Source organism: Delphinus delphis, chromosome 3 (assembly GCF_949987515.2).
Source record: "Delphinus delphis chromosome 3, mDelDel1.2, whole genome shotgun sequence".
Classification (NCBI taxonomy): Eukaryota; Metazoa; Chordata; class Mammalia; order Artiodactyla; family Delphinidae; genus Delphinus; species Delphinus delphis.
This window is the reverse complement of record NC_082685.1, coordinates 50,766,589-50,888,484: the sequence shown is the minus strand read 5'-3', so window position 1 is coordinate 50,888,484 and position 121,896 is coordinate 50,766,589. Positions and strand designations below refer to the sequence as shown.

General features: G+C 39.7%; 2 protein-coding genes across 7 annotated transcripts; both read left to right on the top strand.

Annotated features, from left to right (window-relative positions):
• Positions 1-6,322: 6,322 nt before the first annotated feature.
• RBM27 (RNA binding motif protein 27) lies at positions 6,323-73,151 on the top strand. Of its 6 annotated transcripts, none has more exons than XM_060008602.1 (21): positions 6,323-6,548; positions 17,758-17,876; positions 20,130-20,254; positions 27,787-27,878; positions 28,547-28,740; positions 29,712-29,972; positions 31,460-31,747; positions 34,020-34,154; positions 42,203-42,367; positions 44,274-44,423; positions 46,677-46,821; positions 47,265-47,418; positions 49,428-49,724; positions 50,473-50,613; positions 54,124-54,243; positions 55,615-55,689; positions 55,830-55,994; positions 58,057-58,161; positions 58,266-58,457; positions 68,340-68,450; positions 69,667-73,151. In XM_060008602.1, the coding sequence occupies exons 1-21, from the start codon at positions 6,490-6,492 to the stop codon at positions 69,748-69,750; spliced, it is 3,177 nt and encodes a 1,058-aa protein (XP_059864585.1). In that variant the 5' UTR covers positions 6,323-6,489; the 3' UTR covers positions 69,751-73,151. The 6 variants fall into 6 exon arrangements, with proteins under 6 accessions (XP_059864585.1, XP_059864586.1, XP_059864584.1 ...); XM_060008603.1 differs by having other exon boundaries at positions 29,709-29,972; positions 49,428-49,703; XM_060008601.1 differs by having other exon boundaries at positions 29,709-29,972.
• A 45,290-nt stretch (positions 73,152-118,441) lies between these two features.
• POU4F3 (POU class 4 homeobox 3) lies at positions 118,442-119,773 on the top strand. The gene is made up of 2 exons (XM_060008608.1): positions 118,442-118,561; positions 118,877-119,773. Exons 1-2 carry the CDS (start codon positions 118,442-118,444, stop codon positions 119,771-119,773), a joined length of 1,017 nt encoding a protein of 338 aa, XP_059864591.1.
• Positions 119,774-121,896: the final 2,123 nt, after the last annotated feature.

Here is a 121,896-nt window from a genome sequence, read left to right as displayed (position 1 = left end):
AAGGGTTGACTGAGTGCCTTTGGACATGATGACTGGCTTTCCCCAGAACAAGAGGTCCAAAATAGGAGCTACAATGCTTTTTATCCGAGTCTTGGAAGTCAATGACTGTCATTTCTAGTGTATTCTGTTGATCATACAGACAAGCCCTGATCCAATGTGGGAGCAAAGTATACCTGGGTGTGAAAACTACAAGGTAAGGATCATTGGGGGGCATCTTGGAGGCCGGCTACCACTGTGTCCAATGTCTAAGACAATGTCTAATGTCTAATTCATGTCCCAAACTGAATTCGTGATCTACCAGCCATTCTCTAAATCTGCTCCTCCCTCATTTTCCCCATCTCAGGCCAAACACCTTGGTGTCATTCTTGATTCCTTTTTGTGTTTCATACCAACAATTAATCTGTCAGCAAAACTCATTGACTCTACTTTGAAAATATATCCAGAATCCAACTTCTTCTTACTCTCTTTCAGTGCTGGTCTAGTCCAAACTACCATCATTTCTCGCTTGGATTATTCCTTCCTAACTTGTTTCCCTACCTCCACTTTTGTCCCCTCCAGTCTGATAACCATGAGGCAGCCATAGTTATCATGTTTAAAAATAAAAAACTAAATCAGAAAATTTTATTCCTCTGCTTAAAACCTTCAGTGTCTTCCAGTTTCACTCAGAATAAAAATTCAAAGTCCTTATCATGGCCAAGAAAGTACCCCATGATCTGGCTTCTTACTACTTCTCTAACCTTTTCTACCATCACTTTCCTCCTGGCTCACTCTGCTCCAGCCCTATTGCTTTCCTCCTTTCCTCAAACTTGCCAAATTAGTTCCTGCCTCAGCGTCTTTGCACATCCCTGAAAAGCTCTTCTTCCTGATATCCACATGACTAACACCCTCCAGACCACTGCTCAGCCCATCACTCTCTCTCCCATCACGTTGTCTTATTTTTCTTTATAGAATGTATCCCCCCCAACATATGATATAGTTCTTTATTTGTCATCACTCTCCTCCTGCTAAAATAGATCTCCAAGAGAATGCCTATTTTATTCGCTGCTGTATCCCCAGGGCCTATAAGAGCGCTTTGCCTATGATAGGGTTGCAATCAATATTTCTTGAAAGAAAGAAAGGCTGAATGCAGGAATTGAAAGAGGTTAATCCGTGCAGAATTCATTGGCCAGAGTGCCTGGCACACAAGGAGTATGAGTTATTATTATTTGATATGTCCCAATCCTAAGGGGCTTATTCAATCCAAGGAAGAGAGGGCAGTTGTCTTCTAATACCAGAGGAATAACCAGAGGGAACTGGTGTCTTGTCGGTCTACTGTTGCTATTTCCTGCTTAAAAAAAAAAAGTCCCTACTGCAGTGGAGCTTTGCACATTCCTCCTGTTTGCTTTTCTAATCTGTAAGGATGGCAGACTGAGGTCCCTATGAAGATCTTTGAGAATGGGGCATGGACTATTTCTGGTACACACACATCCAGAGATGCCACTTTCAACCTTTTCTCCCTGTTGACACTGCTCTCTATGTGTGAAGCAACTTTCTTTTAAATTGAGATAATTGTAGAATCATAAGCAGTTGTAAGAAATAATGCAGACAGAACTTTTGCACACTTTTCTTAATTTCCCCCAATGGCGACATTTGCAAAATTCTAGTTTTATGATTTTGCAAATCATAATCAGAATATTGACATTGACATGTCAGACATGACAATCAGAATATTGACATGTCCATATAAATGGAACCATACAATATGTAACCTTTGGGGATTGGCTTTTTTCCTCACTCAGCAAATTCATCCAAATTGTTGCATGTATCAATATTTCCTTCCTTGTTGGAGGGAAGCATGGAATCGCATTCCATGGTATGCTGTGTCACACAGTTTAACCATTCACCTGTTTAAGGTCATCTGAGCTGATTCTTGTTTGGGACTATTATAAATAAAGCTGCTCTAAACATTTGTGTACAGGTTTTTGTGTGTGAACATATGCTTCCATTTCTCTGGGATAAATGCCCAGGAGTGTAATTGTTGGGTCATATGGTAGTTGCATGTTTAGTTTTTAGAGAAAATACCGAAGTGTTTTTCAGAGTAGCTACCATTTTACATTACACCAGTGAAGTGCGAGTGATCCAGTTTCTCTGCCTCCTTATCAGCATTCAGCACTGTCAGGTTTTTTTGTTTTTTTTCTTATGTTAGCCATTCTTTTTTTTTTTTTTTTTGGCTGTGTTGGGTCTTTGTTGCTGCGCGCGGGCTTTCTCTAGTTGTGGCGAGCAGGGGCTACTCTTCGTTGCAGTGAGCGGGCTTCTCATTGCAGTGGCTTCTCTTGTTGCGGAACACGGGCTCTAGGCGCGTGGGCTTCAGTAGTTGTGGCAGGCGGGCTCAGTAGTTGCGGTGCACAGGTTCCAGGGCATGCAGGCTCAGTGTGGCTCGCGGGCTCTAGAGCACAGGCTCAGTAGTTGTGGCACACGGGCTTAGTTGCTCCGTGGCATGTGGGATCTTCCTGGTCCAGGTCTCGAACCTGTGTCCCCTGCCTTAGCAGGCGGATTCTCAACCACTGCACCACCAGGGAAGTCCTAGCTATTCTTAGAGGTATTTAGTGTGAAGCAACTTTTTAAAAAATCCCTTTTAATGTAGTTCTCCTAGGAAAACAAACTGTCATTTCCATAACGAAGAAAGACTATTCCAATTGACTGACAGACTATTTGGCTGTCAACTCACCTTGACTTTGCATAACTAAGATTCAAGTGACTTTTACTGAAGTGACTTTTCTCTGAGCCAGGTGGGCTGCTCCAGGTGACCCAGACTCAGAAGAGACTGATATTTTGATGCACGTGTTGTTCAATTAGCTGATTATTTACAAATGTACAGACATGAGAGGGTCTGTTTGTAAGCATGAGCTTCCCAGTTTGAAATTCCACCAAAGCTTAATTTAACTGCATGTAAAGGAAGCAAATTGTGATTGTAAGTTTCACAGAGAAAATTCAGAGATGACCCTCAACTTCTCTTATTGTACATCTGGGACATTCTTAGCCACACGCTGGAGAATAAGGACCAAAAAACTCCCCATAATCCCTCCAAAAAAGTGGGCACAATACACTCTGATTTTGGAAAGCCTGTCTAATCCTGTCAACACTTGTGTGAAATCACACCATTGACAGTTCTTCCTGGTAGAGGCACAGTTACCCTCAAGCCAAGAAAGTGAACTTGGTTTGAATAAGGATGGTTTAGATGTGTTTTCTTCTTGTAGTGTTACTCTCTCTTTTCAATGCCCCGTATTAATAATCTCTTTAGTCTTTGATAAACTGGCATCTCTTTTTTTCTCCTCATGTGAAAATAAATAAACTGAGAGAAAAGTCAGTATTTGTCAAGTATCCATTTTAATGTCCACCTTAATTAACTAAGGAAAGAACATTCATTTAAAATCAGTTTTACTCTGTATTATCCAAGAGCAGTGCCTAATAGATGATAATGGGCTCAATACATATTTGTTGAATGAAATTTGAATGAACCACATAGTTCATATGTCAGTGTTTGCAAGTGAGGTGATTAAGTGAAGGTTACAGGTATGGGCTTTGGAATCACTCATGGTCACGGCTGGGTTTTCTCACTCATTAGCTTCATGACTTTCTGGGATGCAATGTTCTTGTCTATGAATATTGTTTACTATACAGAGGTACTGTGAGCGTGAGAGGCAGAAATACACTGAAATATTTAGCATAGGGCCAGTACAGGGTATGTACTCAACTTTGGGTTTGATTATCATTTCCAGTGCATGACTATTTTAGACCACCAGAACCTGAGCTCCCGAAAGGCAGTGAATGGATATAACTTTTTAAACTTTTGTCTCTGCCCCAGCCCAGAACACAGAATCTGGTACCTGGTAACCAGCACTAAGTATAGGTGTGTTGAACTAGTACATATGTGTACGCATTGCCTTCAGGGTAGCCCAATAACTGAATGACTGAAACCAGTGCCTCATTCATTCATGGACTTCAGATGAGTCAGTTCTGTGCATACAACAAATAAAGTATATGGAAAATTCTGGGCCATGGCTACTGACCAAATCTGAACCAACTGTTTAGCAAATGGAGTGAGTCGGGCATGGGAGTGGGATTGCCTGTATTGTATTCCACTTCCACTTCTGGAAAAGCAACTCTTCTATAGATGCCACTTTCTCAAGACACAGTTTGGAGTTCAACATCTACATTCAAAATACTAGTTTATATCCATCTATCTATTTTATTCTATTCAGTTTATAAAAGTAGTAACATCACATTTGAAAAATAGGGGGAAAGGAATAAATTATCCAGGGTCTCCAAACCCAGATATTGCTACTGTAATCATGTCTGTTCTACTCTCTGTGTTTGGTTAAATAATGCCCTTGGTCTCTAGGAAGTTGGTATCTCAACACCCTCACCTCTGAAGTAAGGCTTGAAAAATTTGTTCTATAAATACATTTGAAAAGTACTTTGAAATTCTTGCAGAGGAGTGATTTACTGTGATAAAGGCGATTCCTATTCCATATCAATCATGCTATCAGGTTCTTGCCTAGCCCTAGGCCTAATCAAATCACTTTTACATTTCTCTTTTTAAAATTTCTGTCACTTGGGGGTAACACTTCATCTCTGTAGTGGAAAGAAGTAAAGGGAAAATGTGGATAAGCATAAAGCAAGAAGGGGAGGTGAGAGGGAAGAAGAGGCAACAGTTGAATGTGGGAACGCTCTGGGCTTGCTGTTGGAGGATGTGGATGTTACTTCTGCTCCATTGACAGATGTGCAATTCTGCGTAAATCCTCAGTCTCTCTGGGCTTTTTTTCTCATACGCAAAGTTGGGGAGGAGGTGTCAGTGAAGGAGTTTCACTAGATGATTTTTAAGTGCACTTCGCTTTTATCACTCTACGGTAAGGGGTCCACAAACTGCGGCCTGCAAGCCAAACCATATTGGCATCTGTTTCTGGACACCTGCGAGGTAACAATAACTTTTACACATTTAAATAGTTGAAAAAAAAATCAAGGAAACGATATATTGCGAAAATTCTCTAAAATTGAAATTTTCATACGAGTTTTATTGGAACACTGCCATAATCGTTTGTTTACATATTACCTATGGCCTATTTCATGCCAAGAGGGCAGAGTTGAGTAGTTGCCAGAGACCTCATGGCCCACAAAACCAAAAATATTTGCTGTCTAGCCCTTTACAGAAAAAGTTTGCCTACACCTGCTCCATATATATATAGCATGCCTGCTTATTTTGGGTTGACCCATCTCTTTTACATGAGGTGTGTGCTCATCAGGTATTTTTCATAGTGTTATGATTATAATGCATTATCCCATATACTGTTCAGCTTTCTAAGAGGAGGGACTCTGTTTTGCTCACCATTGGAATCCTAGCGCCTTACACAGTGCTGGTATATAGCAGGTGCTCAGTATTTGTTGTTAAATAAACATTCTAACACCAGTGCCAAGCCAGTCATTTCAAAACTCCAAAAGGGATTTTTCATCTAGTACAGACTAAACTGTCTATTTCAGTGATTTCAATTTTTTTTTTAATTATTTTTAAAAACTTTTTTTCTGACGAAAATCCTCCCTGCACTAAACTCCCACTGAATTTTAGATAGGCAATGAAGAGAGAATTTTTGTAAAAATTGGAATCCTTTTTCTTCCTAAATAAAAAATATATTTAAAATACTGGTAAAATTGAAATGGCCTCAGCTTTTTACAACCGTTGCGCCACGTTTTAAAAATGACGATTATTGGAGTCCAAGGCATGGTTGCCATAGCATTTTGCATAATTTAAGCACAGCAGCAAAAGATACCGGTATGTGTGCCGAGCAAAATGAGTGTACGAGGAAAAAAAGTAAAATTTTGCGTTCTGTACGATATGTCGAACGTGAACGTATTTCACGTTGTGTTGCAGATTTACTACAGCTGAGTCATTTCGGGACACGAGTGTGTGCTTCCAGGAAAAAACGAGACGAAGGAGCCAGTCTGAGGGTCTCGCCGGGTTCCCCCACGCACTTCCAGCAGCAGACAGCGGTATTCCGCGGCGGTCGGCGGCGTGGTCAAAAAAAAAAAAAAAAAAAGGCGCCGCGGCCCCTTTAAGAGCCACAGCACCTTCTCCAAGATACCATCTTGCACCAGGAGTTCACTTAAGCTCTCTACCTACCTTGCTAAATCCCTCCTCCTCCACTGGGTACGACAGGCGGGCGGGGCGAACGAGCCTTTTCATTGGCTTTGCGCGCACGGCCCCTCTGTCTCCTATTGGTTCCCGCGCCCGCCACTCGACGCTATCTCCCGCCCTTTCGTGCCGTCGTGCTACGTTGAGTGAGGGCTCTTGGGTTAGTTCCTGTTAGGCCCCGGCCGGGGGAGTAGGTTGAAGTCTCCTAAGATGCCCGGTGGGCTGGGGCACTGAGAGCTCTGAGGAAGGCGTCAGGAGGCGGCGAGGGGCGACCCGCGGCAGGCCCGAACAGGAGCGGCGGCGGAGCCCGCCTTCCCTGCACCATGCTCATAGAGGATGTGGATGCCCTCAAGTCCTGGCTGGCCAAGTTATTGGAGCCGATGTGAGTGAGGCAGGCTGGGCCGGGGCTGGCGAACGTGGGCGTTGGGGGCCCGTGGGGGTGTGGGGGGAGGGGAAACGGCGTGGGGGAGGGCGGAGCGGAGGGGCCGCGGTCGGGAGGTCCCGGCGACGTCTTCTCTGTAGTACTATCACCATTGTGAGGGTGGGGGGGAGGGAGAGCCAGGGGCGTAGAGGCGGTGTGGCTGGGGGGGCCGGGGTGGGGAGGAGTGCGGGGAGGACTGCGAGGGTTTTTTAAATGTAAATATTGGGGTGCTCAAAGGGGCTGAAGGAAGTGAGGGAATTTAAAACATTGCTCTTTGAGAACTGAGGGAGAAAGCGGGGCTGTCGAGGGATTTTAAAATTTGAATATCGGGATCTTGAAGGGAGTATCAGGATATCAAGGGCTTTACAAATAATATTATTACGGGACTAAAAGATCTAGAAGCAGAATATCGAGGACCTTTTGAAAACATGAGAAAGGGAGAGTAGGGACATTGAGAGATGTATAGCAAGTACTGAGTTCTAAAGGTTCAAGAGTATTGAATTAAAATAGGGTAGTTGAAAGGGATTTGTGGGCATCGAAATGTTTTAGGAATTATTGGGAACCTGATAAGCCTATTGAGGGATGTTATTATTGAGGAGTTGATAGTGCTAGGAGAGCTGATGATTTTTAAATACCATTAGGGATTGGGAAAATTGAGATTTTTGTAAGTTTGATTGGGGGTTGAAAGGACTACCCTGGTATCTAATTTTATTGGAGGACGAGCTGGGAGGGGTATACCGGCAGCTTCTAGGGATTTTGGGATACAGGTATTGGAGTGATAAAAGGGGGGGTAGTAGGAAGAATGAGTTTTGTAAGTCCTGAGAGGGCAACTGAAGATATTGGGGTGTAGGATTATCGGTGCGGGGCTTGTTTTTTAAAAAATATTTTGGGTAGTGTTGTGGAAATATTGCTGGGACCCTTGAAAGGAATAGCGGCAGTATCAACTTTCGGTTGGTTTTATAATCATTTTCAAGGGGCAGGGTTGTGAAGTTCTTATTTGGGACACTGGGGCACAGGTAGTCTCAGAAGCATATCTCCATGAGCAAAGAGGGAAAGCTGGAGTGAGAGTTGGAGAGAGGTGCTATCTCACTCTCTCGGGAAGGAAGACATGGGAAGGGATCATTTGCTGCCCCCTTGTCACTTCTTCTTACTTATCCTCCTAGTGGAGGGGAGGGCTTTCTGGCTGAAAGAAAAGGGGTAGATGAAGAGAAGGGTAGGCTTTGATTCATTAGATCAGATCACTTTAGTGGAAAAATTGAGTTTTTGCAGAGGCAGAAAGAAGGGGTAGTTGGGGAGGTGTGGAGGTATGGTGAAGTTGGGGCTGTTGGGAGACAGCTACTTTCCTGTTGGTATGTTTCCTTGTCCTCCTGAGAAACCCTGTTAACTAACTTTTGTTGTTTTGCCGTTTTGGTTTCTTGGGTTGGGATGGTAACACTTAGGAAGACTCATCTGTAGTCCAGTGTATCAGCCTTGTGAAGGAAGTAGAATGGGAAAGGGAGACAGCATTAGGAGCATTTTGATGTCTGAAATGATATTTATTTGCTTTCTGAGGACGAGGAGTGTGTGAGTAGAGCACAGGTATGAATAAATGTACACTAAGAGCCTCTGAGTTTTACATTAGTGATGGTCTGATTAAAGTGAAAGGGACTTCTGGACACCCTTGAAAGTTTTATAGAAGAATATGGGCCTCTTGAGTGTTCATCATACTTTCCCTACACACAGTAACAAGCTTGGAGCACAAAGATGGAAATGCAGGTGGGAAATCATGAAGTAGATTTAGTGAAATTGACCATATATGGAAGAGGCTAGAAATAGAAAAAGGTCTATTGGAATATTGTTTACCTTTGTGTTTTTAGTTTTCTGGTAGAGATCCTTTTGAAAGTATTAAATGTGTACTTTATGTTTTGGGTAGAAGGTGACAAGTTTTAACATTATAGTTAATTGCTATCTTTTTTTAAAGTTCCCTGAAATGTTTTGGTCTGGGTAATGTTTTTTGGTTTCTTTCTTAATGTCAGAATTTAGTTTGGGTGGGAACTTAAACCTCCTAAGCGTGTTTTCACTAGGGTTTTTTTTGACTATTTACACTGATTTTTTCATAGATATTCTGTAATTTTCATGGGTAAAAATTATCTTTCGAAATGATTATTTCTGTTTAGTTTCCCCATTTGTTTTGAGTTATATGTTCAACTTAAAGCTCACATCATGCATCTTTTCTTTTAATAAAAATTTTGTTACTTTTTTAGGGTTAAAAAAGATCTAAAGTCACTGCTTAGACTTTAATAATACAAATGATTTTCCTAGAACTACAAAATTAAAATACTTATTTTTAACTCATATAAGTAATGATTTTGGATGAAGGTGTTAATAAGAAATAGTAAATGCAAATGCCGAGGTCACGTATATTTTCATTCTTAGTATGTTGTCATGGGAGATTATTTTTCGTTTAGACATCCTAAAATGTAATAAATGATATGCTAAAGTGGGTTGTATTTGTAAATTTACTTTTTGCATATTCCAGATTCAAGAAAATTTTCATAGGAGATTGGCATGTTGCTACAACATAGCATTTCAGAGCAGTTGTTAGGCTTTCATATAATGTAGTTGCAGTGGATATGTTGGAATCATGCTGTAGCTGTGTACATCATTTCCTATTGCACTTTCTTATTTAGCTTAATTTGAAGTTAACTCAATTTAGGGAGTTCCCTGGCGGTCCAGTGGTTAGGATTCTGAGCTTTCGCTGTCATGGGCCCAGCTTCAATCCCTGGTCTGGGAACTAAGATCCTGCAAGCCACACGGGTGACCAAAAAAAGAAAAAAAAGTTAACTAAATTTATAAAAGTTTTTGATTTTTAGGGATTTTTAAGCATGGTCCACCTCGTCATAGTGAAACGAAGGCACGTAACAGGATATTACTAAGCCAGTCCAGTTTGTATGTGATTATTCCCTGTAGACAAATAAGAAATCTCATGCTGTTAGAGCTTATCTGTTTCGTTCCACTCCTTTTGTAGGTGTGGGACATATCTATTACTTTACTAGAGGAAAATCAGAAGGAGGAAGGCTAGAAGAAATGACTCCTTAGCTGGCTATGAGAAACCCAGTACCATTTTTGTTGGCAGTGTAGTAAAGGGGAGAGAAACCATCTTAGTCAAGGAGTTTGTCTCTTCCTACCACTGCATGAACAGACTGAACTCACAGATCTTCTTTGGGGTCCTCATCTTTCTTCACTTTCAAAACCTCCTAGGTATCCTAGTTATAGAGACTGTGTAGGGATTATGCTTAAGTAGGACATGTTGGGTTTCTTTATATTAGAAATAATTGCTCATTTTAAGTATTTGGACTCCTTAAAGGTAAGGGTCTAAGTAAACCTTGGGGATAAATCAATCACTAGAGAAATTTCTACAAGTTTAGGAAATGTTCAGGCAAGCAGTTTTCAACAACAAACATGCGTTTCTACCAAAAATGCTGTCTTTAATGAGGAATGTTTTAAGTTATTTATATTACATACGTTAAATACGTACAAATACATCTAATTTACTGCTGCTTGTTAGGCTTATTGTAAAAATTTGTCTTGTGATGGTCATTTTGTAATGTATAGAAATATTGAATCACTATGTTGTGCACCAGGAACTAACATAAGTGTTGTAGGTCAATTTTACTTCAAAAACAAACAGACAAACTCATACAAAAAGAGATCAGATTTGTGGTTACCAGAGGTGGGGGGTGGCGGGAGGGGAATTGAAGATAGTCAAAAGGCACAAACTTCCAGGTATAAGATGTATAAGTACTAGGGAAGTGAAGCATGACTAGTATAATTAATACTGCTGCGTTACATATGAAAGTTGAGAGTAAATCCTGACTTCTCATCTCAAGGAAAAAATGTGTATTTTTTCTTTTATTTTGTGTCTATATGAGATGATGTTCACTAAATTTATTGTGGTAATCATTTCATGTATGTAAATCAAATCATTAATGCTGTACACTTCAGATGTATATAGTTCTGTATGTCAATTATATCTCAATAAAACTGGAAGAAAAAAAAAGCTATGAATAACAAAAAATTGTCCTGATAATATGTTTTAAAAAGAGTGATGGGGTTTGTAATATTTTTAGACAGTTGTATCCATCTATTTATCTATCATGTATCTATTTTAGTAGAGCATCATTATGTGACTTAGGGCATTTAGCTTCTAGTTCTGTATGTGATTCACTGTTTGACTTTGGAGAGATTGTCTAACCTTCCTGTATTAAACAGAGTTAATATGAGTATTATGATGCAGGCTATAAAAAGTGCTTTGTGTACCTCAGAATCATTAAATATAAATGAAATTTTATGGTTTTTGAAATGTGAAAATATGTTGAACTCTTTTTGCAAAAATATTTTACTTACTAATGTTAAGCGCTGCTACCTCTTACAAAGTAATCAGTCTAGTGCATGACAGGGTTAGATTCTCCTTACAGGCCCTATAGGTAGGGACAAGAATTGCTAGTGAAAGGACTTGGTGTGCAGTTTCTGTGAGTTCAGGTCTTTGTAAAAAAAATGCACCAGGAGATTGACTGTTTCATTTCTGAGTATGATGGAAAAGGCAGCAATAAGGTTCATTTAGGTCATTTTATGACTCCGTGGTCAGCGGGTGTATACTTGGGTTGAACTCTAAAGTTTACATGCTGCTTATAGGTTTGCAGTCCTTATCAAGTTAACTCTGACTAGTAATCTCTGCAGTTGCTCAGATGGGAAGAAAAATCACCATGTAGCAGCTGTTAGATCACATCTCCCTGATAAATAAACTACAAGGGTAAAATGAGTATTTTGTAAATATGTTCTTAAGATCAAAAAGTAGTGATAATTTTCTGAAATATATGTAGTGGCTTTATAGAAATAGTGTGCCTCTAAAGTCCTGTGGGACTTGTTTAAGGAGGCCGTTCACTATTTCACAGAAAGAGACTTATTTTGACCGGAAGACTTCTTGGCAAGTTATAGTATACTAAGTTAGGAAGGTATTTGTTCTTATGTCCTTTGGTCCGCCTCCTAAACATTTCTGACTTCATTCTCCCTGGCCCAATTGTTGTAGGCTAGAAGCCATATATTGCTTTTATAGCCTTATGTTTCCTACCACTGTCTTGTCTCATCCTCTCACAGTGTTGTTACTTCATTATTAATCTCTTTTTTTAAAGCATTTGATATTTTGTACTATAATTATTTGTTTTCATTTCCATCTCTTAGCCTGTGACTGCAGGGCAAGGTCTGTCTTGCTCAAAGTAATTCCATTACCCAGCAAGATGCTTGGCATTTTGTTAAGACAGTAAATGTTTAAATGAATCAATGTCCTTATATGTATATTTAGGTTGGTCACAATTAGAAAAGTAAGATTTTGTTTTAGTAGTCTAATATTCTGGGTGTGCTTAGCTGGGGGCTACTGCACTAGGAGCCATAGTCCAAGTATCACAATGAGATACAACTGAGAGTCATATATTTTCCCCTCCAGATAAATCTAGGGATATTTTCTTTTACATCATATTCATTTATGAAAGCCCCTAATTAATGAAGGGGAGTATGAAAGCTTTCATTTGAAAAGAAGTAGAAGTACCAATATTTGTGTTTCTTAATATGAGTTAACAGGTTCTTAGAAATTAATAGTTATTTATTCACTTATACTCTGATAAAATCAACTCAGATTTTACTTATTTTTCCAGTACTTTCTTATCAAAGGAATATTCTGAACATAGATCTCAGTGTCAGACTTCCTGTTTTTTTACTTTTTTATAAGTAGAAATAAAAGCATTACGTTACAGAAAATGTAGAAGGGACAGAAGAGGATAAAATTATTTGTATATATTTATTTCTAGTTTCTCTTCTGTGTATGAACTTTCATGTAGCTGTAATTAGACTCAAATGTAAAATTTTTTTCTTTCTTTCTTTCTTTTTTTTTTTTTTTTTTGCAGTACGCGGGCCTCTCACTGTTGTGGCCTCTCCCGTTGCGGAGCACAGGCTCCGGATGCGCGGGCTCAGCGGCCATGGCTCACGGGCCCAGCCGCTCCGCGGCACGCGGGATCCCTCCAGACCGGGGCACGAACCCGTGTCCTCTGCATCGACAGGCGGACTCTCAACCACTGCGCCACCAGGGAAGCCCTAAAATTTTTTTATTTTTGGCTGCATCAGGTCTTTGCTGTGGCACGTGGGCTCTTCTTTGTGGCACGCGGGCTTGTCTCTGGTTGTAGTGCGCAGGCTCCAGGGCACATGGGCTCTCTAGTTGAGGTGCACGAGCTCAGTAGTTGTGGTGAGCGGGCTTAGTTGCCCTGTGGCATGTGGGATCTTAGTTCCCTGACCAGGGGTTGAACTCGCATCCTCTGCATTGGGAGGCGGATTCTTTACCACTGGACCACCAGGGAAGTCCCTCAAATGTAAAATTTTTTATCTTGATTTCTCCAGTTGACGTTAGCATTTTAATATTTGTGTATTGTTTCTATAACCACTTTGGATGCCTAATGTTTCATAAACATTCAACAATAAGAGTGGTTACTTTGACTTTACTTTTTCTGTTAAAAATAATGCTGTTTTTATGTAATACATGTATATGTATTTAGTGTCTCTTAGGTACCCATAAAATTTTCTACGTTTGGCTTTATTTCCTGAGGTTTGTTTCCCATAAGTACAACTACTAGTCAAAAGAGTATGGACATTTTTTAAAAATTAATTAATTAATTTCTTTATTTTTGGCTGCGTTGGGTCTTCGTTGCTGCGCGTGGGCTTTCTCTGGTTGCAGCGAGCGGGCACTTCTCTTTGTTGCGGAGCACAGGCTCTAGGCGTGCAGGCTTCAGTAGTTGTGGCACGTGGGCTTAGTTGCTCCGCGGCATGTGGCATCTTCCCAGACCAGAGCTCGAACCCATGTTCCCTGCATTGGCAGGCGGGTTCTTAACCACTGCACCACCAGGGAAGTCCTAAGTATGAACATTTTTAATGGCTTTTGATACACGTTAGGATCAGGTTTTTTTCCTGTGGTCCAGTAGCGTAGTCATTAGTTGTCTCACCTCTGAAACAAAAATCACACTGAGGTAGAACGTAAAACAGCACACATTCAGAAACATGTAGTAGATTTTTCTGAAAATGGACGAGGTTTAGGTAGCCTTGGCTTTTTCCTAAAGTGGTTAGTGGTGTTTCTTGGCTTGGGGCTTCAGGTAAGGGAGAACCTTTACTCTTTGTCCTTGGGATTGGGTATATGTCTAAATCTGTAAAGCTGAGGTGCTAGCTCAGTAGATGTGTCAGAACCTGCAATGGAGATTTAGAAGGAAAAAGACAAATTTGAGGTTTTTACAGATAAGAGATTTTTAGGACAATATTTCTGTTCACTTCCCCTAATAAAAATTAATTCTAGTCAATTTTTATTTTTTAAATTAAAAGATAGATAATTGAAACGTTCTTAGGACATTATTATGCAAGATGTGAATTTTAAGGAATCCTCATTTGTAACTTCCATTAAACTTAGGAAATTTCTTTTGTTGGTTCTTTATTTTAACTGAAAGGTGATTATTGGTTGAGACTTATAACACATTAATTTGTTGTGCAGATAAACATTAGTAAAATGTATATGCTGTGATAGATTTTACTTGCATGGAATTGCAGCTGAGTTTTAGTTCCACAGGTAAGCTGTCTGCCTGCTCTTGAATGGATCACATGATTTGTCTTTACAGATTTACAGATTTAGGTATCTATAAAATGAATAATAATTGATTGATTATGCTGTTAGGGTCTTTTAAAGACTATAGTAGAATAGTAATTTTAGGTGGATATTATTACCTTTTCTAATCTCTTTGTTATAATGGAAGCCCCTTTTTGTCTAGAAACGTGTGTATTTAACATAGCCATGGCTCCAGAATTTTAAAATGTCTTTCTTTCCAAAATGTACTTGTCCCTGTAGTTAAACAGAAATGAATTTCCATAAGTTTTGGTTACAAATGAAGAGCTAAAAGGTTTTAAATACTCTTCTTGGGTAGTGCTTTTTGTGTAAGAGAAGTAGGAAGTGGCCCTGCATTTGATCCTATCAAGGATCTTAACCATGCTCAGATTTTTGTGACACACTTCTGGAAGTCTTGTTGGGCTACTATTAGTATTGGTACCATAGCTGCTACTGTATTATAATTGTCAGTTTTTAAAGATTATATGGTAAGTGGTGATGAAAGAATAAATAAGAGCAATCATAGAGGTATAGAAAATTACAGCAAAAAACTCCCTAATGTATTTAAGTTTCAACATGACTCATTATTTCAGACTGGCAATTTCCTTCACAGTGCATTTATGGATACATATTAGGAGCTGTTAAATTTAAATGGTCCCATTCCTTTGTCTGTAAACATGCTTTTGTATTTGGTGCAGAATTCTAACTATCAGTTATTAACAGTCAGTTGTTCACTCACATTAAACAAATATTTAGAATCTGTGATCACTCTTTTTTCTTGGTGTCTAGTCTTTTTCTACTTTTTTACCTTCTTGTAACTATTCATCTTGAGGTTTTTTGGCTACGCCCAGGCCTTCTCTAGTTGTGGTGCACGGGCTTCCTTCCCATTGTGGTGGCTTCTCTTGGTGCAGAGCGCGGGCTCTAGAGCGCAGGCTCAGTAGTTGTGGTGCACGGGCTCATTTGCTCCGCGGCATGTGGGATCCTCCCGGACCAGGGCTCGAACCCGTGTCCCGTTCATTGGCAGGTGGACTCTTAATGACTACGCCACCAGGGAAGTCCCCCATCTTGAGTTTTAACACTGTCACATCAAGAAGTATTTCATCAGAAGCAACCTAACTCTGCATTTGTTTTTCAGAGTCTGAATACTAAATATATGTATAAGATATCTGGGTTTGTTTAACTCACCTCATATATCCAGTAATCTGAGTTTTGCCTGTTTCTCACTAGATACTTTATATCCTTACCCAGTGTTAATACCTGTTAGGTCGTGAGACTCCTTGAAGGTCCCTATAACATTGGGGAAAATAACATTGCTTCTTTTCTTCCATTCTTACTTATTTAAAAAAATCCTTTCTCTCTGTGTTTAGAATATCTTCCTTATCCAGGATCTGAACTTTCTAAGTAAAGGTAGAGATGTAATTTCTTTTTCCTCTCCTCCATTTGAATGCTGATTAGAACTATACTGATCAAAGGTCTTACTGTCCTCAGGAGTGAAATGAAGTCTATCTACACATCTCTATTTTAAGGTGTTTATGGAGGTGCCAAGGTTGGCATGGCATGGGCAACATTTTTTTTTTTTTTTTTTGTGGTACACGGGCCTCTCACCGTTGTGGCCTCTCCCGTTGCGGAGCACAGGCTCCGGACGCGCAGGCTCAGTGGCCATGGCTCACTGGCCTAACTGCTCCGCAGCATGTGGGATCTTCCAGGACCGGGGCACGAACCCGTGTCCCCTGCATCGGCAGGTGGACTCTCAACCACTGTGCCACCAGGGAAGCCCGGGTAACATTTTCTGAAAGTGGAAATGCTATATATCCATTTTAGAATTTAGCAGTTGGATTTATTAAGGTAATCTGTTCATAATTCTCCAAAATGTAATAGTTTTTACTTAAAAATTCCAGCTTTCTTTTAATTAACATGTAGCTCATCATCTGTGTACTTATACTCCTAGTGCACTTTGACCTTTGCCCATCTTTTTTTTTTTATAGTTTTGAGTTTTGTAAAATTGACAAAATTGCAATTTGCTCTCTTAGAATTTGGTACATAAATGAGCATGGATATTTAAAGAACCAGCCTTGCCTGAAACAGTGTTAATATTGACAATGAAAAAGTCTGCTATTTTATTGGAATTATTAATTTTAAAAGTATACATTACACTAGAAAGGAAGTAAGGGTGCTGGTGCTTGTTTTTTATTTAGTAATCTCATAAAGTTATTGGAAATGTGATTGATACCCTGAACTGAAACTTTTTAACTTTCTGATTGATGGTAGAGGCCCAAGGATTATAGAATAAGATTAGTTAGATTTGAATAGTGTATTATAGGGATATGATCACTTTGCTTGCATAATGATTTTATTTACTGTCATTCTGAATTTTTTCATTTTACCTTCACAACAGTGCTGTGAAGCCACAAAGGATATGTTACTTAAGTGTACATTTATGGGGAAAATAGAATATAAATATATAAGTGTGTATATAATTTTTTTTTTTTTTTTTTTTTTTTTTTGCGGTACGCGGGCCCCTCACTGTTGTGGCCTCTCCCATTGCGGAGCGCAGGCTCAGCGGCCACGGCTTACGGGCCCAGCCGCTCTGCGGCATGTGGGGTCTTCCCGGACTGGGGCACGAACCCGTGTCCCCTGCATCGGCAGGCGGACTCTCAACCACTGCGCCACCAGGGAAGCCCTAAATATTTTTTATAAAATGGAAACTTTCTATTTCATGTAATATATGTAAAATGTTAAGTCTGGCAAATTGCTACTCAAGGATCATGTGCTGCCCTGGCATGGAGATAATTTTGAATGTCAAAGTCAGGTTACTACTACTGACTAGAAAAAAAAGAAAAAGTGATGTAGACAAAGGTTATCTATGCTGCCCTTTCACCACTTCTCTTGTCCTTTCTGTTCTCCCAGATCTTTTCTTTCTTGCTTATAGCTGCTGAAGTGTTTGCCAATAATATTTAAGGTGACATCCTTCTTGTGTTCTCACTTTTTATCTTAAAAAGATCCTTAAGATACTCACTGAGAAGATTAGTAGTGGAAATTGATTGCCATTTTTAGATGTTGGTGCTTGGGGTTATAGGGAATGGGGAAAGCTGTCGCATCACACTTTCCCTGCTTCTTCCTCATTGATCATGTGGAACCAATAGTTCCTGAGGATACTGATAGTGCTTCTGCAGGCTGGGAGTCAAGCTGCAACTTAAGGGTCCGTTGCCACTCTTTCCCTATTACCACTGAGAGCAAATAAATGTAGATTTGGTCCAAAATTCTGAGTATGATTAGAACATTGAAAATAGGAGACAAATTATTTTATAAGAATAAGCAGAAAAAGAAAAACTTACTTGTACTATATATATGCTCTTTGTTAAAATAGTCGCCTTTGTTTGCAGTCACTTTTTAAAATAAAGTTTTTGGCTTGAAGCTTTCTAAGGTAGGGGTGACTTCATTAATGACATCAGTGTTTGAAAAAAATGTTTAAAAATTTTTGTTTTCTCTTTGTTTAACTAGATGTGATGCTGACCCATCAGCCTTAGCCAACTATGTTGTAGCACTGGTCAAGAAGGACAAACCTGAGAAAGAATTGAAAGCCTTTTGTGCCGATCAACTTGACGTATTTTTACAAAAAGGTAATTATTATAGGCCTTCAACCAAGTATTTAAGTAAAGATTTTAAATTTAAAACTTCCTGATAAAATCTTGAAGATAAAGCTTGAAAGGAAGGAAATTGGTCAGGGTCCTTTAAATACTTGAATATACCTATTCATGCTTAATTATTTATTGTGTATTTTGGCAAAACTTTTTTTCCCTTTCCTTCTCTGCTTCTCCTATATTGAGGCAGTGGTAACTCAAGTGCTTTTTAGGTGAATGAATCCCTTGCAGCTTGTGGTAGAGCCTGGTTGATGGTTGAGGGGTAGCAATTTAAGGATAATGAAGTTGCTTCTTCTTACTGTTTATTAGGACAATGAAGGTATCTGTTTTTCTTCTTCCTGGCCGGGGCTTCTTGATATCCAAGAAGAAATGGGCATGATCCTCTTCTCTTTGTGTCTTTAACTTCATCATCTTATCAAAGTCTTGTCCGTAGTCTGCGGAGCTTGCTAGGGGCCTCCCTGCTGCTTCTCTGACCTCATCTCCTACCATTCCCCCTCACTTTTTCTATTCTAGCCACATTGACTACCTTGCTGTTTTTTCAGCATGGCAGACATGTTCCCAGCTCAGGGCTTTTGAACACTGTTTACCCTTGCTTGAAACATGGTTTCTTATGGTTTCTGGTCTCTTCTCAAATGTCATCTTCTCGAGTGGTTTCCCCTGAGCATCCTGTATACAATATAGTATACCCCATACCCCTAATCACTCTCTCTTCTTCCCAGCCTTGCTTTATTTATTTTTTTTTCATGGCACTTGTTACTCCTTGTCATGTTATATGTTTATTTGTCTGTTTATCTATGTGTATCTCTTTCCCCACCTCCCCTTTGTCTTTCCATTTGTTGAGATTGGTGACTCAGAACCTACAGGCTTGGCATGTAGAAGATACTCAGTAAATATTGTTGAATGGACAAACAGGAATGTGGATAATTCATACTTACTAGTTGATCTAGCTGTTGGTGATGAGACGATACCCTTTAACTCAAATATTTACTGAGAAAGAAAAGATAGTAAATATGGCTTCTCAATCTAAAACACAGGATTACATATTTTGGGGGGCATTTTTAAGGCTTTTTATACATAATAAATCTAACACAGGATTCTTCCAGTACCGATGAGTATTTTCTTTTCTAAATGTATTAATTTATATTACTTAGTTTTAATTAAAGATAGTAATGATATATGTCTTTTAAATTACAAAAGTAGTACATGTTTTAAAAAATGCTTTAGAAATACAGAAGCATATGAAGAAGGTCTTCTGAACATGAAGACTTTTGAACGGTCTGATTAATTTGTCTTAAAGTTATGTGTAACAAGAGCTCACAATTTTATAATCATGGAAAATGCTTACTGCACAAATTAATAGCATAAAAAAGTTTATGAAAAGATGCTTTTCTGAAGAAAAATTAATTTGACATTTAGAAATAGCTATTTATGTAAAATGTGTAATAGTTGCAGTGTAAGCAGAGTCTGTGTTGTACTTCTGATATGCTCTTTAGCTGTTCCTGAGGGGTAGGACCAATGAAAGTGATTTAACTTTGGTTTGAATAACATAATATAAATATTTTGACATTTAATTTGTAATAAATTCATCTGTTCCTCCCCATTCAATTAGTCTGAAGAGTTATAAAATAGAGCATCCCTTAAGTAAAACACAAAATGATATTTTCATATCACTTCTCATATCAAAGTTTATTTTTCAACTGAGTTAAAAATATTTTTAATTAAATTTTTGAGTAGGCAGTACATTTAATCTAACAATATAATGATATGCCATGAAAAGTCTCTCTCACCTCATCTGCTCCCTTCCCACCTCCAGTGCACAACTTGTCATTTTTATGTCCTTTCAGGGTTTTTTTAATGCAAATATAAATAGATAAAATATTTAATCTTATATCTTTGAGAGTTGATATTATCAGTACGCATTCTTTTTATAGCCACTCTGTTCTGTTCAGTTGTCATATAATTTATTAAATAGTCTCTTATTCATGGACATTTGGGTTGTATCCAATCTTTTACATACTCAAACAAGCAATCTTGCATATAAAACATTCTGTACATGTGCAAGTATGTTCAAAGGGTTTTAAAACCCAGAAGAGGGGTTCTCCCCCATAAGGGTTAGGCTCATTTTTAGTTCCACCAGCAGCGTATGAGGTGTCCCACTTTCCTCAGCTTTGCCAATAGTGTTGTCAAACTTTTGGTGTTTGTTTGTGTAACACATATTATTTCTTCTCCTAGAGACTTCAGGTTTTGTGGATAAACTATTTGAAAGTCTCTATACTAAGAACTACCTTCCACCTTTGGAACCAGTTAAGCCTGAGCCAAAACCACCAGTCCAAGAAAAAGAAGAAGTTAAAGAAGAGGTAATGCAGAGTTTTCTTTTGCCTGTGGGCGCTTCTTAGATCTTATTACCAGTATCATTCTTAGCTGGTAGTTGGCCTCTTTAGAGCTCTCTTGATGGAAGTTTCTGGGTTTTGGGCATAGTGCAGATTCTTTATCAGGGCTTCTTAGTTCCTTGGACTTGAGGAGTTGGAAGAATTTCAGATAGCTTGTTTAGTGTTACAAGAAATATTTTAGTAATATTGAGGAGTTCAGGGAAATCTTTTCCAGTGACTTTTAGAAAAAGAAAACTTGGTTAAAAATAGGCTTGACTACCTCAATGAGAAACACCGCAACGAAGAGTAGCCCCCGCTCACTGCAAGTAGAGAGAGCCTGCGTAGCAACAAAGACCCAACGCAGCCAAAAAAAATAATAAAATTAAAAAAAAAAAATAGGCTTGACTGAAAGTAAAGTATTAATGAAACCTCAAGAGAAATCATTACATCATTTTCATGTGAAGAGAAACCATTTCTTCTTTTTTAACCATATAGTTTTTTTTTAGTTAATGGAATTATAAACATCACTTTCAACATAGGAAAGAAAAGGAAAATAAATGTTTTTACAGTGTTGAAGTATAAAAACATGATTTAGATGGTAGTCTAATTGTTTGAACCAAGGAGGAAATTTTACGGAGTTCATTTGTAATTCTTTTTATATATAGATGTCATAGTATTTAGTATTACATGATGAGAATATGGGCTCCAAAATTAGGCTGTATGAATTAAAATAGTAGCTTTAAAATAAGTTATTCTTTGTTTCATTTTCACATCAGCAAAATGATGATCATAGTAGTACTTATCTCATTGAGGATTAAATGAGATTTATACACCACCCCCCACCCCACACCCTAGTCCAGTGCCTGGCACATAAATGTTGGTTATTATATAGAGGTATTTCCCAACTTTTGTTTTTGTTATAACTATTTAATAAACTTTTTATTTGGGAATAATTTTAAACCGAAAAATTAAAAGAATACTACCCAAAACACCTGTTTGTCATCTACCTGGATTCATCTATTGAAGATTTGCCCTGTTTGCTCTCTTTATATATCCTCACCCAGAACTATTTTTTCTGAATCATTTGGGGGTAAGTCAGATACATCATGACCCTTGATCCCCAAATGCTCTGTGTATTTCATAAGAATAAGGATATTCTCTTAGATGGCTTTAGTACCGTTATCAGTTTCAGTAAGTTTAACACCTATAAAACACTTCTAAAAAAATATTTATTTATTTATTTGGCTGCACTGGGTCTTAATTGCGGCATGCAGGATCTTCATTGTGACTTGTGGGATCTTTTTGTTGCGGCATGCGAACTCTTAGTTGTGGCATCCAGTATCTAGTTCCCTGACCAGGGATTGAACCCAGGCCCCCTGCATTGGCAGCATGGAGTCTTAGCTACTGGACCACCAGGGAAGTCCCCTAACATCAATAAAACACTTCAATCTACTGTCTTCTTCTACTGTTTTCCAGTTTTGTCAATCGACCCAACAGAGTCTCTTTTTTATAGCATGTTTTTTTTTCTCTCCAGTACAAGATTCATTCTGAAGATCACATGTTGCATTTAGTTGTCATCTCTGATACATTTTTATCCTCATTTTTTTTTTTTTTTTTTTATGGCTACACCATGCAACACGCGGGATCTTAGTTTCCCAGACCAGGGATTGGACCCGTGCCCCCTGCAGTGGAAGCGCAGAGGCTTATCCACTGGACCACCAGGGAAGTCTCTTTGATACAGTTTTAAATGCTAGCTTGATTGAACTGATCCAACATTAAAAGAAAACAAAATGTAGCTATACTTAATTAAGATCACTTGGGCTTCCCTGGTGGTGCAGTGGTTGAGAGTCCGCCTGCCGATGCAGGGGACACGGGTTCGTGACCTGGTCCGGGAGGATCCCACATGCTGCGGAGCGGCTGGGCCCGTGAGCCATGGCCGCTGATCCTGCGCGTCCGGAGCCTGTGCTCTGCAGCGGGAGAGGCCACAACAGCGAGAGGCCCTCATACCGCAAAAAAATTAAAAAAAAAAAAAAGATCACTTGAGATTACTGTCACTTTTTTGTTTTTGGCTCATGCGCTCTAGTTGTCTCGTAAAGTCTTTTTAAAATAGAAGGGGCATGCAGCTAGAGATTATCATACTAAGTGAAGTAAGTCAGAAAGAGAGACAAGTACCGTATGATATCACTTATATGTGGAATCTAAAATATGGCACAAATGAACCTATCTATGAAACAGCAACAGCATCATGGACATGAGAACAGACTGGTGGTTGCAAAGGGGAAGGGGGCTGGGGGGGTGGATTGGGAGGTTGGGGGTAGCAGATGTAAGCTTGTATATATAGAATGGATAAACAACAAGGCCCTACCGTATAGGACAGGGAATTATACTCAATATCCTATTATAAACCATAATGGAAAAGAATATTAAAAAAAGAATATATATATATATGTATAACTGAGTCACTTTGCTATACAGCACTAATTAACACAATATTATGCATCAACTATACATCAATTAAAAAAGAAAAAAAAAAGAAGGGGCTCCCAGTATGTTTCTTCAAGTAATGGAAATAGGAAGAAACTTTACTTCCATACTTGATAGTGTATAATTTTTGGTTTAAGGTATAGGTTAGGGAATTCCTGGCTCCCCAGTGGTTAGGACTCCGTGTTTTCACTGCCGAGGGTGTGGGTTCAATCCCTGGTCAGGGAACTTAAAAAAAGGTATATGTTAAATCTTTTTATAATAAGTTAAAATTTTTGCAGTGTATGTCCTTTTTTACAGTCATTGAAGGTCAGTGGATTGGAAGTGTCTGTTTGAAAGACAGCTCATTTGAATATGAGGAAAATTGCATTATTTTGAGTTTTGAAAGAACAGTTTAAAAAACCCAAATTGTTGCACTATTTCATTTTGTATCTTTGTAGTAAATTCTAATTTTGAAAATTATGAAAAATGGATTTCAGCTTCTGTATATGTATAACTACCCCAAATGATGCTGTCTGGCATTTTCCCCATTTTCTAAGCTTTTATACGTAACTTAATTGTCATTACTAACAAATAATAGCTTGTAGAATAGTGTGTAAATATAATAGTTTACAGTAATTGTTAGATAACATTGAAGGAAGGGGATTTGAGGTAGCACTGTCTTTGGCTAATTATCTCTTTTTCTGGTCTGTGCTCAGTTGATGCAGTTGCTCTGAGCACGGGAGCAAATCTGAGGACTAGCTGTTGTAACTTTCTCCCTTGGTCCCCAGCTACACGGTACCATCAGTTTTACAATAAAACTATTGGTCACACAGGGAACCGGGTGAGAGAAGTTGGATCATTGGCACAACTCATCCTGGGGCTGGAAAAACACTTGGTATATATGTGCCATAATTTATGAAGCACAGTGTGTTCTATCTGCATTTGGAAAATCACTTCTGAATTTGCTGTGGTTATAATTAGCTGTCATCAAACCCTTTACCCTGTCTGTCTGAGTTCATGAACATACAAAAGAATAATCATGAAAACAGTGGATCTTTGATATTATAATTCCTTATTCACAGTATATCACAATCATCTGAAACGTTAGAAGGCAGTTTTTCTTAGACCCACTGCATAGATTTATGACTGGAAATATGAGAGCCTCTGGCACAGTTTTTCCCCTGTTTGGTTTTTCTGAAAGTACCTTTATTTCACTTAATTAAAAAAAACAACAACCCTGTTTTAGAGACTTTTCGGTACACATCAAAAGGAGACAGAATAATTTAATGAATTCCCAGTATTCATCACCCCAGCAGCTCATCAATCCAGGGCCAATCCTGCCTCATCCACATACCTGCTTAGTATACTTTTATATCTAAAATGGTCCAGTGGAATGGAGGCTTTCAGACTTGTATAGCCCTGATAGACGAAGATAATAAATAATTAAAAAGTCTTAAATATGTGTGTAATGATCAGACTTCTAAAAGAAGATGTGAGGTAGAAGAATTTAAGTCAGGTGGACAACATAGAAGAAAAACTTTTAAAATTAGCATGTCTGGTCATAATCTCATTCCACAAAGAAATTTACTTTTCATATTCTTAGAATACTAGGCTCAAAGTAGGTAAGAGGTTTTGGAGTATGAAGTCTTTACATATACTTCATATTAGTTCAAGAAAAATATGACAGTTTAGTGCCGTGTAACTCATTTCAGAGTAAAAGTTTTACATAATTGTGGAAAAACATATCCTTACCTCAGGAAGTTCTGGAAATTTTATTTAAAATAGAAAAGAATACAGATTATTTTTGTTTAACTTATATAAAAAGTTTTTATTATGAAAATGCTTGAAAGAAGGCAAAATGTAATGAGTCCCCATGAAGCCCTCATTTCCTCTTCAATAATTATAGATCCGTGGGCAGTCTTTTTCTGTACCTTCAACTACTTTCGATCCTCTTAAATTATTTTTAAACAAATTCCTGACATCGTATTATTTCATCTGTAAATACTTAGCAGGTATCTCTAAAAGGTTATATCTTTAAAGCCCTCAAGTATTCTTTCTTTTTTTAAAAAAAATTTATTTATTTTTATTTTATTTATTTTTGGCTGGGTTGGGTCTTTGTTGCTGCTCACGGGCTTTCTCTAGTTGTGTCGCACGGCAGCTACTCTTCGTAGCAGTGCGCGGGCTTCTCATTGTGGTGGCTTCTCTTGTTGCGGAGCATGGGCTCTAGGCATGCAAGCTTCAGTAGTTGTGGCACACAGGCTCAGTAGTTGTGGCACGTGGGCTCAGTAGTTGTAGCTCTTGGGCTCTAGAGTGCAGGCTCAGTAGTTGTGGTGCACGAGCCCTTAGTTGCTCCGCGGCATGTGGGATCTTCCTGGACCAGGGCTCGAACCCATGTCCCCTACATTGGCAGGCGGATTCTTAACGACTGCTCCACCAGGGAAGCCCAAGTATTCTTATCGTGTATAAAAATAACTGTAACTTCTTAATGTCATCAGATACTTAGTGTTTACATTTCTATTTGTTCATAAATGTCCATTTTTTCCCCATTTGTTTGAATCAAGATCTAAATCAAGTTCGTTGAACTGCCTTTTTTTTTTTTTTTAAATTCCCTCTTTCTCATTCTCTCTCCCTTCCCTCTCCCCAGGGTTACTACTACTCTTATTTCTAATACCATGTACTCCTGTTTTTTTCATGTTATGTTACAAGAATCACATAGACTTTTTTTTTTATCTGTACAAATCAAGCATTTTATTTAGTTATATAGCAAGGGAGCGCTCCTTTATTCTCCACTTAAATACCATGCTTGAGATTTAAAATCATGTTTGGTAGTGTACTGCAGGATGCTAAATCAGACTTCACCCATATTGCTTTGGATTTCTTGATATCTTTTTATGTTTTCCATCACCCATTAGAACGATTAGTTTAGCTTCTGTAATTTAAACTTGACACTTCCTGGATGTAGAAGTCGTACAGTCCTTTGTCTAGCTTCCTTGTTAGCTCATTATTTTATGAGATTCATCCATATTGTGCATGCCCTTTGACTTTTTTTAAACAGCTTATTGAGGTGTAATTCACCAACTTTACAAGTCACCTATTTAAAATGTACAAATGTGATGATTTTTATTGTAGTCAGAGTTGTGCAGCCGTCTCCACAATCCATTTTAGAACATTTTCATCCTCCAAAAAAGAAACCCCATACTCATTGTCATCACCTTCCAAGTGCTTCCCTCCCTAGCCCCCACCCCAGGCAACCTCTAATCTATTTTCAGTCTCTATGGATTTGCTTATTCTGGACATTTCATATAAATGGAATTATACAGTATGTAGTCATTTATAACTGGCTTCTTCCACTTAGCATAATGCTTTCAAGGTTCCTCCAGGTTGTAGCACGTATCAGTACTTCTCTTTTTTTTCATGGATGAATAGTACCCCATTTTATGAATATATCATATTTTCTTTATCCAGTCATCAGTTGATGGATATTTGGATTAATAGGCAAATGGTTAATACTTTTTGCCTATCATAAATAACGCTGCGGTGAACATTCTTGCACAGGTTTTTGTTTTGTTTTATGTTTTTATTCCTCTTGGCTCCTTTAACTTTTTAAGAATAGTTTTTCCTATTAGAAAAACTAATTAGAAAGTAGTTTAGAAAATTAGTTTCCGGGACTTCCCTTGTGGCGCAGTGGTTAAGAATCCACGTGCCAATGCAGGGGATACGGGTTCGATCCCTGGTCTGGGAAGATTCCACATGCTGCGGAGCAACTAAGCCCGTGTGCCACAACTACTGAAGCCAGCACGCCTAGAGCCTGTGCTCTGCAACAAGAGAAGCCACCGCAGTGAGAAGCCTGCGCACCATGACGAAGAGTAGCTCCCGCTCGCCACAACTAGAGCTGGGTGCAGCAACGAAGACCCAACGCAGCCAAAAAATTAAAAATTTAAAAAAACAAAACGAAAACTAGTTGCCTAAAATTAGAAAAATTCAGAGTGAATTAATACATGTCCATCAAAAAAACCTTAGAAAATACAGAACAGCGAAAAGAAGGAAAAAGTTCTCCAAGTTGATGTCTTTTAAGTCTCTTTATATCTTTAAATTCCCCTTTCATACTTACCTATATATCTACCTCTCTTCTTCCTTTCTTCACCCTCTTTTTTTCCTTAAATTTTGTTTTGTTGAAGAAACTCAGTCATTTGTCTTACGGAGTTTTGACTCTGGATTTTGCTGGTTGCATCCTCTGTATTTCCTGTAAATTGGTAGAAAGAATGATTTTTAAATATAGTCTAATAATTGTAGAGTGTTTTTGTCAGCACCATATGGTTGCCATACTGTGGCTGCCATTTTATGTTGCCTGAGTTTTACTAAATTGTTATCTTCTGTTCCATTCATTCACTTGCTTATTTGTGTATTTTTAAATGAGCTTATCCATTAGATGGGCATTTGTTTACCTCTTCCAAATGTCTTTATTTCATTTCTCTCTGATAAAGGCCATATATTTGTTTTGAGATTAACTTCTGTTTAAAAACTATAATAGAATCACTAGTTCTCTATTTCTGGTCAATCTTGACTGTTAAGTTTTAAAAGAAGCCTTAACATTTCCAGTAATTCCAATACCATTTTTCCATAATCACATGAAATACTTAGTTTTATAGCAGTGGTTAACTTAACCATTTGTTCCCAAAACCTTTTCTGTGAAATAAATCTGAAGTTCTCCTCAAATGAATTAATGTGTGAATATATTCTGTAATTAGGAAAACACACACCATTTTACTATATGATACTTAGAGATTTGCTATTTTTACTGTTTCGGTTTAAAGAATGAGTTGCTGTTTTCCTCCTATTCTCTACCTTAAGTTAGCATTTAAAAATTAACATATTGCTGTTAAAGTAATTTCAGCATCTTTTTTACTTCTTCCTGTTGACCAGCTTTTGGGGATGTGATTTGACTTCAGTATTTCAGTATATTTGTGCCCTCTCGTGTGCCGGAAAGATTATCAGGTGGATGTGGTTTATAATTTATAGAAGGACTCTTTTTGTTTCTAATGAATATTTTCATGTAGGTATTTCAGGAACCAGCAGAGGAAGAACGAGATGGCAGAAAAAAGAAATACCCTAGTCCCCAGAAGACTCGTTCAGAATCTAGTGAACGAAGGTTTGTGTTTATTTTTAATTAGGAAGACATGTATAACTCACTTTTCAGTTACCGTAGAAGGGCATTAAAGGGATTTTTAACATATGCTCTACTCCTCTCTCTACGCTGATTAAAGAAAGAAAATGTTTTTCCTTCCATTCCCTCTGTTTTTTGTCTTTGTCATACTTTCTCTTCCTTTTATAAACAGTCTTCATTATGTGCTTTCCCCAAGAGCTCAGGGGTGGGAGCAGTCTCCTTAGAGAATATTAATGAAATGTTCCATTTTGTTAGGGGTGCTCAGTATTAAAATCATCTGTAGCATTTTCTTACAAGTAGTGCAGTTTATATGTTGAATCATCAGCCTACCATCAAAAAATTAGTCTTTGTTTAGGAAAACTTTGTTTTGAGCCTTTTGTCTTTTCTAGTTTTAAATATGTTTTTCCTCTTACCCCTCCCCATACTTTGGATTCACCTCTTTTTTTCATTTCTTCCCACCCAGTGTACTTGAAGGGAATGTTTTTTTCTTTTTATATAATGGATTAGAGGAATTATATGGTAGTTTTATGGTTTCTGGAAAAGTATAGAAGCTATGAATTTTGGTGAATCAAGGAGGATATTTCATACTACTGATTTGTTTTCAGACTTGGTTTCTATAGCATACATATGGCTTTCATATCTGTGTATTATAGGACACGTGAGAAAAAAAGAGACGATGGCAAGTGGAGAGACTATGACCGGTACTATGAGCGGACTGAAATGTACCGTGAGAAGTATGACTGGAGAAGAGGCAGGAGTAAGAGCCGGAGTAAGAGCCGAGGCCTGAGTCGAAGTCGGAGTCGAAGCCGGGGGCGCAGCAAAGACCGGGATCCCAATAGGAATGTTGGTGGGTCCATGAGCCTTCCCCAAAAAACTCCGTAGTTGCTTATCTTCCTATATCACAAGGGTGCCAGAGTGTCCCTTAAAAGTAACTGTACCTTTAATATGTTTGAACAATGTAAAATCTGGAATTATCTCAAAAAACTTGATTTTTGTTAAAGACAAGGCTCTAGTCTCAGGTTGGAGTTAAAGGAGTTTGACTAAAAAGAGCTATCCATAAGTGTATCATCGTATGTGAGTAGACTTAAGTCATGTTGTATAATTGAAACAAATGTCCTTTAGTCAACAAAGCTGTTACTGGAGGAAGAGGGTTGCCTGCTCCCCTACCCCCACCCCCGACTGAAAATAATTGATTTGCTTTAAGGTTGATTAGAGTATTTAAAATTAAAAAGAAAGAAATTTAAGTAGATTACTGGGATCCCAACCACTGATCTCCCAGGATAGCAGTTTGGAAGTCAATTCTTTTTTTTTTTTTTTTTTTGCGGTCCGTGGGCCTCTCACTGTTGTGGCCTCTCCCGTTGTGGAGCACAGACTCCGGACGCACAGCCTCAGCGGCCATGGCTCACGGGCCCAGCCGCTCTGCGGCACGTGGGATCCTCCCGGACTGGGGCACGAACCCACGTCCCCTGCATCGGCAGGCGGACTCTCAACCACTGCAACACCAGGGAGGCCCTGGAAGTCAGTTCTTGGATAGCATTCTTATTAAATATCAGTAGAGAAGCAGGTCTTTCTTCATTTTGTATTGATGTTGATGTTATAAAAGATGATTTTATACAAGTTACTGGTCAAAATATGTCACACTGTTGATGTTCCTGGTTTTAGGATATATTAATAATGAGAGCACTTTGAAATATGGACAGCTCAGTAAGTTTACTTCAGTATTCTCATCTTTCTTTTTCTGTGAGAAAATAAACGTAGTTTAAGAACATAGATGTCTGATCTTATTTGTTTCTTGTTTTTATTTTGTCTCTGAAGCAGAACATAGGGAAAGATCAAAGTTTAAGAGTGAGAGGAATGACTTGGAGAGTTCCTACGTGTCTGTGTCTGCACCACCTCCGAACTCTTCTGAGCAGTATTCCTCTGGGGCACAGTCTATTCCCAGCACTGTTACTGTGATCGCACCTGCGCACCACTCTGAAAACACAACGGAGAGTTGGTCTAATTACTATAATAATCATAGCTCTTCCAATTCTTTTGGTCGAAACCCTCCACCAAAGAGGCGATGCAGAGATTATGATGGTAAAAGTTCTCTTCTATATTGTACCCCAAAGTACTAGTAAAGCAAATGTTGCTAGTAGTGCATACCTTTTCATTACAGTCTGGATTTTATTAAAAGGGGTGAATGAGGAGGAGAATCTCTTTTGGCATATGCTTCTTGTTGGGTGTAATAGTTTGGCTCTTGTTAACAGAATGTTTAAATTTTACCCTTTAGTTTGTTTTTTGTTGTTCTTGTTACTTCAAACACTATAAGTATACCACAAACTTTGGTAGACACTAGGAATTTTAATTTTTTTGTGTGGTGTTTGTCCCTGGGAATTTGTTAATAAGCATGTATAACCTACTTACAATTTTAACTTGCTAACTTTCCATTTGAATGAATGGATCAGGCTGTGTGTGTGCGTGCATTTATTTTAATTTTTTATTATGGAAATATTTAAATATTTACAGAAGTTGACAGAATAATATAATTAACCCTAGTGTATCCATGATCTCGCGTTAACTCATGGGCAATCTTGTTTTTGTGTATACTTCCACCACTTCTCCCTGGCCTGTATTATTTGAAGCAAATAACAGACATCATAACATTTTTTCTCTAAATATAGAATGTATATATTTTTACATTTTATTTATTTTTAAGTAGGGAATAGAATCACATGATTCAAGCATTAAATCACTGTCACCCTGGTCTTCCAGCCACAAAGATCTCCTTCCCAAGGACAGTTGAATGCTGTCAATTTCTCGTGTCTTTCCAAACATAGTCTTTGCATGTGTACATAAACAAAAACATATATTTCCCCCACTTTCTTTTTTACATAAATTCTAGTATACTATATACTATTCATACTTCATTCATACTATGCATAATGTTTTTTTCACTTAGCAGTATTTTCTGGAGTCATCCTGTGTTAATATATAAAGAGCTTCCTCAGTATTTTTTACACTTCTTAGTATTCTGTATGTACAAAAATGTGTTTAAACCTGTTTCTTTTTGATGGCACTTTTGAGGTGTTACAAATATTTTGCTGTTACAAACAATGCTGCAGTGAATAACCTGGTACATAATGCTCAGTTGAATACTTTAAAGTTTCAATTCCTAGATGTAGCAAGAATGGTTGCTTTAGAATAATAGCATGAAAGTAGATAGTTGAAAGTAGATCATCTAATTCAAGTTCCTTATCCCTCCCCACCTTCGTTAAATTGTTATTTAAAATATCTGAATTTTTATTACGAAAACTCAATAGCGAATGGGTTAATCTAATAGTGGTTGGTAGCCTGTTTTTGATCCAGTTATTTGCTATCTCAACAAAGTGTAGTCTCACAGTATAGAAAGTAGAGAGTACACCTGCCCCTACCTCAGGGATATGCGATGGTTAACAGAGTAACACTCAGAAGGCTTTAGACTCCCTGGAGAAAAAACACCTCATAAATGAGATTGGTGGGTGTTTCAGGGACTTGTTTGTTTTCTAAACTCTGGGTAGATCATAATAAGATTTATCTTCTTACAGAAAGAGGATTTTGTGTACTTGGTGACCTTTGTCAGTTTGATCATGGAAATGATCCCCTGGTTGTTGATGAAGTTGCTCTGCCAAGCATGATTCCTTTCCCTCCGCCTCCTCCTGGGCTTCCTCCTCCACCACCTCCTGGAATGTTAATGCCTCCGATGCCAGGCCCAGGCCCAGGCCCAGGTCCAGGTCCTGGCCCAGGCCCAGGCCCAGGTCCTGGCCACAGTATGAGACTTCCTGTTCCTCAAGGACATGGCCAGCCTCCGCCTTCTGTTGTGCTTCCCATACCAAGTAAGTATATGTTGAATATTTCTTTAGTGGAGAATTATATTTAGAAGAATCCATACCTTTTACCTAACTTGACACTAGATTTTAAGTTTTTGAAAAATAAATTATTAATAGAATTTGGAATATATTCCCATAATTAAGATGTTTTTCTTTATTTTCTATCCAGTGTTACATTGCATTATTTTTAGTACCTCCAAGTGTAAATTTTATCAATAGTGGTCTAATCTATATTGACCTGGAGTCAGAATCTTGCTAATTGATAGCATCTTAAGAAAGCCAGTGTTTTGAAGAGGTCAGAAAAAAAAGAACATGCCAGTAGTTCAGTGAAATTTCCGTCTTTAAAGAAAATCTCTGCAAGAGTATTGAAATAATCTTTAAAACATTTTATTATGGAAATTTTCTTTTTTTTCTTCCAGTTTTATTGATATATAATTGATGTACAGTACTGTTTAAGTTTAAGGTATTCAGCATAATGATTTGACTTGTATACATCATGAAGTGATTATCACAATAAGTTTAGTGACCATCCATCATCTCATATAGGTACAAAATTAAAGAAATAGGAAAAAAAATTATTTTTCTTATGGTGAGAACTTTTAGGATTTACTCTGTTAACAACTTTCATATATAACATACAGCAGCATTAATTATATTTATCATGTTGTACATTACATCTCTAGTACTTATTTATCTTATCATTGGAAGTTTGTGTCTTTTGACTGCCTTCGTCCCATTCCTTTTCCCCTCTATGGAAATTTTTGGATATACACAGATGTAGAATAATAATATACCATGTACCATCATCCAACTTAAGTGGTTATCAATATTCAGCTGTTTTTGTCTCATTTATTCCTCCCCCTCCCTACACACAATTTTTTTGCTTATTTTTTCTTTTTGCTGAAGTAAATTTCAGATGTCATAGCATTTCACCAGTATGTACTTCAGTATGAATCTCTTCAATGATAAGGACTTCAAAAAAAAAAATCAATATGCTGTTACCACATCCACCAAAATTAAGAGTAAGAAATGTTTAAAAATGATCATTTAAAAAAACTTAACTGGGGCTTCCCTGGTGGCACAGTGGTTGAGAGTCCGCCTGCCGATGCAGGGGACATGGGTTCGTGCCCCAGTCCAGGAAGATCCCACATGCTGTGGAGCGGCTGGGCCTGTGAGCCATGGCTGCTGAACCTGCGCGTCCGCAAAAAAAAAAACAAACAAAAAAAAACACTTACTTAACAGTTGCTGGTTTAGCAGAAACAGAAATAAGACTAAATTTTTTAAATGTAACTGAAAAAATTCTGGGGCAGACAGTTTACATGTGTACAAAGGCATAAGAAAATATCTACCCAAAGACATTTAATGTTTTAAGAGTTAGCAAATTATTTTTAAAAATGGTTGCCATTTAATTTATTTAAGTTGTACTTTTTCAATTTTGGGGTTTTTTAATCTTAATTTTTTTAAATTATTGCAAACTCACGAGAAGTTGCAAAAATAGTTTAACATGATTCCATGTACCCATCACATAGCTTTCCTGCAGTAATGTTCTTTATAGAACACGTTTCATTAAAGTTGATAACGATTCGGAGACATTTAATGCATAGATTGGTCAATAGCAATATGGTTATTTTAACAGTGTTTGTTAGTATTTAATATTGTCACATGAATGGTATAATTATGAAGCTCAAGGTGAGATTTTATTTCCCAGATTAAAAGCCATCTTTGATGTATAGGAATTCTCACAATAAAAGATCTTAACCTCATTTTGGGAACATATCTGTTTAAAAGTTAAATCTAAGAATGTCATTTCCCCCCAACATTTTGCTATGAAAAATTTCAAGGAAACAAATAGCATCTAGGTTCTACAATTAACTAAAAATGTGATCTCTCCATGTTTAGTTTTCATGCCATTTCACGGTATGTTGTAACATCAGTACACTTAAACATGTTTATCATTAACTTGAGAGTTCTGTAGAACTCTCTCACCGCAGAAAGTTTGTTCGGGTCCCTTGGTAGCCATTTTCTACTGCCCCTCCAGATGCAACCAGTTCTGCCATTTTTCCACCCTAGATTAGTTTCGTCCGTTACAGAACTAAAATGTCATTTAAATTAATTATGTACCCAGTGCTTAACCCTGCACATATCAAATTCCTTAATTCTGTTCTAAGCCAAAGTAGGTATTTTAAGTGTGAATATCCAAATTAATACTTGGTGTAGTGAGTATTTTTATTAGCTGGGAAACATTAATGCTCTACCTTTCACTTTTGGTTGTCTGTAGGACCACCTATAACACAGTCAAGCTTGATAAACAACCGTGATCAGCCTGGGACAAGTGCAGTGCCCAATCTTGCACCAGTGGGAGCAAGACTACCTCCTCCCTTACCCCAGAACCTCCTTTATACAGTGTCAGAACGTAAGTATACATTTGATTTAAAATTGCTAGGGTATAGAAAAGCCAAGTTTTCTCAGAACAGTCTTACACTTAAAAAAAAATACAATTAATTTCTGTTTTTATGGACTGTGCTATATAAAAATTATATGTGTGTTTAAAGGGCAGTTTAGTGTGTGGTTATGATATATAACTGTATTTTAATTTTGTGTGATAATGGGAGAGAAGGGCAAGGCCTTCTGTATTGGAGAAGTCTACTCTGCTGTAGAGTAGCAACGTTCCTCCACTAAAGGAATTTTATTTTGAAGCTTCTGTTCAAAAATTGTTCCTCTGATTGAATTTCCAAAACATAAGGCTTATCTCCTAAGAGTATACAAAAGGTCCGATAAAATATACCTAATTATTTAACTTGTAATGCTGAAGTGAAGATAGCATCATTTAAACTGTAATATTTAGTGGTTAGGCTGTTTTGTAACATTTATGTTTAACTGTAATAATATGTTTTTCTTGGATCCTAATTCTCTTTTATTTCTTAAGTGTTTTTTTTTGTTGTTGGTGTTGGTTTTAGTTGACTAAGGCTTAAAAAAATTTTTCTTCAAAAACATAAAAATAAGGTAGTTGGTGGTTTAAAATGTCAGACTGTGAGATTTTCTTTACAGAGCTAGGTAACTTTATAGATAAATTCATCTTTTTTTGTAACTGTTTATCATAAACATTTCTTCATCTCTGTCATGACCTGGAGAGGCAACTTAGAAAAGTAATTAAGCCCAGGTTCAAATTCTGCTTCCATCACTTGTGTCATTGTGACCTTAGGCAAGTTACTTAACCTCTTTGTATCCTAATTTCCTCTTTTGTAGAATAGAAATAATAATAACATTACTCACCTCATTAAGGTTGTTTTGGGGAAGAAATGGATTAATACCTATAAAGCATCTGGAATAGTATCTGGCACCTAGCAAGTTACACGTAAGGAATAGTTATTATAATTTTGTAGTTATCATTGTCTCCATAAATTTCAGCCTCTCTGAAATCAAACCTGTTATCTTCCCTTAAGTCTCTACTACCTCCACAATGCTTGTCTTTCTTTGTTAATGGAAATAACACCCACCTTATCACCTAGAATTGAAACCCTGACATGACTGACTCATTGCTTTGCTTTTTTATATCTAGTTAATCGAAAAATTGTTCCTCTTTTTCTTTGAAGCATCCCTTTCTGTCTCTTCCTGCTGTGGCTTCTGCCCTCATCCACGCTTGAATCACTTCACATTTCGGATTATTGCTACAATCTTCTTGAGTCCATTACGTTTCACCCCCATCTTGCCCCCATGTCACACCACATAATGCTGCTAAGCTAGTCTGCCTAAGAAAACCAGCCATGACAGTTCCTTATGAGAACTCTTCAGTGGCCATTATTTCCTCCTAAACCATAGATGAACCCCTTTCTATGGCTTCTCTTTCTATAATCTATTCCTCACTTCTTGGTAGTCTCTTTTCACTATTCCCCCATGTGTATTTTCTGTGGTCAGGCCAATTATAACCCTGTCTGTGCCCCTGTCATGACTCAACTTTGTTTTCCTGTCTTCATTCTTAGTAATGTACTCCCGCTCCTGTTTTTGTAAGACCCAGATCTTCTAAGTCTATGGGGAACATTACTGCTCTGCTCTGAACTCCTACAGTACCAAAAAGCATTTATTACGTAATGACATATAATTGTACATACGTCTACTATTTGATTTCTTTTCATTTATGTAAATCAGCTGTGCTTCTTCAGAACGGAAACCACATCTGATAGTTAAGTAATTGTCCATACTGTTTCACTTTTAGTATCTCACCGTCTTCTAATTACTATAGTGTCTTGTTGCAGTGCGTATTTGTTTTACTGCTTCTCTCATTTTTTTTAATTACGGGAAATTTTATAAAAATAAAGAAGGTAGTATAATAAACTGCCACATTCCCATCACCCAGCTTCAACATGTTTCATGTTGATCAGTCTTGTTTCATCTATTCCCCCCTGAATCAGCTCTTAACATTACTTCTTAATGCCTTTTATTTATCTGAGAGTCTTTTGCAGATGACACATTTTCATATTGTTAAATTTAACATTGTGACTCACAATAAAAATTCCATTTTGTTTTTAATTTCTAAAAGATCTGGCGATTACCATTTATTTTAATATTGTTAAATTTAACATTGTGACTCACTCTATAAAAGTTCCCTTTTTTTTTTCCCAGCATGAGATTTTTATTTTCTATTTCAGATAAGTTATGGGGAAATGTATATCAAATTTTGTGCCCTGAAGTACAGCTTTTTTTTTTCTTTTTAAATTTTTATTGGAGTATAGTTGATTTACAGTGTTGTGTTAGTTTAGGTGTACAGCAAAGTGAATCAGTTATACATATACATACATCTACTCTCTTTTTGTTTTTTAGATGTTGGGGGTAGGAGTTTATTAATTAATTTATTTTTGCTGTGTTGGGTCTTCGTTTCTGTGCGAGGGCTTTCTCTAGTTGTGGCAAGCGGGGGCCACTCTTCATGGCGGTGCGCAGGCCTCTCACTATCACGGCCTCTCTTGTCGTGGAGCACAGGCTCCAGACTCGCAGGCTCAGTAGTTGTGGCTCACGGGCCTAGTTGCTCCGTGGCATGTGGGATCTTCCCAGACCAGGGCTCGAACCCGTGTCCCCTGCATTAGCAGGCAGATTCTCAACCACTGTGCCACCAGGGAAGCCCCATCTACTCTCTTTTAGATTCTTTTCCCATATAGGTCATTACAGAGTATTGGGTAGAGTTCCCTGTGCTGTACAGTAGGTCCTTATTAGTCATCTGTTTTATATATAGTACTGTGTATATGTCAATTCCAATCTCCCAATTCATCCCTCCCCACCCCTCACCCCTTTCCCCCCTGGTAACCACAGGTTTGTTTTCTACATCTGTGAGTCTGTTTCTGTTTTGTAAATACGTTCATTTGTACCATTTTTTTAGATTCCACATATAAGTGATATATGATATTTGTCTCTTTCATCTGACTTCATTCAGTATGACAAAAATTCCATTTTGATTTTAATGAAAAAATATCTGGCAGTTACCATTTATTTCAATGACTTAGCCTGATATTAATTCAGCAAATATTTTTTGAGTGCCTACTATGTGCCAGGCATTGTGCTACACCCTAGGGAGCCAAGATGAACAAAATGTCTGACTTCATGTTTGAAGATGATTTTTCTGTTATTTCTTAAAAGCCAGACTATTTTTGGTATATCAGTAAAGTCCTTTTAGAACTGAAGTTTCAAGTTTCTGTTTTTCAGAGGCTGATAACATTTCTAAGAAAATTTGGGGGACCAGTACAGTTAGCAGCTTCTTATTTTGCTGTGTTAAGGACTGCATATGAAGACATCTAATATTTCGATTTTAAAAATACATTTTTATACCAAATAACTCAGAATAAATGACAGTCCTTTTAAATTTGGCTTTATGAAATATCACATTTTTTTCCCATTTTTGTTTCAGACCAGTAAAGGGCAATAGCTTCCTATTGGCATTTGTGAATTAGTGCTTTAGAAGATAGTCTTATATGCTGTGTCATTGTTTATAAAGAGACTTAGTTGGTGGGCAACTGAACATTTTGAAACTTATAGAATATTCAATATTGGGAAGTTTAAAACTCTACTATGCAAACTGCTTTCTTCCTTTCTTAAAAGTTAAAATGTGATTCCAAAATTTAGAGAGAAATTTGAAAACCTAGGAGATGGTTTCTGATAATCTAAACATAAAAAATTTTTTTTGGTGAGTGTAGTTTGTTATTTATAAATTTTTTGTATCTTTCTATTCAGTTGATTTTAAAACATCTTTTTTTTTTAATTACCTTTGAGACAGATAAGTTGAATTCTTCAAATTGTTCAGGTTTACTTTTAAGCTATACTTTATAATTTCAAGAAAATTAGAACTTGCTTCAGTTCAAATGAAGTGAAAAAGCTATATGTCTGTTTGCAATGTAATAGGGAACTTAAGCTATTCTTAAAGTTTTACAAGTTGGGAAAGTTTAAGTTACAGATTTTTTTGGTCATTGAAACTATCATTAAAATTCACAGCATAGAAAATGTGCGTAAGTGAAGAACAGCATATCAAATGGTATTTAGTTGTGAAAATTATGTCAATAGGGACCCAAATAAACATAGAAAAATGAAATCTGGATTTTTGGAGGTAAGAATAGGAGTCTACTGAATGCTAGGTACTGGGAATATACAGATGAATAAGAAATGATTTTTCTCCTAAGAAGCTAAAAATCTATTAGTGGGAAAGAAATATGTTAAAAATTACAAACCCACAAAAATCAATCACAGTGTATTTTGCTGTTAAAACTAAATGAACAGAGTGCCTCAGAAATACAGGTAACAAAGGAACTAATTCTGCCCAAAATAAAACCTTCATCTAGTCTGTAATTATCACTCATTTTTTAAGAGGTCAGTTGAATGTTAAAAGAAGAAAAAGAATTACCTCACTGGAAAACTGGGTAGGATACATGGGGCTCCTGGTAATGCTATTTAAAACTTAATGTCAGAAATGGTTATAATTTAGAAAAAGCTCTGAAATTTGGTTTTTTTGGAGTTAAGATGTCCGAAATACTCTGAAAGGAACTTAAATAATGAAACGTAGTTGGAATTGTATGGAAAAACACCTATTAAAATCAACTCTTTCCTTTGAAGTACTTAAACATTTTACCCAAATTTGAAGTCACCAATTCAGTGTACGGTTTTGGGGTTTTGGGTTTTGTGGGTTCCCCCTTCCCCCTGCACAGGACAGGACTATTTTAAAGTATACTCCCTTTTCTGCCTTAAATTTGACCTGTTTATTCTGCTTCTTTGAAGAAGTAGGAGTAGAAATATTTTGTAACTGCTAGGCTCGTTGTACTGGGTATGTGAAAGAGTGATAGTAAAATATAACATCCTAGATTTTATTTATTTATTTATTATTATTTTTTTTTTTTGCGGTACACGGGCCTCTCACTGTTGTGGCCTCTCCCGTTGCGGAGCACAGTCTCCGGACACGCAGGCCCAGCAGCCATGGCTCACAGGCCCAGCCGCTCTGCGGCATGTGGGATCCTCCCGGACCGGGGCACGAACCCATGTCCCCTGCATCGGCAGGCGGACTCTCAACCACTGCGCCACCAGGGAAGCCCAACCAATTTGATTTTTAAAAACTTTTTATTATGGAAAATTTCAAATACAAGAGGAGAGCAAATAGTGTAGTTAATTGTCATTATTCATTTAGTGGCTTCAACATGTATCAACACACGGTTAATCTTGCTTTATCTGTAATTCACTCCTGACTTGATTATTTTAGAACAAGTCCCAAACATAACATTTAATCTGTAAAATCTTCATTATATACCTCTAAAAGATAAGGGATAAACACACATGCACACAATTACTATACTTTAATCACAATCCCAAGATATTTATAACAGGTATTATTGTCAAATATCCAACCAGTGTTCATTATTCCCAGTTGTATCATAGATGTTCCTTTATAGCTGGTTCATTTGAAGCTGGATCCAAATAAGGTTACATATTACATTTAGTTAATATGTTTTTAAGTCTTTATTTGTTTATTTATTTTATTTTTTTAAAGTCTTTAAATCTGTAACAGTTTCTCCAACCTCTTTTTTTTCTCCTTGACATTTATTTGTTGAAGGAACAGATCATTTGTCCTGAAGAATTTTTCCACAATCTGGACTTGGCACATTGCGTCCCCTGGTGTTATTTAACACATTCCTCTATCCTCTGTATTTCCTGTAAATTAGAGGTTTAGATCTAGAGACTTAATTAGGGTCATGTTTGCTCCCCCCCCCTTATTTTGAATGAATATTTTATTGATGGGGTTTTGTACTTCCTACTGCAGTATATCATGATGTACATAATACCAAGTTGTCTCCTTTCTGTGTTACAAATATTGATCACTGTGTACAGGTGTTTTCATCCTGATGCATCCGTTTAAAAAGTTGCACGTGGTTATTTGTGATCCCTGCCTAGATCTCTTGTTTCATTGGGGTTATAAAAGTGTGATACTCTAATTCTATTATTTCTTCTACATTTATTGGCTGGCATTCTACAAAGTGAAACTTGGGAGTTAACCATTTCTTTAACCTGAAATTCACTTTTTACAGGAAAGACAGGATAAATGCTTGTGTCCTTTCATTTATCACTTTTCAGAAAATGAGTTTGTTTCCTAATATCTTCCAGAGGTACCACTGTATTTTTTTTAAGTATCATAAAGAACTCATGGATTTCTAATGTTTGGCATGTTTCACCCCATTATGACCCTTTTTGATGTTCAAATTGTCTAGTTTTTGACCATGGGGAGCCTCTTCATGTTGGTTCTGCAGATTGCTTTGTTTCGTTTTTGACATGCTAGTGTTTGGTAGCCATCTTGCTTTTGGAGGGACAGGGTATACTAAGGTGTACCAGGCCCATCTTAGAAGTTTTCTAACCAGTCCTAGAATCAGCCTTTTATCTGAGGAACTGTTTCTTTTTGAAATACTATTTAGAGACCTGAATAGATGTTGTTAAAGAAAATCACGGCTCATTTGAATAAACAGCCATCTTTCTGAAGTGTCTGAATGCATGTTCTTTGTCACTCGTTTTAAAAAGACATTGTACAAAGTAGCCTTTTAGTTTCTAATTTACTTTGAGACAGTTATTAATTAAATACACATGGTACATTGAGTGCTGTATCATAAATTTAAACTAGTCATATGGACTGAGATTGTACTTCCCATTTTTCTCTTTAGCTCACTACTGCGTTCTGCAAGGAATTCTCTGCAGTAGGTCATGCTTAAAACTATTTTCAGATCATTGAGGATATGTTAAATTGTTTTTGCAATGTAATGATTGATCCTTTTTTCAGTTTTGAAAGGATTGGTGCTAAGCCCCCAGTTATGTGGTCTGCTTATACAGTATGATGTGTCACCTCCTCTGCTCCGTATATAGGAAGAGAAGGGTAGTAAAGTTTAGCACATCTATTTCTTCTCTGCATTTACTGTGAAATCAAGTGGTGCTTTGTGACTTGTCTTATTAAGGTGTATTAATAGTCTTCTGGATTGTTCACTTTATAAGGACATTTCATCAGGTATAAAAAAATTCTAAATTCACTTTGTTTTGTGTCACATAGTGAATGTCTGTCTGACTTTAGATATAAAATATTGAGTAAATCTTAAAAATAGGTCTCATACGAAGTAGTCAGTGAAAAAGATACTATTAAATAACCAACCAAAGGGGGGTTTTGCTCCTTGATACCTTGTCTTTTTTAATCTTGTTCTACAGAATTTGGCTTCATTGTTTCTGACATTTCTTGCATCCATAAATATAGATTCTAAATGTGCTTTCTTTCCAAAAGTGGTCCTTAATATCTGAGGTAATTTCATGTGTACAGTGGCTAGTCTGTTCACCTGGGATTTTTTCCTTTTTTTCTTTCTCTATGTTTGTTATCCACCTGCTAGTAGGATAACGAATTTTCACTGTCTTGTTTAATTTTTTCTTTTGAATATTTCTTATTCTCTGAGGGTATGCTTGTGGTGGGTTTCTTTTTTTTAAGTTCCTTTATTATTTTTCTTTTTTCTGCTCTCAGGGAGTATAGTTTGTGCATACCTGAAATTATATGAGTTTGGGGAGGAGTGTTTTTATTTTTTTTAAATGGGTATGACAGCTTTGATAACCACATGTCTCATTGGATACAAAACTCTACATGAATAATAGCTCAAGGTTCCGTTGTCTAATAACTTGATATGGTTGATTGTTCAGTTTTGGGTAAATCAGCACGTAATTATTCCATTTAAGATTATAAAAAATGGTCGTTTTGCAGTCACACTATCTAATTCTTACTCTTTTTACCTCAATGCATCCTAACCAGTTGCATGTCTATTTCTTGAGTTAGAAAGTATCTTAGTAACATCTTTCTTGAGTACAGTTCCCATTGGTATACTTTCTCTGTTCTTGGCTCAAGTCTCAGGAAGTAGATCATTGCTTACGAGAAGCTTGTGACTCTCAATCCCAGCTGCCCTCCTATTCTTTCCTCTGTAGGACAGCCCATGTACTCTCGTGAACATGGTGCTGCTGCATCTGAGCGACTTCAGTTGGGGACACCGCCTCCTCTGTTGGCAGCTCGTTTGGTGCCACCTCGAAACCTCATGGGATCCTCCATTGGGTACCATACCTCAGTCTCCAGCCCCACCCCTCTGGTCCCAGGTAAGCTTTGCTACAGATGGCCATCCACCTCTGATCTTTTGTACCATAAACTGGCCAACCTAAGAGGTGATCTGGTATCCTGATCTGCTCTCACAGATTCCCATTAAAACTCCTAGGTAGTTTTATTTTCTGTTTCTCTGCTTCTTTGGTTTGTCCCTAGTGGCTCCTAGATGATTAGGTCTCCTGTGTGTCTGTCATCTCTGGTGTCCTTTGTATTTACTTTCCATGCCTCTGTAACTAAGGTCATGCTAGTTCCTTGAACTAGTTTCTAATCCGATAGATAGGAAGAGAGTATCTACTTGAATGGTTTCTAATCAGTTACATGTTATAAGAAAACTAGGTTAATTTTCCTTTAAAAGAAAACGAAAACATCTGGTTTCTTCCTGATCATAGATGAAAATGTCTTTTTCCCATCTGTCCCTTGTTGTATGGAATGGCTGTGTATAATGTGATTTCTTGGAAACTCTTCCCTCCTATTGACATGTACATTTTGAAGATCTATGGAGTGCTTTGAGGGTGTCTCATGAGGTTTTTAACATTTCTCACTTTGCGTTTAGATCTCAGTTCATCATGATTAACTAAAGGACTTTCAAGTTTCTTAGGGTTCTGTGTATTCCCAGGAATTATCAGATCGAGGCTATTTGATTATGTAACTTCTTTAAAACTTTCTGCAGCCTTAGCGTAGATTTTTCTGTCAAGAGTACCAAGTGGTAACTGAAAACTTTTAAATCATAATTTGCTGATCTTATACTCTGAATTATAGAACTAATTGGCTAGTAATAAAGATCTGAATGTACCTTACCTTGTAGCTGAAACCTAATACGAGCAACAAAGGAGGTTTTTCCACTAAGAAAAAAAGATGCAAGGATTTATATTGATAAATCACAACTGTGAGAATCGGCATCTTCACTCCATCTTAACCTTCTTTCATTTTATGTACGATGAAAAGGATATTTTGGAGATAAACACATTCAGAATTTTTTTTAAACACTAACAAAATATTTATTTAGCATAAGAATTTTAAAAATTAAATTTTTAGGGACTTCCCTGGCAGTCCAGTGGTTAAGACTCCGTGCTTCCACTGCAGGGGGCGTGAGTTCCATCCCTGGTTGGGGAACTAGGATCCCGCATGCCACGCACAGTGTGGACAAAAAAATAAATAAATTTTTAGTTGTAGAGAAAACACAGAGAACATGATAAAAGTGGCACTGATGAAGCGGGTGGTAGTAAAATAATGATTACATTTATAAACATAAAATGTATCTTATTTAGCTGTTTGAAATCAAACATTTGAGATATATTTTACATATGAAATTGGCTCTTTTCTCTCCAGTTTAAAGTGCACATAACCAGGCACTTCCCTGGTGGTCCAGTGGTTAAGACTCTGTGCTTCCAATGCAGGGGGCGTGGGTTTGATCCCTGGTTGGGGAACCAGGATCCCACATACTGCGCAGCGCGGCCAAAAAAAGAAAAGCAGATAACCAAATTAATAGATTGGTTTTTTCCCCCAATTAAAAGAACACCGAGAAATTAGGTGAGACGTGATAACAGAGGAAACCCAGCCAGTCATTTGTATATGGCGTTCATGTATGTGAAAATTTCTCTTAAAAATGTGCATTTAAGTTTGCATTAGGTGATTAATATAGAGGACAAAAATGGCTAGGTAAACAAATCCAGAAATATATCAGTAATTCAGAATGGATTTACATGTCTGTGTTTTGTGACTGGAACATTTTTGTTTCTTTGACTTCCAAATAGGTTTATCTATATACTATAATTCAAACAGAGAAATATATATGGGTTGATATATTTGTTGAAGAAAATTCATTTTTCTGGTTATTTTATAATAGGAAATGATTTAACTACTGTTATTTGTTTCATGTTTTGTTGTTTTGTTTTCCCTCAGATACCTATGAACCAGATGGTTATAATCCAGAAGCTCCTAGTATTACCAGTTCTGGTAGATCTCAGTATAGGCAGTTTTTTTCAAGAACACAGACACAGCGCCCAAACCTGATTGGCCTAACCTCTGGAGATATGGATGCAAATCCAAGAGGTAAGAATGCATTTAACTTTTTCTCATGCTAAATGTCATTTGGGCATAGTATTTCTGACCTCAGTAAGGTCTAAAAATACTTTCAACAGTCTCTCTTTGAAGGGTGCTGTGTAATGATCTCAAATGCTTTTGAATATCTCCAGATTTTACTTTAAAGCCATAAATAAAATAAAAATAAATATATTCTGCTTATATTTATTTTTAAATAAAAATAATACTAGTGTTAATTAATTGCTCTTTTTGTAGGACTTTAGGCTATTTTAGGCACTATGCTAGATGTTAGATATAGAAAAACGACATGATCCCTCACCTTCAAAGAACTAATCATTTAATGGCCTACTTTGTGTTTTAAGAGCTGTGCTTCACACTAGTAACATTGAGAATTTTAAACACTATGATAAAATTATCTTTTGACTATTATTTATGATTAAAACCATATGTTAGGACCTTTATAAAGCATAGCCACAAATCTTAAAAGATTAAATGCAAGCATTGCCTTTAATATGGGTTGATACCATCCTTTCACCTCCGCTCAAAACAAAGTTTGGTTAAAGCGTTTGATGAGATTCCAGTTTCTTACTTCTTATTATAGTTAGATTTCCAGTATTTAATTTCAGTTTGAGTGACTGGCCATGTGCCATCCTGATTTAATTATATGGTGGACAATTTTCCTTTTCTTACCTTCTTTCTTATCCTGATCTTATTAACTCTTCTTTACTGCCATTTATGACATTATTGCTACTACCAGTTAACAGTTTTGTGTCAAGATTAAACTAAATCCTTTTTAATATATTATTATCTCTAATATTCCTTACCAACAACTTAAATGAGGTACTATTTTTATTCTCTTTTTCATATATAGACACTGAGGCGAAGAGGGGTTAAAGAACTTGCCCATTATTAATTCTTTTCTGTTCTATTCTATTCTATACATCAGCGGTCTCCAGCCTTTTTGGCACCAGGGACAGTTTTCGTGGAAGACAATTCTTCCACAGACGGATGGTGCAGCGGGTGGTGGTGGGGATAGTTCAGGCGGTAACACGAGCGATGGGGAAGCTTGCTAGCCCGCCGCTCACCTCCTGCTGTGTGGACCGCTACTGGTCTTTGGCCTGGGGTTTGGAGACCCCTGCTATACATGACAGAACTAGCATTTGGACCCAGGTTTATCTAATTCCAAAGAATATGCTCTTACTTTCTGTGCTGTAATGCATATATTGTTACCAAATTACCTGAAATTAGTGGGAAGTTCGTATTTTCAGCCCCACAGTGATTATTCTTTGCTGCTGATTTTACTTTTGGTGGAGTCGCTAAAGTTATGGAGAATACTCAGAATATAACGTGCAGTTTTGGGTTGGTATTTGCTTTTTGGTTCAACACACCTCTTTCCACTGACAGGTAACCTGTCGTAAGGTCAGCGTCGTATAGTATTTTAGTCTTAACTGTTGTGAATGGAATGTGTTAATTTATAACATTGGCTTTGAATTTTCCTTTCAATGTTTAGGTTTGAATAATCTTAAACCTACAAAAAAATCAAAAGTGCAATAAACACCTTAATACTTTCACTTAGGTTCACCAGTTGTTAACATTTTGTCAGCTTTGGGCATGAATGCTCACTTGTGTGCACTCTTCTCTCTGTCTTCCTCCCCTTCCTCCCCTCTCCCTTCACATTGTTTTCTTGAATCACTTGAAAGTAAATTTTGGAGATTGTGACACTTTAAGATCCTTTAGTTTACATCTGAGAATAAGACACAGTACTATATACGCGCAATATCGTTGCCACACATAAAAGAAAATCATAATTCCATAGTAGTATCCTATCCATGTGAACTTCTTGTTGAATCCTATAAGGAGACAAATATTTCACTCCATTTGTGGCCTAATAAGTTTGATCACTTGCTGTAATTGTTAGAGCTCTCCATTGTAAAGTTTGTGGAGTGGTACTTTGGCATCAGATAAATATCTTATTCTCCAACACCCTTTCACTGATTTTTTTTTCCTTCCATTTATGATCCTTGCCTGAATCAGTCATTATTACATCAGAGTTGGCTAGGAGTTTTTAAATGCGCATATTGTATTTTTGAAAAAGGAGGCAATTGATAATTTATTTTTGCTGTTAAACATTTCTGAAAAGGAAATGGTAGTAGCCAGGTGCTATTCACAGTCATTTTTAGCTTTTGGACTAAATAATTTTAATCATTTGAAATTCCCCAAATACAACGCATGGTCAGTAATGTTAATTTTTGTTTTCTACAGCTGCTAACATTGTCATCCAGACTGAACCACCAGTTCCTGTTTCAATTAATAGCAACATAACCAGAGTGGTTCTTGAACCAGATAGCCGGAAAAGAGCTATGAGTGGTTTGGAAGGGCCACTGGCAAAGAAACCTTGGCTGGGAAAGTAAGATAATTTGCTAATTAGTAACATCTAATTGATGTTTCTGGTTTTTTGTTTGCAGTAGTAAATTTGTAAAATTAAGAGTTGTCATTAATCATTAATTTTCAATCTGTGTGCCTTAAAGCTAAGGTTCCCAAAGGCATCATTAGTATGTCTTAAACATTGAAAAGTTAACAGAATATTGATAATAGATATTAGTAATTTGTACTAATTTCTAGGCCTAACCCAGTATTAGAATTATTGAGACATCAGTCTTCTTTCTTTCTCTCTACCTGTTTGATTCCCATGTAATAAGGATAATGTGAAAATTACCTAGTCATTTCTGAAGAATGTTAAGTGCTTACAAAGGATACTTGAATAAATATAAACTTACATTCTTTGCTGATTATCTCTTGCCTAGGCATAATGTAGGAGAATTAACCAAGATCTGTTAATATTCCTTTCAGGCAAGGGAATAACAATCAGAGTAAACCAGGATTCTTGAGAAAGAATCAGTATACAAACACCAAATTAGAAGTCAAGAAAATCCCTCAGGAATTGAACAACATTACCAAGCTCAATGAACATTTCAGCAAATTTGGAACTATTGTTAATATCCAGGTAGGTGTAGCTATGTTGGTGACAAAATCCATGTATATAATGTATCTTCAAAAATATTCCTATCAGCTTACCTTGCTTAAACAAGCCAGTGATTAGTCTGATCATCTCTGCTATGTGTTTTAAATTCCACTGTGTATCTGTATGCCCAACTTTATGACGGAGTTGTTGTGCTGAATTTGTCCTCTGAATTCATTTGGTTCTTTTCTGCAACCTCTTCCTGAAAGACAGTGGGCCAGTTATTGTATTTTTGTTCATACTTGTATCTCTGGACAGATGACTTTTTTACCTGCTTTAGTGTTCTAACTAAGTAGGTAAGATTTTTGGTAACTTCTAAGATTGTAATTTTGTTTACTGACTGCCTTTTATTTTGTGAAATATTAATTGGTTAAGGATGGTTCTAATCTTGAGAATTGTAGGCACTGTAACATATAATCTAACATCAAATAAACTGAAGCTTTTATATTTTGCTGTGTGTTTGTTAGATATTTGAATTTATCAATTTGTGGTTGGGTGTTACGCTGTAATTGAGGGTACTAGAAGGTCTGTTAAAGTTGGGATTTCAGTCAGTTACCCCTGACACGCAGTGTTGCCATCAAACCAAAATATGACTTATGTATCTCTCACTACCTTTTTCCTCTTAAATTTTTCCTAGGTCATTATTCTTTATGGCATTTAGAAAAATTAGGAAGCTTTTAATGTAAATGAGTATGAGTCTGCTTGGGTTGCCATAACAAACACCATAGACTGGGTGGCTTAAACAACAAAAATTTATTTGTGGGGAATCCAAGATCAGAATACTAGCCAATTTGGTTCCTGGTAAGGACTCTCTGGCTTGGAGACGGCCATCTTCTTGCTGTGTGCTCACATGATGGAAGGAGAGGGAAGGGAAGAGACAGAGAGAGCTCTTCCTGTAAGGTCACCAGTCCTGTCTGATTAGGGCCGCACCCCTTTGATCTCATTTAACCTTATTTACCTCCTAAAAACCCTGTCTCCAAATACTGTCACATTGGGGGTCAGGGCTTCACCGTATGAATTTGGGGAGGACATAACTCATTCCATAGCAGTAGGCCATAATTTATATAAGCACTATTCTCTATTTGGGGGAATTTATGTTGTTCTTACTATTTTTTATAAAAACAATGCTATTGTGAACCTCCTTTTGTATAAACCTTTTATTTTTTTATGATGCATTGCTGAATTAAAGGAAATTTTAAAACTTTTTATTTGAACTGCCAAATTGTTCTCCAAAAGGGTTGTGCCAGTTGATGCTCCCTAACACAATGTGTGAACCTCATCAAAACTCTAATATGGATCCATTAAAAATTTTTAGACCAGTTTCATAAGTGAAAAGTTGTACTTGCTTTAATTTGCTTTGTTTTTATTCCTAGGTAGACTCTAATTTATATAGACCATTTGCAGCACTTTTGGATTTACCTGCCCACTGTCTTTGCCCATTTTTTATGAAGGCATTTATAATAATGCTTTTCCAAGCCTTTGCCTGTCATATATATGAAAATTACTTTTTCGTTTTGTCACTCATTTTGTTTGTGGCAGGTTTGGACTGACAGTGGTTTAAAATTTTATTTGGTCAAATTCGCTGTTTGTCTTTATGGGTCCTGCCTTTATAGGTGTGCATAAAAAGGCTTTCCAAAGCCTCAGATTATACAGATATTCACCTTTTTTCCCTGGGTTTTTTTGTAAAATGTTTTCTCTCTCTGGAGTTTATTTGGACGTGTAAGATACCAGGGAGGAACCTAACAACTTTTCCCCAAGTGGTTATATAACATCACTAGGATTATTTATTAAATAATCCAATATTCTTTCATATATAATGTTGAAATACACATGTTATCTTTTAAGGGATAGCTAACTTTATTTACATAGGATTCACAATGGATTTCAGCAGGCTGTTTTCTACTTTTGAATTTTTTATCAATAATTTATCAATATTTGCTTAACTACAATCATTAATTTATGTGTGTTGTTGTTGCTGTTGTTTTTTCTTATAGGTTGCCTTTAAGGGAGATCCAGAAGCAGCCCTCATCCAGTATCTTACCAATGAAGAGGCCAGAAAAGCCATTTCCAGCACTGAAGCAGTTCTAAACAACCGGTTCATTCGAGTCCTGTGGCACAGGGAAAATAATGAGCAGCCAGCACTACAGTCGCCAACACAGCTGCTCCTGCAACAGCAGCAAACACTTAGTCACCTGTCACAGCAGCACCATCACCTGCCACAGCACCTTCATCAGCAGCAAGTGCTGGTGGCCCAGTCTCCTCCCTCAACGGTACATGGGGGTATTCAGAAGGTAATCTACTGGTTCACAGGGAATTAAAGGTCCTTTAATCCCATCCTCTAGATCATTGTTTCTCAATTTGTGGTCCTGGGGTCTTCTATATCAGAGCCATTCAGTTTGATTTGTAGACCGGCAGCATCTGATCTCCTAGGAGCTTATTAGACATGCAGTTTCTAAGGCTTCACCTAAACTTACTGAATTAGAATCACTATGGGTGGGGCCCAGTAATCCGTTTTAACAGGCTTTCCAGGTGATTCTTACGTACCTTGAAGGTTGAGAAGTGCTGTGTTGCATCAAAATCACTTATCTGGGTGCACATTCCTGGGTCTTACCTTCTCAGATCTAGAGTCAGTCTCTAGATATTGGACCGTAAATCTGCATATTTAAGAAATACCTTTAGTGATTCTTCTCAACACTAAAGTATGATAGCCATCCATGACCGAACAACTTTGAATCTAGAACAGCTTCTTTGTTTTGTGTTAGAATCAGACACTCTTTTTTTTTTTTTTTTTTGGCGGTACGCGGGCCTGTCACTGATGTGGCCTCTCCCGTTGCGGAGCACAGGCTCCGGTGTATATCCACCTCTTCACTTAAAAAAATCAAACCTTACAGATGATTGAAGCACCCTTCCTTCGCATTTCCTTATCTTCCTCCGCATTTCCTTATCTTCCTCTCCAGGGTAATTACTGTCCTAAATTTGTATCATTCCTAGGCATTTAAAAAAACTTCCACCATAAATATGTTTATTTTGTATATGCAGATGATGAACAAACCACAGACATCGGGTGCGTATGTTCTTAACAAAGTTCCTGTGAAACATCGTCTTGGACATGCAAGTGGTAACCAGGGTGATGCAGCACACTTGTTGAATCAGTCAGGTGGTGCTGGAGATGATTGCCAGGTATATATTTCTGTGGACCTTTAAATATATTTAGAGTTGTTCAGTGACACAAAGAAATTAACAAATTGATTAGCACCCAGATTTATAATGTCTTATTTCCTCAATCAAGATAATTGTGAGAGCTAACCTAAATGCGGCCGGTAAACTTTCCTAATTTCCATGATTGAGCCAGAAATTTGCTAGTTAAATTTTCTTTTCCTATTGAAAGCTAAATAGGAATTTGAAATTTTTAGCCATTTATTAATAGATGTCTATTAATCCATTCCTTTTATAATGTTTCTTCTTTAACATAATTAAGAACATCATGAAGGGGATTCAGTCATAGTCAATTCGAAAGTCAGATTTTTATTTTTATTTTTTTTGCGGTACGTGGGCCTCTCACCGTTGCGGCCCCTCCCGTTGCGGAGCACAGGCTCCGGATGCGCAGGCTCAGCGGCCATGGCTCACGGGCCTAGCAGCTCTGCGGCATGTGGGATCTTCCCGGACCGGGGCATGAACCCGTGTCCCCTGCATCGGCAGGCGGACTCTCAACCACTGCGCCACCAGGGAAGCCCCAAAAGTCAGATTTTGAAATATGTTTTTAAGTAGTTTCCTTTCCTTTTGGGAATATATCTATATGATGACTGTCCAGATTGGTGATTTTTTTTTCCAAGAGAGCTAGGAAAACTGAAAAAGAACAGGTGGGGTTAGCCCTCCTAGACATTAAAAAATAATGTGAAGTCAGTATAACTCAAACAATTTGATACTGGCACATGAAGAGACAGACCAGTGGAATAGGATCGAAGACTGAGATTATAGACTCACTCACAAATAGGAATTTATCATATGCTAACACATTATCTCAGTTCAGCGGGGAAAGTATGGACTCTTTGGTAAATGGTATTGGGATAACTGGATAGCCTGATAGAAAAAAAAAATTAGATCCATTTTTAAAATTACATAGTAAACCAGGATAATGTCCACAAGGACCTGAAATTTATATGCTGATGGTAATGCTAAATGGTATAGCCTCCGTGAAAGGAAATTTGGCAGCATCTAGCAAAATTATGTATGCATTTACTCTAAACCAATAATCCTCCTCTAAGAATCTGTGCCAAAAATATACTAGTCAAACTATAGAAAGACATATGAGCAAGGCTAGGGAATGTAGACTCTCTTCAATAGCAAAAGACTGGAAACAATCCAGTGTCCATCAGTAGGGGACTGGTTACTTAAAATGTAGTACATGCATACAATAGCATATGTGTAACTTTGCAAAGGAATGACGAACATCTTTATGTGTACCATGAGGTGATCATCAGGATACATTAAGTAAAAAAAGCAAAATGGGACAAAAAATGTAGAGTTGGCCACTGTTTATTTAAGAAAGTTGGGGCAATGAATACGTATACTTGCTTATGATAGAAAAAAACAAAAAAAGGAACCCATATAATTTAAGTCTTGGTGGTTACGGCAAGGATAGAAGAAACTAGACAACTTTAAAAACCTCCAAAGCATTTCTTAATTCTGTCCACCAGAAAGGTCTAGAAACAGTGACCCAGCCTGATGGTAATGAACCTTGACATGCCCCTTCCCCCAGCTCCAAAAAGAACCAGGGATCCTTGAAGAAATGGCTGTTCCCAGATCTGGGGGTGACAGTGTTCCAGATGTCAAACCAGAAAGTGAGGAATTTGTCAAAGATTACTAGCATCCTATCAAAGAATGAAAAAATGTCATAAAGGCTCTAGAACTGCGCACCAATTTAAAGGAAATTCAGAGGACAGAGGGACGTGTTAAAGGATACCATAGAATCCTGTAGTGAATACTGCAGGATGAATGACCTGGTTTCTTCCAGAAGTGATTTGCAAAGAAAAGAAAGATACAGAGAGGGAAACGGAATTAAAGGAGACTTTAAAGAGATATAACCAATTGCATTATATGGACCTTAGTAGGTCCTAATTTAAATGTGAAAAGAATGTACGTGAGAGGCCCACGTACCGCAAAAAAAAAAAAAAAAAAATATTCGATACTAAAAGATAGAAAAACAAAAGCAATCTCAGACTTTGAAGTCACACAGCCCTTACTGACTTGACCTGCCTCTTACTAGCTGTGTTAAATAACTGGCGAGCATTGGTTTCCTTTTCAATAAACTCAGTTGCTATGGGGATTAAAAAATTTCATATTGGTAAAGCATAAAAGAGAAGTGCTTATTCGTACATAATAAGTGCTCAGTAACTTGTAGGTAGTGCCATTTTTATTTTGATAAATAGTAATAACAGCATGAACATCATCTCTGCAGGTTCCTACAGTACTTGAGAGAGTTTCCTGTGTATTTAAAGTAGCTTAAGTTTTAGGACAATTAAGTATTGTATGATTGAGATAAGTTTTGTATTTGTATATATTGCGTGATTGAATTTTCCATGAATTTCTTAGTATTATATCCTGTGTCCCTTATATCATATATTCAAAGTTAATTTAAAAATAAATTATAAATTTATTTATTTATTATAAATTATAAATTGTTTAAAAATAAATTTCTGAAAAAAAAATAAATAAATAAATTTCTGTTCAGAAAGGAATCTAAATACCAAAACAAGCACAGTAAAGATGGTCACCATTTTACTTGCAAAGTTAGATCTGTGAGCTAACTACTTATGGTTGGTTGTAAACTCATAACATTTGATTAAATATAGTATTAAGATTATGACTGCAAAGTACCTTAATTCTTAGGAGGGTTTGCAGTTAGAACATGCATTCTTATTTGGCATTGTGGAAAAGAGCTTAATGACATTACCCTCCCAAAGACCTCCAGGAACACACCTGTAGTTGAACAACTCTTATTCAGTGAGGGAGTATACACAGTGAAACCATGGAACATCTCATTTAGAGGGTGTTAACAAGGACTTATGTTAGGATTGGCAGTGTTAGGTGATTTGTTGGAGGGTTAAAGGAAACAGGAGTAATTCTATGATCAGATTTCCTAGTAGTTTACCTAGAAGGAGGGAAGACTAGAATTATGCTAAAGCTGTAATTGGTAAAGAAGCTGTAGTCACTCATTAGCCAGGGTAGAGAGATGTTTAGTCATTTTTATGGTTTGGATAGTATTCATGGTTTGTGTGTGTGTTCAGTCGTGATAATGGAGTGATCTTGTTTTTGCCTTGATCCACCATGGGCACAAGAGTGACCTTGTCTGAGGTTGATGTTCTATGAAAATTATTTATGTTTAACAAGGGGACACTAAGGCCTAGCTGTGAGTGGCAGTCCAGCTCCTAGATGTCAGGAGTTGTTGTTCTTTTTCCCATAATTAAAAAAAATATAAAGAAAAGAAAGATAAGTGATTGTATTCAGAAACACAACATTATTGCTTAAAATTAGTTTTTGTTTTTATATTTGAATGACAATTGAGTTTATGTATAAAGAACTTGTTTTATAAATGAAGTTTTTAAATGTAAAAAAAATATATGGAGTCTTTTTAAAAAATTATTTTACGGTATTGCTAAGATTTAATTTAATTATATTTGTGTTTCATAGATATTTTCAACTCCAGGCCATCCAAAAATGATCTACAGCTCCTCAAACTTAAAGACACCTTCAAAACTTTGTTCAGGATCAAAGTCTCACGATGTCCAAGAAGTTCTTAAAAAGAAGCAGGTAACAGCCTCAATTCTTTTCCTTCAAGAGGAAAGGATCTATTGAATTCTTTTTTTTTTTAATACATTTATTTATTTTTTATTTATTTATTTTTGGCTACGTTGGGTCTTCGTTGCTGTGTGTGGGCTTTCTCTAGTTGCGGCGAGCAGGGGCTACTCTTCGTTGCAGTGCGTGGGCTTCTCATCACGGTGGCTTCTCTTGTTGTGGAGCTTGGGCTCTAGGCACACGGTCTTCAGTAGTTGTGGCACGCAGGCATCAGTAGTTGTGGCTCGCGGGCTCTAGAGTGCAGGCTCAGTAATTGTGGCTCACAGGCTCTAGAGCGCAGGCTCAGTAGTTGTGGCGCACGAACTTAGTTGCTTCACAGCATGTGGGATCTTCCTGGACCAGGGCTTGAACCCGTGTCCACTACATCGGCAGGCAGATTTTCAACCACTGTGCCACTAGGGAAGTCCGGGATTTGTTGAATTCTTAAGTGATTATATTAACACCTCTGAACAGTTCATGTTGTTATGAAACTACATTTTAACATTTATTTAGCTGCTGCTTGATGCATTGTACACTTGAAAAAAAGATGAGCAAACAGAAAAAATGTTTTGCAGTTGCCTTTCAGTGGCTACATCAAGCACAAAGAAAGAACTTTTTTCTATGTAAAAGTAAAAGACACTGAGCTGTCATCTCTCCCCCCACCCCCCCACAAGGGAGCGAAATAAACACTTTTATTTCATTATTTTCTCTTTTAATTCCTTTCTGGCTTCGTAAGTTAGGTAATATTTCACGTGAAGTGTAACAATTATGTAGTTATTATTCATGTGACTCACTTCTGAGTTTCATTATCATCTTAGATTTAAACTCACAATTTTTCAAATAAAATAGTTATTTATATATATTATCTCAGTATAATTGGAGATTTAATTAACAGAGGGGTTGGAGGCAACATTTTCCAGGCAAAAAATCCATAGATTTTGCTATCATTTCTAATCTATAGCTGCATGTCACTTTTAGACTTTATTTTTAGACTTCAAACTTCAAAAGTAAGGATTTCGCTTATTATGTGGGGAAGTGAAAACTTGTTTTTCTTTACATACATATTCAGGTCATTTAAGTGAATAAACCTCATAGATACAGCTAATTAGCGTTCAGTATTTTAAATATTAAAGTACAGTTACAAACATAAACTCTTTTATATTGGAAGTGTTGGGGAAAATAGGTTTAAAGGTTTCATCTCTGGCTTCAGCTATTTTTTGATTAGGAGGAAAATCTGTCTCGTATAAGGGATGACTCAGAAGAAATGAGTTGAGACTGTAGTAGCCATATATATCATGGGCAAACTTAGTTATTCATTACTGATTTTTTCTTTACCTGTTCGTACAGGAAGCAATGAAGCTACAACAAGATATGAGGAAAAAGAGGCAAGAAATGTTAGAAAAACAAATAGAATGCCAAAAGGTAAGATAAATGTTCGTTATTTGCATGCTGGAATTGATGTATGGAATGGATTTTACAAAGATATCCCCAATAGAGTTTTAAAGGTTACTTAAACTAAAATTTACTAAGCATAGTTTTACTTTTTGCTGTTTATTTTATAGATGTTAATATCCAAGCTAGAAAAAAACAAAAGCATGAAACCAGAAGAGAGAGCAAATATAATGAAGACTTTAAAAGAGCTTGGAGAAAAGATCTCACAATTGAAAGATGAGTTAAAAACATCTTCTGCAGTCTCCACACCATCTAAAGTAAAGACAAAAACAGAGGTACCTATTTGCATTTTTCATTCAGCATAGGGTTATTGAACATCTGTGGTGTGCTTTGCACTTTAAAAGTGCAATGGAGGCTTCCCTGGTGGCGCAATGATTGAGAGTCCGCCTGCCGATGCAGGGGACACGGGTTCGTGCCCCAGTCTGGGAAGATCACACATGCCGCGGAGCAGCTAGGCCCCGTGGCCATGGCTGCTGAGCCTGCGCATCCGGAGCCTGTGCTCCGCAACAGGAGAGGCCACACAGTGAGAGGCCCACGTACCACAAAAAAAAAAAAAAAGAAAAAAAAAAAGTGCAGTGGAATCCTTAGGTAGCTAATAGTCTAGTGTGAGACAATTATAAGTATCTTTTTTTTTTTAATGTTTCTGTAGATGCTGTACACTCCCTCTGAAAGAAGTGATAATACCCGGTTTGAACAAAGATGTTTTTTAACTGAATTTTTTTGTTCTCCATGCTGATGATGTAACTGCTTAGAGTGATGGCAAGGAAAGAGACATTTCCTATTTCAGCAGCTTTTTTTCTAATTTTTTAATAATGTTGTAATGCAGCCATCCCTTTTAATATTCAAAAGATATCATTGCCTTTAGTATGGGTAAAAATATGGCTTTCTATTGAAAAGAATAATCAAAAGTTCTAGATCCATTTAAGTCTAATTTTGTTCATTTCTATTTGTTTCCTTACCGTAGAAGAATACTTGCTTTTACACCGTGGTTCCATCATTATTCTACAGCTCTGTAGTGGGATTTTAGATAAATTTGCAGCCCTTTGAAAACTGGGAATAAATTTGTCAGATATATATATATAGAATGCAAATTTTTATGTACAATATTATATTACATTTGAAATTGTGGTTCTCTGTTATTAAAGGAATGTAAAGTGTTTCATTAAGATTGCTTTTACACAACATTGTAAATCAACTATACTCCAATAAAAATTTTTTGAAAAAGATTAATTTATGATCTAAAAAAAGAAAAAATGATTGCTTTTTAAAAATATAATAAAATGTTATTTTAATTGAAATTTCCCCCAATAATAAAAAGAGCATTTAATTATGGAAAGAAATTTAAGAGAATATGGGGGAAAGAAAATCTCTCATAGTCACACCAGCTAAAGGCTGATAATTTGTTTCTTACCAAAAAAAAAAAGAGCAGCAATAGTTATAGGGTTCAGATCTGAAAGCAATTATGTAACTGTTATGTTTGTACTATTAGTGAATTTTTATTGTGTAATTTATTTTGCCCTATTATGTTTCACTTATGATGCTTTATTATGTTCTCAGCTCCCTCATCTCAAATGACTGTTTCCAAGGTCTGATTTTTAGGCCATCTTTTTTTTTTTTTTTTTTCCTCAGTGATAGTTTATTTATTTCACATAAAAATCCCCCAAAGCTCATGGAAATGATGCCTTCATATCACGACAGTAATCAGAATGAATTGTTTTTGTTTTCAAAAACCACAAAACTAAAAAAAAAGAAACCACAAAACTCGCCGTCGGAAGGATGGGTGTGTGAACTACGACTTGGGGAGGGACTTATGATGCATCCCATGTGTCACAAGAGGAAAACTCAATGTTCCTTTACAAGGAGGGCTCGACATCTGTTGCATTTCAGCCAAAAGCTGCCCGGCAGATACAAAGCTTTCGCAAAGCCGATTTCAGAGGGTGTGGGTAGCAGCCCTAGGTGCTGCCGAGGACACAGTGGCCCCGTATGGACGGAGCTGTGCCTCAGAACTTCACACACCTGTGTACAGGTGGCCGACCTGGAGACAGCCACCCCGGGGGTCTCTCTATTCTGGAGGGGCTGTGCCATCTTAATTAAGTATTTGTAATACTGCTTGCTTATTAAGCAGTAATACTGTTTATTGTTACTACTGATAACATTATACTCTCTACATGTTTTCAGTATTATGTCTGTAAAGTTACTTTCCTTAAAACACCCATGTTTATTGCATGCTCTCACATTTACCCAGAAGAGATGTGTGTCATTCTGTAAGTGTAATATTGTGAACAAGATTTTGTAGGTTGTCTAAAAAATACATTTTTACTCTTAATTTTTCCAAAGGCCCAAAAAGAACTATTAGATACCGAACTGGACCTTCACAAGAGGCTATCCTCAGGAGAAGACACAACAGAGTTACGGAAAAAACTCAGTCAGTTACAGGTTGAGGTGAGATTTAAGAGGAGTTACCCACTACATTTAACATCTCGAAAAATAGTTTTCCTAGATTTAGTCTGATGATGTGTTATATTCTGCTTTTTGTTGTTATTCAGGCTGCACGATTAGGTATTTTACCTGTGGGTCGAGGAAAGACCATGTCCTCTCAGGGTCGAGGAAGAGGCCGAGGCCGTGGAGGAAGAGGAAGGGGTTCACTAAATCACATGGTGGTGGACCACCGCCCTAAAGCACTAACAGTTGGGGGATTCATTGAGGAGGAGAAAGATGACTTACTTCAGCATTTTTCAGTAAGTTTTTAAAATAGTAAATGCCAACTCTAAAAGCATTGTATTTAGCATTTCCTTGATGCCTTCTGTATAAATGTCAAATGTTTTATAGATTAGAAAAATAAGTTGTAAAATCATGGGTATTAGTAAATTCCTATTAATATATTTGAAGGTCAAGAAGCAGCTCATGCTATATTCCATAATACTTCACATAAATGCATTTGTAGCAACAAGTTATTCGAAAGCTATATTTGATTTTTGCTTTAGGGTTTATTACATGGTTTACCAGATGTTTATAGTCAATAAGTGAAAATAGTCTGGGATGGAGACGAAATCCAAAGGAAGAATTTGTTAGGAGAAGAGTCATGTTTAGTTATATTCTGTGTACAGTGGTGACCACTTGCTTTTAGACAAATATGCAAATAGATATTTGCCACAAGTGAATGTTTTTGTTATTTTGCACATAAACAGTATATTCTCTTTCTAACCACTCATTAATTCATCTAGTAAATATTTTTTGAGTGTTATTTGTGCTAGAGCATTTTCATACATGATCTCATGTAACCTTAAATAACTGTATAAAGTGCAGGTAGAAACCCATGTGTACAGATCGGAAAACTAAAGCTTAAAAAAGTCACCCAAGATCATACAGTTAATAAGTGGCAGGACCAAGGTAAAAATACACAATTGACTGTTAACATCCAGGATGCCTATTCCTCAAACAACTTTTTTGAGAGAAAACATTTTCAGCCCTATTGAGTGTTAAAGATGGTGAGAGAAATCTTAAAGAGCAAGATTTCACTCCATAGTTTCTTATTAGTTTGATGCTCATTAATCTTGTTTCACCCTGGCTATTAGAGAATGGTGGGTTATTATAAGATGTCCAGATTTGAGAGCCACCTGGGCTGCAGTCTGTTTACTCTTGAGCCAGTTTTTTCACTACCCTGACTGTTATTTTCTTTTTTTGTAAAGTGTGAGATTGTCTTTAAGTGATTTCTTTGAGGAGTAAAGAAGATAATATATGGAGGAGCACTGTACATGGGCAGGGTGTTCTTCTGGAGGCTGGGTGAATGTCGATTTTTGTCTCTCAGGGTTGAGTATATAATATTCGAATTTCCTTGCCAAAACTTGGGCATGGGCATTTAGACCCACTGCCAGCTCTGGTGAGGTGCATTACATAATAATGTATAATAATATAAAGCAGAATTTTTATAAATTTGGCTCTGTAGAAAGTTTTAGTTACAAAAAGTAGGTAATTTTGTTAGGTAGGAAGCTGCATGCTCTACCCTGAGGGTTATATATAAATCTTTAAGTTTTAATCCAGAAGTCATGCTCAAATGGCTCTCTTTCCTTCTCATAAGTAGAGTCATTCTAGAGTATCTAATAATAACCAACTTTTTTTTTTTTTTTTTTTTTTTTTTTTTGCGGTATGTGGGCCTCTCACTGTTGTGGCCTCTCCCGTTGCGGAGCACAGGCTCCGGACGCACAGGCTCAGCAGCTATGACTCATGGGCCCAGCCGCTCCGTGGCATGTGGGATCCTCCCGGACTGGGGCACGAACCCGTATCCCCTGCATCAGCAGGCGGACTCTCAACCACTGTGCCACCAGGGAAGCCCCAATAACCAACTTTTATATACATATATTTGTTAAGTCTGAAATACGGCACTTGGTTTGCGGAAAGGGACATGTCCAGGCATTTGGGGAAGGAGCAAACAAAGCCAAGGCTGGTAAGGCAACTTCAAGAATGAGACACTACCATTGGTTTCGATGGTGTTTTGTAGTTTGTTTTTTGTTTTGATAGGGTACTATCAGACAGTCTTGAATGCTAGAAACACACTTACACTTGTAACAGATACTTGGGCAGTATAGTATGCTTTCTTTGAAAAAAATACAGAAATACGTATGCCTAAGACATTATTGAAAGTAGATTTAGCAAACCTATAGGGTAACTCTTCTTCAAGGTCTTTTATAATCCCACAAAGACTAAAGTAAAATGTATATTTTCAGTATTCTTTTACTGTCCTTAATGATTGTGAAAGGATCATGGATCAACCATATCTGTATGAAAAGGTGATGGATGGGTGTTAGTGAAGCTGTTCTGAAGTGTGAGGACCTAATTCTAGAGTCCTTCAGTTTATTCTTGTATTCATTAATCCAGCAGTCCCCAACCTTTTTAGCACCAGGGGCTGGTTTCATGGAAGACAATTTTTCTGCGGACCGGAGGGGAGGGGGGAACTGGTTTCAGGATGATTCAAGCCCATTACATTTATTGTGCACTTAATTTCTATTATTATTACATTGTAATATATAATGAAATAATTATGCAATTCACCATATGCAGAATCAGTGGGAGCCCTGAGCTTGTTTTCACATGCCACTCACCAATAGGGTTTTGATGTGAGTCTGCAAGCAGAGACTTATTAGGGTCTCTGTGCAGTCGAACCTCTCTGCTAATGATAATCTGTATTTGCACCCACTCCCCAGTGCTAGCATCGCCACCTCAGCTCCACTGCAGATCATCAGGCATTAGATTTTCACAAGGAGCGTGCAAACTAGATCCCTCACATACGCAGTTCACAGTAGGGTTCATGCTCTTATGAGAATCTAATGCTGCTGCTGATCTGACAGGAGGCAGAGCTCAGGTGGCAATGCAAGCAACGGGGAGTGGCTGTAAATACAGATGAAGCCTCACTTGATCACCTGCCACTCACCTCCTGCTGTGTGGCCCGGGGGTCGAGGACCCCTGCATTAATGCACTTTTAAGAATTTATCATACGAAAATTATGCAAACGATTCTGCAAACTGTAAGTGTGCTCAGTGTAGCACTTTCTATAATAGTGAAAATGAGAACTATCTAAACGCTCAACAGTACTTTGCTGCTATTAAAAACATGTTTTTAAAGAATAATGACATAAGAAAATTCTCAGGATTGTCTTTTAGGTTAAGGAAAGGTGGGATAGGAGAGTAGTCATAAACTTGGAGTGGAACTGCTTTAAATTGTTAGTTCTGGGTGGGAGAATTCAAGTTAGTTTTAATTTTTTTTCCCTTCTAGGCTCTTCTCTGTTTTCTGTGCTTTCCAAAGGAACATATCTTATTTTTAAAATCAGACTTTTTAACTTCACATTCATTTTTAAGATGAAACACCAGCACTTTTATACTGTATATGTTAAAACCAAATTTGAGGATATGTGTTAATCTTGGGCTTTACGTCCCAGATACGTACATGAAAAATATGAGTAAATTTAAAAATTGTTGACCTTTGAGCAGCATGGGTTTGAACTGTGCTGGTCCACTTGTACACAGATTTTTTTCAATAATAAGGCTGACAGTAAGTTATTACCAAGATTTTTGACCATATGGAGAGTTAGCACCCCTAATCCCTGTGTGGTTCAGGGGTCAACTATATACACAAATTTAAAATCCAGAGAATGTTTATATACAATGGAAGTTATCTATAACAACATAAAACATGTATAATAATATATAAATATTTTTAATAGTATATATCACTAGTCAGACTTTTTCTAGTAAAGAACCAGATAGTAAACACGTTAGGCTTTTGCGGACTTCGTACAGTCTCTGTCACATTTTCTCCTTTTCCTCCTCTCTCTAAACCTGTCCTTCCCTCTTCCTCTTCCTTCTTTTTCCTTTTCTTCTTTTAATAATTTTTTATAAATGTAAAAATAATTCATAGCTCACAGGCCACCAAAAACAAGGTGCTGGGCCATGTTTGGCCTGAAGGTTGTAGTTTGCAGACCCCTGGTATATATTATTTTATTACTTTATATATAAAATATTTAAGTTCAAAAATGGGAAATATGGGACTTCCCTGGTGGTACAGTGGTTGGGACTCCACGCTCCCAATGCAGGGGGCCCGGGTTAGATCCCTGGTCAGGGAACTAGATCCCACATGCATGTCGCAACAAAGAGCTCGCATGCCACAACTAAGGAGCCCACCTGCTGCAACTAAGGAGCTGGCGAGCCTCAACTAAGGAGCATGTCTGCTGCAACTAAGACCCGGTGCAACCAAATAAATAATTTTTTTTTAAAAAGGGAGGGCTTCCCTGGTGGCACAGTGGTTGAGTCCGCCTGCTGATGCAGGGGACACGGGTTTGTGCCCCGGTCCGGGAAGATCCCACATGCCACGGAGCGGCTGGGCCCATGAGCCATGGCCGCTGAGCCTGTGCGTCCAGAGCCTGTGGTCCGCAACGGGAGAGGCCACAACAGTGAGAGACCCACGTACCACAAAAAAAAAAAAAAGTAATAATAATAATAATAAATTAAAAAAAGGGAAATAATATCATGTAATATATAAATAGAATTTTGTATATTTTAAAGATAAAATCAGTGAGTCCCAAAAGAACTTTTTTTAAAAAAGAATCCTTATTTATATATCTTTCATTTGACAGAGTTAGGAGGGTATCAAAGACCATGAAGAATTTCCTTTAAGTATTTTAATATTAAAGTTTAGGTAAAAGCTGAAAATTTTAAGTCATAGAGGCTTGCTTAAGGGCACAGATAGGATGAGAGCTTAGGGTGCTTTCCTTCACTCCTGGGTAAAGAGGGGTTCAGCTAATTTCAACAGGGAAAGTTATTTATGCTGAATGTTTGGAATACTTGAACTGTACTTTGGCATTTTTTCAATAGTATGCATCATTTAACTACAAAGATTTTGAGCTATGGTAGTATGGTTTAGAGTTGTACTCAGTAATAATAGAGTGGAAGTAGATTTTTTTTATTTTCTTCTTCCTGATTATGAAAATAGTAAATGCTTCTCAGGATGCATTTAGTAGCTGCAAGTAACAGATAAATAACTTGGAAAATATGGACGTTTATTTTCTTTTTTTTCAAGAAGTTTAGAGGTAGGGAGGTTTTAGGATTGATTATTTAAGAAACTCAGCTACACAGGTTCTTTTCATATTTCTCCTCTACTATCCTAGTGTGTTGGCTTTCTTCCTTAGGTCTTTTTCTTCATGATGTCAGTCAGGATGGCTAGTTAGGGTGTTTCCTGTTTTTTCACTGTTAATGGACAATGTTATATACATCTTACTGGATTTGGCGTTTTTGAGGGAAGTAATGTTATGTGGACAGTCCTGTGCATTGCAGGACCTTTAGCACCTCTGGCTCTCACCTACTAAATACTAGTAAGTGCTCTTCAGTCAGCGTGACCACCAAAATGCCCTCTAGAGTAACATTATCGTCTCCCACTGAGAACCATTGCCCTAGGTTAGTTCATAGGAGCAAGATGACTGGATCGAAGGCACGCGTATGTGTATTTAAAATTTTGGTACAGCTTGCCAGATAATCCTCCAGGAATGTTGCGCTAATTTAAACTTGTAGTGACATTGGGTGAGAGCACCTGTTTGCCCATATCCTCAACAGCACTTAAGTTTTGTTTTTTCATCTTTGCCAGTCAGGGGATTGATGATCATGACTGGCACAGATTTGGCATCAGTTTCTGATCTGGGAAAATGGCTGTGTAGGTGAATTTCTCTCTGCGTAACTTCTACCTCTAAGGTTCTACATGCTTCTAAGTTACTGCATATAATTTTTTATTGATGATATGTAATTGATTTGCTCATATTCACACATATATTCATGTATGTTAATATTTGATTTATTTTGAGGGGCAACACACATATACATAGTCAAAAAGAAAAGTATGTACAATGAAAAGTAAGATTTCCTGGACTTCTCTGGCGGTCCAGTGGTTAAGACTCCATGCTTCCAATGCAGGGGGCACGGGTTTGATCCCTGGTCGGTAAGCTAAGATCCCGCATGCCGCGTGTTGTGGCCAAAAGAAAAAGAAAAGGAAAGAAAAATAACATTTCCTTCTACCTCCAGTCATACAGTTCCACTCCCCATAGGCAACTACTGTTAATTGTGCATATGATGTTGCTTTGTTTTTAATGGATGCATGGTGATCTATTGTATAGATGTACTGTACTAGATTTAATTAGTCCTGTATTGATGGACATCTAACTTTTCTCCACTATTTCATTATTTCAAGCCGTGGTATAGATATGCGTGTGAGAGAATATATATGTGTATATAGAAAAATTAGATATTTTGATAGGTATATGAGGCAAGTCCTAAATTTTTTTAAGTATTTTTAATTAAAAAAATTAATACAAGCAAAGGGTCAAAATTCGGTTAATAAAAAGTAAAAATCTCACCTCTTAATCTTGGCCTACTCTTACAAGGTAGTTATTATTCTTGGATATATTTATAGAAAAAAATTACGAATATAAGAATACATATATTAAGTCTCTCATCAAAAAAATTTTACCGGGGCTTCCCTGGTGGCACAGTGGTTGAGAATCTGCCTGCCAATGCAGGGGACACGGGTTCGAGCCCTGGTCTGGGAAGATCCCACATGCTGCGGAGCACCTGGGCCCATGAGCCACAACTACTGAGGCTGCGCGTCTGGAGCCTGTGCCCCGCAACAAGAGAGGCCACGACAGTGAAAGGCCCACGCACTGCGATGAAGAGTGGCCCCCGCTTGCTGCAACTAGAGAAAGCCCTCGCACAGAAATGAAGACCCAACACAGCCGAAGATAAATAAATTAATTAATTAATTAAAAAAATTACCAAAATGGGATCATTTATAAATACAGAGGTGCATTCTAAACATTGCTTTTTTAACATAAATATCTTGGCTAATTGGTATTTTCTTGAAATTATGAAGATAATACTCAACTTAAAATGTTTATTGAAACTATACCAATAAGAAATGTATAGTTAAGTGATTTATCAGAAGGTACCATATTACCTGCCCCTCAGGTCAAGAAATAGAACATTCCCAGCACCCCAAAAGTCTCCTTCTGCCCCCTTCCAGTCACTATCTTCTCTCCTCCTCAGAAAAAGTCTAGCCTTACTTTATTATAATCACCTCCTTGCTTGCTTTATACAGTTGATTCTCATTATTCGTGGATACTGCATTGCACATTCACCTACCCACTAAAATTTATTACAGCCTCAAAATCAATACCTGAAGTGCTTGTGTGGTCATTTTCAGACATGTGCTGTGAAAAATTTGAGTTGACCAGTGCACAAGTTCCCAACGGAGGTCAAATGAGGTGATGTTTGCCTTCTTGTCTCAGCTCTCATCCTGTAAACAAGTCTTTTTTGCAGTCTATTTAGTGCCCTATTTCTCTCATTTTTTTGTGCTTTTCATTGGTGATTTCACTGTTTAAAAGGCTTCCAAGTATAGTTCTGAAGTGCTGTGTAAGTGTTCAGTAAGGTAGTGATGTGCCTTATGGTAAAGATGTGTGTTAGAGATAAGCCTTGTTCAGGCATGAGTTGTCATGCTTTGGGCCATGAGTTCAATGTTAATGAATCAACAGTATATATTAAGTAATGTCCTTAAACATAAAACAAGGTTACATATTGATCATTGGCAAAAATGTTTTGACCAGAGGCTCATAGGAACCTAACCCTCTATTTCCCCTATGAACAATGGTTCAGTGTTTGCTAATTCAGTGCTTGGGTGAACTTTATGTGACTACTGCAAATAACAAGAATCAACTGTATTTTTATCACCTTAATGTGTATTCCTAAATGTTATAGTATTATTTTGCGTATTTAAGAAAATTTATATATATGGAACCACATAGTATATATTCTGTTGTGTCTACTTTTTTTTCTTAACATTATATTTGTGAGATTCGTTTGTGTTATTACATGTAACAGTAGTTTGCTATTTTTATTGCTGTATAGTTTTCAGTTGTATATATATATACCACAATTTATTTTTCCATTCTCCTATTGATAGGTATTTGGGTTATTTCCATTTCATTTTTATGAACAGTGTTGCTGTGAACATTGTTTTAAATGTCTTTTCATATATACATGTACATTTCTGTTGCATATACATGGACTTGTTGAGTGAACTGCATCAGTTTTATTAGTTTAGATTCCCACTGGTGGTGTGTGAGAGTTCCTGACTTGGTATTATTAGAATACATCTTTATTCTATTTATTAATCTTATTTGTTACAAGTTAGGTAGTGGGAGTTTTATATTCTTAGTTCCTGACTGCATACAAATTAAATTTCTCCTTCTTCCTTCAGTAATATATATGCAGTACATCTAATGCCTTAAAATTTCTTTTGGAAGATAGAACTGCTACCCTCTTTGGAAAGCAACCCAGTTAATATAGGTTAAAAATTTTTATATTGCTTTTTCTTGCTAATAAAAGTAATATAACTTTACTTAAAAATTCAAATAACAAAGTTTAAGGACTAATGTGTAACGTGGTGACCGTAGTTGACAACACTATTATATAACTGAAATTTGCTAGGAGAGTAGAACTTAAATGTTCTAAAAACGCCCCTCTCCCCCTCCCCAAAAGGGTAATAAATACGTGAGGTATGCATGTGTTAATTAACTCGATGGGGTATCCTTTCACAGTGTATCAAATCATCACATTGCACACTTCAAATATCTTACAGTTTTATTTGTCAGTTACACTTCAGTAAAGCTGGAAAGAATTTAAATAATATAGAAATGAACAAAATACTGAAGAAATCTCTATAATTGGGCTGTATGTTAAAGGATAGAGTAAGGGCAAGGGATGTCTGTTACACAAATTACCTGTTTTTTTCTTTCCCCAAGGTTTATTGAGATATAATTGACATACAACATTGTATTATTTTAAGATGTGGAATATAATGATTCAGTATACATATGCATTGTGATTACTAACATAAGTTTAGTTAAATCCATCACCACACATAGTTAAAATTTTTTTTTCCTTGTGATGAGAACTTTTAATGTCCACTCACTTAGTAACTACCTGATTTTGAAAAGATGGTAAATGTATATTTGGGTTAGGGCCATTTTGATGTGTCATTTTAGTTTGTCCCATGAATCAAAATGTTTGGTGTCAGGTTATAAACATTTAACACCTACAAGGGATAATAGGAGTTTTCCCTTAAATCACAGGCTGTGGTATCAGCAGAGACAGTAATTGACTGGTATGCATCTGGCCTAATGTACATTCTTGCCATGCAATGATCTGAGTGTTCTATGGAAATATTTTGTAAATGCTTCATGAAGTTTATCAATATTTTTCCTAGAAAATATAGGGTGAAACCCCAAATTTAAAAGAGCCCCTTCTATTACATATTTTAGGACTGAACCAAGAATTGGGGATAATCTACAACCCAGATCTGTTGATAGGAAAGCTGTAGGAATGATTAAGCTTTCACTTTCATGAAACTTTGGGTCTCTGTTCTTTTGTCTCGATTGCTTTGTCCTTAAAATTAAACTTTTGGTTTCTCTTACTGAAATTTGCTGGGGAGGAAAAAATGTTTAGACAGTAATAACAAGAAATACATTTGAAACTGCGTAGTTTTACCCTGAGATAGGATAATAGGTGTTTAACATTTGTGGGATGCGTAGATGAGCTGCAGAGTATTTGTCATTGTTATATAGCATTTCAGGAAAAGAAGTGGGAATAGTTTTAACAGATATAGATGGGGATATAAGAGATGTCATGAGATGAATAGATAATTTTTAAATTACTTATATTTGTAAGGTTTTACTCTAAATATGTAGATTATCAAAGCCAAAGGCCAATAATCATATTAAGACAGTATTTGTTGTCCTCATCATGACTTTTCTATGTAGAATGACTATATAATTTATATCCAAACCAAGACAGATCTTAAAATTTATGTGACATCAACATTAATCATGGACTATCCTGGGAAAACCAGACATGTGGTCTTCTAATTAAAAAGAACTTCACTTTTTCTAGCTCTCATTGGAGATTATTTGTAGATCCATTTTAACAGATTTTTTTTTCCTCAAGTCATTAAACTTTTAATAGCACACAATTTGAAGAAATCATTAGTAAGTGTGAGTACAAACTTTTGTGTTCTTCTAAAATCTATTTTAGCCTGCAAACCAAGGGTCAAAATTCAAGGACCGTCGGCTACAAATATCATGGCACAAGGCCAAGGTGCCTTCTGTATCCACTGAGACTGAGGAAGAGGAAGTCAAGGAGGAGGTAAATTTAACGATTGAAATTAAGAGTTGAATTAGATTGTTTTCCAGTTATGTGCTTTTCTTAACATTAAGTAATAAAAATTTAAAAATAAATATTGAGTTTTTTCATGCATGTAATTAATTAAGACTAGTCTAGAAGTTTATTAAAGAATCAGATTAGGTGCAGAAATAAAAAAGCTCTTTTGGGGGTTATTTTCTGGTGTAGGAGAGACTGTACTTTTTTAAAATTTGCATTTATTTTGGCTTTATTGGGGCTCTGGACGTTTTTATTTTGGTAAATGAAGACATGGATTAAGTGAACAAATTAAATTTTATCTGATCTAGTTTTAACTTATTCAAGTTCCATAAGTAATAGATTTGAGTTTTCTTTCTACATATAGTTGGTTAAAATGAGAGAGTGTAAAGAAGATGGACATAAGAGGGAAGAATAGCAAAACCAAGGACTTGAATAATACAAGTACTAACCAGCTTCTTAAAACATGAGAATTAATATTACTTTTTTGCTACAGTATTTCTAATTAGTTTATTAAAATGGACACTTAGGCAGCATTGCAAGTTATTCCTCATTCATTGTAATTTTGGTTTTAAAAGATAGCATTTATGCCTGATCAAGAGTCTTCCCGACCAAGTGGGTAATTTTACATAACAAAAGCAGAAACATTTCCCTTCTTTAAAAAAGAAAGAAAAGAAAAATCTTGGTATTTCGGGAATGTTTGTAGATACTTTTACTTTGTGTAAGATTTTAGATTTTTATGTAAGATTTGGAATGTCAGTGTCATAGGCAAGGTATTATATTCGTCCTTCACAATCGGATATTAGAGGAAAAGTCTAGACGTTCAAATGGTTATTTACTTTCCTCACTTTTAAGATAATAGAATAAAATTAATTTTATCAAAAGCATGTTTCATAGATATCCCCCTCCCCCCACTAAATGTTCATATGTTATTTGTTTTTCTGATGATATTAGAATGGAAATCTTCTATTAAACTAGCAAAATTAGCAGGGGAGAAGAATATATATATATATATATATATATATATATATATATATATATATATATATAATGTTTGGGGGTTTTTTTGCCCCCAAAGATACTTTGCGTCACTTGTAAATCCAGCCTGGGCTTTGTACACTAGTCTGTTTGTCCTTTGGCCTAAAAAGCACTTTACTTAACTTTCTTGTGCCACTGAGCAGATTTTACCCTCTCTTTTCTTCAGGAAACAGAAACATCAGATTTGTTTTTGCATGATGACGACGATGAGGATGAAGATGAATATGAATCTCGTTCATGGCGAAGATGAAATCTGATGCGAGCTGTATACTTTTTAGGAATATTGTTTAGAAGAACAACTTTTTAAAATTATTTAAAGAAGTCAATGAGCCAAAAAAATTTTTTTTATTTTTATTTTCAACACAGTAGGTTTAAGGACAGCAAGTTTGCTATTTAAATACATCTCATAACTGTTCATGATATTAAAGCACCAAAGGCCTAGTGACTTTTACACAGTTGTGAAGATCCACAGGAATGACTTGGATAATCTCTAGAGCCTTATTTTTCCACACCACCTGTTTTTGTTGCTATTGGTGTTGGATTATGATGTAAATGACAGGGTGTTCAGAAATTTTATTTTGGATTATAATCTGCTGATAAAGTTTCATTAAATGTAAAAATCGCCTGGAATCTTTTATCTCTTAGCTATTATGGATGGGTCATCAGATAGTAGGAGATATTTGTAATTAAAATACCCTTTTGCTTTCAAGAGTTGTCTTGGAAGAAAAGTAAATTTAATTATTTTATTGAGGAGGAGCCCAATTTGTATTCAATCTGAATTCGGGGGGATTTAATGTGCAGCAGTAAGTAATATTTTAGTGTAAATCGTAACTGTTCTTCAATGCTATAAGGCAATGGTAGCTAGCTCTGTGGGATTTCCATTCTGTCATCATATTAACTCTCCTGGACTTCTGCCACTGATTTTTAGTTTGCTTTGAAATTACTGAGCACTGGTTCAGTTGGTCCTTTTTTTTTCCTTTCTTTTTTTTAACATTCTCAGAATATAAAAGGCTTTCACCTGTTGCCCCTTTCTCGTCCCCATTTTCTTTCTCCTGCCTTTTTATTAATAGCCTGACTTACCCATTATTGAGATAAGTGATTCTTTTGGGCCACCAAAAGTCAGTCCCCAATAAAAAATTTAAACCAGCACCTTGATAAACAAGTGATATTTTGATGAGAATAATGGAAGGATTTGTGGGGAGAGAGAGTCACCAGCTTTTTTTTTTTTTTTTTTTTAAAGCTTCACTTTAGTTAATAGTTATGCAGAAGGGTTTGAAAGTGTGTGAAATTCTTTCCCTAAATTTAAACCATGATGGTGAGGTGACTGGGGATAGGTTGGGGGTGGGATGGGGTAGGGGGATGGGTATGCTAGTAATAAATGGGAGTCATAACTTGACTTTGATCAGATGACCTTATATTTTCATAATTTTGTAGCTTGTTGCTATCCATGAACATATGCATCCTTCAGTAGACGGTTTCCTTCACTGTGTGCATTTTTACTGTACACTGTATAGAGTATCTGTTAAGTAAAATATATCTGTAAATTTATGTCCTTGTGTTCTGAATGTTAGATGGAAAAGCAGAGGAGCAACACTACACTGTATTGACCCCTGGGGAAATAAAATGATTAATGTACATAGGATGTTACTTTTTCAAGGATATACACAGCTATGTTTTTATAGTACGTGTGGTGTGAAAATTTGAAACCTCCTGTTGGCTTCAGAAGGTTCTTGGTGATCACTATGTCAAGGATTTTGTTTCCTGAGGTGAAGACTGTTTCTCAAAATAGAAACTATTCACTAAGAAACTTAAAACCATCAGGACTCTAGATTTACTTGGCTACAAGAAGTTAAATCCCATGTTCTGACTATCTTTCCTCTTCTACATGTTTTCCTGGAATGATGTGTCAAACCAGGATCATTTTTAAGTTTTCATGTAATTTTCCCTTCATAATAATAAGGACTTCCTCTTTCTAGGTTATAGTTATATTTCTGAAAACACAAAGCTAAAATAAGCTTATAAAAGAAGGAAAACATTACAGTGGGGTAGAGTAAGCAATCTTGCTTCTTCCTCCTCCGTCATCTCTAACGAAATTTTCCTGATGTCTGTGGCTCAGTTGGTATATATTTTGAAAGATTCATTGTGGTGAATATTTTGAGTCCTGACAGTTTAAACGTGATAGAGGGAACAAAGGATTTATATATTTTTTGTACAAAGTTTTTTCTTAAACTGTATAATTTTGTAAATAATTTGTTTGGTTTTTTTGTGTACTAAAACTACCAGCGTATAGATTTCAATAAGAATTGTTGTATTTTTGTATTTGGAAACTGAAAATTACAGTAAATTAATGGAGCTGTAAGGAAATTTTCAGTAGACTGACAATTCAGCAGAGTGAGATTCCTTTTCATATGATTTTTTAACCTAAAATTGACATCTTATTACAGTCTCAGTACAGAGAGAGTTGAGGATTTGTTTGACCTTTTTAGTTCTTGGGGGAGAGGGGGGTGAAAGAGAAGGATGTTAAAGTGAAGAATAGCTAGACACTTTTTCGAGTAAGTTTTGAGGCCCTTTATATAAAACTTAGTTTTCAATACACCTAAAATACTTCATAAACGTCTTTTCCTAAGACTTCTAAAACATGTTTGACTCTCAAAAATGTATTCAAAATATGTGTTAATATAATATTAGAAAATTTAAGTTAAGGTTAGCATAAACTAGTTAAATGTATATATTTTTTCCTTTAGGACTGAGATCCCCAAGCATTAGAATTTCTCTTAAAAGCAAGTAACTATGACTTGTTTTCTTGGCATCTTCACTTACAGAAATAACATATACCATCTGAGGCAAATTCTGTTCTTTTTAATGTGTATGACATCTTTCTAAGTAGCCGTTGAGCAATAACAACCACCAGCCTGGCTCGGTCATCTTGGTTTACTAGTGGATTGCTGCCCAGGCTTAAGAGGTAACCCCAGGGAATGCAGAATTTCCCTCAATTTCTTCATGCTGTAACATTGAGAAAACATTGTCAGTAGCTAAGGTGATAAATTGGAAAACGTCTTGTTAGGGTGAAAAAAAGAGGTCCATGCTGATGGATCATTATTTCAAAAAAAAAGAAAAAAAAAAATCATGTGAAAAGGAATAGTGGTTCCTCTTGATGTATAGTATGCCTGTATTATAGTTTTTACAAAATTGTGAACTTGTGTAATAGTATAATAGGAGATATTGTTGAATTTCTAACTGTTTATACATTTAAATTCATATATGTAATGTTTGTTTTATCGATTACAATCTGAATTTCTAAGAAGCATGTTGACTTTTGCAATAAAGATGCAATATGGAATGGTTCACAATTGAAAAAAAAAGATAAAAGTGTTGCAAATTTAAAAGAATTTGGAAAATTTATGAACCATTCCAAAAATTATAACAATCACCAAAAGAGCTGTAATTCTGGCTTGTTCTGGAAAGAAAGAAAACGTATGTGTATGCTTGCTTGAGTGTGAGAATGAATGAGTGATGGATGTGTGTGTGTGTGTTATGTTGGGTTCATGTACATGAGAGAATGCCACTCAATATGAATTTGGGTACCGAAGTCACTGGCTATTAAATATTCAGTAGAATCACTCCTTTGACAGAGTGGTCTTGAAAATGAAAGAGAAGGGCATTAAAGTGTTAACTTATAAGTAACCTTTAACAGCCATATTTCTTTGTTCATGGATGGATCTTGGTATCCCAGATAAAAAGCACAAACAATTTTATAAAAGCAATTATTTTAATATTATCTTGAGGATATTCAAGATGCCTGCAAACAATAGGAAGGACATTTTCCTTAAGCACAATAGAGAGAAGGGAAAGAACACCTTGAAGAGATGACCTAGGGCTTCCCTGGTGGCGCAGTGCTTGAGAGTCCGCCTGCTGATGTAGGGGACACGGGTTCCTGCCCCGGTCTGGGAGGATCCCACATGCCGCGGAGCGGCTAGGCCCCATGAGCCATGGCTGCTGAGCCTGTGCATCCGTAGTCTGTGTTCCGCAACGGGAAAGGCCACAACAGTGAGAGGCCCGCGTACCGCAAAAAAAAAAAAGATGACCTAAAGATATGACAGTTCTAATTGTGATGGATATTTGTGAGGAATAACAAGAGAAGGAAGTGATCTTTACCCAAAAGGACTATGTGGTGATGGGAAAAGGATGTATATATCACTTGGGCTCCTATTTTCTTGTTTTAAAAACTGCTTTTCATACAAAATTCCCCTCCGAATGTTTATGCATTGTCCAAGAAGAGTCGTTCTTTAAATCTCAGCTTATACAGGAAAATAATAAAGAATGGGAGTAAATTTCATTTTCATTATTTTCAAATAAACAAGTTTTATTCATATTTTGTGAATTAAGTAAATGGCAAATAAGCTGTGTGACCATTTGTTTTGAATAGATGATAATTTATCCAATAGATGTTTATCATAAACATGAGTCTAGGGCTTTTGGTGGGGGAGCCAGCATAATTTTGAACGTAATTACATTTGTTTAATAGTAACAAATAGTACTAAAATGAGCTCTCATTAATTATTGGTTTTATGTGATTTTTTTTTTACTGCTTTTGATGTAAGTTATTCTATAGCCAAGGATAAATTTTGAATCACAAGCCCCAGTTTACTGTCTAGGCTGGATCTAATTATGTTCCAGTAAACATAAGACATGAGTGAGTATGTCAACCAGCAGGACCATTTTAGATTAGAGAGTCAGGGTTGCTTTAAACAAGTGGACCAACATTTTGCAAGTCAAACCTGCCCCATTTGGCATCATTTTTAGTCTCAAAGATCTACTTGAGGGGCCAACCAAGACTGACCCAAAAGAAGGCTATACACTGCTAATCCAGGTATTACGAATCACCTTCATTTATGCTAAATCCATTTATTGCCAAGTGATCTCCTTTCTACAGGATCATCTACCATTTGGCCTCTTACCTGGTTCTGCAATCGACCTTAGGCTAACTAAACCATCCCAAGCATTCTGAGATAGGCGACTTGATACAGGTGAAATTAAGGTCAGAACAGTGTTTGATAATTGTTTGCAGGATATTTGTGGTTTGAGTCTACTCTTATCTTAGACTTCTGCAAACAGATTTTTTTGGTTGTGGTGGTTAGGAAGCGTGATAAACACTTTTTCTTTGTATTTATGTTATATTTTTCCTTTTATGAAAGGTGAGCAAGCGAAGAAGGCCCTAATCTAATAGCCTATTAGTTTGTTTTCATTGAAAGTCTGTATTTCCTACATTACTGCAGTTTTCTAACCACTTTATAGAGTTTTTTTTTCTTATTAGGCCGCACTGCGCGGCACGTGGGATCTTAGTTCCCCGACCAGGGATGGAACCCATGCCCCCTGCATTGGGAGTGTGGAGTCTTAACCACTGGACTGCCACGGAAGTCCCCATAGAGTTCTATTACTTTGATAGAGTGATCCACTAGTTCTTAAAACATTTGAGTTGGGGTAATGGTTAGTGCTTGATTGTGCAGAATTTTTGTTCTTTACTCAAATCTTTGTTGGGGAGTAGGGTTATAGAAATAAGCCTTTTAGTTGCCTAGCCATGTTTCTGTTGAACGAGTCTTCAACACTGCTTTGTAAGCACTTCATAAAAGTGAATGTCTTTTTAACAGTTTTCTAAAGTCCTTGTGATTCTATCTCTTCTTAGTTTGCCCCCAGACAGCTTCTTTTGTGAGAAACTGATATATTTCTCTCAATTTGAAATGAAATTAGATAATAAGGGCTAACGTAGACCTTGCCAAATAAATGCGGTTTTTGAGGATGATTTGGCTTCAAGATTGAGGCTGCTCACATGTTTACTTTGAGTTCTTAGACCAAAGGCTGCCGATTTATCTGTGTAAGCGTCTGATCCTGTGTAAACTATCTAGTGCTAGTTCCTGAACCAACCTCCAACAAAGGGTTATTTACCGTAGAATTCAAGATTTTAACATTTAAAGCCTGTAGGGGGCTCCAGAAGGCAAAATTTAGTGGGCCTTAGAGCAGTGACTGAATCTTTTTTTCACAGCAACTCAACAGTGAAAAACACATTTTGCCCTGGGACCCAGTATATACGTACACACAAACCAAACAAAAGTTTACCAGACAATGCTTACCCTTACAACCCAGTATGCACCTGATATTTTATTCTTGTCAGGGCCCACTACTTGGCTTTCAAAATTGCAGTTTGGAAAACACTAACCTATTGAGTTTCAGGGTGAATTGCATTTTTAAATCCCTCTTCCTGTGACATTGTCAATACTATTTTGAGTATAAAATGATAAAATTTTATCTTCTGTGCTTTGCTTGGAAAAGTAGTCTGGGGTCTGAAGTTGACCTTTAGTCTAAAAGGTGAAAATAATGTATACATCAATCTCTTTATTGATTACTTGATGCTCTTGAGCATGAAGTTATTTTATAGTTTTTAATTTTTAAAATAGACAACTGTGAGTGACTTTTTAAACTTGCCTGTAGTTTTATATTTTTGTCATTTTTTGCCCTGGGAAGGGAGTGTAATGCTAGAATATTGGTGCTACTTTTTATGAAATCTAAGGCACTTTGCAGGAATTATTTAAAAAAAAAAAAAAACCTGCCCACGAAGTCCATACAGCTACAAATATTTAGTGTCTGTGAATCAAGAAAAGATTATTTGGCTTTGAATTTAATTTTGCATTTAGAGTTCACCTTAGCTATCAACGATTCAAAACAAACCAGGTTTGATATCTCTGAGAAAATTGTACATATTCCAAAATTGTTCCATTGAATTCACCCTTTTAAAACATATTCTCCCATAGGTTCATAAGAAATAGGAGATATTGATAAACTCATATAAAAAATAATTAGTCCTTGCCACTTTTTTTAATCTTGGGCAAGTGTGTCATTTGTGTATTTACATGTCTGAGCTTTTCTAGTTTCTAAAATGTAAAGAGAAAGATTGAGAACATGTCAGTGTGAAGGTTGGAATATTTTCAGAAATCCATAGAAGAAAACTATTGTCTGCAAAATAAATCAACACTGGTCATGGAAATATGTTATTTGTACATTTCAGTATTTCTATCCTCTTGTCCATGTACATTCCTTTTCGGATTCCTTAAGCAATAAAACTTGACTTTCCTCTAATACCATGGTGACAAGTAAATATATTTAATTAAATTAGTTGATAGTTTTAAGCTATTCACTTTTGTGAATTCAGTTCAGTACAAGTATTGAATGGAGACTGTGAACCAGATAATGGCTCAGTAGTTTGCCTGCATTCTGCTTGCAGCCTTTTGAAGAAGGTGCTCCCTGTTCGGCTTTGAAAACTGAGTTTAGAAGAGATTAAATGGCTTCCCAGAGGTCACACAGTCTGTAGTGGTGGCACCAGGATTTGAACATGGGTCTGACTCCTGTGCTCATGTGCTTAACCTCTGTGCCCTGCTGCTTCTAATAAAATGGGATATTGCAAGTATGTAGAATGTCACTGGTCTTTTTTACTAGTGTCTGTCAAACACTGCCATTCTGGCTCCATCTATCTCATCTGCCCTGGATTGGAACCGGGTTCCCTTGGGGAGTGATACTTTAGGTAGCATATTGGAAACCACAGAACATAGCATTTATAGATGCTAATTTGTGGAGAAGCATTTTAAAGTAATAATTTTCTGTGACCTCCATAATGTACAGCCAGCCAATTTGATACCTTTGACAATAATTTGGCTGTATCATAACCTATGTTTATTTTATGTTCAATTTTATCTTAAATATTTTTCCTGTGGCAAACAGAATTATGATAATCTTGCAGTATTTCTACCTTGCTTCTTTGTGTTTTTCAATATTTCTGGTGCCTTCTTTCTTTTAACCTTGGCGTTAAAAAAATCACGTTGTACATAAATAAGTTTACATGCTTTAATTTAATGATGTTTTCATATAGTATACTGAATTTTCTAGGCAGAAAGTGCTGAGAAAAGCAGTGTTTGTTCACAGTTATATTTATGCCGTAGATTTTTTTTTTAAGAGTATATTCTCAGTGAATAAAACTGATGTTCATGTCATTGTTCTGTTGTTTATAGAGTTACTTGATTTTTTTACATGTTCAGATTTCTTATTTTAGTAATGTCATTCTGAATCCTTGTGGATTTCTAATTTTAGCTATTTTGGCAACTATGAGAGATGTTTATTGACTACTAATGATATGGTAATAATTGTCATCTGCAAAAAGGAAAAGATGTTAGCACCCTTGGGAGAAAGGGGGCTTTTTATTCTTTGACAGCCCATGAGAAAAGTAGGCATGTTCTAATAGATTCAACAGAAAAAGTTTTTTATTCTTGACAAATTTAGCAGCCATTGGGAATATTTCCAGTATGGGAACTGTATCAGGGAAATTGCTGAGACAAAAGAGAATGATTATAACATTCTGCTGGTAACAGTACAAGTTTTTAGAAAGGTGTTTCCCCCCAAATTTTGGATTATGTCATTAAAAAAAAAAATCTCACTGTCGTCAAATGCTAAAAAAGCATACATGCTCTTTTTAAAGCATTATCAACATATTTTGCTTTGAAATATCAAAGATGGGGAAGAATTTTATACATAGAACTTAATTTCTTAGAACTTTTTTTTTTTAATCTTTTGAAAAATTTCTACCAAAAACTTTAAGGCACTTCTCTCCCTGTGATTTATTTAAATCTTAATAAATTATACATTTCTGCACTTTAGCCATTCATGTGAAAATTATTTGGAGTCATTGCAATAGAATGGTGCTGTGTGGTCTCCTGAGGCCCCAAGTATGTCAAAGAAGTTTCATCCACTCTTAGTTTTACATTTTTCAGTGACTATTATTGATAAAGTAGATAAAGCTGGACAGAAGTCTGTAAAGATTGAAGTAAATGATTCAGATCTGTGTAGAAGTGAAGACTTAATTTATGTAAGGACTCTATATGTTTATGACTAGCTTTTGTGCTTAGCTCCTAGTGGTTTTGGAAAGCTGTCTATGAGTTGTGGGCACCTATTCATTTCTCAGAAATGGCTGTATCTAGGAAAACAAAAACAAAAAACAAAGAACCCAACTGGTATGATCAAACATGTTCAGAAAACTTTGAACATTGTCTGTAAAAACAGTTCACAGTGTATTTTGTCTCCTGTTTTACAAACCAGGAGGATTGCCTTTTTATTCATTTTGAGGTTTCCAGGATCATCACTGGCTGTAGCTTGATGCTTCATAGACAGGGTGGAAGAACTGGTTACAGTAGAGAGTTTCACTTGTTTTTCTTTCTTTGTGGCCTACGTGAATCAGAATCCAAAGAAAATTTGCACACTTAAAATAGGAGAAAAGTACAACGACTTTTGATAGTGTTCAACATTTTTGTAGGGCAATCCTTGACCGTTTTTGCCCAGAAACATAATGGGTTTTTTTTTTTTGTGTATGCCATAAATAAAAAATTAAGAAAACATGAGACAAGGAAAAATAGCCTGCATGCAGAAGCCCTTTATTAACCGTTGAAAAAATGACTTGAAGAACCAGGAGAGGTCATAAGGAAAAACCTATTTCTGCCTTTTATTTAGGGAATTTTTGTTTCATTTCGCCACAGTCAAATTTTAATGGTGCTAAGAAGAAATAATTGTAAACTTGGAAAGGGAATTGTGAAGGCTATTTTTATTCCCTGATGTGCTCCTATAAATTGTTGTTTTTCAGTTTAAATCTTGGTTTCTTTAAGCATGGTACCATTTTTGTGTTGTACGTTTAATGTCACTGTTCCCAGTCAGAGAGGCATGGCAAGCAGAACTCCAAGGACCCACAGGTCTGATGGAGGTAACTCCTCTCCCACAACTGAGGTGTTCCTCAGCCTTTCAGGGGTCAAGAGAGCCCTAGCCTTGGTGTCAAAATACTATTGGCTATGATTTCAGTGCTCATCATGTGACTCACTGTGCTGTATGGTTTCAAGCATTCTTATTTACTCTACAAGGTATACTATGATTTTTCCCTTTCTGTCCAAGGGAAATCTGAGGCACAGGCAGGTCACCGTCTCAAAGCAAAGCCAAGATTTGAAGCCGCAATACATCTGACTTCAAAGCATGGCTTGTAACCACTGCTTGGTACTGTGCTCTCGTCCCAATAGCTGTGTGAGCTGAGGTTAATTACTTAGTCCTTTGAATGCTCAGTTTACTCATAAAATGGGCCTTATAATAACAGAGCCCATTTAATGGTCGCAGGATGGCAATAAGCATTAAATGAGATAGTATCTCTGAATGGAGCTGTTTTCAACTACAAGTGAATTTCTTACATTGGTTATTAAATCTTGTGGAATCACCTAAATAAATGTGCTTAGCAAATGTCGGACAAAAGAGAAGGGAATACTTCATACCTGAGATTGCATCTTTATATTTCTTTAATATATCACATTAATCAAGTAGATAAAGACAACCAGACTCTAGGTACTGACATTTCCTAATCCTTAGCAATTGTTAGTGAACATTACACGTAGCCACAAGGTGGGTCAACTACCTCGTGGTAGACGGTCAGCATGTTCTGACCGTCTTACAAGCCTCTAACTGCAGATGGGTGAAGGGGCTCCATTTCCTGTCTAGAATCCCCTTACCAGTCTTCCACAGAAGAACAAAAGTATTATATATACTTATGTGATGTACCACAGAAAAGCCTAAGTATTCCCCCAAAGTCTCAAGCCCTTTGATCTGGGAATTTACTTAACAGAGCCAATACTTCAGAATCACCCTCTACTGGTTGTTCTGTTTTTTGCCATATGATCTGCTCCCGCTGGATAAGTGTGAATCTCTTAGTGTGAATCTCTTTATGCAAAATGAGATTTTTTTCCTTGTTTTAACAATTCTGTTAAAATTGTTAAATTGTGGTCAGTGAATTATGCTTTAGGGTGTGGCAAAGGGAAAACATTTTAAATAGAAAAATTAATGAAACTATTTTTCATAAAGAATATATTTGGAGGACAGTGGAATTAGCTCTTGAATAGACATATCACTAGTACAAATTATGTGAAATAAACGCATCGTTCATGGGTTTGGTGTTTCTGCGTAAAAGGCCGAAAATATTTAAAAGCAAGCTGTCATTTTCTCCAGCTCTTTGTAAAATTATCATCCAAGTGTGTGAAAAGAATCACATTAAAACTCTTAAACATTTCTTTTTTAGTGGGTTCTACTGTTATTATTTAAGCAAACGTATTGATTTATTGAACATTCAGGAAGATAAAGTTTTGGGAGTTTTTTGGCCACGCCGCTCGGCAGGAGGGAATCCTAGTTCCCCCACCAGGGATCGAGCCTGCACCCCCTGCACTGAAAGTGTGGAGTCCCAACCACTGGACCTCCAGGGGAGTCTAAGATAAAAATGTTTTAAACACTCAGACTGAAAATATACATGTTTTAGGATGGCACCTTCCCTCTCTCGCTTCCCCTCCTCACTTCGGACTTTACTCCACTATTAAAGTGACCAGAGGGAGACTTTCTCCTTTGCGACTCTTTCCACATCTCTATTTTACACTGCCTCAGGACATCATCTCTCTATCCGTAAACCTGCAAGATTTTGTCTTCTTTTTTTTTTTTTTAACCTATTCCCTGTAACAAAGGATTCCCCTTCAGGAAGAAAGGAGGTCATAGCAACAGGCTTCTCTCAGGGATCTCCAGGGGCACCATGCTTAATTCACTGCCATGATGGTACCATGCTTGAAGAAACCAAGATTCTTTCTTATTGTTGGAATGACTAACCCAATGTGAATACCCAGAAGCCATGGGCGGAGTTGCACTTCAAATTTAAAATTAAAGCAGGGGGATAGCAGGTGTGAACTTTTTGGTACTGGCTCTATCTGGACTAGATCTGGAACATTAGGTGAAGGGACCTTTTCCACGGGTAATGAATATTATCTGTGGATTCCATTCTAATACTACACTGTAACCCCAAAGGGTAAGCACAGCAGAAGAAAAATGAGCCACTCTTATAACCCACACACAGAGCTTTTTTCAAACCTAAGAATTATGAAATCATTCAAACCTTTACAATGTTATAGTACTTTTCACCCTGGAATAACAGGTTATGAGAGAGGCTGGGGCGTTTATGGAAGAAAAGATCATTTACTGTTGTCACTCTATGCATTGGTGCTTATACTAAAAAGTAACTTACAGAATTTTTGAAGAACTTAGCACCAACTGCATTGTGTCAGGAACAAATGAGTGTCATCTGCCCATTTGTTTAAGGGGTATATTAACTTACACGATAAACACAGAGGGAAGATTCTTTCCCCTGATATGAGTTGATTTTGCGTAAACTTATCAGTTCAGATTTTTATAAGAATTATCTCCTTCTTTCAAGCAATAAGAGCCTGGCAACACTGGGAAGAAGAGAAATTCTGGAATAGCTCTTTAATTTTCTTCCTTTCTCCCACTAGCTGGTTTAACTGTTATTGCAATACACTCTGCAGGTATTTTAGTAATGGGTGTAATTCTGGACGTTGCTTTTTAAAGGTGATAGTATCTGTCCTAAAGTAAAAATACCTGAGCAGAAGCTTGTGCAGATCACTGAAATGGAAGCGTGGTCTGGAAATTGTAATTTTGAATACCTTCATAGGCAAATTAGAAAATTTTGCTTTAATGTGGTACAAAACATGAGTATTACCAAGTTTGGGTAATTAGCAAATATTTATCTCTTCCACCTTTTTTCATTTTTATGGTTTATAGAGTGTGATTCTCCTTCCGATTAATTCCATTCTGCACTGTGAGAGTTTATGTGTTTTTACAGATCACATGGCAAATAAGCACGTCCTTCGGGTTAGAAATGTGTAGAGAGAGAAATGGAAATGTGACCAGCGTGGGTAGAAAGACCTAAATATACTGTTGCCGTATATCTGAGTGGCTCTTTGGATTCAGTTGGTCTGAGTACAGAAAGCAGTGCCAGTTACATGGCCCGACATGTCGTGTTGTTTAATAAAACATAGAAGTGACACAGAAAGCTTTGGCAGCATGTGGGTTTGATTTTGTTAGTACAGCTAAGGGCGTGGACGCTTTGCCCAGCTCCTGCATGTTTTCCCCACGTTGGACAAATGAGCTAATGTGCTACTTCCAGAGAGCTTGGTTTTAGGTAATAGGCTCTCCTCTCTTTGTGGTATTTCTTTCTTTCTTTTTTTTTTTTTAAATTTATTTATTTATTTATTTTTGGCTGAATTGGGTCTTCATTGCTGTGCGCGGGCTTTCTCTAGTTGTGGCGAGCGGGGGCTACTCTTCATTGCGTTGCGCCGGCTTCTCATTGCAGTGGCTTCCCTTGTTGCGGAGCACAGGCTCTAGGCGTGAGGGCTTCAATAGTTGTGGTGCATGGGCTCAGTAGTTGTGGCTCAGGGGCTCTAGAGCTCAGGCTCAGTAGTTGTGGCGCACGGGCTTAGTTGCTCCGTGGCATGTGGGATCTTCCCGGACCAGGGCTCGAACCTGTGTCCCCTGCATTGGCAGGCGGTTTCTTAACCACCGCGCCACCAGGGAAGTCCATCTTTGTGGTATTTCTATTTTAATTCCACAACCTGGTGACTGGTCCAGGGTTCATTGATGCTAAAGGAGTAGGTGCAGGGGATGGTGGAAAGCAGCAGAAGGATGGATACTAAAGGAATCTGTTATCCTTGTCTTGTTTAATGTCTATTTCCTCTACTATTTGTATGGGTTCTTGGCTGAAGCCATCTCAGCTGAGTAGGCACAGAGGGGAAAACGGACAGAGGTGTTAAAGAGAGGTTGATTGTGGCGGCAGGGCGGATTCTTGCCAGTGAGAGAGATTCTTGTGTGAAAGGGGAGACAGTCATTCTGGCCCACACGAGAACATGATGCTGGTCTGCTGCAGCGAGGGCAGGGTCTGCCCTGCCCCACCTGGTGGGTGACGCATAATTACCTGAGCAGCACGCTCTGCTCTTGTGCATGTATTGTGCGAGCTACTGAAAATAGCACCCCGCCCCTTATTTTTTCTGGTAAGTAAAGCAGTATTTCAACCACATTCACTAAAGTCCCATCAGTGGCACTCACTCATTCGAGACACCCGCAGAGATTAGACAGGATGCCGGTTTATGCCCCAGCCATATAACTCCTCTTCTCTCCATGCGAGAAAACATTAGAGAGCGCGAGTGAGGGAGAGTGACTTCATTATAGGGGATAACCTCAAATCCATCCTAATTTATGACAGCGGATCTTTCATAAATGTGGACACTCTAAATCACAGCAAATGATGCGAGACATGCAAATGTGCTCTGACACAAGGTGTTGAGAATCCCTGCCTTGGAGTAGAAGCTCCAACATCTGATTGCACACCAGAAGGTTCTGGGGAACTTTAAAAAATACAGGTTACTGGGCTGCAGCTATGAAGATTCTATTTCTGTAATCCTAGAGAGGGGCTTGAGTATACACACACACACACACACACACACACACTCAGTATAAGTATATTTTTAAATTTAAATTAAAACTTTTTTAACTTCCCCAAGTGATTCTGGCAGGCAGCATGAGAAGTACTTCCTAGGATCACTCCATCTATTGATGAGGTATATTTCAACAGGCAGGACATCCCAAAGAGGGGTCATTCCCTGTGACCCTTTGGATCCAAGGTCTGAGTGCTGCAAGGGCCTTTGAAAAGATCTCATCCGTAGTCTCCAGCGTGGGTCGGGAGAGGGGCACTGGAAAAAGGACAGGGTTAGCAAACCAGTCTCCTACCAGCTCCCCATGTTGACACAACCATTTTGCACACCTTCTGTGGAACATGAGGGGAACTGTGTTCTGCTCAAAGGATGATGAGAAACATCATCATGACTGAGACTATGAGTTAGCAGGCAAGGTGGAGCTGTCACTATCCATCCATCACAAAAGCTGTGGCCGGACAGAATGTGAATTCCGTGTAGAAGACCCAGTCCTGTCATTCCGTAAACTGGGTTGTCCTGAGAACTCATTTTATAACCTTTTGACTTGGGTCCTCTTATTATTCCATTTTGCCAATGAGGAAATTGAGGTACTGAGAGGCCAGCTTGTCCAAGTTACAAAGCTATTAAGTGGAAGAGCCAGATGGTCCAGCTCTCAGAAATGTCCCCACTTTAACAGCAACTCCCATATTGCGGCTCACAGAACTGCAGGGGCTGCCTTAACACAAAGTTTGCAACTCAGAAAAGGAGCCAATAGATTTTGTATGAAGGCAAAAATGGAGGTTTGAATCAATTCAGAATTGGATATGATGATTTAGAAATTTACAGCCTTACTAGTTATATAACCTCCATGAAAGAGGCTGCTTTTAGAATATTTACTGGAAATTGGGCAGTTTTCTAAATGCTGTTTTCAAGAGGGACAGGCTCATTCTTTTCGTTCTCCAGAATTAGCTTTAGCCCCCTACATTCATCTCGTATTATTATTGCTTAATATAATCCTTAAATATTGGAAAATGTGAACAGAACTTGCGCTAGTAATTTTATTGTGCCTTGCAGTTTAAACAAACATTGTCTCGGGGGCAGTGATGTATCCCCTGTTTTTGTTTCCTGTCATCACTATATATTTATGTATTTTTTCTATTTGTGCCTCTTTTATACTCATTCTATTCTTCAAGATTGTCTTTATGAAGATACATCTGTTTAGCTTTGGTGATTAGCAGAAACATTAGCAGACCTACTGTTTCAGAGCATAAATAATTAATGGCTGTTCCTCATTAATTTCTTCTGAAACTGACTCTTGTTAGACTACCGTTAGATATATTTCTTGAATTAAGAGAAGATCTAAGGAAAAGGGACTCACTGTCTATTTTGAAAACAGATCATTTACTTTTGATGGAAAATTATGACATTTGAGTTCATAGATGAATAAAAAGAAACCTCTTTTAATGAGATACGACATATGTCTTTTGTTTGCTAAGGGCCTTCCATCACAAGTTGTCTGTTCTGTGACCTGTTTCCCTCATTTCCACACAAACCTGCCTTTTTTTTTTTAATTTAATGCAAGTAGTAACTATTTATTGTATTGAAATATTTATAAAATATTACAACACACCTGCCTTTTCATCAAACAAATCCAAAACCCAAAGGTCCCCTCTGTCTCTGCATTGATCCCTTTCTTCCCTTTGCTGTGAAATGGCCCCGTGTCATTACCAGCTGGGAGCTTCCTCTCGGTTGATAAGCAGACAGAACCCTTGCCCCAGTTTAGTCTTTAGTTCCCTCCCTTGCTATTTATTAATGCACACGCACTTTAAATAATCTGTTCAAATTAATGGGCAGACAATAAAAATATAGGTTCTGAGGGAAATAGCCCAGTAAAATACTTCCCTAAGCTCTTTAGCCTAATTAATAGTTACATTTCCTTCTATAAAAAAAATCAAATGCACATCAGGGTTTGTGTGGTTCTGACACCCAGAATAGGCAAAGCTTCCCCCTGCCCAAATATCAACAAAGAACCCTCTTGGGCTTCCCAAGAATCTTCAGAAATTATTCAGCCTAGCTCTAAACTGGGCTACACTTCACCCAACCAAAGGCAAATTGTGGTTGATTTAAGAACACAACAAAAAAGCTAGTAGGATAAGTTTACAATACAGAAGTAAGTGCCTCCAATGTAGTGGTAAAGTATATCTCCTTTATGGCTTTGCTAAAATTCTAAGTAATGGCAACCACTGCAAGCAAGGAAAGCTGTGTTTCTTAGATGTTTTCCTAGCCATGGTGGCCTCTGAAGATTGATTCCAAAGTAACAGTGCTAGGCACTGAAACCAAGCAGGACCCTATGGTCCTTTGCCCCCCATGTCCTCCACCTGCCTTTTGTCTGTGGAAAAATTTTAGCAAAAGAATAAGTTTAATCAGAGAAGTGAGAAAATGCAGAAACAGGAAAACTGTCAAAGGAGACCAAATAATAATAGTTTTGTCATTAAGCATAGTCAAGGCCCTTTAGTTCCTTCTCAAGGGCTATTAGATAATATTCTGAGCCACATCCTGTGAGCTGTCTTGTAGATGCTGAAAACCCCACCAGGTGGAAAAAGTTAACTACATGATGACCAGGCTGTAGCCATGACATAAGCTGCCACAGTTCCGGGAATTGGCCTCAAAGAAATGGAAACAAACCGACCCTGGAACTGAAGATTAACTGTACCTAAACAATCGAGATGACGCTGGTCAGACCACCGATGACCAATTTCAAGATGACTGTCAGAGCTGACTGTACTTGTTTCTGCATGTAGCCCCCTCCCTCTGTCTATAAAAGCTCTTGCCCACTGATTGTCAGTGGGGGGAAGTCAGCCTCTGGACAGGCGACCGCCCTCCCCCTGCAGTTGCCAGTATCCAAAATAAAGCAAACTTTCCATTCCACCAGCCTTTGCCTCTTTATTGGTTTTTAAGCGGCGAGCAGCCGGACCCCACTTTCTGTTACAGCACTAAAGAGAAATGTTGGTGTCAACCTGAAAGACCAGCACTATTAGTAGACTGATTAAATAAATTATAGTTTGGCAATACAGCTGAATAGAGCCATCCATTATAACTAATGTGGTCGTAATGAAAATAGCTAACTTTTTGAGCACATTAAGCATAGTGCTAAGTGTTAAATAATAGTTTTAAAGGACGTTTTAAAAATGTTTCATTGAATTTTACAATAATCCTTAAGGTGCATATTATTATCCCCACTTTACAGATGAGAAACTAAAGCACAGAGAGATTAAATAATACGCCCAGGGTCACACAGTGAAGAAATGGCAGAACTCGGCTATGAATCCAGGTAAGATGAAATAAAATTGTCCAAATGGATTGTTAAGGGAGAAAAAGACACCATGGAACTGATTATCTAGTTAGTTCCCAGTTTAATTGACAAAAGAAGACAGTTTTTATTTTCTTCTTTTACTAGAGATCATATATCACTTTTGCATTTTTGTAATCGGAGAAAAATTACTTTGACATTTGAGATAAAATATGTCGGGTTATATTTGACATAAAGTGTGTTGGCTATTTATAGGACTACACCACAATGTCTATTGAGCGTCTACTTAATGACATTGAGACGGCATTCCTTTTTTTGAGCCTGCTGTCTAAATTCAGAAAAGACTAGGCAGCTCATTGAAAAAACTCTGGAGAAAAGCATAAAGCCCTAGTTTTCTGTGAAATTTGTTTCCACTATAATTTAGAATGGGTTCATAAAGAAAAAACTAGGCGATAACTCTCAGCTGTCTAACCAACTGCAATGTTGCTGGCAGGCTGTGGCTGAGAGCCCTCGTGGCAAGAGTTGGGTGAAGGTGCACGACAGGGGAAGTGCACACCAGCACACTCACAACTCCAACGCGATATTGGTTTCTTTAATCAATGGTGCCTTAAAGTTGTATTGAAGTGAATATACATTATTGGCATCGCTTACCATGTTTACGATCCACTCCACATCAAAGTGCCGTAGAAAGCAGAGTTAGTACCAGTTCATATCCAATTGCTCATCAAACTTTAACTTGTATTTGCTTTCCCCTGATTGATACGTCTTTTATAACTGAAAGGCTCCATCTCTTTATAACATATGCTATCATTCAAGGCGCTTGTTTTAATCACTCTGTAAACCAACATGAAATTGTCTAATAATTCACCCAGATTTTGTCACAAGTGCCTGAAGTTACAGCTGTCTTTTAGAAGAAGCAGTGGTCCTCCTCAGAACATTTGGAAGTATTGAAACAGTGGGTCAGATCCTTGGCTAGGAAGCAATCTTGTCCAACTGATTGATGAATAAAATACTGATTTTTTTCAGAGGCGTGAAGTTTATTTCCTTTTCTCACCCAGTGGTCTGGAGTTTGGTAGCACAGCCGCAGAATAGAATGAATAGCTGCAGGGCTGTTGGAGCAGGTTTGGGGGGGAAGGTTGCAGTTGAGAGGTGTCACCTGTCAGCTTGGTCCTGCAATAGCAATTTTCAGTAGCTACTCATCCACAGCCAGTGCTGATTTGGATTGGACATAAGGTAAAAACAAACAAACAAAACCAGTTATCTTTCATGTTACCTTCTATTAGGCCCTTCTACAGATAGTGAATAAAGAACCATGCAGGAGGCTTCTTTTTGTCTGGCTGTCAACAGCTTGAGGGTTCTCCAGGGCACCGGAGGGGATTGCCTGCACACAGAGTGACCTACAACACCCTGGCCCTTCCCCTTCCCCTTCCCCTTCCCCCAGAGCCCAGGCAAGCCTTCTTAGTGTCTAAGTCACTGCCACGTTTTAAAGGTTCCTGCTCTATTAGAAAATAAAAGAAGTAACCAACATGAAAATATGAAATCGGCATATTTAAAATCTGGGTGAGAGTCTCTTGAGGAGGGAACAGACAAACAGAGCGTCCAGACCAAGGCGATGGTACCCCGCCCTCTCTCAACTATGGAAAAATACAGGATGGTGGTGAGAACACGAATCCTGGGGTCAGACAGGCCTGCTTTCAAATACTGGCTCCGTACCTGCCTACATGTCAGATGTTGGCCATGCCACCAAATTTCCGGGCTATCAACACAGGATAAAAATGACACCCCCCAACCCCGTAGTATTGTTATGAGGACTAAGTGAGATCAGCCTCTCAAAGCACATGGCACAGCGCCCGGCACAGCATCCACGTTCAGTAAACACAACTAGGTATTAGCACAGAACTGTGAGTTGCTGGGCTCAAGCCTACAGAGGCAGGAAAGTGGGTGGTGAGTGGGCAGCTGCACTCTGCTACCAGGACAGCCACGTGTTACTGCCAGAAGTATTATATGTCCAGGAGAACCTGAACTACAGCACCGACTTTAGTTTTTTAAATCATGAAATATTTCTGACTTCCTATAAAGTTGAGAAAAGAATCCAGCAAACACCAGAGGTACCCATCACTCAGCTTAAGAAATAAAACATTATGAACAACAACATGCTCTACAGCTATTGAAATGAATGAACTGGAGGGATGTGGGTAAATCTCAGAGACAGAACTCTGATCCGTAAGAGCAGGTGGCGGTGGGCTGCATACCGTATGATGCCACTTATACCTAGTTTGTAAACTGGCACAACGATGCTGCGGATGAGCAGTTGAGTGAAGCAGACAGAGGTAGTAAAACTGTCAGGATGCGCAGGGGAATGAGAAGGGTTGCTGGCTTAGGAAAGCTTTGAAGGATGGGAGCCCTTTCATTCTCAGGTGTCCTGGCTTTGTTCTCAGCAGGGCCGAGGCCAGGAGCTCCCCTCCTTGCTGTCTTACACAGATGTTAGCCCCTGTGGAGGCAGCACTCTAGGCAAACAATGTTAAATACACCGAAAGCAAAATTCTTCCTTTGAATGTACTCGGCTCCCATGAAAATCCAGGGGCGCTTTCTCTGCAGGCTTCCTGCACACCGTGGCATGACATATCCAATCTGAATTCTGAAGGTTGGGTGTGACATAAAAGCAGCCAACCAACGGCATAAATGTATATGAAATGAAATCAATAAAAAGTGTATTTTTTTCGGCTCTTGAAGATAGTCCTGCGAGGGTACATCACAGGAGCAGGGACAATGCTAGGGAGATGCAAACAGGAAGGAGGAAGGGAGGGAGGCCCTGGGGATAGAGGCGGGAGAGCTGAGGGGAGGGGGTGGGTTAATGTTAATATTCACTGTGTGAATCAAGGTTTAGGGAGAGCTGTTCTTCCTTTTCCCTCATCACCTAAAAAAAAAAAAAAAAAAAAAATCAATTATCAATGCTTATACCATGAAATAGGGATATCTGGCTTGTTCATTCCACTTTCACCTAAGAGGTCATCATAATAAAGAATTATTTCCGAGATCAGATTGATAATCGCAAAAGGTTGATATCAGATTATGAGTTTATGGTGGATTAAAAACTGAAATCAGGCAGAGAGAGAGAAATGCATTTATTCATACATTTATTTCTGCTATAACAGTAGTGGAATTTTTATAACTCATAAAAATAAAATGCCAGGGTACAGCCACTGTGGAAAGCAGTATGGAGGTTCCTCAGCAAACTAAAAGTAGAATTACCATACGACCCAGCAATCCCACTCCTGGGCATATACCCAGACAAAACTCTAATCCAAAAAGATACATGCAACCCAATGTTTATAGCAGCACTATTCACAAATAGCCAAGACATGGAAACAACCTAAAAATCCATCGACAGATGAATGGATAAAGAAGACGTGGTACCTATATACAATGGAATAGTACTCAGCCATAAAAAAGAATGAAATAATGGCATTTGTGGCAACATAGATGCAACTAGAGATTATTGTACTTAGTGAAGTAAGTCAGAAAGAGAAAGACAAATACCATATGATATCACTTATAAGTGGAATCTAAAATATGACACAAATGACCCTATCTACGGAACAGAAGCCGACTCACGGACATAGAGAGCAGACTGATGGTTGCCAAGGGGGAGGGGGTTGGGGGAGGGATGGAGTGGGAGGCTGGGATTAGCAGATGTAAGCTATTAAATATGGGATGGATAAAAAACAAGATCCTGCTATATAGCACAGAGAACTATATTCAGTATCCTATGATAAACCATAATGGAAAAGAATATTTTTAAAAAAGGATGTGTGTGTGTGTGTGTGTGTGTGTGTATATATATATATATATATATATATATATATCTGAATCACTTTGCTGTACAGTGGAAATTAACACAACACTGTAAATCAACTGTACTTCAACAACAACAAAAATATGCCAAGCATTGCAACAAGGCCTTTGCATCAGTTATTTCATGTATCCTTCATAATAAATGTATGAGGTAGCATCGGAGAGCTTATGTGGAACTGGATGTACACTGGAGAGCCAGGATTGAGCTTGGGCATCAGACTCCCAAATCTGCCCTATATCACCATGCGATATACCTACTCCCATTGAAAAGTAGGCTGCGAATGAGTGTTCTTTGTTTACTAACAAAGTAATCCTCAAACTGTACTTAAACTTTACCACAGTGCTGTATTGCTGGTAGGGCTTTGGAAATTATCTAACGCGACCCTCTCTATCATAAACCTCGTATTCTAAGTGATGATGTGGTCTGGTGGTTGAAACCTTAGCCTGGGAACTGGGGACCTGTTTTCTGATCCCCTTATTATTCTAAAATTACCCTGCTGCATAAGACACCCCTTTCCCCTTTCGTAAGTGTTCTCTCCTCCCCCAGGCCTGGGCTTCTGCATCATGTTTTATATGACATGACCTTGTCCTCCTGTGGCCGCAGGTGATTAAACCATAGGGGGACACCTGACCTAGGGGAAGGCAGTCACTGGAGGGCAGAATCAGCCAGACTCTCTTCTGGGAATTTGGACAAAGACAGAGACGGTTGAGGAATAATACTGTCTCCTTTCTAGATCTCGGTGTTGTCATTTAGAAATACCTGGAGTCATCAGCTTTATTGTTCCACCCTAAAGACCAGCGTTTTTGATTCTCAGCCTAGAGCAGTTTGTATGTTATATCATCCCGTCTTTGCTTCTTTTATCCTCTTCTCCCTTTCAGAGCTTTTTACGTGGTGGGGTCACAAAACTTTGCTGCTCCATCATCATTGCTTTGGGTTACGTTTTCCAGGATTTCTGTTCATTTTGCATTAGTTGTACATCAGAATGTTTTTCTTCTTATAGCAGATGGTGCTGGTAGACTCATCTTAATTTCAAAAGTGTGCTATTTTCAGAGCACTATATATGTATTATGGGTATATACGTATATGTATATATATACAGTATGTATTCATTTTATTTCCCGGGAATAATAGATATTTTCTGACCTTTTCCCACCAGACTCCAGGCACATATGTGCCATTACCCAGTATCATCTTGTGACTTTGCAAAGACTCAAAGGGCTGGGTGTGAAAGTGGTCCATGGAAAGGGGGTTTTGTATCTCTTTGGGTTCCTTGGTTGTGAGCAATAGAAACTAAATCTGGTTAATGGAAAGAAAAATGGAACTACTAGAAATATAGAGTAGCATACAGAATTGAAGAAAAGCCTGAAAATCTCGAGGAATGGCAGAAACCAGGCAGTTCTGAAGCAACAGGAAGGAAGGGACCCAACTTTCGGGTGTTGCAATTGTGGTGAGTGAGCTCCTACAGCCCTTCTCAGTCCACTCAGGACACTGTTCATGGAGAAAACACGGGGCCCGGCTGACCTTGAGTTCTATACCAAACCATCACCCAGAAGAGGGCAAGGCTCTTGACTGACAGTCCCACCAAGATTACCTCCGCTCAGGAAGGGCTAGCTGCCCAAAGCAAAGTTGAAGTGTAGAACAGCAGAAGGGAGAATGGAAGATGGTCACGTTAAAAATAGTTGTTCATTCTATTCTTTCCACATTTCATTGGCACGCTTCGCAAGCAGTGTACGAGAGGAGCTGCCATATATGGGCTTGTTACCATCATAGTCGTGGATCCACCACACTTAGCTTTATGTTACTTGGCACTATAGGCTTGTACTTGGTATTCATGGGCCATGAGAGCCTCCAGACTTACATGAGTGTGGTGCTGGGGGCTGGGTTGGTGACTGCTAATATAACATGAAGAGATAATCGGCTCTGTGACTGAGACTAAATTCTATATCTTCTGCAGAGAAGGAGACTGATCTATAAGAATATCTGGAGACAGAGTTTTCTAAGTGGTGATACAAAAGTCAATAACTATTCCTAATCAGGGCCCCGAATATGTCTACTTCCAAGTCAGGAAATGCCTTCTCCCTTTGATTTACTTACATCTTTCCAATGAAAACAAATATTCCATATTACTCAGTTTTGGATCATGTCCATATACATAATATGAAAGCTTCCCGGTTTATTCGCTGTTTAGGTTCACAAAGATCATCGCCCTCTAAAATAGTCATCATTTACATTAAAGTAATTTTTAGCACTCAAGTAATGTATGTGCGTTGCACAAAAATCAGAAAATAGAGATTGGCCAAAAGGAAGAACATGATAATCCACATACAACCACTTGTTAACTGTGCGCCTCTAGAGTTTTTTCTCTGTGTTTAATGTATTTACGTATATAGGTGCTCAAAGATTTTAAACGTGGAATCATGTTGATCGTGTTGCTTTCATTACCTTTTTCATTCAACAATAAGTTGCTATCTTTCCATAATTATAAAAAGTATTTCTTTTACATTGTTTTCATACTTCTAACAGGCTTCCTATTTTAATATCACTTTGCTGACTGGTTCACTGTGGCACAAAGAAAAGACTATTTGCCACATCCCTTATTTTTCATCGGTGCCTTCATTTTGATTTGCTCTCTTTACATGACCATGAAACCTAGATTTTTCTAAAGTGACATAACAGAATCTCTGACACAATAGTGGTTTTTTAAAATAATTAATTGCCCTGGCAACAAAGTTTCCTTTCTGGATGCCCAGACATGTTAAAAGTAAACACTCGGATGTCTTCTTTCTGAGGAAGAGGCTAGCATTGCTGTCTCTATTTTACCACTAAAAAAAAGGAGAGCGACAGTTTTGAGGCCCTGGGAGAAGTCATTGGCAGAGCCCAAAAGAGGACATGAAGTTCTAATGGCCCAGTCCTCTAATCTAACCACAAAGCCACACTGCTTCCCTTTCCGCTGCTTCAGGGCTGGGCTGGAAGAAGAAAGCGCCGCCTCCCACTGAGGGCTGAGTGGTGATTTGCCATTCACCGTCCAGGTCTCTCGGTTGGTCGAGAGAGGCACAGACGCCCCAGCTGTCAATTGCGGGTGGAAGCTTGTTATCATGTACTGGACCCATTGATCTGTTTTGACAATGACTCCTGAATTATACGGCCCCTAAATGTTTGCTGCCAGAGAGATCTATACTGTGGATGCGATGATGAGTACTTACTGGAAACTATTGTCTGATAGATGAGTTTTGCTGTTTTGTCTCAATGAAATATTCCTGTGCACTTGGAGATCTCTCTCCTCCCAACTCTTTCCCTTGATTCTAGTATAATGTGTTGTGCTAGAAAATAGTGAACTACAATAAGGTTCAAACATCTTAACGTTTAAAGTAAAGCCATATTGGTTGTGTGAGTGCAGAGTGACAGAAGCTTTTCAGAAGATGATTTGTCAATTCATTTAAAAAAATGCTTAAAAATTGTGTGTACCCAGTTACCTGGTAATTGTGCTTTGAGTAACGTATTCAGAGCGAATAAGAGCGGAAGACTGCAAAGAATGAATTACAAGAGTCTTTTCTGTAGTGTCATTTACGGGATGAAAAAAAAATGAAGCCATTTCAAAACTGAACAATAGGAGATGGGTTAAATGAATTATGATTTGGCTGTATAATGGTATTCTATGCTGTCGTTAAAAATAAGTTGTATTAGTGTTTATAATGACAAGGAAAGTTGTTTGTGATATATTGGTTAAGTTTAAAGAAACAGGCTATGAAACAATTTGAGTTTGATACTTGTTTTGTAAAAATGATACAGGCATGCACTCTCCCCCAGACACACACAAATGCACATCGCACAGAGCTGTGGTCCTGCCTGTCTGTCTTGCTGCCTCTCCTACTATTCTCTGGCAACCCCAGGCCCAGTGCCCTAGAAGTCTTCCTTCTCCCTCTAGCTACACATCCTTCAGATATTGGCTTAAACATCACTTCCCAAAGATAGGGGTCAGATCCCTATTCTACATTTTCAGAGTCACCATAGATGGAAAGGACATTTTTTGCATAGCATGGTGAGGGTCATTACTGCTGCTGATCAAATGCAAGGTATTCAGAAGTCTGGAAACAAGAAAATATAATTCTCTCACAAATTGTAATATTAATAAACTGTTCATTATGATTCTCCTATGTTTTCAGACTTTGCAGACACTTTGTACTTCTGCTTCCCCGCCATCTAGGGACAAAATTGGACCAGGCATCCCTTGCCTCCATGGAGTTAAGTGTAGCCATATGACTTGCTTTGACCCATGAAATGGGAGAAGAAACATGTATCAGTTCCCTGTAAAAGCCTTTAAGAAACAGTCCAGTTTGCTCTAATCTCTCTTCCCTGCCATGGACTTGGAATTGTCCAATTGTAAAAACTTAGTCAGCCTTTATTGCTGAGTGAGGGTGACCTGGGCAGAGACCATCTCCCGTTTCCACTGGAGTATGATGGACACATAATGTGAGAGAGAAACAATTCTTTATTTGAGATGACTGAGATGTGGGGGTTGTTTTGTTTTTGTTTTTTTTTTGTGGTACGCGGGCCTCTCACTGTTGAGGCCTCTCGCGTTGCAGAGCACAGGCTCCGGACGCACAGGCTCAGCGGCCATGGCTCATGGGCCCAGCCACTCTGCAGCATGTGGGATCTTCCCGGACTGGGGCACGAACCCGTGTCCCCTGCATCGGCAGGCAGACTCTCAACCACTGTGCCACCAGGGAAGCCCTGGGGGTTGTTTTTTATTGCAGCATAACCCAGCTTATCCTGACTAGTACATGCACTTATCACAGGTGTAGTTTTACATTTGCTAGTGTAATTTTTAGTCTCACCTATGGCGCCTGTCTCTTACGTACAGACACTATACTAGAACATGGAACCTCAGCAATGAACAAGGTAAACAAAGTCCCCTGCTCTCGTAGAGTTTCATTCTGATGGGAGAGACAGATCATGAGAAAATAAAGCAGAGATCTGCATGAAAACAAGTCATGTGTACAATATGGGAGCAGAGGGCTCCAGACAGAGGGATGAGTGAGTTCAGAGCAGCGTCCTGAAGTTCCTGAGGCTGGGGTGTGGGAAGCAGGGTAGAGAGTGGGAAGTGGTGGAGATGAAGATTGTAGAGGCAGTGGGGGAGGGGGGAAGATCATATAGGATTTTGTAGCCCTGGATAAGTCTTGGGATTTTATTCTGAGTGTGATGGGAAGCTATTGGAAGGTTTTGAGCAAAGGTATGATATGATAAAACTCTTTTTAAAAGGATCACTGGTTATTGTTTGGAGAATCAGAGAGACAGGGAGATAAGGACAGAAGTCAGGAGGTCAGTTAGAAGGCAACAGGGGTCGCTGGTCTAGACACGAGTGTTGACCTTGGAAGTAGTTTGGAAAGTGGGAGAGGTAGGGATTGGTCAATGGATTGGATGTGGGGTGTGCAAGAGAGGAATCAAACAACATTCCTAGAAATTGTCCTGAGCAACTAGGCAAATGGTGGTACTATTTGTGGGATAGGCAACATCGAGGGAGGAGAGAGCTTGGAGGGGGTGGTAGAAATGAACTGTTGTATGAACGAAAACAAGCGTCCAGAAGATAAAAAAGAGCAGGATGTTATTTATTAACTGCTATAATAAGCACACAATAAGAAAAAATAGTTTTTAGAGGTAAGTTGTATTTTTCCAGTTATAATTTGGGGATTGTGGGAGTCCAGCAAAGTTCTCTGATAGCCCTCACCAATCCTCTAATGTTTTAAAATTTGTACTTTCCTTCCTCATTCAGCAGTACCCACTCCCTTTGAAATCCCCCCAGGTCAGTGATCACTATGACATGAGAAGGATGAAATTGAAGGGAGAAAATATAATTTAAAGAAATAATATTTTTCAGGGTAAAAATTAATTTTTAACTGTGAAACTGCATAAGCCTAGCACATGCTTGAGCCCGCCAGTTGTGTATGAAGTTACTTCTGCCTGTTCTAATTGCTTTCTGCATCACTGGAGGCAGTATCCTCAGGAGGGGAGCCTCTGAAGTCACTCAACCCTGGGTTCAAGTCCAGGTTTTGACATTTCTTCTCTCCATCACCATAGTTATTTAACAATCTGTGCCTGTTTTCACACTGGCAAATGGGGAGACAAATAGTACAAGCTGCCTAGGCTTGCCGTGGGGATCAAATTCAATAGTGCCCTAAATGCTGAGTACGATGCCTGCCCTTTGTAAATGCTGGTAAATCCTGGCTACTCTTACTGTTGTTAGTTTGGGGAGGGACTAGGGATAGAATAGCCTCGTCGTATGGGGACTAGCTTATGTTTTAGTACTGGTTGTAATGAGTACTCACAACTAACCCTGGGAGGTAGGTGCTGATAGTACCCCTACTTCACAAATGAGGAAACTGAAACTTAGCCCAGGTCACACAGCGCTCCTGTCCCTCTGCCTGTAGGGCTGGTGCTCTTAAGCCATTATTGCACACCGTCTTCCAGTGGAGCTGATACATGCTGTGTCTGTTGCATGTATCCTCTGGGTCCCCATTTAGGAGAGTGCGTTCCTTGTTACCCATCTGCCATTCTGATTGTAGCAAACACATGCTGATGGAGCCCTTCCCAACCGCACAAGATCGTTGCCAGAGCCTGACTCACTGTCTTAACTGCACCTCACCTTTCCAACACCAGCCACTACCGTGGACTAAGCAGGGGCAGGTCCCTGGGGACAGACTCTGTTACTGCCAGGGGTGTTTCGTCCAAACATTTTGTTTTCCAAGTCTGTGAATTTAAAGACTTTTTGGAGCTTATTATCATACCACAAATTTTTTTTTGTTTTTTTTTTCTTAAATAAATTTATTTACTTATTTATTTTTAGCCACGTTGGGTCTTCATTGCTGCGCGCAGGCTTCCTCTAGTTGCGGCGAGCGGGGGCTACTCTTCATTGCGGTGCACGGGCTTCTCATTGTGGTGGCTTCTCTTGTTGCGGAGCACAGGCTCTAGGTGCGCGGGCTTCAGTAGTTGTGGCTCATGTCCTCTAGAGCGCAGGCTCAGTAGTTGTGGCGCACGGGCTTAGTTGCTCTGTGGCATGTGGGATCCTCCCGGACCAGGGCTCGAACCCATGTCCCCTGCCTTGGCAGGCGGATTCTTAACCACTGCGCCACCAGGGAAGTCCCACCGCAAGTTCTTAATGGGAATTGATTACATCAATTCTCTCTCATCCATTTCTGTTTTATGGAACAGACTCCAGGCACTAGTTCTATTGCTATCACGCGTGGTTACCACTTAACGACACAGAGAGAGCTAAGTCATGCTCACAGGTTCACAGACACAGTCTGAAATGCCCTGGGTAAAGTGTATAACAATGATGCTTTAATCCACAAAGAGTAGAACTGATCCATCGGGAAGGGGCTGTGATGTGTGACTGTGGACTGTGCACAAACCCTTCCCCAGCCTCAGGGCCCGTTCAGTGACTGAAATGGCCCTTTGCAAAGTGTTGCTCAAGTGGCCTGATAAACCTTCTCCCACGCACATCCCTGCCTTCCAGAAGCCTTGGGGGAAACCATGCAATTAGAACAAGGCAAACATCACACCAGAAGTCATGGGAGGACACAATAAAATGTAGAGCAAAGCTGTAACTTATTCACATAATTAGAAGAGAAACACAGACCTCCTTGTTCCAATTACAGTGATTTTGGAGAAAGCCTTCAAACCTCCGATGAGAAATAAAAGCTTTTGCTTCATTTCAGAACCAACCATGTAATACATTCCATTTGCCTTAAAAAATGTATATTGGGAGAAGAGATCATTATAATAGGCTTAAACTTGTTAATATGTCTTTAAAAAGTGTATGTGATATTTTAAATGTGCATGTTTACACATTTAAAATATATAAGATACTGTATAGCACAGGGAACTATATTCAGTATCCTGTGATAAACCATAATGGAAAGGAATAGGAAAAAGAATGTATACATGTGTAACTGAATCACTTTGCTGTACAGCAGAAATTAACACAACACTGTAAATCAACTATACTTCAATAAAATAAATTTCTTTAAATAATCAAATACATAGGAACTTCCCTTCGCTGCCCCCAAAACTTCCCAAATGAAGGTGGCACATAATTATGATTATTTGCATGTGAACATGTGGATTCTTAGACAGTCCACTTGCCCGTTGCAGTATAATAGAAAGGGACACTGTCCAGGACACCATGATTATATAAGGGCTGGGACTGAAATTCATACTGGGGTTCTTAATAACATTTAACTAGCTGAACATAACATTGATGTTTGCAGTCTGGATGCTGTTAAACATTGCAAAGAATAAAGAAAGATCTAATTTTCTTGCTTTAGAGGGGTGTCATCATGTGCTAGTCTCTCTGGGATGCTTAATTAGTGATAACATTGGGAAATTGGTTTGTCTGTCATTTAAAGATCAGCTGGGTGAGACTTTCTTCAGCAACTCTAAAATAGTACTTCACTTATATCTACAAATGTGTGTGTTTAATAAGGACTTTCAGTATCTGATACACAACAGGGACAAGTGATTGCAAGTAACAAAATATTTACAACTATTTTTCTTACTACATATGTGATACATTATAATCATTCTAAGAAATTCAGAGAATACAGATGAATAAATAAATCACGAAATATCCTTACAACGGAATACTACACAGTCAGGAAAAAGCTAAGACAGAGCTTTATGTACTGATGTGGAAAGATGAACATGATAACCACTGCCACCACCACAACAATGGTAACAGCTATTAATGTTAATGAAGACCTACATGTTTCAGACCCTGAGCACGTCGCGCATATTGATCTATTTTTCCCCTTAAAACAACCCTATGAATAGATACCAAATACTATATTCTGAATGCAGATGAGTTACTCTCTGTAACTTTCCTACCCAAGGGTAGGACTTTCTGGCTCCTAAGCTTGAGCTGAATTCAGGACTGAACAACTGAGTGCCATCTGACTGTACTGTCCACCAGTAAGTCCCTGTAACCACTTGGTGGGCAAAATAGACACAATTTAAGATGTGAAATTTCAACAAGGTATTTCGAAATCAGTGAATATAAGGGAACTGTCAGTTCAACAAACTTCACCCAGTGTTGCATGGCAGAGTAGTTCCTCTTGGTGGTCTAGACGGCCCAAGCACTTGCACTATATATAGATTTTAGCTAGTTCTTAAGAAGCATATGATGGGAACTTCTTAAAATTAATGTTATTTACCTGCTAGGATGTAAATGCTAAAAGGATGTGGTCTACATTATGGACAAGGGCTCTGTAAAACATGATATTAGAAAATGGAAATTTTACGAGTTCTGGGAACAGAAACAGGTGATGTGAGTGAAATGGGAGAAAATTCTTATTTTTGCTGCTTTGCTAGAACTTAATCCAAAGTACTTTATTTAAAAAAAATCATGAATAATAGAACTACAACATTCCTGGTTTAATTGTGCTCACTTTGGCTCCCTCGAGTTGCCTGTTTCTGAGAAATAACCCTTCTACTTAAAACAGTGGTCCTTTACACGGCTGTTCATGGGGTTAGAATCACAGAACTCCTAGCTATTGAGGCACTCAGGGCTGTCCATCCATCTCCTAGCCTGGGCCATGAATTCCTCTTCGTTGGGGGGTTATGTCATCTGGCTTGGAGACTTCCACAGTGGGTGGCAGTAGAGTGTAGTGGGCAAGACCTCAACAGACTTTGCTTTCAAATGGTCTTCACTAGCTCTGTGACCTTGGGTGTTGCTTAGTCTAAGATTTTGTTCAATTCATTTCTAAAATGAGAATACCTCATGGGACAGTTGGAAGGATTAAATGAAGAAATCTCAGTAAAGTTGGTGATTAAAGTCCTGACAAAGCATCAGTAGCTATCTTTATCCTCATCATTATCGTCACCAGCATCGCAGGGAGGAGTAACCATGAGAGAGCTGTCATGATGTGGGGCTTCAGACTCCTGCCGTTGAAGAGAGTGATAAGGCCCTAGGGCTACGTTTGACCATAAACCACGCCTTTATCTTGAAATAGGGACCAGTCTCCATGAGCCTGGTCCTTGTGAGAACTCTTCCCTCGTTGTAAAGGAATTCTTATGGTACTCTTCTCCTATTTTGAATGTTACTTGACATGAAAAAAGACCTACCTCGGGGCTTCCCTGGTGGCGCAGTGGTTGAGAGTCCGCCTGCTGATGCAGGGGACACGGGTTCATGCCCCGGTCCGGGAAGATCCCACATGCTGCGGAGCGGCTAGGCCCGTGAGCCATGGCCGCTGAGCCTGCGCGCCCGGAGCCTGTGCTCCGCAACGGGAGAGGCCACAGCAGTGAGAGGCCCGCGTACCGCAAAAAAACAAAAAAACCAAAAAAAACCCCCAAAAGACCTACCTCGTGCAAGTGCTTTCTGTAGTACGGGCAGAACAGAAAACCAAAATTAAATCTATCAAAAAGAGAAACAAGCTGATTGCTTCTGCCCACTTCCCTCCCACCCTCCCCAATTAAAGCCTAATTCTTCAAGTACAATATTAACCTACAACATAGTTGTAAGTACATAGTGATAAATACTTTCTCATATTTTATTTCATTCAATTCTTACTGGCAGACTTGAGAGGAAGATAGAGCAGAGTATACATTATCATCCCTGTTCTATAGATTATGGAAACTGAGAGAGGGAAAGCAACTAACTTGCTTAAGATACACAGTTAATGATAGAAGTAAAATCAGAATCTCTACCTATAGGCCCATTGTCTTTTCATTGCACCAGAGAACGCGAACATGTGCAGCCACTTTCTCACTCTTCAATTGTAACAGGCATCACTAATCAACCACCAGATTCTCTCCCACCATCTGAACGTCTGCTCAGAGCCATTCTCATCACAGTGTTCCAGACAGCCATCACCAGGTGAGTGTAAGTGACACAGGAATATAACAAACTTATTTGCCATTCCTGGACAAGAGTACCTAGCCTTCATCACTGATCTCATCACCTAATTCACTTGGTGTATCAAAGCTGGAGGGAGGATCTTTCCTTAGAAATCTTATGCCAGGTCCTGTTTCCAGTGGGTATGTGGTCAACATTTATTGTGAGCTCCTCCAGGCCAGAATCCTGGGCATTTTCATTTCCCATAACCTGGAACGGAACCTGACACAGATGGATGTTGAACCATGCTTTGATGGATGGATGGAGGGGTTTAGCAATTGAATAGGCCCATAGAAACAGGTCCAGGGCTGGGAAAGAGCCTCTACTGCTGATGGTTTTATAGACTTTCACTTCGGATGATGGCTTGACGCCTTTGTGTCTCCCTAGGATTGGGCTGTCAATCTAGGAAGCACTGTCCACCTTCCAAACACTATTTTCTCCATTTATCAGAGGATATTATTAGACATTGTGCTGCTGAGGTAGCAAATTAGTCAGGGCTTTTAGTTCTGCGTCTGTGATAAGGATTTGGGGGAAATGTGTTCTGCCAGCGGAGGGCAGGTCCATGGTGTCTCTATTACTCTGGCCTGATGACAGCTGCTAGCACTCTGTTGAATGATCAATAACTGGCTGCCAGTCCAATTACTCCTCACTGGCTATTTTAAGGACTGCTACAGAGATCCACCGTGGACTCATGAGGAAACATTGTGATCAAGGAAGTCCATTGCTTCTCCTCTCTACAAGCTTTGACCTCAGTCACAGAGCCCGGGGATGCACGCAAGTCCAGGAGACCCTTCTGAGGGGTACCACTGAAAGCCATTTATGATGGGGCTGAGGGTCAGCCATTCCCATGCACTTAGACATCGATCAGGGTGCTGTCCCACTGGCGCCTCGACTTCAGCATTGTTGGTGAGAATTTGAGGTTCCAGTTATTTCCGCCTTCCCTGGATTGCTTTCCATTTTAGTTGCCTCTTTCTCAAATAAAGATAAAAGGAATTTGCAAGAGGTCCAGACAGTCACCAAAGAGTCTTAGTTTATAAGAACAGTTGCTTTTACAAGGACAGGTTTTTTAAAAATAGCATTTCTTTCCTTTACTTACTTTGTGTTTTATATACAGAATCTCTGGGAAGAACTTACAGGACTGGGCCAAGTTTTTGACCTAATGACAATTTTTATGAGCTTGGAGTTTATTTACCCTGCAATATGTGCTAGAATTGGTATCACATATGTATTTCCATTTCCAGTACTCTTTTGGAGAACAGATGTTACAATCTCTTTTGTGGTAATGATGACTAATAAAAAATACTTAGTGTAGACTTCAGTTAACTTTATTTTTTTAAGTGAACTAGTTCAAAAATATGAAAAGGCATAGAGAATAAAATTAACCTATGTAACTATCCCCAGCTTAGAAATAAAATATTATAAATACAGTTCAGTCTCCCCAGTGATATTCTTTACTCCAACCTTCACCCCTACTCCCAAGGGAGTCACTACACTGATTCTGGCGTTTTTCATTCCCATGCATGCCTTTATGCTATATGTTTGTATCAGTAGACAATAATATTTTGCATGCTTTAAAGTATTATATAAATGGCAACAAGCCAAATGTTTCTTTCTGGGAATGGATGTACTGAACTCATCAACATATATATGAGGTTTTTTTCCCCATTGGTACATGGAGTTAAAGTTAATTTTTGACATCAAGCAATGGATTTTTCCAGGACCGATTTGAGAGTCCAAGAGGGGAGACTTCTCTAATCCCTAGACCGGGTTAGCTCTCCCTGTTACGGGATTTCATCACACTCTGCTTTTCTCTGTAATGTTTAATTACACTGCTTTTAATTAGTTTTGTTTAATGATTAAATATAAGTCATTATGGATTGATGTCATGTCTGTTTTCCCTGCTGGAAGGTAAGCTCCCTGAGGTCAGGGACCATATATCTCTTGCTCACGGCTGTATTCATCACGCTTAGTTCAGTGCCTGGCACAGAACAGGTGGATGAATGGAGTGGGCTTTCCTACCTCCAGTATAAAACTCAGCTTCCTTAGAATTACATATGGTGTATTTAGTGATCTGGTTCCCACTTCTGTTTCTGAGCCTAATTCCTGCCCTCCTGTGACCTGGGCCCTACTCCTTTGTCCCGCTAAAAAGTTTGCAGTTCCTGGGACTTCCCTGGTGGTGCAGTGGTTGGGAGTCCGCCTGACAGTGCAGGGGACTTGGATTCGAGCCCCGGTCCTTGCCACGGAGCAACTAAGCCCGTGCGCCACAACTACTGAGCCTGTGCTCTAGAGCCTGAGAGCCACAACTACTGAGCCTGCAAACCACAACTACTGAAGCCCGTGTGCCACAACTACTGAGCCTGTGAGCCTAGAGCTCGTGCTCTGCAACAAGAGAAGTCACCGCAATGAGAAGCCTGTGCACCCCAATGAAGACCCAACACAGCCAAAAATATAAATAAAATAAATAAATAAATAAAGTTTGCAGTTCCTGAACTCCCTTGGGACTCTTGATTTTGCACACGCTGTCCCTTCAGACTGGAACATCTACCCGCCTTTGTTTGCCTGTCAGACTCCTTCTCCTCCTTCAAGACTCACCTGAAATGACACCACCTCCAGGCAGCCATCTGCAACAATTTCAAGCATAATGCAGTACTCCTTCTCTGTGCTCTCACAGCATCATCAAAATTCCCTCATACTTTATTCATTAATTTATTGAAAAATATTTACTGTGCTCCTATGAGCCAGGCCTCTCTCTGTGTTCTAGAGATGCAGAGACGAACAAGATATTGTCCCTGTCATTTACAAATAAGTCAACAGGATCTATGAAGGCCTTAAATGGGGTCATGGGACATGGTCCTTGGCAGTCTTCTTTAGGGAGGGTAATGGAGGAAGGCCTGGCTGAGGAGCTGACATTTGAGCTGAGACCTAAGAAGATGCGAACAAGTCAGTCCCGTGTAGGGCTGTGGCAGTATTTTCCAGAATGCGTGTCCTCATGCCCACTCCCCAACCCTGAGGACAGGAATTGCTTATAATTTATCTGCTTCCCCAATGCCAGCAAATGACCATGAAAAGTATTTCATGAGGAATTCCCTGGCAGTCCAGTGGTTGGGACTCTGCACTCTCACTTCCAAGGGCCCAGTTCCATCCCTGGTCGGGGAACTAAGATCCCCAAGCCATATGGGATGGTGGGGGACAGCACAACCAAAAAGAAAAAAAAAAGTATTTCATGAATGAATGAATGATGGAATGAAAGGGCCAAATTATGCTGGTTCGGAATGAACCTCAGTTATCAAACTCACAACAGCTTCACCTCGCATGAAATATTCACATCAACCCAAATCAGGCCCTTCTCAGGTGCTAACAGCTGTGGGAAGAGAGGAATTCCATTGAACCCTGCGACCAGGTGATACTCAAGTGTAGAGGGAAAGTGGCTTGGCTTGCAGAGTCTGTATGCACGAGTAGAGTTTCCCCGTGAGGAGCCTGCTCCGTTGTCACTGCTTGTCATTAATATTTCCACAGCATCAAAGTGAGAGAGTGGCATGGACATATATACACTACCAAATGTAAAATAGCTAGCTAGTGGGAAGCAGCCGCATAGCACAGGGAGATGAGCTCGGTGCTTTGTGACCACCTAGAGGGGTGGGATAGGGAGGGTGGGAGGGAGACACAAGAGGGAGGAGATATGGGGATATATGCATATGTATAGCTGATTCACTTTGTTATAAAGCAGAAACTAACACACCATTGTAAAGCAATTGTACTCCAATAAAGATGTAAAAAAAAATAAATACAGATAATTATTCCCTGTGGAGTGGTTAGCACGAGTCATGCATGGTCTCACTCAATCCTCACTTTGTTCCCATTATTATCTCTGAGAAAATGGAGGCTCACTGAGGCCTTACATCTGGTAAAGGTGAAGCCTGGGCTCACCAGAGTTGGTCTCACTCGGAAGCCTGAGCTCTTAGTCCTGCAACCAGGGCCCACTGCAAGGGCGTGTAACCTGCACAGCTGTACAGGCCTTATGCTTGGAAGGGCCCCGTGTTTGGTTTAATTGTCCCTGTTGCCATCTTGAAATTCTTCATAATTTTTGAACAAGGGGATTTACATTTTTATTTTGCAATGGGCCCGGCAAATTATGTAACTGGTCCTGCCTATACCACATGAGGTCCTGGAACATTGGATATAGTGAGCATCCTGATTTTGTGATAACCTTGTGTCAACCCCTGTATGAGCTGAAGGTGGAATCACAAGCTCCCTTCCTCACGATCTGTATGTTCAAATCTGATTTTTTTTTTTTTTTTTTTTTCTGGCTGCGCCATGCAGCTTCCCTGACTAGGGACTGAATCCGGGCCCTCGGCAGTGAGAGCTTGGAGTCCTAACCACTGGGATGCCAGGGTATTGCCCCATGAGTCTTTTTTTTTTTTTTTTGGATTATAAAAGTTATACAGACAAATGCTGGAAGTAGCAGTCAAGGGGATTATAGTTTTATCTACAGTGGAACATATTTTTATAAGGAGAAAGTTAATTATGTTGCATGTATAAATCTTTGTGTCCTCTATACAAACTTTTGTATCCTGTTTATAAATTGTCCTGTCCTTACAATGATTTTTAGACTCAGTCTCAGATGGATTCCTGAAGAGAAAAATCCAAGAATTCGTAGCACCCAGGGGATTTTTTGTTATGCTTGCAGTGTGCTTTTGCTCAATTATATGCTAGATAAGCATCTTTGACTTTTAACTAAAATATTAACAGTATGTGTTGTAAAATATTCTTACTCTTCCTGGTAAATATTGCTCTCATTTGGAAAATGTGATTTAGCTTATGTCTTTTTTTAAAAAACTTTTATTGAAATAGAGTTGACTTACGGTGTTGTATTAGTTTCAGTTGTACAGCAAAATGATTCAGTTATACATATATATATTCTTCTTTTAATATTCTCTTCCATTATAGGCTATTACAAGATATTGAGTATAGTTCCCTGTGCTATACAGTAGGTCCTTGATGGTTATCTATTTTATATATAGTAGTGTGTCTACTTTAATCTCAAACTCCTAGTTTATCCCTCCCCCGCCTTTCCCCTTTGGTAACCACAAGTTTGTTTTTTATGGCTGTGAGTCTATTTATATTTTCTCAGTCATAAAAAAGAATGAAATCATGCCATTTGCAGCAACATGGATGGCCCTAGAGATTATCATCCTAAGTGATGTTGGCCAGACAGGGAAAGCCAACTATCATATCATACAGCTTATAGGTGGAATCTAAAAAAATGATACAAATGAACTTATTTAGCTTCTGTCTTGTACATTCCTTCTGATGTCTCTAAACCCAGCCCATCGGCCCTCAACCCCCTTCCCGTTGCCCAAGCTGAAACTAGCCCCAGTGGGGTTTACCACTTGATCTCTTGTGCTGGTGATCCCTGGGCCCTCTCTTGCCATGAAAAGACTCATATTGGGGAGGGTGCAGTGTTGTGGGCTGGTCAGGTAACTTCTGTTACTTAGCAACTTTCTCCTGCTTTGTTAAGTCGGGCTGTTCAATCTCCTTAATGAATAAGAGCATCAAGCCAGGTAATTGATGCCTGGACGTTTAGCTCATGAATAATTGACTGTCTGGGTAATCCTAGATACATTTCCTCCATCAGATTGTACAATGGAACAGTCATGTCATAGCCAGTGTTGAGTTTTTATTGTTTTTTTGTCCTGATCAGTTTTATGATGTCAATAATCTGCTTTCTTGACCCAAAGGCTCAGGTGAACAATGGAAGCAGTGACCCTCCCAGGGCTGGGACATGCTTCCTCTTCCCTGTACGAGAGCTCAGCATTTCCCCTGGAGTTTGGGCTTAGAAAAGTTTCAGCTCTTCTTGTTTATCTTTTCGGGTATCTTTTCCCACATACATCGGGAAGGCAGTGTGCTCTAAAGGGGAGGAGGGAACTGGGAATTGGATTTCCTGGGCAATGCCAATCACTTACTCTGCACCTCTAGGCCAACCTTAGCTTGTCTGACTTATTTATTCATTTATGCATTCATTCAGCACACGCTTTGAGCACCTCCTATGTGCCAGGCAACGGGGAGTCCATAAAAAACAAGGGTGACTTCGTCTGCTTTCATGGAGCTTACATTCTATTGAAAGCACGTGAGTGATAAGCATGTAAACAAGTAAAGGAACAAGTTATTTTCAGATAGCGGAAGCGCTAGGTTGAAAAACACCAATGGAGTAATGGAATAGAAAGTGACCAGTGGGGGGATGGGATAGATGGAAATCATTTTGATTGGGTGGCCAGCGAAGGTCAGGGATGTCCTCTCTGAGGCGGTGACATTTGAGTTAAGAACTGAATGACAAGGAGGAACTAGCCAAGTAAAGAAATGGGGGAAGAAACTTCTAGTTAGAGGAACATGAAGGCAGAGGTTTAGTGATGGGGATGGGTTTAGCATGTTTGAGGGATGTAAAGAGGGCCATGGGGCTAGAACAGAATGATGTGGGGCAGAGAATGAGGTGAGGTTGATGCCCACCCCTCCTTTGATACCCTTCAAGAGCACAAAAACTGTGTGGCCTCCCCTTAGACATGAGGGCCTGAATGAGGGATGTGGATGGAGCTAACTCTTTCCAAGTACATGCCTCATCAACAGTGCAGGCAGTGCCATTCTTCGTCTATAGTGAGCAGGTGCCGACAAAACTCGGCTCAGGTTAATTCGTTTATTCCACCCATACTTGCTGAGCTTTAGGCAGTGTCTGTGACACTAGGTATGTAGAAGGGACTAAAGCCACACTCCTGCCCTCATCAAACATATTCTATCTGAAAAATAGTCAATAAAAATCATAAAACAGGAAGATACACATATCTTACATGAAGTATATAAGGTAATGAGTGTTATGGAGATGAATAAAGCAGGGAGGGGCAGAGGAAATGAGGGAGGAGGGCGAGAGAGTTGAAATGTTAAAAAGAGCAGTCAGGGAAGGCTTCGCTGGGAAGAGGACAGTTGAGCTGCCACGTGAAGGGAGTGTGAAAGTGAGCCCTGTGACCGTCCAGGGAGGAGAATTCCAGGCAGAGGGAGCAGCAAAAGTACCCCCCTTTTTTTCTGGAAAACCTCTCTGCCAGCAGCCTGCCTCTAGACTGGGTCGTGTCCCCTTTTATAAGACTTTTATCACAATATGTATCACTCTCCTGCTTCAAACCTCCCACTGCACTTGGAATAAAGCATACGTTTCTTACCAGCTTACAAGGTCCTGTTTAACCCCTTCACCTCTCCAAACTCCTCTCCCTCATTTCATTGGCTCCAGCCACAGCAGCCTTCTGCCTGGTCTCTGAACACGCAGACTCGTTCCCAGCTCACTGCTCTCTCTGCCTAGAAACTCTCCCCAGAGCTTGTCCTGTGGTTGCTTCCTTCTTCTCATTAAGGTCTTAGCAACTCAGAAAAGGCTTCCCCGACTCCCCAAATCCTCTGCCCGTTCCCTGTCACATGGCCACTTCCCACTCGTAGCCTTTATCAGGGGCTCAACTATCCGGAAGACCTACCACTTATTCACAAAGGAAGTAGTCATTTCCTACTGCACGGAATCTGGCCCGTTATGTGTAATACGCTCTTTGGAGAATAAGGAGGTTATAAATGTGAGATGAAATGTAACAGAGTACCCACCTACCATATCGTGAGGCTTACAGCCCTTCAGAATATGACATTCACTTCCAGATCCTTCTACTTACCACCAGACCTGATTTTGAATTTTAAAAGGCTCCACTGCAAATGCATGCAAAAGTCTCTACCCTGCTCAGGAAGTAGGATGTAAGAGCAGAAGAAATGGATGCACTGCCCTTTTCACAGGAAAAAAAAAAAAAACGTCTGAAAAAACACTAGAAAAGAGCTTCCAGGTTCCCTGTATTTCTAACCTACTAGAACTTGGATGTTGAACCCACTCATGAGGCCAGAACTTCATTGTCTTAATTGTTGTGTTAAAAAAATTGTTTGAGAAATGTAATAAGTTATGGATAAATATACATGGGAAGAAGGGGAAGGGGGTAGTATTTGCTTATAGTGTTTTGTATTGTTTGCAAAGTGATTAATTTTAGCAAAGAGAAAGCAGCTATCTGTAAAACCCTTCTGGACGAATGTATTAAAATATGTCAATGGTAAGGTCAAATTATGTCAAAAGCTGAAATAATCTTTGATCTCAGTTCACCCAAATGGGTTAGACCAGACAGAAGACATGGGTCTTGGAAGATGAGGTCTCCACCACCATCACCACCACCACTACCACCATTAGCACCACCATCACTCCCCTTCTAAGTCCCATAAGTGAATCCACTAGGTGAAAATAATCTCAATGGCCAGGATGGCAACTCTTTCAGTAATGCTGTGCTTAGGGCCACAGGACAAGCAAAAAAACATGGACACATATTTATCCTCCAGCTGAAATTTAATGGTGGAGTAAACAGGTGACTGTGTGTGAGTTTCTTTTAAACCCACTCTGGGGAGGGGGGTACGTTATCAGAGCGTGGGAAATTAAAGAGCTTTCAAAAGGGAGCTGGACAGTTTCTCTTCAGTAAGGAATGCCCATCCTTGGTCTCTCAAGGAAAAGAAAGGAGGGTGTTTTGTTGGGGAAGGTTCTGTCTGCCCCACCTCCAGACAGAAAGCTGCTCAACATGGCTCTACTGGAAGGAACCCAAATGAAGGAAGAGGGCCACGGGGGCTGTTCTTTATTCCCCAGCCTGTCCACCCTCAGCCCGCTGGGTAAGCTCACCCTCTCCCCGTTTCCAAAGGTTCAACCCTGAGTGAGTCATCACTGTTATTTCCAGTTTGGTGGATTTTTTTTCTTTTCAAATTCAGGGGACCCATCAATTATTTAGGGCCCCAGGATGATCTCAGGTGGTGACACCTCTGTAGGTTTGTATGGCCTTTCTGAAGGGAAACCATCTGGCCTTCCTTAGCTTGTTCATCCCTGGGCTTCTCTCCCGGCTTGTAAGGTGTGGCAGCCACAGAGAGAGCCAAAACCATCAATATTTCACGGCCTTAATTAAAGTAAGCCGAGAGCCTCGGGCCTCTCACAACTGGCTTCCTTTTCCAAAACAAGTGCCTGGCGTCTTGAGCAGGGGGGCACACACAGGGAAATGCGAGTCTGACTAAAGTTGGGCTGGGGGAGTGAGGGAGCACAAGATTTCATTTACCGGGACCTTCGGGAGTTATAAGGCCGCCAGAGAGGTGCAGTATATTCTCTGGCGCTGGCGGCAGGGCGGGAAAGAGAGAAGGGGGGCTGCCTTTGTGCTTTCTTTGGACAACACTTGGAAGGGAGTAGACACTGGGCAGCTGGGAACTGTGGCCAGGCTTCGACTTCGGGCTGCATCCGCTAGTCTAATGTGAAATAGCTCCTGGGTCCCAGCGAAGGCTTCACAAAACGCGGGGCGCGGCGGGGGGCGGTAGCTTTGGTGCAGGTCTCTTTACTGCTGCCGCCCCGCCCCTTCCCTCGTGGTCCCCAAGTGCCGAGGAGGCCCACGCCGCCCTCCAGCGGGGCGGGCAGGAGAACTGAGAGCCCTGCGATTTATACGTCTATTAATTACCTCCAGCATGGAAGAACTGCCTATAAATACAGTGGCACTTTAGATAAAACTTTCATGCAGCTATTTAGATCCTTTAAAATATAAATGATTTCCTCTAAATTTTTTATCATAAATCAGGGCATGGAGCTAGGCGACAAGACGCCGATTTCCCCCCTGATGGGAGCAAAGCCTTCACCTGTCTTCCCTCTTTCTTTTTCTTTTCTGCCTTTCTTCTTCTTCTTCTTCTTTTTTTTTTTTAATTTACAGAGGCTTGTTAATGACTCTGCTTCTCTTTGCTGCATCCAGGGCTTAAAGGAAAGTGAACAAGTGGCAGAAGTTTCACCCACTTTCCTGGAGGCTGTCTAGTGTGTGCAGGAAAGCTTGTGGCCTCTGAGCAGCACACCTGAGTTCAAATCCTATCCCTGCCACTTATTCCTGTGTGACCTCAAGGAACACACTTAACTTCTCTGACTGAGCCTCAGGGCTCCCCTCTGTGAAACAGATGTAATAATAGTACCTACATCATAGAGAGGGTGGCTGTGAGGATTAAGTGACATAAAGCACAGAGCCAGGCTGGCAGCGTTAGAGCTCAAGAAACAATGAGCTGTGCACTGATAGACAAGTTACTTCACCTCTCTGAACCGGTTTCCTTATCTAGAAAGAAAAGGTGGAGGGATAATGCTCACTTCTGGGAGTATTAGGAGGACTGAATAAGACAACAGCAGACTCTAAGCTTCTTGAAGCAGGGACCATGTAGCCCTTGTTTATCATTTTATCCCCAGACCTAGCATGTGCCGGGCACAGACTAGGTGCTCAGCAAGCATCTGATGGATACACAAAGCAACAGAAGTCCCTGCTTTACTGCAGAACCATCAGAATGTCGTATCCGTTTATGGCGATGGATTTGGTCTCTACCTTTTCCCCAAGATCTACACTTAAAACCTTGAGGTATCCACACAGGTCCTGAAGGGGCCTGTGGAGCCCGTCTCCCTAATCCTGTTATAGTGATAAGGAAACTGAGGCCTGGACACCACGAGTGACTTGTTCAGGATCACATAGCAGGTTAGTTATACGTCCACATTAGAATCCACACTTCCTGTGCTCTGTCCACCACCCCTTGCTGCCTCTTCACAGCCAAGCTGGCTGGGTAAGAGAAATGGCCTAATCCTTTGGCCATGGAAGAGATAACAACAAGCTAGGCCACAGGGGGATTGGCTTTATGACTTTGAACTCTGAGACACCTATGAACTGGAGAAGAGGGAGGCAAAACCAGTCCTCACGTGCCAGAACCATGTGTTTATGGAGTCCAGCTTCTTGAGGGCGAGCACAGAGCTGGCCACACTGCTCACAACACGTATGATAACGTCTAGAGCTCGAAGATGAAGACACAGGGGACCTACATAGCGTGTGGAGGGAGGAATATGCAAAAGCTGTGGGAAGTTATTAGGAAGAGTCTCCTGGGCCATGACACCTGAAACTCAAACGATTCCCCACGAAGTCCAGGACTAAACCCAGAAAACTTGGGGTCTCTCGCCTCCACTCTGGACCACCGCACCCAGTTCCTGCACAACCACTGGAAGTAGACCTCGAATCCTATCACTGTCCTGTTTAAATGCTCTGGTGGCTCCCCACTTTCCTTGGAGCAAAACCCAACCTCTCTGCAAAATCCAGCTCCTACCTTTTGACTCTGCCGTTCCCCACATTCGCAGTTTTCCCCCCACACTCCCCCCACTCTAGCCTTCCTGCTCGTCCCTGAACACCCCAAGCTGATCCCACCTCAGGACCTTCACACTGTGCTGTTCCCCTTTATCTTCCATTTTCTCCTTCCAGTCTTGGCTCAAAGGTTACTCCTCCCCTTTCTGTCCATGCATTTTCTGTTCCATCACCCTGGTTTATTTTCTCTGTAGCAGTTATCACTACTGGAGGCTTTCTTTTTTATTGTTCATCTTCTGCTGAAGCAGCAGCTCCAGGAGGGTAGGGGTGGCAGGTGAAAGTCGGGGACTGTTTCACTTGCAGCTGAATTCCTACCTCTTAACATAGTGGCTGCCACACAGTAGGCACTCAGTAAATGTCTTCAGTGAAAGAATGCGTGGTGGAGAAGGGCTCTTGGCGATCCCTGGGCTCGGTCCTCTCATGTTTCAGATAAGGAAACAGGCCGTGAGGAATCAAGGACCTGCATGGAGCCCTACTGCCTGAGAGCCAGCGCTTGGTCCGAGGGACCCCAAGGGAAGGGGAGGACTCCTGGCGCGTGCCGGGCCCTCACGGATGCTCGGCCCCGGGCTCCTGAGTCCCACTGGGCGTCTCGGATCGTCCAAGGCCGCGCAGACAATACGAGGCAAGCGGCCGACAGGCGAGTCCGCAGCAGCTGCGCAGGCGGCGGGTACATGTGAGAAGTTTGTGAAAGGAGACGAGAGAAAGGGAGAGGAAGGCGAGGCGGGCGGCTGCGAACACCTGGCCAGGCAGCAGCCCCGCCAGCTGCCTCCCCGCGATGGCATCTTGAGCTCGGGCTGTCCTATCGGGGTCGTCTCCCATTCCACCCCTTTTCTCTCTCCCCAACACTGGAAGGTGGAGGTTGGCCAGGGATGGATGTGGGAGGAGGGGTAGCTGCTGGCTTCTCCCTGTGGCCTCAGCCGGAAGCACGCCTGGAGCAGGGCCAGACTCTGAGCCTCTGGAAGCGTGGCCTTCTGAGAAAGGAGTAAAAGCTGGCTCGCCCCGCTGCCTCAGGCCCTGGGCTTGGGTGGTGGGGAAACTGGTTGGTGCCAGTCCAGGATGTTAGTCAACTTTCTGCATGGGCTTGGGAGTCAGAGACCTGGGTTCCAGTCCCCACTCTACCACACTTACTGCCTTCAGGCAGCTCAGTGTCTCTGTGCCTCAGTTTTCTTATCTGTGAACCAGAGATAATGATATCAACCTCACAGGCTTGATGTGGGGATTCAGCGCACAATACTTCTAAAGCACACAAGGAACCATCCCACCAATGGCTCCTCTTGTTGTCACTATCATCACAGGCCAGAGTCCTGGGGAGGTTATTATTCATGCATTCATTCATTCAACACAAATTAAGTTCCTGCACGTATACCTATATATACAGGAACTTAATATATCTATATCTGTAGACAGGGCAACAGATAAGACTCCTCCTCAAAGAAGTCCCGGGGTCCTTCGAGAAACAGAGACCATGAAACATCATGTTCTTCCCAAGACATAATAGAGGAAGATGCGAAAGAGTCAAAGAAGGAAAACTCTTTGAGTCCTGGTGAAACTTACATCATTAAATCAGGGCTTTAACATCATCATCATCATCATCATATAACACGTGTGCAGAGCAAGTTTTTTGAATTGATGGTCCCAGGTCATCTGCACACGAATCAAGGATGTCTATTTAAAAAGCGCCTTAGGCCTTGTGGCCAAATCTCTGTGTGTGGCCCTAGGATGCTGTATTTTAAGAGGTTGCAGATGATTCCTACTCACAGTAAAGCTGAAAGCCACTCCTCAGGGAAGATGTCTCTCCCCACCCCGCTCTTCCTAGCATTCCTATAGGGCTACAGTCCTTCTGGAGAACATGGTGCTTTGTGTCCTGACTTAGGCTTACGTGTAGCCATTCTATTGTCCCCACTAGACTATGAGCCCCTGAAGCAGTGTGCTCTATACCTGCAGAACCTATACAAGGCCCAGCTGTCAGGTGGGGACATGTGCATGGGGTGGGGACTAATGCATGGGGTGGGGACATGTGGTCTCCAGTTTACCACAGTCCCAATCCTCCCTTGTATACACCCAGCTAATTAATTTTACCAGACTTGCCCCTGACAGCATTTAAGTTTGCAAATCCCGTACAGTATAGAGGATGTTAGCAACTGCATTCTGGGGCTCTCCTTCCAGTTACTTTCTGAATGGCCTTTTCCTTCATTCTTCTCCAGTCTGTTATCTCCAGGGCCTTCTCAGTAAGAGTGGTCCCTAAGGACGGCAGTCATCTTCCTGCTGGCTGCTTAGAGCTGCTAGTAGACCCTCTTGAAGGGAAGGGTGGGAAAAACCCAGGGAACACAGGTTGTCTGATGCAAGCATGGTTTTTGATTTGTGATCCGAATGCCTCAGGATGCTGGAGTGAGGGCTGGTGAGCCAAAGGTCTGCACTGGAGGCCTAAGGGGGCTAGTTGGTTGTGCTCTGTCTCTGACCCCTGTCTGACCTCGACCCTGGCTAGTATCTCCCAGGCCCCTGAAGGGACAAAGCGGGGAAGAACGGACGTAGACGGGCCTTTCCCTTCATTTCTGGGGGTTCAGCTTCACAGACAACTAGGGTCTCAGGGCACCGCGAAGCCAGGAGAGTTACAGATTCTTCTCCCTAGAGGATCCAGTATACCCAGCTTTTGTCCCCATTTTCTCTTTTGGCTTCTAGTATTGGGCAGAAAACAAGAATGAGTGGTCCTAACTGCTGGTGAGTGATACCATAATGCTGCAGTTAGCTTCTGGAGAGTTGAGGATTCCTGGAGAGAAGCTCCTGACCTGCTCAAAATGTATCTCATTTAAATTAACCAGAATGGTAGTCTTTTGCTACAGCTGGAAGCATTTAGCGATCATCTGGTCCAGCCCTCTCTTATGGGTAAACTGAGGCTCGGCCAGCATCACACTGACACAGTGTTTGAATGCTGTCCCAAGCCCAGGCCTCCTGAGGCTCACAGTCCTGGCTGTGTATTCTGTATTTCAAGAATCCCACCAGCCTTGCTCTGTGTCTTGTGCATGAATCTACATCCCCTCCACTGCAGTGCAAGTTCACTGTCAATTTCCTGCAGCGGATTTTAGACTGGTGATTCCATGAGGGTAGGGATGGTGTCTGATTCACATCTGTGTCTCAACCTGCACCACGGACTCTGGTGCAAAGCAGGTGAACAGAGGAGAGCAAGGAGCCAGTTTGTACCTGCAGACAAACCGTTCTCTAGAGAGAGGACCCAGGTCACTCCTGTTCCCAAAGGAGGGAGGAAGAAGAGAGGAACAAACATTATTCCATGATTTCAGTGTGCCAGGCACCGTGTCAAGTGCTTATCTCAGTGCATTCCTCACAACAATCAGTGGAGGTGAAACTACAATGTCCATTTAACAGATGAGGAAACTGCAGTACACAGACACTGAGTTGGCTCCTGGCCTCTAGCAAGCAAGATCCCAGGGCAGAGCCTGAGGCCCCAAGCATCAGGTTGTGAGGAAGTTGACTCAGTGCTCTCCTTTCTACTCCAGCTGTCAACATCTTCACCAGAACCCAAGAAGGCATAGCAATGCAATTCCCATTTTAGAGCTCAGGAAACCGAGGCTCAGAAAGGGTTAGTGAAAGGGCCACACGTGGCTTCCCGCACCGGGGTTAATCCTCTCCGCTGGTTAGAGGACAGGACCCAGGCAAGGGAGTTGACTCCGATGCGGAGAAGACCTGAGGGTGGGGAGGCCAGACCCGGTTGGGCTTCCTCTTAGGCCAGGGGGTGGCCCCTTTCACCCCGCCCCACCCCCATTAACCTTCGTGGAATCCTGACTCACAGCCCCAGGCGTGGGGTCCTAGCTTACAGGCTGCCAGGATCACTGAAACCCGAAGGCCGTTCCGCGGTGGAGGCGACGAGGTGGGCTCAGCTGGGCGCGCAGGGCTTTTCTCCCAAGCCCGAGGGCGGCGCGGCCGCGGTCCCAGGATTCCCCATGCATTATTCACGATGTTTACTAGCGCGGGGAAAGGAGAGGAGAGAAGAGGGAAGGAGAGGGGAGCAGAGGGGAGGCGAGGGCGGGGCAGTACTAACCTCAGGGCACGCAAGTCCGAAACTTCAGGAGGAAAAACAAAGTAGCTAAGTGGTTAAGAGCCTGGGAAGTCAGACGTGGCGCCTGGCACACAGTAGGCCACCAGTAAATACGTGTGTAACGGATAACGACAACGGAACGAGTGAGTGAATGGCTTTGCTCCCAACCAGTTATGTTGTCTTGGGCTTAACCCATCTGACCCTCGTTTTCTTCGTCTATAAAATGGCATAACAGTAACTATTCCACAGGGTATTGAGGGCACCCTGAGCTAACTCTAAATTGCCTAACGCACAGTAGGAGCTCTAAAATGAACGCTGCTGTTGTGGGTAATGGCGCTTGTAAGCATCAGCGGCCCAGCAGAAGTCCTCTGATCGACTCCCAAGGCCGGTGGGCAGTCCTAAAAACTAACCTGCAAGATTCCTTAGACTGGCGGCTTGGGGAATGGGGGAGGTGGGGGGCAAATTGTCTTTCTCAAGCGAAGGCAAGAAAGACAAGTGCAGAGAGGAAACTTCAGACCTCCTGCACTGGGCAGGCAGTTACTTTCCCCACCTCCACCCTGGGAGGTGGAGGTCACCTGGGGCTCATTCTGGTAGTTTCTCATCCTGCCCGGAGCCCGTCTGGGCGCTTGGAGGCGCCCCTTCGCTGCGCGTGTGGGCCGGACTCTGGTGGACCGCACCGGCGTGGGACCAGGAGCGCCCTGGAAATGGGCAGTTTGGCGGCAGCTGGGCAAAGTGTGTGTATGGGGGCGGGGGGGAGAGGGAGGGCCAGCTTCCCGGGCCACGGCTGCCCTTATATCTGGGTTATGAGAGTTGGGACAGGATGGAGAGGTTTGGGACTTTGGGGGAAAGAAGGTCCGAGAAGAAGAAGAAAGAATCCGGAAGGTCTGCGGGCTGGAGCCGGGCAGGGCGGGGTGGACGGGGAGAGGCCCGGCCCGGCCAGGGTATAAATGCTGTGTCTGGGGCGGCGGGGGCCCGCGCGGAGAGCTGCTGCCTGGCCTCGCCTCCCGGGCCGCCCCCGCGAGTCTCGGGCACGTGAGCACGCCTGCGCGCGCGCCCGGGCCCTTCCTGGCAGGCTGCTTGTAAGATGAGTGAAGGAGCAGGTGGGGGAGAGGGGAGGCAGCGAGCGAGAGGGCGAGGGGAGCGCGGGCGCTGAGCGGCGCTCACTTGGAGTGCGGCGAGCGAGAGAGCGAGAAGAGCCTGATCCATGTCCCTCGCTGCCTCCCTGCCCGGCGTGCGAAGATGATGGCCATGAACGCCAAGCAGCCTTTCGGCATGCACCCGGTGCTTCAAGAACCCAAATTCTCCAGCCTCCACTCCGGCTCTGAGGCCATGCGCCGAGTCTGTCTCCCAGCCCCGCAGGTACGTAGTGGAGCATAATTACCGCTCTAAGGCACATTTTTTGACAGGCACTTGGTTCATGTTTTTTTCATGTCGCCCAGAACAATCGCCGCTGTCTGAACCCCTCTCCTTGTCTCCCCCGTGCTCTCTCCCGGCGCGCTCTCTCTCTCATTCATGTCTCTGATCCACACGTCTGTTTCAGCAGAGCCTCTGTCTCCGTATTAATTTTTATGACCTGGGCTTTGAGGAGAGGCATCTCGGTTGCTTGAAAATGTGTTTTAATCCTGAGTTGACAGTATTCCCCACTGACCGTGCTGTGCGCCTTCTCGCTTGCAGCTGCAGGGTAATATATTTGGAAGCTTTGATGAGAGCCTGCTGGCACGCGCCGAAGCTCTGGCGGCGGTGGATATCGTCTCCCATGGCAAGAACCATCCGTTCAAGCCAGACGCCACCTACCATACCATGAGCAGCGTGCCCTGCACGTCCACTTCGTCCACCGTGCCCATCTCCCACCCGGCCACCCTCACCTCGCATCCGCACCACGCAGTGCACCAGGGCCTCGAGGGCGACCTGCTAGAGCACATCTCGCCCACGCTGAGCGTCAGCGGCTTGGGAGCCCCCGAGCACTCGGTGATGCCGGCACAGATCCACCCGCATCACCTGGGTGCCATGGGCCACCTGCATCAGGCCATGGGCATGAGCCACCCACATGCTGTGGCGCCTCATAGCACCATGCCCGCATGCCTCAGCGACGTGGAGTCGGACCCGCGAGAGCTCGAGGCCTTCGCGGAGCGCTTCAAGCAGCGGCGCATCAAGCTGGGGGTGACCCAGGCGGACGTGGGTGCGGCTCTAGCCAACCTCAAGATCCCCGGCGTCGGCTCGCTCAGCCAGAGCACCATCTGCAGGTTTGAGTCTCTCACTCTTTCGCACAACAACATGATCGCCCTCAAGCCGGTGCTCCAGGCCTGGCTGGAGGAAGCCGAGGCCGCCTACCGAGAGAAAAACAGCAAGCCGGAGCTCTTCAACGGCAGTGAGAGGAAGCGCAAACGCACGTCTATCGCGGCACCGGAGAAGCGCTCGCTGGAGGCCTACTTCGCTATCCAGCCGCGGCCCTCATCCGAAAAGATCGCGGCCATCGCCGAGAAACTGGACCTTAAAAAGAACGTGGTGAGGGTCTGGTTCTGTAACCAAAGACAGAAACAGAAACGAATGAAGTACTCGGCTGTCCACTGACTGCTGCGGGGCGGAGCGTCCGGGGCCGGGAGAGCTGAGTGTATGTCCCCCTGGAGTTGGGGGGCACGGTTATGGGGGCTCCGAGACGTTTCCTGGTAGGTCAGGCTCTCTCCCCCGAAGTCACAGACTTTCCCCTTTATCCCACCTCGTTGCCTCCCGGCCTTCTCTTTCCATTCTTTTCTTTCTATTCCCACCAGAAAAGTTTGGGCGCTAAGAAAAAAATTCCTGAAAGGCAGGCCTGGAGGGGCTTGTGCTGTCCGTGGTGCTGAAAATCGCCCTCGCGCACAAGACCGCGCGACCTCATGGCGGGAGCCCAAATGCAGGGGATGGTCAATTGGCCCGAACGCACGACTCTGGGGTGAAGACACCACTTTACTAAGCGCGACTAGACAAGGGGTAAAGGGATGGGAAGGAAGCGATAAGGAATGACACAGAGTCTAAGTGGGGCACAAACATGTACTGGAGATTTATTTAGAGTATAAAATACATGTATGTTTCCAAAGGATAGCCTTATATTCCGTTCGTCCCCTAAATTTTATCCATTTCATCCTTTGGTTTGTTGTAAGTTGTCTAAGGTAGCATAGATTAGGTTCAGGGAAAATGTTCGGGGAGTAGCGGGCTCTGAGTTGTTCTCCACCATAAGGTGGGCTCCAGAAAAGGTGGGCCCAATTCAGCGACTGAAAATGCTGGGGTGGGATGGGGGGGATCCTGTAGCTGGTTTGCAAGCAGCAGCCGGCCCCTGCTGTGGCTCGTCCGCCATGATCTGCTGGGTAATGACAGTAGTTTGAGGGGTAATGCCCGCCTGCAGGAAAGCAGGGCATTGGTAGCAGTCGTACTGAGGACTCTCTGACCCCAGCTCGCTGTTCCAGCCAGACTCCCAGAGCAGCTGCGTAGAGGCAGCTGCTCGAACGAAAGTAACTGTAACTTTTCCGAATCATATGCAAGTCCTTCTAACATGTCTCACCTCATTGTGCTTTTATTATTATTGTTAGCACCGTTTTTTACTGTTATTTATTTAACTCTACTTCTTTCCATCCCCCAACCTCTCGGTGGAGGTTCACTCATAGCTTTGAACGGAAAGAGGGGCGAAACCCCGGCCTGGATCTTTCTCACCCCAAGTCCCTCTGGCCCCGTCACATGTTTTCTTTCGTTGCTTCATGTAATTTGCGTGTTGCTGTGTGACCTTTGGTTTCGTTGTCCAAATAGACACAAATAAAATATTGTTTCCTTCTCTCTTTACCCCTTGAATTAACTTCTAAAATAAATGCTTTATTTTTCAACCCGAATTGCAGTGTTTTTTCTTTCTCGGAGATTAAGGACTACTAGTCTTGGAAAGGATTTAAAAGTGAGAACCCAAAAGGGCCGGGCTGTCATTTCCAGGAGGCCAGTCTCCTGCAATCTTCCCTCCTTGCTCCTCTTTCGGGGCTGCCTCATCTTCTCACCCAGATCCTCCCTGGACCTCAGGGTTTCCAGGCCCTTCCTCCACGCTTCCCACGTGCTAATCTTTCAGCTTCTATTTGCTCAACTTGACTCAGACAGAAAACTTTTAGGCCTGACTGATGGGAGTAGGCGCCCCCAATGCCTCCACTCATTGGCTGAATGATCCTGAAGTGAGTGTAACTTCTCTGAGTCTCCATCGGTTGTCTGCAGCATGAAGATGCGAATACTTACAAGGCTATTGTCAGGACTAAGTAAGATTATTTATTTAAGGTGTCTGGTAATGCTTGGTTCTTCTCGGGAAACATGATTATTTTAAAAGTTTCAAACAGCTACATGGGAGGTGAGGAGAGATGCAAAAAAGGGAGGAAAGTGTTCTTTGCTGGGACAGAGTCGTTTGGGCTTCCTCGAGGTCAATTCAGAAATTCATTTGGAATTGTCACCCAGGAGATTATTCCACGGTCTATCGAGGCTTCTGTGTGTGTGGGGAGGGATGGCGGGTGGATAATGAGATAATTGCGGCAAAGATCCTGGCCTGGTGCCTATACACAGTAGGTGCTCAACAGATGCCGGTTTCCTTCTCTCTCTTCCACATACTCTAAAAGGGGGAGGAAATCTTATCTGTGAGACGCAGAAACACCTTCATGATTTAAAAATTAATGTTCCAAGTCCTGGAGTCGTCTGTA

Coding starts and splice junctions, on each gene's coding strand:
- POU4F3 (XM_060008608.1), top strand. CDS start 118,442: ATGATGGCCATGAACGCCAAGCAGCCTTTCGGCATGCACCCGGTGCTT. Junction 118,562..118,876: donor TCTGTCTCCCAGCCCCGCAG/GTACGTAGTGGA, acceptor TCTCGCTTGCAG/CTGCAGGGTAATATATTTGG.
- RBM27 (XM_060008601.1), top strand. CDS start 6,490: ATGCTCATAGAGGATGTGGATGCCCTCAAGTCCTGGCTGGCCAAGTTA. Junction 34,155..42,202: donor CCTTTATACAGTGTCAGAAC/GTAAGTATACAT, acceptor TTTCCTCTGTAG/GACAGCCCATGTACTCTCGT. Junction 46,822..47,264: donor AAGAAACCTTGGCTGGGAAA/GTAAGATAATTT, acceptor TATTCCTTTCAG/GCAAGGGAATAACAATCAGA.